The sequence below is a fragment of the Cervus canadensis genome, chromosome X, assembly GCF_019320065.1.
Source record: "Cervus canadensis isolate Bull #8, Minnesota chromosome X, ASM1932006v1, whole genome shotgun sequence".
NCBI lineage: Eukaryota > Metazoa > Chordata > Mammalia > Artiodactyla > Cervidae > Cervus > Cervus canadensis.
The window spans coordinates 39,354,456-39,498,634 of NC_057419.1; positions in this window are offsets into that span (position 1 = coordinate 39,354,456).

Below are 144,179 nucleotides of genomic sequence, written 5' to 3' on the forward strand. Positions count from 1 at the left end.
TGAACTCAGTGCTCACAAGTGCTATACTGAGTGAAACTTCTCTAATGCTAGGTCCAAAGATAACACCAAGCCACACAGCTCAGTTGGTAAAGAATCCGCCTGCAGTGCAGGAGACCCCGGTTCGATTCCTGGATTGGGAATATCTGCTGGAGAAGGGATAGGCCACCCACTCCAGTATTCTGGCCTGGAGAATTCCATGGACTGTATAGTCCATGGGCTCGCAACGAGTAAGACACGACAGCGATTTTCACTCCCACAAGGCTATAAATAATTTACCTTCATTATACTGCCAAAGTTGAGGCCACATAAGGGAGCAGTTGCAGCATTCTATAGGCATTAATTCACAGCATTCATTTAATTTAGATACTTCTGTGGCACTGTCATATTTTCAAACTGATAAACCTGATTATCTTTAGAGGGCATACCACTTGCTCCCTTCAGAAAACACTTTTCATTCACCAGTAAACATTTCATCAAAGACATTTGAATGTCCACCAAATGTATATTCCTATAATAGATACTTAGACAAAAAGCATGGGAAAAAAAGGTTGGGGTGGTGGAACACATGTGTCTCCTTCTGAAAGGTGTCTAAAATGGATATATGGACATGGTCAAATGCAAAGCAGGAAAACTACTAAAGCCCAAAGGCTTCTAAGAAATCTCTTTCACTCTCATTGATGCTTAGATGCCCTATTTCTAGAAACACTTTCATGCCTTAAATGTACTCTTGTAAAAGCATCAGGAATCGTATTCTACGAATCATCTTTGTAAATCTTATCTTTGGTCATGAGTTCCAAAGAGCATCACACCAGACATTTTCAACAAAATCCCAATTCAGAGCCACAGGATGCTAGTATCACAGCTTTATTTTCCATAGACCACAGCTAAACCAAAATCATTCCTATTTTTCTGGGCACAAAGTGATATGTGGGTACCTCTAGTTAACAATAAAAGCAGCCTCTTTGTCCCAAACTACCTATGCAAAGAAATAAACACTTTCCCTTCCCAATACTACAAAAAATTCAATCTACCTACCAACATTTGAAAGGCCAAGTGTTAGCTGAATGATTTCTAATGATATCAACTTTTATTAATTTCATCCTTCAGTAAAGTATAAAGGGAAATCACCTTTCCTCTTCTTTCTGTATCATTTCCCCCAAGTTCAGGGGCTTACTAAATGTGCTGATTAGTGACTCATTATCCATCATCTTAAAAACTAACTTGAAAAGTAGATTTGGAAAAAACATCATTTCATGAAGCCTGAGCTGTCTACAGTCCACACCTCTGAACTATGCACACAGTGTACCAAGTGTCACGAAAATGCCTTATTCAGCCAGCTGGAGACACAGATTTCAAACTAAGGAGTGCAGGAACAATGCCCCTGTGAATAGTCAATAAACCTTTATTATTAATAAAAGCCTTCCTCACATAGGGGAAAAAGGAAAGATGAGTGAACCAGGGCTGGTTGGTAGTTTCAGGGAAGACAAAAGGGACTGTCTGCAACATTTCTAGTAGAGGGAGTGGGGACTGACATAAGGAGTGACAAGTTATTTTGCAATAAAGAGGACTGGGCAGTCAATCCAAACCTTTGACAACTAGACTGCTATTAATCAAAAATTCACAACCTTCTGTTTGTAAAGCATAATTATATTTCCCTGTTGCCACCAATAGCATCTGTTTTCTAAAAATTAAGGGTCACAGGTTACATACTAAATATACATATTGACACTTCATCTTTCTAGGTAAATAACCTAACACCTTCAATGACCCAGAATTATCCAATAACACAGAAGATAGTCAAAACTACACATTCCAAGAATAATCAAGCATTAAGAGTTATGACCTTCATTCATAAAAACACAGCATAGGATAAATTAGGATTAGACTCTCATAAGAGAACTCCCAATGTCCTCATTCAATGTACATTCACTCTTAAAGTTGTATCTAAAAGCAACAAGGATATTTATCTGGTTTCCAAGGGCACAAATGACTAGGAGTAGAGAAGCTGCCAAACACATCAAGTAGTAACAGCTGACAGCAGTGGTAGAGATTAAACAACTATAAAAACCAGATATGAAATTTGAAAAACACAGCAGTCTGGGGACATTTAGTGTATGGGGCAAAAAGTTCTATTCATATCAAATGTACCCAGTGGAATAATTACAGTGAAGCAAAGCCAAAAACTGAGATTCATAATGATGGAAAAACTCTAACCTTGTCCTGATTTTGTCATCTGCTAATATTATACCAATAGCTCAAAGCAGAAGGTCTTCTTGAGACAGTGGGGACACACAAGTCTCTTTCTAGTTACACAGCTTTAGGTGCTATTAAGTCTCAGATATTTTATCTATAAAATGTGGATATGTGGGCTTCACCAATGGCTCAGCAGGTAAAGAATCCACCTGCAATGCAGGAGACACAGGAGATGCCAATTCGATCCCTGAGTCAGGACAATCCCCCTGGAGAAGGACATGGCAACCCACTCCAGTATTCTTGCCTGATAAAATCCCATGGACAGAGGAGCCTGGCGGATTACAATCCAAAGGGTTGCAAAGAATTGGACATAACTGAGTGACTAAGCATGCACAAATGATCAAAAGATTGTCCATAAAGACATACTGTATGTAAAGCACTTCATAAAATATAAAGTGCTACATAAATGGTAGCTTTCCATTTTCTTTGCTCTGCTTGCTCTGAAATATGACTATAAAAATCCATAGTGATTATCTTTCCGTTTTCATAATGTTCTGTGCTTTCTTGTTTAACACATCTCTTTCCCCCTTATATTTGCAAGGGATTATGGTACCATCACTCTAGGTGGTCCTGAACCCTGCATGCTTCTTTGATTCCTCCCTTTCCATTCATAGCTCAGCAATGATCTTCTCCACTTTCCTAATCCCTCTTATAGCTTTCCCTTCCTTTCCATTCCCTCTGATACATCTTTGTCCAGACCCTTAGAGCTCATCTCTAACTGGTTCTCTTATATCTAGTTTCTCCTCACTCATTTGAGCTTTCCTAGACCTACTCTAAATATAGTTTTCTGTATGTCATTCCCTGGATCAAAAGCTTTCACTGGCTTCCCAGTGCCCTCAGGATAAAATCCAAACTCACCAAACTGGCATCTCTAAAAAACCCATGGGAGGAATTTCTCACAGCTCTCAAGAAAATTGTACTTCTCACAAATTGGTTCATTTTTACCTTATGGACACCTGAAAATATTTCACTCCTTGATCTATCTTCTTACACACTCAGAGCCAAACTTAACAGCAAGGTTATAAAGTCTCCCATGCTGGATACTTCATAAAAACCTTACTCTGGCCTAATTTCAGTTTCTTATATTTATTTTCCCTTTGTACTCATTTCTCTGCCAATTTGCTCACCCTGTTATTATATTAATTTGTCAGTAAACCAATCAAATTCTTGTTAGAATGAGGCATAGTTTAAAATGATACTGTGAAACTAAAGAAAATACATGACCATATGAACAGAGGTGGAAAAGAGGCTGGATAGCAAGAAAGGGAACAGGATGAGGATGAGAAAAAAAAAAAGGATAAGGATGAGAATCAGGATCTTCACTGACAAGATCAATATTAGTTCAATTGCAAAGAAAATAGAGAAAGCCCTTTGGGGAACGTTTACTATGAGAATTTGTAATGAGCTAACGTGAAAACAAATGAAGCATTTATAATAACAAATCTGTTCCTGACAACATTTCTGAAAATAGAAAGTTCTATTGCTAATCTTTTGTCTTAAAATATTTTACCAAACAAAAATTTAATGAAGTCAAAGCTAAGCAGAATATTATGATGACATATTTATACTGCTTTGCTGCTTATGAAGCCCTTTCACATACAGTATTTCACTGGAACCACTCTGGACTATTCTTTTCTCTGTTGTAGAAACCATTCACACTAGCAAGAAGCTATTGCAAGCAACATTCTCAATATCCCAGTCTTTAAAGATGTGGTGTTTGCTGTAAAAGGCTTCCCCAGTGGCTCAGCGGTAAAGAATCCACCTTCCAATGCAGGAGACTAGGGTTTGATCCCTGGGTCAGAAAGATCCCCTGGACAAGGAAATGGCAACCAACTTCAGTATTCTTCCCTGGAAAATCCCATGAAGAGAGAGGAGCCTGGTGGGGTACAGTCCATACAGACAGGACTGAGCGATTAAATAACAACAACAACAACAACATTTGCTGTAGTAGAGATTGGTATGGTATGTTGTTTACCCCTCTCTTAATTCTCCTCTGCTGGCATTTTACCTTCTTTGCTAAATCACCAGGCTCTACTATGCCAATGTCAGTCTAATCTCTTTACCCATTCTTATGTTGAGCCTCCTTTCAGAAACCCGATCCAACTCCCCTTCCTTCTCCCTACCCTCAGCCCCAGAAGCACAGTCTCCTACTTCTTTGCACGTCTGGGCCACTCCCTCCCCAACCTCCACCTTTCCAAGAAGGCACTTGTTTTTGAAGCATTTCAGCTATGAAGACCACCCACCATGGGGTTCAGTTATTGTTCTCATTCCATATTGTATGGCACCAACCTGTGTCTTAGACTGTAAGCTCCTCAGAGAAAGGATTTTCTTTTTTGTTTAGTGCAATCAACCTATTGTAAAGAACTGTGTATACTTGCAGACTATCACTAATGCGGTTCTTCCTGGGTTTCACTGGAATTATCCACTGAGTCATGTGACTTCACCTGGGCATCATTTTCCCCAAGAATTATTTGGGGCCCTCTTCCAAATTCTTTAAAGTGAAAAATTAGCACTTTGTGCTTTCAATAGTGCTGTCAGCCACACATTTGAATCTACATGCTTCATTCTGCTCTATTCTATTTCTTACAGATAACAGTATCAAATTAAAAACCTTTCATGAGGCTGTTACAAAGGTAAAACACAAAGCCACGTTCCTCTTTCCTTCTGACTAACCTACAGATAATCTTATTTACTCCTGCTGTATAGAAAAAAATGACACTGGCCCACTTGGAACTGAGTACATTCTGGCTATCATCAGTTGCAATGCTGTATCAGGGGAAAGATATTGGCTTAAAAAAAATAATAAAGTCATTGATTTCCCTGGAACAAGTAGAGGGTAAAGAAACCTTAAGGTATATACAATTACTGAATAATAAAATCCCATTCTTTAATTAATGCAAATATTACTTGAAGTAAACTTTAAAAACCATAACGCATTCAAGGATAAACAGATCAGATAGTCCATAAATTCTTGTGTGAAACCAAGAATCAGATATCCAAAATTCTAAACTCAGAAATAGGATTCATATGCATAAATATGGAAAAGAGGTTTTTTATTTATTTATTGGATTTGTCTCTTAAAATTTGTACTTAAGTATTTTCTCAAAAAATACTTGTTGATTATTAATTCTGTTTCCAGGTGTAAGTAACAGTAAAAAGACACAAATGTAGGTAACAGAAGAGGGGGAAGCAAGCACAATAAAATAATCAATGAACTATTATTGTCAAACCAGTTCTTTCTAAAGATATAGAGGTAACACCTTGACACTGAATCATGTCCATGTTACCGAAGAATTTCATCCAAGATTCCTATTTTATCCTATTCATGGGCAATAGTCTGATCCTCTATCCCACTAGAACTTCTGGTTTATGTTCATTTATCTGGATGAATCAGAACACCTAACCCTTGCTCTTTGTGTATACAAAGATGGACATTTTCTATACAGTGTACCTAACGTTTGCAAGTAGTCTTAAAGGAAAGTTCCAAAAAACATTATATGGTAATAGTAGAACTGCAAGGATACAAACATGAATTATTCTAGCATCCAAAAGTACATTTCTGTATAAACTCTACCTCTGAGTGATAAACAACAAAAATGCAAACAAGTTTCTTAAAAATGAGGACTCTATAGCCGAAAGATAAGTTCTTATCTGTAGCTACATACAGAGTATATTCTAGGACTTCCCTGGTGGTCCAGTGGTTAAGAATCAGCCCATGTTGGGTGCATGAGACAAGTTGCTCGGGCCTGGTGCACTGGGAAGACCCAGAGGGATCGGGTAGAGAGGGAGGTGGGAGGGGGGATCGGGATGGGGAATACATGTAACTCCATGGCTGATTCATGTCAATGTATGACAAAACCCACTGAAATGTTGTGAAGTAATTAGCCTCCAACTAATAAAAAAATAAAAAAATAAATGAAAAAAGAAAGTAAAAAAAAAAAAAAAAAGAATCTGCCTACAAATGCAGGGGGCATGGGTTTAATTCCTAATCTGAGAAGATTCCACATGCCACGGAGCAACTAAGCCCATGCACAACTGCTGAAGCCTGTGTGCTCTAGAGGCTCTGCTATACAACAAGAGAAACCACCACACTAAGAAGTTCATACAACACAGCTAGAGACTAGCCTGTGCTTGCTGCCAAAAGAGAAAACCCATGCACAGCAAGAAGACCTAGTGCAGCCAAATAATAAAATAAAATAAGTAAATTAAATAATATATTCCATAGAGAGACAGGACCCATATTGAGATCTTTGCACAAAGAATGTTAAACTTCTTCCATCATACCGGACAGTGTAGATAAACGTATCAGGACAAGTCAAGATTCTACCACCACTGCCCGTTAGTGAGGCTTTCAGAGGTGTGTGTCTAATAGAAAATAAAATATGATGTGACAGGTGAAGTCAAAATGATTAAAATTGTGATTATTAAAATCATATCTTGATTATGTATAAGGGGTGTAGTATGAAAGTTCAGCTTTCTGTCACAAAGATTTGCAGTATCCTTCCAGGTAGAAATAAATGTGTAGTATTTTCTTCCTTATGAAAATGGTGCTGTTAAGCAGTTAACATAAAATAGTATTTGCTGGGATGAAGTTAGAATACCCTTCCAGTTATAAAGAAAGAGATTTGGACTCTAGTAAATTTTTAATGTATTGTGTTGTGCAGGAGCTCATTTGTGTACATTTCTTTGCAACCACATGGACTGCAGCACACCAGGTTTCCATGTCCTTCACCATCTCCCAGAGCTTCTTCAAATTCATGTCCACTGAGTCGGTGATACCATCCAACCATCTCAACCTCTGTCATCCCCTTCTCCTCCTGGTGTCAGTCTTTCCCAGCATCAGGGTCTTTTCCAAAGAGTCAGTTCTTCAAATCAGGTAGCCAAAGTATTGGAGCTTCAACTCCAGCATCAGTCCTTCCAATGAATTTTAATGAGTGATTTCCTTTACAATTGACTGATTTGATCTCCTTGCAGTCGAAGGGACTCTCAAGAGTCTTCTCCAATACCATAGTTCAAAAGGATCAATTCTTCAGTGCTCAGCTTTCTTTATGTTCCAACTCTCACATCCATACATGACGACTGGGAAAACCATAGCTTTGACTATACGGACCTTTGTTGGCAAAGTAATGTCTCTGCTTTTTAATATACTGTCTAGGCTTGTCATAGCTTCTCTTCTAAGGAGCAAGTGTCTTTTAATTTCATGGCTGCAGTCACCATCTTCAGTGATTTTGGAGCTCAAGAAAATAAAGTCTGTTACTGTTTCCCTTGTTTCCCCATCTATTTGCCATGAAGTGATGGGACCGGATGCCATGATCTTAGTTTTCTGAATGTTGAGTTTGAAGCCAGCTTCTTACTCTCCTCTTTCACCCTCATCAAGAGGCTCTTTAGTTTCTCTTCACTTCCTGCCAAAAGGGTGGTATCATCTGCATATCTAAGATTATTGTTATTTCTCTTGGCAATCTTGATTCCAGCTTGTGATTCATCCAGCCCAGTATTTTGCATGAAATACTCTGCATATAAGTTAAATAAGCAGGGTGCCAATATACAGCCTTGACATACTCCTTTCCCAATTTGGAAGCAGTCCGTTGTTCCATGTCCGGTTCTAACTGTTGCTTCTTGACCTGCATACAGATTTCTCAGCAGGCAGGTAAGGTGGTCTGGTATTCCCATCTGTTTAAGAATTTTCCAGAGTTTGTTGTGGATCCACACAGTCAAAGGCTTTATCATATCCAGTGAAGCAGAAGTAAATGTTTTTCTGGAATTCTGCTTTTTTCTTATGATCTAACAGATGTTGGCAATTTGATCATCTGCATTTTCTAAATACAGCCTGAACATCTGAAAGTTCTCGGTTCATGTACTGCTGAGGCCTACCTTGAAGGATTTTGAGCATTACTTTGCTAGCGTGGGAAATGAGTGCAATTGTGTGGTAGTTTGAACATTCTTTGGCATTGCCTTTCTTTGGGATTGGAATAAAACTGACTTTTTCCAGTCCTGTGGCCGCTGCGGCATTCTCCAAAATTGCTGGTATATTGAGTGTAGCACTTTCAAAGCATAATCTTTTAGGATTTGAAATAGCTCAGTTGGAATTCCATCACCTCCACTAGTTTTGTTCATAGTGATGCTTCCTAAGGCCCACTTGACTTTGCACTCCAGGATGTCTGACTCTAGGTGAGTGATCACACCATCATGGTTATCTCAGTCATGAAAGTCTTTTTTGTATAGTTCTTCTGTGTATTCTTGCCACCTCTTCTTAATATCTTTTGTTTTTGTTAGGTCCATACCATTTCTGTCCTTTATTGTACCCTTCTTTACATGAAATATTCCCTTGGTATCTCTAATTTTCTTGAAGAGATCTGTAGTCTTTCCCACTCTATTGCTTTCCTCTATTTCTTTGCACTGATCACTGAGGAAGGCTTTCTTATCTCTCCTTGCTATTCTTCGGAACTCTGCATTCAGGTGAATATATTTTTCCATTTCTCCATGACTTTCGCTTCTATCTTTTCTCAGCTATTTGTAAGGCCTCGTCAGACAACCATTTTGACTTTTTAAATTTCTTTTTCTTGGGGACAGTTTTGGTCACTGCCTATTGTACAAGGTTATAAACCTCCATCCACAATTCTTTAGGCACTCTGTCTATCAGATTTAATCCCTGAATCTATTTGTCACTTCCACTGTATAGTTTTAAGGGATTTGATTTAGGTAATACCTGAATGACATAGTGGTTTTCCCTTCTTTCTTGAAATTAAGTCTAAATTTTGCAATAAGGAGTTCATGATCTGAGACACAGTCAGCTCCCAGTCTTGATTTTGCTGACTGTATAGAGCTTCTCTATCTTTGGCTGCAAAGAATATAATCAATCTGATTTTGGTATTGACCATCTAGTGATATCCATGTGTAGAGTCTTCTCTTGTGTTGTTGGAAGAGCATGTTTGCTATGACCAGTGCATTCTCTTGGCAAAACTCTGTTAGCCTTTTATCTACAATTTGTACTCCAAGACCCAACCTGCCTTTTACTCAAAGAATCTCTTGACTTCCTGCTTTTACATTTCAGTCCCTTATGATGAAAAGGATATCTTCTTTGGGGGTCTTAGTTCTAGTAGGTCTTCTGGTCTTCATAGAACTGTTCAACATCAGCTTCCTTGACTTTAGTGGTTGGGGCATAGACTTGGATTATTGTGATATTGAATTCAGTTGATCAGAAATCACTCAATCATTTGGAAATGAACAGAGATCACTCTGTAGTTTTTGAGCTTGCACCTAAGTACTACATTTTGGACTCTTTTGTTGACTATGAGGGCTACTCCATTTCTTCTAAGGAATTCTTGCCCACAGTAGTAGATATAATGCTCATCTGAATTAAATTTGCCCATTCTGGTCCACTTTAGTTGATTGATTCTTAAAATGTCGATGTTGAATTTAATGTATACCAGATGATAATCTTTTACTACCTAAAAAAAATATATTGGGTTAAGATGATTTAACACTGAATATTCAGAATCATAAATAAATATTATTTAAAAGAGAGAGAGAGAGATTTCACTAATGCTCAACCTTCATGTTCAGTTGGCTAAACAAATGTTAACTGTGAGCTATCACACATGACCAATCAAGGGTTTCTTCCTAGTACAGCAGGATCTACCAGGACTTTCTCAGGGACTACAATCTGAAAAATGTGAAAGTCAAAAGGACCAGGAGACTAACAAGCACTGGGAAAGAAAAAAGGTACTCATGTTAAATACAGGTAAGAGTTCATCACTAATTTATCTTCCCTCAACCGATCCTCCCATTTCTTTGGTTGAGTAGAAATTTGTTTAGAATTGGCATATTGCTAGAAATTACATCCCTGACCCATAGAACAAAAATGTAAGAGAGCTCACCTTAAGCTATTTATGATAAATTAGCAAGTGATAACAACATAACAGTAACAAAAATGTTATAAAAGCAAACCCCTCACATCTCTTCCCCAGTTTAATTCTCTTCTTCCCTCCACAAAGCAGACACAAAACCAGATATTTGTATTATAAACTAGCTATTACCGAATCAAGGCCAGAAAAAAATTTGCTTGTATAGGTTCATATGGTAGTGTAACAAATCACCATTACTATAGAACCTCCAAGTGGAAATATCTTTGTCTTTGTAATAGGATTTTACTTGAATAAAACGGTAAAATGTTCTATGAAAGTCCTAAACATAGAAATGACTTAGAAGGAGGTTACAAAATTTCATTCTCAAGGGCCCTTTAAAAATAAGATATTCATCTTTCAAGGAAGGTTTAGTAGAATTCAGCCTAGAGGGAAGAAGACGGATGAGACCTCTCCAACTCATGCAGTGCTATAACTCTAAAAGGGGCCTAAAATAAAATAGAGTAAAATAAAATAAACTTCACTAACCTAAAAGATGAAATAAAAAGGGTCTCAATTTTGCTGCATTCCACAAATGGAATAAGATAAATGTGCCACTTATTACTAATGTGATTCATCCTCAGATCCTGACTTTTGCCATTTAATGCCACAAAGCACCACTTGTTAGTTCTAATATATAAAGAATGCAGTTATAAGTCTTTGAGTAGGCAATATTTGGAACAAAATGGGAGGGAGGAGGAAAAGTCATGGTTAATAGGAACAAATTACACAATATGTATATAATAAAGTCTTTATAGTCAATTTTTCAAAGGAATGATAAACTGTAAGAGAAAGGTATTTTTATGTCATCCATTCTTTTCAAAGAAGTGATAACCCACCCCCTTCAAAAAAAAAAAAAGAAAGAGAGAAAGAAGGAAAAGAAGGGAGGGAAGAAAGGAAGGAAAGAAGGAATAAAATAAAAAAGAAAACAAGGAACCTCAATGAGAGGAATAATTTCTAAAAGGACATATAATTTACTTCTGCAAAAACAGTGGTTTTAGAGGGACTAATACCCTATTAGACTTTATGTCAACAGGAAGTTACCTATTTATATTTCTTGTACATAATTCAGTGTTCTTAGAGAATCTACAGATTCTTCATTTGTCTTTGGGCCTCAAGAGGTCTTTATCAGTTCCTGTCCTGCAGCCAGGGAAAAGACTAATCAAATCATAGCAGGCACCTTGGTTCTACTTCAGAGCCACTCTAAACCTGTGTCTTTCTCTGTCCTGCCTACTCCACCTAGGCCAGTACTACAATCTTTTATTAGCATCACATCCAAGTGCTTACTTATTCTAGCTTATATGAGACACTTACAAATAAATAATTGGGGTACTGTTTTAAGCACTTTATGAACATCAATACATTTTATCATCAACACAATCTTATGAGGGAAGTTCTATTATCCTCATTTTATAGATGATAAAAACTTAGACTTGGAGAAGGTTAATTAACTGACCCAAAGATCATGTTATACATAAGCAGTGGAACAGAGATTAGAACCCAGGCAGCTCAAGAGACCATGCTCATAACCACCATACTATGTTATCTTCAGGCTTCCCTAGACGCTCAGCTGGTAAAGTATATGCCTGCAATGCAGGAGATCTCAGTTCAATTCTTGGGTCAGGAAGACCCCCTGGAGAAGGAATAGGCTACCAACTCCGGTATTCTTGGGCTTCCATGGTGGCTAAATTGGTAAAGAATCTCCCTCCAATACAGTAGAGCTGGGTTCAATCCGTGGGTTGGGAAGATCCCCTGGAGGAGGGCATGGCAACTCCAGTCTTCTTGCCTGGAGAATCCCCATGGACAGAGGAGCCTGGCAGGCTGCAGTCCATGAGGTCGCAAAGAGTCAGACACGACTGAGTGACTAAGCACAGCACAGCATAGCACGTGCTATGTTCACAAAGGAGACAGTCCAAAGATGGTTGCTGGTTCACCAATTATCCTCAAGATTCACTGCTTTTCTTTTTTTTTAATGTGCAATAATGTTAAAGCTATCATGATTTTAAGGCAACCATCATTACTATCCCTAACTTTGTTTATATGTTTATATGATGCATTACATAACAGGGCTTTTTAGCACAGTTCTTAGTAAGAAAGCTTTACATACTCTTGGAGATGGGAGGGAACAGAACTTTGCAAATCATCTTATCTATTGTACCTTTACCTAATCAACTCTCCTTTATAAAACAAAAGGGTGTATTTTTCTATTACAGGTTTAACAGGTGTTTCTTTAGATCCTATTAGCCTGAGGGCTAAAATCAAGGTATCTGGATCACACTGAATGTAACAAGAAACATCAAGTCCCTCCCTTCAAATCCTAGAAGTCTAGGTTTTCCAATTTTTCCTGGCCCAGGCAAGATCTCATCTGTATCTGCTAACTGTTCCCTGCAACCACAGGGGTGCGCTAAGCAACTTCCCACCTTCAATCTCCTCCAAGGGGCTATTTCTTATACTCGTTCTTGTTTCCATTGTGGCAGCTGTTGAACTGACTGCTGTTAGTCTGTTGGTTTCAGAGCTCAGCCAGTCTAACTTGGGTTTGTACTTTTCAATGTCTCCCCATGGGTTGGGAAGATTCCCTGGAGGAGGGCCTGGCAACTCCAGTATTCTTGCCTGGAGAATCCCCATGGACAGAGGAGCCTGGCAGGCTGCAGTCCATGATCTCTCCTGATAATCCTAACCAACACCGATCTACCTTTTGAGTTACCCAGTTACTAAAGCTAGAAAGAGAAGATGGTCTTATTCCTTCTCTTTCCTCTACCTTCAAATCCAATGCATCAGTAAGCCCTGTTGAGACTATAGTCAGTCATAACCGAAATCCTTCCATTTCTTTCATTCTCCACTGTTACTATCTTAACAAGTTTCTGTGCTTCTGCTTGACTTCCTACAATCCTTAGTCTACACTGCAGACAGTAACTCTCTTAAAGCACAATCACATCTATTGCCCCCCACCCTTAAAATTCTCCAATGGCCTACTATTGTACTCAGAATAAAACCCAAATTCCTTACCATTGTCTATAAATCACTCTGAATGATCTGACCTCTGCTGACATCTCACTCCACTCATGTTTTTCCTTTGGTACCTAAGAAAGCCCAAACTCTTCCTAATCTCTGGGCTTCTGAACTGAGTCTTTTCCTATACCTGGAACACTGTTTCTCTCCTGGCTCTTTTTCTGACTAAATCTATCTTATCTATAAGTCTTAGTTTAAATACTATCTCCTCAAAGAGGCCTTCTAACCATCCTATCATATGTATCCTTTCCATCATTATTATCTTTATCTTATTAACTCCATTTATTTGTTTCTTCATATTTGATAACATTTCACAATTTTTGAGCTATTTTTAAAATTTATTCCCTCCTCCTCCCCAGTACAGCTGTAAGCTCTAAGAGAGTAGAGGCTATTTCTATTCATTACTGTATCTCCAGTGACTAGTGTGAGGCTGCCAGGGTTAATACCATGACGGGTGGCCTGGACCTAAGTTTTAGCTTCCCCCGAAATGGTAAGATTCCCTACCCCCATCAGGTAACCTGGAGCCAGCCAATCAATATGCGCCCAGTAAGAACAAAGGGAGAGCTGAAAAGCCCGCGAACGCCCAGGTTTGAAAAAAAGCCCGCGAGAGTCTGTACCAATAGAATTGCTTTGCAAACATGTAACCAATCCTCTTAAGCCAGCTACTAACCACTTTTGCATATCTTATAAATTTGTGTAACAAGCTTGAGCTCGGCGCTTTCTGACCCTGCACCACTGTGATGTTTGTGGCAGAAAGCCCTGGCTCGAGACAGTAATAAACTTCCCTTTTTTGTGAGTTGCATTGTCTTGGAAGCCTTCTCTCTCTTCCCGCTCGGACATCGGGCATAACAACTAGATTCTCAGAACAAGTTTTTGAGAGTGAAGAAACAGCTACCCTTTGTAGTGCAGGGAGGAGCCTCTGCTAGTGTGAGACTTTTTACTAAATCTTGGGCCTTCCTGTGGTCACATTCCAGAAAGCAACAATGGACATAAATTTTCTTCCTACTTGCGGCCTCAGCAGTAGCAAGTATTTCACCTCACTCCATTTCTAGAGGCTGGAAAAATATGGTGGCCACATTTCTTCCCACCATCCAGAAGCTTGTACCCCTATTCAACTCTTTTCTGTTGCCAAGAGAGGGAAGAATGGACACTTCTATCCGACAAAACTTTCATCTTTTTCTATCTGAATCTCTTTGCAGGAGTTAAGACATCCCTCCTCTTACTGCAAAACACCTTTACTTCCACTGCAAGCCAGGTTGTATATGGCTAAGAATCCAATTTGTACTCTCTATTCTGACCTGGAAAAGAGTACAATGGAAGTCACAGAGGGAGTTTTATGAGCTTGAAAAAAATCAAATTATAATAGAAGTCTCAAGAAATCCATCATTTCCCATAATAAAATCATACCAGGTCTCTAAGACAAACCAGAAGAAAACTATATGTAGGAGAACTGAAGTTCAGATTGGTAGGGGTGGTTAAATTTCAGAGAGTTGTAATTTCTATGTAGAAAATCTCCTTAAATTACCAACTTTAGCCTATCTGGGTATGATTTCACTAATGGAGCTGGCCAGTTTCCTTAAAAGGACTACTTGCAATATTTCCACGGCAACCTGCAGCAAACATGACTTCTTGCTTAGTGTTTGAATAAAGGAAAGACAACTATAATGCAAACAATGAGAGAGGCAACAAGAGAAAGGGAGACTAGAGAGAGAATGAGAGGGGAGGCAGAGAACTGAAGAGACAGAGAAAATGAGAGAGAACAAAAGCGGGACAATGAAAGCAAAACAATGAGAGAAAACAAGATAGAATGAGGTGGGGGGAGAAAGGGAGAAGGGAGGGAGGAGTAGAGGATCTGGATTTTCAGAATTTAGCTTTTATGGCTGAATGTTTTGAGGACACTCGATATTTTGGAGCACTAATAAGATAAGTCAACTCCATTAGCGAGGCTTTTAGTATCTTATTTGTGGGATCTCTTCCTTCTTAATGAGCAAAGAATAGATTGCTTTGATGCTCCAGAGCACAAGAGAGCCAAAGTAAAAAGATTTTAGAGCTCAAAGCCATGTATTTGTATTTTTCCTTTGTGATAATTCTGATTAAAGGTTAGTTAATGGAAGACAGAAGGCAGAATCATTAGTTGGCAAGATCACCAATCTCAAATAGTATTAGCAATAAGAGCTGCTGCTCTGATCTATTAACGCAGTGGCTTCCAAACCTTTCTACCAAAGGTACTTTCATTCTATTTTCCCCAAAAGGACACAATTTTTGAAAGGTTTAATCGCCTAGACAAAAGGCATTTATTAATTAATCATTCTTTAGAGTTTATCAATTGAAAATATATACTACACCTCAGAATCTGTGATCAGTATGACATGAGTATTATCACAAGTTGACAAAATTCCAAGGCAAAGCATACAAACTGGACTTGTTAATTAGCATGTGAAAACTGCTCAAAAATCCCCATCCCTACCTTTCACAGACTGCAGGTGAATTCAGTGTGATCTAAAGAATCCCATTAGGCTGTTCAGTGAAAAAAAAAAACAAGTGATACAGAAATACATCTTTCTATCTATTGAAAAATAATACAAAATTCCAAATCTGAGAGGAAGAAGAGGAACTAGCTGCAGGGTTGGTGCTATCTAGACAACACTTTAGGCAGACAGAGAGGTAAAACAAGGCTCTAGAGAAGGCAGACCTGGGGTAAGGGGTAGGGGAGGTCTGTCAAATTCCACAACAAGAAGATATCAGCTTATCCTGTGAGAACACCAAAATTGCAACTAGCTATTACACATCCATTGATAGAAGGATGCAGGAACCCAGCAAAAAAAAAAAAAACAAACCCACCATATCCAAGGATGAAGGAGAAGCTGCAACGAGATGGTATGAGGGGTGTAATCACAATAAAATCAAATCCCATACCTGCTGGGTGGGTGACCCATGAACTGCAGAACAATAATACCAAAAACGTTTTCACACTGTTGTGAAGGTTCAGAACCACATGATAGGCTTCCCAGCCTAGGGATCCAGCAAATGGACTAGAAATACCCAGGGTATCTGACTTTGAAGCCCAGAGGGACTGAATTGCAGGACTTCCACAGGACTGAGGGAGACAGAGACTCCACTCAAGGAGGGGCCAAACAAAACCTTGTGTGCACCAGGATCCAGAGGAAAGGAGCAGTGAACCTACAGGAAACTGACCCAGACCTACCTGCTAGTGTTGGAGGGTACACTGTGGAGATGTGAGTTGGTGGTACCTCACCAAGGGGATGGGGAAGGGGGAGTAGTCCTGGGAGGTGTCCCTTGGTGTAAGCCCTCTTGGAGGTCCCTTTAGCTCTACAATACAGCCTGTAATACAAAGAAAGCTGAGCACCAAAGAATTGATGCTTTTGAACTGTGGTGTTGGAGAAGACTCTGGAGAGTCCCTTGGACTGCAAGGAGATCCAACCAGTCCATCCTAAAGGAAATCAGTCCTGAATATTCATTGGAAGGACTGATGTTGAAGCTGAAACTCCAATACTTTGGCCACCTGATGTGAAGAGCTGACTCATTTAAGACCCAGATGCTGGAAAAGATTGAAGGTTGGAGAAGAAGGGGATGACAGAGGATGAGATGGTTGGATGGCATAAAATGGATACATGTATAAGTATGGGTGAGTCCCCTCGCTGTTCACCTGAAACTATCACAACATTGTTGGTCAGCTATATCCCAATACAAAATAAAAAGTTAAAAAGAAAAGAATATACCATCTTATGCCATTAAGCAATTTATTGTTTCAAGTTCTTTATCTAAAAATGGGAATGATATCACCTACTTTAATGTACTATTATTAGGATCCAATGAGAAGTACATAAACTTCCTAGCAACACTACTCCACTCACCCAATCACCCTTATAATTCAAAACCACAATATTATTTTGCTTAGCCTCTAACATCCTATTTTCTCAAAGATAATCTGCAGGATGGTAAAAACAATGGGTAGATACCATTCAGGAGTCCAGTCCACAGTCTTTAGCTTCTTGTATTCTTTCACCAGTCTTATCTAACATGAAATCTTTAATTACCTGTTTCCCTTGTTGATCTTCTAGGTACAAAGATATGCTAGAGTATATTTATAACATTGTCTTTAAGATTTCATTCAGTAGTGCCATGCATTAGATAACAGTGCTACAACCAAAGATTGCAGAAACGATTCTAATGATAACTCTTATGGGAGGCATAGTGTTTCAGAGTCAGACACTCTGGGTCAGAATTCCATTTTTACCCTGTCTTGCTATATAATCTTGACAAAGATGCTTCATTTTTTTTGAGCTTCAGTTTCCTCTTCAGTAAAATTGGAATATAATATCTACTTCCTAACGTTTCTGCAAGGATTAAATGAGATAATACATGTAAAGGGCATAGCACAATGTCTGGCACACAGATGTTCAATCATGGGTTGTCAGTTTTATTATAATATTACCTTGATATGATCAAGAGTATTATATATAGCACCAATGCACTGTTCTCCTGACAGACTATATCATTCACAGAGTGAAGGCTTGAGGGCTCAAAGCAGGGTATCTAAGGTAATAGGAAGTATCCATTTGTTTTCTTCATCACATATTACTGATACCACACCACTTGTGCCCAGATAAGTAGTTAAAATCCTCTAATTACATCAGAGTAAGATTCTGGGAACATGATATAACAGTGTCTAAATCTAGTGTCTCATAAAATGTCTCCATCTCATGTAGCATGAAGTTCAAGTTCATTGATTCAGACCAGATGGAAATGCAATACATTTCCAAAATTAGCCACCTTAACTATTGCCAGATCTTTATAAAATATAAATAGCCATGGATATTATGCAAATGCCTGGGTGTTGAACAGATCCACCTAGCTAGCATGAATTACCCTAAGACTTCATGTGAGCAGTTAATGCTAACTTTGGTTATACCTCAATTTCTTAAAATCACACAATTTTAGAGATTTACTAGCACCATTTTCATTTGGATGGTGGTCAAGAACACATTGGACTTCCCTGATGGCTCAGCTGGTAAAGAATCCGCCTGCAATGTAGGAGACCTGGGTTCGATCCCTGGGTTGGAAAGATCCCCTGGAGAAGGGAACAGCTCTCCACTCTAGTATTCTGGCCTGGAGAATTCCATTAACTATACAGTCCATGGGATCTGTACACATTATATAAAGAGAAGAACACATTATATAAAGAAAAGCCAAGAGTACTCAATGAAAGAAATTGAGTTGTTATGTAATCCTAGCCCATGGTAATAGCCCTACAGAACTAACTGTGCTCATACTCAAATTAACTGACTCAACATACGTGATGTTCTCCTGCTCTAATAGTCTGTCATCTTAACTCTGTTGTTGTTCAGTCGCCAAGTCATGTCCGACTCTTTGCGACCCCACAGACTGAAGCACGCCAGGCCTCCTTATTCCTCACTTAAGTCTGTACATTCATACAAATAAATGAAAGTTACAATACAAAAATTAATATAAAATGCTATATAATGGCCCATATGGGCTTCCCTCAATGCGGGAGACCCGGGTTCAATCACTGGGTCGGGAAGATCTCCTGGGGAAGGAAATGGCAACCTACTCCAGTATTCTTGCCTGGAAAAACCCATGGACAGAGGAGCCTGATAGGCTACAGTCCATGGGGTCACAAAGGGTTGGACACAACTGAGTGACTTCACTTTATGGGCTTCTCTAGGGGTTCAGATAGTAAAGAATTTGCCTGCAGTGTGGTAAATCTCGGTTCAATCTCTGGGTCAGGAAGATCCTCTGGAGAAAGGACTAGCTACCCACTCCAGTATTCTTGCCTGGAGAATTTCATGGACAGAGGAGCCTAGAGGGCTATAGTCCATGGGGTCACAAAGAATTGGACACGACTGAGCAACTAACACTTTCACACTTTTTCACTATATATTATGGTCCAATCTTCTTCTATATCCCTACCACATGCAATGCCTTAGGAAATTTCAATGATATATGGGAAATGAAGATGTGAGTTGTAGTAATAGTAATAGGAATAGTGGTGATGGTAGTGATAGTAATGTTAAACTTATTTCAACCTCCTTTGGGCCATATCTTTTTATGAATATTTAACAAGCATAAACTCATTTAAACTTTACAACACTAAAACTGAGGTGCTCATTACCTCCACTTCGTAGAAAAGGAAGATGAGCCACAGAAAAGTGAAGTGACTTGCCTTAATCGCAGAGAACCAGAATTCAAACCTAGATTTTCAGCTCTGAATCACTATGCAAAAAGAAAGTAGCAGAAGAACACTAGACAGAAATTCCTTTTCCAGCCAAGATGGAATAAAGAGGACCAGATTTACTCCTCTTACTTAAACAAGTGAAAATCAGTGGGGGAGGGGATATAAAACAAGATTTTTTTCAGATATTGATAACAAGTAGAACAGGACTGTGATCCCCCTCAAAAGGGAAATGGACAAGATAAGTGCAATTACTGTCCCAGTTTACTATGTGGAGGCAGTTTCCTGGCCACGGTACAAGGACAGGGAATTTAAACAAAGCCCAATGGACTCACTGAGTTGAAGAGCCAGATATTAGAATACAGACAAACCAATATGGTTTGAAACTGTGTAGGAGAATAAAGGAGGTAAGGGAGCTATACAGAGTGTGACCTCCAGAGATCTATAAAGAGAGCATTCTTGAGTCTTTGGCTAATTACCAAACTATATATGCATGCAGAGAAGGCAATGGCAACCCACTCCAGTACTCTTGCCTGGAAAATCCCATAGACGGAGGAGCCTGGTAGGCTGCGGTCCATGGGGTTGCTAAGAGTCGGACACGATTGAGTGACTTCACTTTCCCTTTTCCTTTCAAGCCTTGGAGAAGGAAATGGCAACCCACTCCAGTGTTCTTGCCTGGAGAATCCGAGGGACGGGGGAGCCTCATGGGCTGCCGTCTATGGGGTCGCACAAAGTCAGACATGACTAAAGCGACTTAGCAGCAGCCACAGCAGCATATATGCATGAGAGGAAGCTACTCAAAGCTGGGGATCAAACCATCAGAAAAGAATAGGGGGAATGACTTTTAGGACAGTGGCATATGGAGCCCGACAGACTGAATACTCAGCCAAAGAACCTTAATTGGTGAAAATTATAAAAAAGCAACAACCACTAAAACTCTCCGGAAATTGTCCTAAATGTGTGCTTAGTCGTTCAGCCAAGTTATACTCTTTCTGACCCTTTGGACTGTAGGCCATCAGGCTCTTCTGTCCATGGAATTCTCCCAGCAAGAATACTGAAGTGGATTGCCATTTCCATCTCCAGGGGATCTTCCCAACCCAGGGAATGAATGAGACATCTCCTATGTCTCCTGCATTGCAGGCAAATTTTTTACCTGCTGAGCTACTGGGGAAGCCCCAGAAATTGTCCTAAGAGCACATAGCAAATAAAGAAACATGTCTTCCAGAAAAATCTACTAACTTTCATAAGAACAATGAGAATCTGTGGCACATTGGACAAGATACCTTGCTCTCCCCACACCCCTGAGTTCCCCAACTCAGTGTGACAGAAACTCTATTCTGGCAGTCAACGAAACAACGAAACAACTCTTTCTCCCCTCAGCTCACAACCCAGTCACAACCTAGCTCACAGTGTCACATGTGGTGGGGGAAAATTTCTCACATTAATCATCTCCTAATCCTCTGCCTCACAAGTTCTAATCTAGGTGTTTATGACTGAAAGGTCTGGAAACCTCTTCCTCCACCCAGGTACCAATCTTGGGACAGAGGCTCTACTCCAGGAAGGGCAGGCCAAGAATATTGAGCCTCGAATGCCCGCATCTCAGGTAACTTATAAAGTGAGGTTCTACATAAGCCAAGAGGTTCAAAAGCTACTACCCTCATCCAGCACACCATGAGTGAATCAAGGATGTAACCAAGACAGAAGTAGGCCACCATCTCAACCTATTTTTCTAGAGGAATGATACAGATGTTTTCCCCAGGGGCACAGGAAGGCCATAGAATAGAGGATTCCAAATTCTCCCTTAGGGAATTGTCTTTATTTGGAATACAGCACCAGTAAATTTAAGCCTTTGGAGCCCTTGGAAAACAAAGGAGATTTTGATTATGAGCATTTAAGAAGGGGCTGGTTGCTCCATTATAATAGAATTTATGCCCCATGACATTGTCAAAAATAGTAAAACAACCAGATGGCAATTAATAGCAATAATAGCTGGTTATGAAACAAATAACAGAAAGATCAGAGAAAGACATTGTCAAATAGCGCCCAGCTATAAAACCACTGCCTCCCATGTTGACTATGCACATACCAAATATCAAACTTCACACTATGAGGGAAATAAATTTCAATGTACTAGTACAGTCAAATCACTAAACAAATAAACACAAACAGCAAGACTCGGAAGGGGAGGAGCTGTAGTCAGCATTCATATTACAATATATCATCTAAAATTCTAGTTTTCAACAAAAAATTACAAGACATGCAAAGAAATAGGAAACTGTGACTCCACACAAGAAAAAAGTAGGCAATGGAAAGTGTCTTTGAAAGAGCTCAGATATTAGACTTAGCAAATACAGTCTTCAAAGCAAATAGTGTAAATGTTTTTAAAAAACTTAAAAGAAACTATGGTTAAAGAAGTAAAGGAAGCTATCATAACAACAACTCTTCATCAAGTATAGAAACTAATTAAAAATATATAAATTATTTTTTTAAAGGAGAACATCCAACGAAAACAGTACAATAATTTGAAGTGAAAAATTCACTAGAATGGCTCAATAATATTGATAGATTTGATTGGCGGAAGAAAGAATCAGTGAACTTGAGGAAAGATCAACAGATTATGCAATCTAAAGAACAGAGAATGAAGAAAAATGACCAGAGCCTCAGATTAATACAGGATTCCCTTACAAACAACAGCACATACATAATGGAGTAACAGATACGAAGGAGGAGAGAGAAGAGAGGGGCAGAAAAATTATTAGAAGAAATAATGACTGAAAACTTTCCAAGTTTGGTGAAAAACATCAACATCAAGGTACGTCAAGGAACTCTAAAATAAAGATAGGAGATTCAAACCCAAGAAGCAAATCATAGCAAAAAATGCTGAAAGGCAATGAAAAAGTTAAAATCTTAAAAGCTGCAAGAGAAAATCAACTCATCATATCCAAGGGAACCCAATAAGCTTAACAGCAGAAATTCCATCAAAGACAATGAAGGACAAAAAGCATTAAGATAGTATTTTCAAAGTAATGAAAGAAAAGAAAAACTGTCAGCAAGAGAAACTATCTTTCAAAACTAAAGGTAAAATAAAGACACTCCCAGAAAACAGATACTGAAAGAGTTCATTGCTAGCAGATCTGCCTTACGAAACATTAAAAGTTATTCAGGTTGAAAGAAACTGACCTCTGATGGTGATTTGATCCCACAACAAAAAAACACGGAGCACTGGTAAATGTAATTATATGATTATAAATGACAGTAAAGTATATATTTTTCTCCTTTCTTTTAATTAATTTCTTTGAAACAATATGTGTATTATTCAATTGTTGGAAATATAACATATAGAAATATAATAAATTTGACAATAACAGCACCATAGTGTTAGGCAAGAAGTAAATCTATTGAAGTAAGGAAATGACACCAAAAGGTAACTTTAATCTATAGGAAAAAAGTGAAAAGAACCAGAATGGTAGAAGGAAGGTTAATATAATAAATTCTATGAACATATACTTGCTCTCCTTTATTTTTTCCACTTCTAAACAGTGGAAACAGTGACAGACTTTATTATTGGGGATCCAAAATCACTGCAGATGATGACTGCAGCCATGAAATTAAGACGCTTACTCCTTGGAAGGAAAGTTATGACCAACCTAGAGAGCATATTAAAAACAGAGACATTACTTTGCCAACAAAGGTCCGTCTTGTCAAAGCTATGGTTTTTCCAGTAGTCATGTATGGATGTGAATGTTGGATGATAAAGAAAGCTGAGTGCCAAAGAATCGCTGCTTTTGAACTGTGGTGTTGGAGAAGACTCTTGAGAGTCCTTTGGACTGCCTGGAGATCCAACCAGTCCACCCTAAAGGAAATCAGTCCTGGATATTCATTGGAAGGACTGATGTTGAAGCTGAAACTCCAATACTTTGGCCACCTGATGTGAAGAACTGACTCATTTGAAAAGATCCTGATGCTGGGAAAGATTGAAGGTGGGAGGAGAAGGGGATGACAGAGGATGAGATGATTGGTTGGTATCACCAACTCAATGGCCATGAGTTTGAATAAACTCTGGGAGTTGGTGATGGACAGGGAGGCCTGACGTCCTGCAGTCCATGGGGTCGCAAACAGGCAGACACGACTGAGCAACTGAACTGAACTAAACGTATGAAATATAAATTATATGAGGTAATAAATACAATAATGTGTTGGGTTTGTAACATATACAGATATAGTATGCAAAATAACAATAGCACAAAAGGGAAGGAGCTGTATATGTGAAGTGTCTAAATCTCACAGAAATTAAATTAGCAAAAACATGAACTGGATTATGATAAATTAAGATGTATATGGTAAGCTCCAGAATAAAAAATAGGAAATGAACTGAAAAATAGTTTTAAAAAAAATCATAAAAGTAATTAAATGTTACACTAAGAAATATTCATTCAATGTAAAAGAAAGCATCAAAAGCAAACAGAGGGGAGAAAGAGACAAGACATATAGAAAACCAAAACTAAAGTGCTAGGTTTAATTCAACTATACCAATTATGTTAAATATGAATGGTTTAAACAACCCAGTCAAAAGTCAGAGATTGTCATATTGTATTAAAAATAAGATTCAAGGAAATGCTGTTTTGAGAACATATATTTTAGATTCAAAATTTTAGATTAATAAAAAATAAAAGAATGGAAAAAGATATGTCATGGAAACAGCAACTAAAGAAAATTTGGAGTGGCTACATATAATATCCAATAAAATAAACTTAAAACAATAAATTTACACTGGTTAAGGTAATGTAGGGATATTTGCTAGGGATATTATTTAACAACAAAAGGGCCAATCCATCAGGAAGACATAATTATAAACTATCTGTGTACATAAAAACAAGGTCCCCAAATACATGGACATTAATCTCACAGTATTAAAGTGAGAATTAGATAATTCAACAATAATAGCCAACTTCAGTATCCCATTGTTAATAGTTATTAAAATAACTAGGCAGAAGATCAACAAGGATATAGAATAATTGACCAAAACTAAGAACCAAATAAATCTTAACAGGCATTGATAAGACACTACCCAACAAAAAAATATATATTCTACTCAAGAATCCCAGGGACGGTGGAGCCTGGTCTGCTGCTGTCTATGGGGTCGCACAGAGTCGGACACAACTGAAGTGACTTAGCAGCAGCAGCAGCAGAGTGTTATATTAGGCCATAAAACAGGCCTCAACAAATTTAAAAGGACATATACAAAGTATGTTCTCTTGAAAAGATTGGAGTGAAATAGAAATCAATAACAAATATGAGAAAGTCACAAATATGCAGACATTACAATCACACTTCTTAATAATCCATGAGGCAGTAAAGAAATCACAATGCAAATTACAAAATTCTGAGATTTATAAAATGAAAACAACATCAAAACTTGCAGGATGCAGCTAAAATAATACTTAGAGGGAAATTTATAGCTTTAAGTGTCTATATAAGAAAAAATGATCTCAAATCAATAACCCTCTACCTTAAAACCCTAGAAAAACAAGAATAAACTAAACCCAAAGCAAGCAGAAGAAAGGAAATGAGGTAGTGAATAGAAAACAATAGAGAAAATCAATAAAACCAAAAGTTGGTTATTTGAAAAGATCTACAAAGTTGAGAAACCTTTCGCTAGACTAACAAAGCAAAACAAAGACAACAATCAAATTAGTAGAATCTGGAAAGAAAATGGGGACACCATTACTGACCTTATAAAAATGAGAAATAGAATTTCTAGAGATTAAAAATAAGATATCTAAAATGAAAATACTGGATGGGATTAACAACATATCAGACATTGCACAAACAGATAAACTCAAAGAATAAGGAAAGAAACAATCCAAATCCAGCACAGAAAGAAAAGCTATTAAAAATTGAAAAAATAAACAGGTCATTGGACTCCAAGAAGGAGATAAAAGCAAAAAAATACTGGCCCAAAATTGATCATGTATCAAAAATGATAAGCCTGAAATTTAACAAAGATCAATAAATATCAAGCAAGGTAAAACACAAAGAGAACAACACTAAGGCATCCATAATCAAAGTTATTTAAACTAGTGATAAAGAGAAAATGCAAAAAGCATACAAATTAAAGGGATACTACATAAAGGAACAAATGTAAGAATGACATCAGAAACTATACTATTCAGAAGACAGTAGAGTGACATTTGTAAACAGATGAAAGAAAAATCTGTCAATTTGGGATTTTTTACCCAGTGAAACCTTCAAAATTGAGTGCTAAATAAAGACTTTTTCAGGAAATTATAAGCTGAGAGAATTCCTCATCAGCAGATCTACTCAATAAAAAACAAAAAAAAGTTAAATGAAGTTCTTCAGGTAGAAGAAAAATGACACCAAAAGCAAACTTTGATTTATATAAAGGAATAGAGTGCCATAAACAGTAAATATAAGAGACTTTTTATCATTCAAAAAGGAAAACTCCTTAAAAGATAAATGACTAGTAAAGCAAAAATAATAATGCATTGTGACGTTTAAAGCACACGTAGAAGTAAAATGTATATGAAACTACAAATTACTGGAAGGGAAAAATATTTGTATGGTTCTTCTACTACATGTAAAGTAACATAATATTGTTTTGAGGAAGCCTGTAACAAGTGCAACCATCAAAAACAAAGACATATAGCCAATGTCAAGATTACAGATGCAGTGAAATCATAAAAATTCAACTCCTCCAAAAGAAGGTCAGAATAGAAGGAAAAAGAATTAGAGAACAAATGGAATAAACACAATACAAATAGCAAAATGGTAGATTCAAACCCAAATATAGCCATAATTACAAATATAGCTGAAAATTATCTAAACATTCAAATTAAAAGCCTTACATTGTCAGACTGGATTAAAAAGCACAAGCAAACTCTTTCCTGTCTATAAGAAACCTAATTTAACTATAAATGGTTTACAAATTAAAGGACAAGTTCTAGTTTTGGGCTTACCTTGCGGCTCAGCTGGTAAAGAATCTGCTTGTAATGCAGGGTATCTGGGTTTGATCCCTGGGTTGAGAAGATTCCCTAGACAAGGGAAAGGCTACCCATTCCAGTATTCTGGCATGGAGGATTTCATGGACTGTATAGTCCATGGGGTTGCAAAGATTCCGATGACTTTCACTCACTCACTCTAGTTCTGAAAGAGATAGAGTAAGTCCACTATAATCTATCTCTCCTGCAAATGCAACTAAAAATGATGGGAAAAAACACACAAAAATCAAGTGCCTAGACACTAAAAAGTAACCAAAAGCAGGTCAATTATGAAAGAAAGTTAAAACTTAGACAAGTACTGCATCAAAGTGATGTCCCATATTTTCTTTTTCTGTTGCAGATTTTCTGAGGGTGATTCCCAGTTGCTCAACTGCACAGCAGAGCATTGGTATAATAGGTGAAAATTCCAGCAGAAATTTTATATTACACGGCAGAATAATCATAAAAAGGGCGACTAGAAGGCAAAGAGTATAGGGGTAATTCTGTTGGGTTTTTGTTTTGTTTTCTTTCTAGCAGTTTTCTCAGTCATGGGGTTGTTTGGCAGTGATAACTGTGTGAGCAGCTAGAAAGCCAAGAGATATACCATGTCTTTCTGGCCAGAGGAGCCAATGAAGGGAGTATTCATTGCCTCAAGAATGGGCTGATGAAGGATATTCTATACAGGAAAGAACTGGAGTAAAAGGACCCTCTAATTCTGCAAATGAACTTACACAAGTCCCATTCTCATCTTTAAACTGTGCAAGTGCAGGTAAGACCCAAAGGATCACAATAAGAGACCCAAAGGATCCAATAAAAGCTTTGAAGAATGAAACCAACTGTGAATGTGACCGGTGATGGACGTAAAGTATGATGCTGTAAAGAGCAATATTCCATAGGGACCCGGAATGTTAGGTCCACAAATCAAGGCAAATTGGAAGTGGTCAAACAGGAAATGGCAAGAATGAACATTGACATTTTAGGAATCAGCGAACTGAAATGGACTGGGATTGGTGAATTTAACTCAGATGACCATTATATCTACTACTGTGGGCAAGAATCCCTTAGAAGAAATGCAGTAACCATCATAGTTATAGGACAGAATGAACCCTGTTCGTTTCCAAGTCAAACCATTCATTATCACATTAATCCAAGTCTACGACGCAACCAGTAATGTTGAAGAAGCTGAAGTTAAATGGTTCTATGAAGACCTACAAGACTTTCTAGAACTAACACCCAAAAAAGATGTCCTCTTCATTATAGGGGACTGGAATGCAAAAGTAGATAATAAAGGGTACCAAGGAGTAACAAGCAACTTTGGCCTTGGAGTACAAAACAAAGCAGGTCAAAGGCTAACAGAGCTTTGCCAAGAGAATACACTGGTCATAGCAAACACCCTCTTCCAACAACACAAGAGGCAACTCTACAGTTGGACATCACCAGATGGTCAATATCAAAATCAGATTGATTATATTCTTTGCAGCCAAAGATGGAGAAGCACTATACAGTCAGCAAAAACAAGACCGGGAGCTGACTGTGGCTCAGATCATGAACTCCTTATTGCAAAATTCAGACTTAAATTGAAGAAAGTAGGGAAAACCACTAGACCACTCAGGTATGACCTAAACCAAATCCCTTTCATTATACAGCGGAAGTGACAAACAGATTCAAGGGATTAGATCTGATAGAGTGCCTGAAGAACTATGGATAGAGGTTCGAGACATTATTCAGGAGACAGGGATAAAGACCATCCACAAGAAAAAGAAATGCAAAAAGGCAAAATGTCTGAAGAGGCCTTACAAAGAGCTGAGAAAAGAAGTAAAAAGCAAAGGAGAAAAGGAAAGATATACCCATTTGAATGCAGAATTCCAAAGAATAACAAGGAGAGATAAGAAAGCATTCCTCAGTGATCAGTGCAAAGAAATAGAAGAAAACAACAGACTGAGAAAGATTAGAGATCTCTTCAAGAAAATCAGAAAAAAAAGAAAGAAAGAAAGAAAGAAAATTCGAGATACCAAGGGAACATTTCAGCAAAGATGAGCACAATAAAGGACAGAAATGGTATGGACCTAACAGAAGCAGAGGTGACAAAAAGAGGTGACAAGAATACACAGAAGTAAGGTAAGGTAAAGTCGCTCAGTTGTGTCCGACTCTTTGCGACCCCATGGACTACCAGGCTCCTCTGTCCATGGGATTTTCCAGGCAAGAGAACTGGAGTGGGTTGCCATTTCCTTCTCCAAGGGATCTTCCCGACCATCTGAGCCACCAGGGAAGCCCAGAATACACAGGACTATACAAAAAAGATCTTCATGACCCAGATAACCACAACGGTGTAACCACAATAAAGCAACCAAGGTAGTAACCACTATAGAGCCAGACAGCCTGGAATGCAAAGTAAAGTGGCCTGTAGGAAGCATCACTATGAAGAAAGCTAGAGGAGGTGATGTAATTTCAGCTAAGCCATTTAAAACCCTAAAGGATGATGCTATGAAAGTGCTGCACTCAATATGCCAGCAAATTTGGAAAACGCACCAGTGGCCACAGGACTGCAAAAGGTCAGCTTTCATTCCAATCCCAAAGAAAGGCAATGCCAAAGAATGCTCAAACTAATGCACAATTGCACTCATCATACACTAGTAAAGTAATGATCAAAATTCTCCAAGCCAGGCTTTAATAGTACATGAACCGTGAATTTCCAGATATTCAAGCTGGATTTAGAAAAGGCAGAGGAACCAGAGATCAAATTTCCAACATCTGCTGGATCATCGATAAAGCAAGAGAGTTTCAGAAAAATATCTACTTTTGCTTTATTGTCTATGCCAAAGCCTTTGACTGTGTGGATCACAACAAACTGTGGAAAATTCTTAAAGAGATAGGAATACCAGACCACCTGACCTGCCTCCTGAGAAATCTGTATGAGGTCAAGAAGCAACAGTTAGAATTGGACATGGAGCAACAGACTGCTTTCAAATCAGGAACTGAGTATTTGAAGGCTATATATTGTCACCCTGTTTATTTAACCTATATGCAGAGTACATCACGCAAAATGAAAGGCTGGATGAAGCACAACCTGGAATCAAGATTGCCGGGAGAAACATCAGTAACCTCAGATATGCAGATGACACCACACTTAGGGCACAAAGTGAAGAGCAACTGAAGAGCCTCTTGAGGAAAGTGAAAGAGGAGAGTGAAAAAGTTGGCATTCAGTCCCATCACTTCATGGCAAATAGATGGGGAGACAGTGCAAACAGTGACAGACTTTATTTTCTGGGGCTCCAAAATCACTGCAGAGGCTGACTGCGGCCATGAAATGAAAAGATGCTTGCTCCTTGGAAGAAAAGCTATAATCAACCTAGACAGCATATTAAAAAGCAGAGACTTGACTTTACGAACAAAGGTCCATCTAGTCAAAGCTATGGTTTTTCCAGTAGTCAGGCATGGATGTGAGAGTTGGACTATAATGAAAGCTGAGTGCCGAAGAATTGATGCTTTTGAACTATGGTGTTGGAGAAGACTCTTGAGAGTTCTTTGGACTGGAAGGAGATCCAACTAGTCCATCCTCAAGGAAATCAGTCCTGAATATCCATTGGAAGGACTGATGCTGAAGCTGAAATGCCAATACTTTGGCCATCTAATGTGAAGAATCGACTCACTGGAAAAGACCCTGTTGCTGGGAAAGATTGAAGGTAGCAGGAGAATGGGATGACAGAAGATGAGATGGCTGGATGGCATCACCAGTGTGATGGACATGAGTTTGAATAAGCTCTTGGAGTTGGTGATAGATACTGAAACCTGGCATGCTGCAGTCCATGGGGTTGCAAAGAGTCGGACATGACTGAGTGACTGAACTGAATATAAACTAAGATACAAACACTTAGACAAATCCCTCAGGGGCATAAGTATGGAAAAGAAATAAAACGGTAAACTACCTTTGAGTCCAGGCAGGATCTGTAACTTGATTCTAAGCAATAGAGTATGAAAAAGATGATGGGATACCAATCCCTCAATTAGATTACTTTCTATGGCAAAAGTAATGAGATGTCACTCCAAAGACTATGTTGTATTAAATAAGATTCTATCTTAGTGGATTGAGATTCTTTGTCGAGAGAGATTATTTGTTAGCCTTGAAGATACAGGCTGTTATGATGTGAACTACTTATGGAGAGGGCCATGTGTGAGAGGGAACTGCAAGGAGCTGAAATCTACCAACAACCATGTAACTTGGAAGAGGAGCCCAAACTCCAAATGAGAATGTAGCTCAGGTGATACTTTGGTTACAACCTTGTGAGATCCTGAACAACTAGGCCATGCTCAGACTGCTGATCAACAGAAACTGGGAGTGCATGTTGTTTTAAGCTGCTAAGTATGCGGCAATTTGTTCTGAAGCAATAGAAAACTAATACACATATATTAAAATTGTGCTCCATGGAGTAAAGGAATAGAAAGATAGTAGTTTCAGCAGAAAAAAATTAAAACTATTAACCTAAGAAAAAATGCAAATTATAGAATTGAATAATGTAAGATCTCAAATTTTTAAAAATTAAATGGACTCAACAGCACAAGACAAGTGACAGAAGAGTCAACAGACTTAAAAAATATTTTTTTATTTGACTACACTGGGTCTTGGTTGCAGCTGCAGCATGTGGGATCTCTTGTAGCACGCAGGATCTTTATTAGCAGAGTGCGAAACCTTAGTTGTAGCATGTGAGATATAATTCCACACACAGGGATTGAACCTGGGCCCCCTGCATTGGGAATGCAACATTCTAGTCACTAGACCAACAGGAAAGTCCCAAGATTCAGTGAACTTTAAGATACATAAACAGAAATTATCCAGTAAGAGAGACAAAGAGGGGAAAATGTTGGGGGAAAACTAACAAATGCTCAAAGTCCTGTGGAACAACATCTAAAGTTCTAACATTCATGTCTTTGGAATCTTAGAAGATGAAGAGAAGGAAATGGGTATAGAAAATACATTTGAAGAAATAATGATAAGAAACTTATCAAATTTGGTGAAGGCATGTTTATAAGATTCAAGAAGCTCAGCTAACACTAAACATGATAAACTCAAAGAAAATTATGCTTAGGCACATCATAACCAAAATGTTGACAACAATAGATTTTTTTTAAAAAATCTTGAAAATCAGTCTTTAATTTACCTATTACACATAGGTGGCCAAAGACTAAAAAAACATGGATTTCACGTAAAAAACCATGGGGGTCAGAAGAAAATTATATTTAATGTACTAAACAAATAGAACTGTTAACCAAGACTTCTATATACAGTGAAACAATCTTCAAAACTAAAGGTGAAATAAAGACATTTTCAGATGAATGAAAACTAAGAGAGTACATCATCACCAGTTGATCTGCTCTAAAGGAGATTCTTCTAGGTGAAGGAAAATGGTATTAGAGAGAATCTTAGATCTTATAATAATAGAAGAGCAACAGAAATAAATACCTGGTAAATAATAAAAATTACACTCAAGTTCTTTAATCTGTAAGACTATTAGAAACAATCTCATAATATGGTGTGTGGGATTTTCCACATGGAGATGTAAAATATGTAACAATGATAAAAGTGGAGCACAATAAACAAATTCATATCTATATTACACAAATCCACATCTATAGACATCTATATTATACCTGAAGTGGTACAGTGTTAACTCAAAGTAGACAATGCAATATTACGTATATGAATTGTCAATCGTATCAGTTCAGTTCAGTCGCTCAGTTGTGTCCGACTCTTTGCAACCCCATGAACCACAGCACACCAGGTCTCCCTGTCCGTCACCAACATCCTGGAGTTTACCCAAACTCATGTCCATTGAGTCGGTGATGCCATCCAACCATTTCATCCTATGTTGTCCCCTTCTCCTGCCTTCAATCTTTCCCAGCATTGGGGTCGCATCCAATGAGTCAGTTCTTCACATCAGGTGGCCAAAGTATTGGAACTTCAGCTTCAGCATCAGTCCTTCCAATGAATATTCAGGACTGATTTCCTTTAGGATGGACTGGTTGGATCTCCTTGCAGTCCAAGGGACTCTCAAGAGTCTTCTCCAACACCACAGTTCAAAAGCAACAATTCTTTGGCACTCAGCTTTCTTTATAGTCCAACTCTCACATCCATATATGACTACTGGAAGAATCATATAGCAAGCCCAAAATACAAATATGAGATAAAACAAATATACCAATAGATAAATTAAAATCGGTTATTAAAAACACTCTAATTGGGTAAAGAATCTACCTGCAATGCAGGACATAGGAGACGTGGGTTTGATCCTTGGGTCGGGAAGACCTCCTGGAGGAGGAAATGGCAACCCACCCACTCCAGTATTCTTCCCTGAAAAAATTCCATGGACAGAGGAGCCTGGTGGGTTACAGTCCATGGGGTCACAAAGTGTCAGACATGACTGAGTGACTAACCACACACACATGATATTCCAAAAGAAAGCAGAAAATGGGAAATAACTTAGAACAGAGCGAACAATCAGAAAACAATAAACATAGAAATCCAGCCATGCCAATAATTTCATTGAATGTAAATTGTCTAGACATACCTAATAAAGACAGAGATTGTCAAACTAAGAAACTCACTTTAAATGTAAAGACATATTTAAGTTAAAAGTAAAAGGAAGTAAAATTATATACTATGTAAACTCTAATTCAAATAAAGCTTACTTAAGCTATATTAAAATAAGACAAAGTGGACTTCAGAAGAAAGAATATTAGTAGGGATAAATAAAGACATTATGCTGTGATAAAATGATCAATTTACCACCAAGTCATAACAATCCTGAATATATATGCAGTTAACAACAGAGCTTCTGAGTACATGAAGCAAAAAGCAATAAAACTGAACAGGATAAATAGGGGAAATTGACAATTATAGTGGGAGATTTTAACATTCTTTTCTCAGCAATCAATAAAACAGGAAGACAGAAAATCAGTAAGGATACAGAACTGAACAAGTCTATTAACCAACTTTACCTAATTGACATTTATAGAACATTCTATCTAGCAAGACCAGAATACATAGTCTTTTTACAAGTGTACAAGAAGTATGTACCATGTTAGACCACATTCTGATCCATAAAATGAACCTCAAAAAGTTCATTTTTAAAAAAATTTTGTTAAAAAAATACCACACAGACACAACCTAAAAGTTACTGTCTTAACTGTTTTAAGCGTACAGTTGAGTAGTGTTAAGTATATTCATGTTGTTGTGCAATAGATCTCCAAAACTTTTTCATCTTGCAAATCTGAAATTCTCCCTTTAACAACTTCCCTTTTATCCTCCCCCTCAGCCCCTGGTAATCACTATTGCACTTTCTGTTTCTAGAAATTTAACTTTTGACACATTTTATAAGTGGAATCGTACAGTATTTGCCCTTTTATGACTGGTTTACTCCACTTAGTACAATATCCTTAAAGTCCATCAATCCTGTAGCATGTAACAGTAGGATTTACTTGATTTTTCTTTTTTAAGATGATGGCTCAACTAAATGGATTTGTAGTTGTATTACATGATCAGATTCCAAATATATTGGGACAATGAATCAAAATCAGTGAGATTATTAATGAATGTAATAATTCATTAATTATTAACAAATGCACATTACCATGTTTATATTTCAACAATAACACCACCAACGTCACTACCAAAAACAACTATAACAAGAGTTGCCTTTACTGTGTACTAGGTTCTATGCTAATATTTTATACGCTCAATTTCTTCAACACTTCTATAAAATAGGTACTTGATTATTAGGAACTCTATTTTATAAACATGAAGACCAAAGTTCAGTGCCATACAGATGATAAATATCTGCACTGAGAGTCAAATCTAGCTGATCTGCTTCCAATGCTAATGCTTCTTAGAAAATTAGTTGAATAAATAAATACAGCATGAGGAAATTTCAGGTAATTACAACTTTAAGACCTTTGGTTTACCACCATTTTAATACAAGCATAGGGGCTATAAAACCAGCACAATGCTATGTGTCATGGGGTTTTCCTTACTTTTTGAGGTTGAATAATATTCCACTGTATGTATATACCTTATTTTGTTTATCCATTCATCCATCAGTGGAAATCTGGGTCACTTCCACCTGTTGGCTATTGTGAATAGTGCTGCTATGAACATTTGGGTGTGCAAATATCTCTTCAAGAGCCCTCTTTTGGCTATATATCCAGGAGTGGTATACTGGATCATATGCTAGTTCTATTTTTAATTTTTTTGAGGAAACTCCATGCTGCTTTCCATAGGGGTTGAATCATTTTACAATACCACCAAAAGTGCACAACATTTCCAATTTCCCCACAGCATCACCAGTATTTATTATTTCTTTTTTGTATAGTAGCCATCCTAACAGGTGTGACAAAATATTTTTTAGGCACCAACCACAATGGAATTAAACTAGAAATTAATAACACAAAGATATACAGAAAAAATACTCCAAATGTCTGTCTGGAAATCAAACAGCAAACATCTAAATAACCCATGAGTCAAAGGAGAATTCTCAAAGGACTTATAAAATATTTTGAACTTAATAAAAATTCAACATATCAAAATTTCTGGGATGTGGTTAAGAACCCTGTCCACACTGGTTAAGAACAGTGTGGACAGGGAAATCATCATTAAATGCTTATATTAGAAGAGAAGAAAGGACTAAAATTAGTAATCTAAGTGCCCAACATAAATCACTAGGGAAAGAAAGCAAATTAAATCCAAAGCAAGGAGAAGAAATGATATTAATAGAAGCAGAAAGCAGTGAAATTGTCTGTTTATTTTCTGTTTTTAATCAAACCAAAAGGTGCTCCTTTGAAAAGATCAATAAAATTGATAAACTTACAGCCAGACAGACCAAGAAAATACGAGGTAAGACACAAATCATCAATATTAGAAATAAAAGGGGGCAATCACTATTGACTCCACAAACATTAAGAAGATACTAAGGGAATACTACAAATAACTCCATGCATATAAGCTTGACAACTTAGACAAAATAGACAAATCCCTTGAAAAACAGAAACTATTAAAGGTCACTGAAGAAAAATAGATAACCCATAGCTATGCATTTATTTTAAAAATGATCCTTAAAAAAATCTTTCAACAAGAAACATCTCCAAACCCGATGTTTTCACTGGTGAATTCTACCAAACACTGAAGGAAGAAATAAGACCAATTTCACACAAACTTTCAGGAAATACAAAAGAAGGGACAACTTCTCAGCTCACTTTATATGAAGCTATTATTATCCTAATACCAAAGCCAAACAAAACATTATAAAACTACAGACAAATAATGTCTTGTGAACATAGATGTAGAAATCTTCAATAAAATGTTCAAAAATTAATCAACACAATTCATCATGGCAACAGAATAAAAAAGGAAAAGCAGATAATCTCGTCAATAGATTCAAAATATTTCTGACAAAATTCAACATTTATTCTTTTCTTAATTTTTAAGTGTTCTTTATTTATATTTGACTATACTGGGTCTTAGTTGCAACATATAGGATCTTCAATCTTCGTTGTGACACACAGGATCTTTTAGTTGTGCAATATAAACTCTTAGCTGTGGCATGTGGGATCTATTTCCCCAACCAGAGATCAAACGTGGGCCCCATTCATTGGGAACTCAAAGTCTTATCCACTGGACTACCAGAAGTCCTTCAACATCTATTCTTCATGAAAATCTTTAAGCAAACTAGGAATAGAAGAAAACGTCTTCAGTTTAATAAAGAGCACCTATAAAAAAGGGATTCCCTGGTGGCTCAGACAGTAAAGTATCTGCCTGCAATGCAGGATCCCCTGGAGAAGGAAATGGCAATCTGCTCCAGTACTCTTGCCTGGACAAATCCATGGACGGAGGAGCCTGGTGGGCTATAGTCCATGGGGTCGCAAAGACTACAAGAAGTCCTTCAACATCTATTCTTGATGAAAATCTTTAAGCAAACTAGGAATAGAAGAAAACGTCTTCAGTTTAATAAAGAGCACCTATAAAAAAATCTAGAGCTAACAAGATACTTAATAGTGATTTAATATTTTCTTCCTAAAACCAGGAATAGAATAGGATTTTAAAAGCAAGAAGATAATGCTACCATTTCCACTCACAACTTAGCAGCCATTTCATAGCAGTGATATGTTTGCTGTCTCCCAAACCACAGAAGATCATTCTTATAGCCTTGTCTTGGTAAACGACACTGCCTCTATCTGGAATGCCTTCTTCTCTTTGAAAACCTTCCTCAAGACTTAACTCCTCCAGGATGGATACAATGATTGATTAATTAATTTGCTCAGTCAAAATGTTCAGTACCTAATTACACCTAAGTACTGCAGATATGCCACACACACACACACACACACACACACACACACACACACACACACACACAAATCCCCATCCTCAAAGAACAAGCAGAGGTAACCTCACTTTTGTGCTCACACGCATCCCCTACAGCACTCATCTTAATATCAAAAGTGTTTAGGTATGGAGCTCCTGGCTCTGTTACTCATCTTTTATCAAGCACTTAACACAGTGCCTGACATATCAACAAATATTTTACAAATGAGTTTATTATATTAAAAGAATTGAAGATATTAGCAACAGTGATAAAACAAAAGTATAAGTAGACAAGTAAAACACAAATAAAAATTCTTTAATGTACCCAAATAACATATATTTCTATGAAGTATTTTAGAAATAGGAAAAAAGAAAACAGAAAAGTCTCATCAATCTTAAGGAGATATAATTTTTGACAAAGATGGGAAAATAAGACCTGATAGAATAAGGTACAACCCGGTAAACACCCCTCTCTTTTCACCAAGTAGTCACAGCAACAGATGGAATAGGCTTTTACTCTGAAGCATTTTTAAGGCAAATCTGTAGATGTCTACCCAGAGTAGTAGAAATGTCCAAGTTACTGTATACACACAACAAAGAACAAATGATGCCATTATATGACTTTGTAGTTTATAAAGCACTTTCACATGTATTATCTCATTTAATTCCCACAAAAATCCTGTCAGGTAAGTATTATTGTCTTCCATTTACAGATGAGGAAACTGGGGCTCAAACAATCACTAATCCAAGATAACATAGTAAGAGAGTAAGAGGCACAGCTGGGGTTCTAATTCAGGTGTGCTTGACTATATAAATCTATTGCTCTCTATACAGGCTAAGTGATATAATCATGGCTTCCCAAGAAGTACACTAAAATGAAATCAATAAATTGCTGACATGATTTTTGTATTTTCTATTTTTCCCTCTTGATTCTTCAGTCTATTTTCTACTGACCTATCTTCCAGTCAACCAATCTTCTTCTCTTGGGCTGTGTCTAATTCAGTGTTAAACTCATCTATTAAAATTTTTATTTTAGTCATTATAATGCTCAATTCCAGAATTTCCTTTCTTTCATATGGTATCTACTTTTCTACCGAAATTCTCCATCTTGTCAAGTATTATGAACATATTAGGCATACTTAAGTCTGAGTATCCTAACTCTAAAGCCTTGACCACATGTCAAGGCCTTTCTATTGTCTGTTTTTCCTCATAGTCCTCTGACCTGATATTAGGTTGAGTTGTGTCCCCCAAAATACACATACTGAAGTCCTAATTCCCATTACCTTAGACTTAATGGACATGAGTTTGAGCAAACTATGGGAGTTAGTGAAGGACAGAGAAGTCTGGCGTGCTGTACTCCATGGGATCACAAAAAGTCAGACATGGCTGAATGACTGAACAACAATTACCTTATTTGGAGATAGAGTCTTTACAGAAATAATAAGTTTAAATGAGGCCATTAGGGTGAGCCCTAATCCAGTATGACTGGTATCCTTATAAAAGGGAGAGAATTTGGAAAAAGAGATACACATAGAGTAAAGACAATATGAAGAGACATTGGGGAAAGATAGTAATCTACAAGCCAAAGAGAGAGACCTGGAAGAGAGCCCTTTCTCAACGCCTTCTTTCAAAAGGAACCAACCCTGCCAATATCTTGATATTTTACTTCTAGCACACAAAACTCTGAAACAAAGAATTTCTGTTGATTAGATACCTAATCTGTGGTACTTTGTTATGGCATCCCTAGCAAACTCATACTGGTAAGCTTAGTAATTTTTTATTAAATGCCAGACATTGCATGTTAAAAGTTAGAGGAACTCTGGATGATATTATCTTCCTCCAGAGAACATTTATTTTTGTTTCTGCCAGGTGATGAAGGACAAATCACCTTAATACTGCCTGAGATTGAGCTGATTCAGAACCATGCTTTAGTCTTTGTGAGGAATGGTATTTTTCTAATTCATCCCTACTCCTGGAGTTTAGCCCTTTGGGGATCCCAACTGAAAACCTGGGGTAATTACCAGGGTCCCTCCTCTTTGGCAATCTCTAAACTCCAATTTCTGTCTCTCCAGCATTGTGAAATTGCTGAAGGCTCTGTTTAACTACTCAGATTTGTATCTGGCACTTTCTGCTTAACTTCTCAACTTCCTTGCCCTGTACCACTTTACAAATCAGCAAATGACACAAGAGAAAAGGTAGCATAAAATATCGGACTAAATTTATTGTACTTCCTTTCTTCTGGCAAGTCCTGATTACTATGGTAGCCCTCTTTTCTCTCTACAGCCCTGTGAGACTGTTGAAACCTCTGCTCAGCTTCTCTGTCTTTTAGCTATTACTTTCATTTGGCTTCTCAGTGTCTCTGCCCACACCTCTTACAGTGGCAAATGCCTTAAAGGAAACTGTAGCATTGAATGTTGAGCATACCTCAGTACATCTCTCCTCTCTGGGATTTTGATTTCTTCTTGCTTTGCTAGCTCTCTGATGCTTTGAAATAAATATATTTTAATTTAATCCAGCTTTTCTAGCTTTTCTTCAGGGATAGTTGGTCTGATACAACTTTGTCAAAGCCAGAAGCAGAAGTCTCCACAGACATGGTTTCTAATTCCACTGACCTGTTTGCCTTGGTTCATTCATTCTTTCTTTCCAACATGTATTGAGCACATGTTATGTCCCAATAACTCTGCAAGACTCTGGGAAAACAAAATGTTCTTACCTTTAAGAAACTCACAGTGGAATCAGTGGAGGTGTGTGCATGCATGCTAAGTCACTTCAGTCATGTCTGACTCTTTGTGACCCTAAGGACTGTGGCCCGCCAGGCTCCTCGGTCCATGGGATTCTCCAGACAAGAATACTGAAGTGCGTTGCCATGCCCTCTTCCAGGAGATCTTTCTGACCCAGGGATCGAACTTGTGTCTCTTATGTCTCCTGTACTGGCAGGCTAGGTCTTTACCACTAGTGCCACCTGAGAAGCCTGTTTAGTGGTGTATAGAAGATGTTATATGGGAGAAGTGCAAATAACTATCTTTGTCTGATGCAGAGGTCAAAAAGTGATCACAGAATAGAATTCATTTAAGGTAAATCAAGAATATACCAGGTGAATAAGGAGTCAGAGAGAGAAGAAAGGCACTTCAAGAGGAGATAACATTATATGAGTAAAGATATGACAGTAAGCATGAGAAATCATCATTAGTTTGGTACTATTGGAACTACATGAGGGAAAGAATGAGTTCTGATTGTGGAGGGTTCTGTCTCTGTCCTAAAAGTTATTGTTCACATAGTTAATGGGTAATAAATGGCATTCCCAGAGATCAATGTTCAGTAAGATTTGTGGAGAATTTAACAACAGAAATTTAAGACTTCTCCAGCCAATGGCTTGTAAATTCAAAGGCAACATTATCATACTTACTAAGCAATGTAGTAGGATTGCTAAGCAATAAAGTCAAGCCTTTGAGTCACCTGACTAGTTTATGGGGAAAAGAAATAAAATACTGTGTGGCCAAGGACTGAAATGATTCAAGTGTCATTTCTTAAGCTTATAAGCTCAGTTTACCTATTAGAAAGTTCAACAAGCAACAATCAGTTCTAAATTTTCAGAGGCTATTTGTCCATTTTTGCCCTCAATGACAATCTATTAAATGCCTACTTACTCTGTGACACATATCCACAGGTCTGATAGGATTTCTCCCTTTTGTGGATTCAAAAATCTAAGATGCCAGACAACACAGATAACTATCCCACAAAGATACCAAGACAGCAGCATAAAAACATTGAGCATCTACATAAACTGACAAGAAGAAGTGTTTACATGATCTATGCCTTAGGGAGTTGTCACTTCTGTGACACTCAGGTCAGCAGAGTTTAATGAAGGAGATGAGATTTCTAGCTCTCTCAGGCTGACAGCAGAGAAAGGGTTTGGCAGACAAAGGAAAGGGCATTATTCCAGACACACGGTACAGTGTGGAAGCAGTCTAAGCAAGAAGATCCTTCACAAAGAAGAAGCCAGAATACATCTAAGAAAAGCAAAGTTATGAACTGCACTAAAGGAAGAGACAGGGAAAGAGCAGTGGGCCATGAAGCCCAGAGAGGGTTCATCTGCAGTTTAGGTACAATGGCTCAATCCCTTATTTATATTTCTTCTGGCAAGTTACAATTCTATAATTGAATATTAAGCATCCCCAACCACCACAGATCAATCCTTTATTCCTCCAAAGAACTCAAGAACACCCTATAAGCATATAAATAAACCATATCTAGGAATCTACTCACCAACAAAACATCATTGAGAAAGCATAATACCTAGTTACAGCGAATCACCACTTCATGATACCAAGAAGGAAAAACCTAAACCTTGTGCCATTTCAGTTAGATTTCTGAAGCAGAATCTAAATTATCCCAGTTAGAATTTGGCCATAATACCAATGCTAGCACTCAAACACAATCTAGAACATCCAAAGTTTAACATTATCAAGACCCTAGTTCCAATCACCTCCAAAAGATTAGAAACAATTTGGATACCTATTCTCCCCAGGGGAGAAGGTGAAGAGATTAAAACAAAACAAAACAAAACTAGATTCAGGAAAGCATGAAAGGTTGAATCCCTGAAGAAACCTCACATCCTTAAGATTACATAATACTGCCCAGAAGTAACTGAACTACAGCAGAAAAATTTCAAACACATTCCAACATGCCTCTAATTAAGATAGTTTTGGGAGGTTCCAGAATTATAGCTATCAAACATGAAACCTAAAGAATTTACCAAGATTAAAAAGATTACCAACTTTAACTCAGGAAAAACACACTGGAAGAAACAGGTTAGTTAGAACACACTGGTACTGGTTTGCTGACCTTCAGTCAATTGCTACATCATTTTAGGTATAATTGTCAGTGATAAACACCTGAATGACAGTGGGTTGGGCATTGTACAAAATATAAAATTCAATGTTTCTTGTGCAGAGAGTTCAAATCAAGCATCCGATAAATTTCATTTTTCACTAGAGAAGTATACTGATGTGCTATAACTATTAACTTATTTTAAAATATAACAAGAAATACAGGTAGGATATATGAAATGTCTAACAAGCAAGAATTTTTGTAGCATGTAGAAGCAAGCTGGGTACCCACATGAGTATGTATTTTGAAATATTTATGGATGGTTAACCAGAAAGGCTAATTTAACACCTACACATCAATTGCATGGAGACAGTGCTGTGAAATATTTGCATTTACTACTCAGTAAGAGGACGATCACCAGCACTGGCATAAGAAAGCCAGTTGCAATTAAAGTAGATGAAATTTCACAATTTAAAAGATATGCAATCTCCTTCCCTGAGAACTTTAATTTACATAAGCTGACTGGAAGGCTCTCAAAAATGAAATCCCAACTATAAAATTACAAAAGAGAAAAAGATAGGTATCAAAAGAGGTACTATAAAAAGTTATCTATAATCTCAGATTTTTAAAAACCATATAATAACAACAGTAAAAGCATTTATTGCATACTTACTCTGTGTCAGGAACTATGCTACATGCTTAACATATATTATCTCATTTAATCCTTATAACAGTCCTATGAAGTCCTATGAAGTTAGTCTTAGTAGTAGTAGTATTGTTTCCACTCTATAGATAAGGAAATGGAAGCTCAGAAGCTAAAATATCAATTCCAAATCACACATCTAGGATGAGGTAGGGGAGAGATTCAAACACAAGTCTGTCTGACTCTCAAGTTGGTGTACATCATTCTACTGATGTAACAAAAGAGATATAACCAATGATAAGTATAAAAGAATGTCATATACCTGTAAAACACTAAAAAAGCCAAGGTTCAGAATGATTTCAGCCTTAGAAGGAGACATATTCCAAGGATAACAAAGGGGGATTTCAAATTGACATCAACAATAATAAAAAATGTAACATTAGGTTACAAAGAGAAAAAATCCTAATTCTTACTTTATTTCCATGCATCCTCCGTTAAGAAAAATTAGGACACAAAAGGGTACAACATGAATTAGAAAGAAACTGAAAACAGACACAAGAACAGGTCAAGAAGCATTTATCCTAGAATAATCACATTCTAGGATACTGGAAAGACCTTGGGCTGAGATTTCCAAACTGCTGTCTAGACAGAATTGTGAATAATGAGAGAGGGACAGAAGTCTGGAGGGAGGCAAACACAGTTCTGATTTTCAAAAAGAAGAAAGTAATGTTTGCAAGCTGGAGAATTTAATCTCAATTCTAAGCACTCTGTATAGAACACATTATTAAACAGAAAGGAAGACGTCTGGCCTGGGAAAGAATGGTGTTTTTCCCTCCTGGGAATGGCATGAGAGACAAGTGAAGGAAAAATCTAAAGGGTGGTAAGAAGCTGAGCTGTTTTGGGACCCTATAAATGGAGGAACAGCACAACAACAGGATATTTTGTATCCCCACCTCCAACAGAAAAAGGCCACCCAAACTTGGTGTTTCCAGAACCTCCACCCTAACAAAAAAGTCAGCCCAGGAAGCCTCATTGCTTTGCAGAGTCAAATGGAAGTCCTTCTGACAACATCAGGAGAGCCCAATATCACTAATACAGAGGATCAATTGGGAGCTAGAGAGCTGCTGGACCCAATTTCAACATGTAGGGAGAAGGGCTTGTTTCCACACCAAAAATTCTCCAATACCAACAAGTTATGCGAGAAATGAACTCAATTCTGCCACTATCTACCTAGAGATAGCATCATATTACACCAATGAAGAGTTCAATCTCACAAACTGCCCCTTCACACCCACTTCAGACACCAGTCACACAACCATGTTGTCATCTGTGTTTTTGAATGACCACAAAATAGATTGGAGGTTCCAGTGGCCCCCTCCTTGGGCTTGACTAATTTGCTAGAGTAGCTCACAGAACTCAAGAGAAATATTTTACTTACTAGATTACCAGTTTGTTATAAATGGATTTAACTTAGAAAATCCAGATGAAAGAGATGCATAGGGCAAGGTATGGGGAAAGCGTGCAGAGCTTCTGTACCCTCTACAAGCATGCAATTCTCTCCAAATCTCGATGTGTTCACCAATCTGGAGGCTCTCTAACCTTATCCTTTTGGGTTTTTATTGTGGCTTTGTTACAATAGGCATAACTGGTTAAATCATTCGCCATTGGTGATTGATTCAAACTCCAGCCCTTCTCCAGTACCTGGAAATCAAAGAATGGATGGGACTGAAAGTTTCAACATTTAAAGTTCTAACTGATATTGGTTCCCCTGGCAAACAACCACCATCCTTAGATGCTTTCCAAAAGTTACCTCATTAACAGAAACACAGTAGTGGTAAAAAAAAAAAAAAAGCTTGTTATGACCTATAAAACACCCATTTCATCTATTGCTCTGAAGTTATTTCAGTAACTGAGGACAAAGACCAAATTTTATAACAAAAGATGCTCCCATTGCTCTTAGTCACTCAGGAAATTCCAAAGGTCTCGTTAGTGTGAGCAAGGAACAATGGGTGAAGACCAAATATATATGAGAAATATATGTTTAGTCATCTGAATGGGCAAACATATATATCTTATAAATCACAATATCAAAGAAGCTTAGTCAGAAATAAGTAGACAGGAAAGGTATTCTCCTTCCCCCTACCTCTCACCATCCCCCGACTCTGAGATCTGAGATGCCTTGCCGACCCAGAGATACTGAAGCTCGCAGGCAAAGCATATAAGACAGACCCAACTACAGCAGATAGTCCAGTCTGGGAAGCCTCTTTTTCCCTGTGGGCCCCACACTCTCCACCCCTACCCAAAGACAATGGGAAGGACAATGGAACCAGAAATGGGACTCAAGTCACAAGAATCAACCCAGTTTTAGGAAGCTTCTTTATCTTACAAACTCACATTCTCCACGCCTGTCCAGAGACATTGGACCAGTGAGGGGGTAGGGGTACACTGATGAAGAATTCCACTGCACTCCTCCTTCACTCAAGAGACATCCAGTGGCAGGCCTGGGGAAATTCTTTGGGCCCATTAAGGCATCATCAGCAGGGACCACTAGAAGTCCCAGCAGCATCAGAATAGCCAAGCAAACCAATGTCAACCACAAATTGGCATTAGTCATAGGTGCTTGCCATCTATCTCTATAAGGATTAAATCATATGCTACCACAGCTGCTGATCTCCAATATCCCCTGAAGGAGTACAGGGTGGAGAGCAGAGATGAGGCACTCTGTGCTCCAGGAAAACTGGCAGGACAGGTCTTTAGTTAGTTAAATAGTCTCAGGAGCTGATTTTATGAGTCCCATTGTATACCTTCTCATATATAGAAAAGTACTAAAATCCTTCATGATAATGACTGTTTCTCATGACTGGCAGAAGCTTCATGAGACCAGCAGAAACTTTCTACAGAAAATATGTGCTTTATTGCATGTACTCCCCCTTTACCAAAATCACATATATGTTGTCATTTCCCCCTACCTCTTTGAAGCAGTTTCTCAGGGCTATCTTAAGTGCTGCCTCCCAGGCTGCATTCATCAGTTCAGTTCAGATCAATTCAGTCACTCAGTTGTGTCCGAATCTTTGCAATGCCATGGACTGCAGCATGCCAGGCTTCCCTGTCCATCACCAACTCCTGGAGCATACTCAAACTCATGTCCACTGAGTCGGTGATGCCATCCAACCATCTCAACCTCTGTCGTCCTCTTCTCCTCCTTTCTTCAATATTTCCCAGCATCAGGGTCTTTTCAAATGAGTCAGTTCTTCCCATCAGGTGGCCAAAGTGTTGGAGTTTCAGCTGCAGCATCAGTCCTTCCAATGAATATTCAGGACTGATTTCCTTTAGGATGGACTGGTTGGATCTCCTTGCAGTCCAAGGGACTCTCAAGAGTCTTCAACAATACCATAGTTTAAAAGCATCATTCTTCGGCACTCAGATTTTCTTATAGTCCAACTCTCACATCCATACATGATGACTGGAAAAACCATAGCTTTGACTAGATGGACCTTTGTTGGTAAAGTACTGTCTCTGCTTTTTAATATGCTCTCTAGGTTGGTCATAACTTTTCTTCCAACGAGGAAGCATCTTTTAATTTCATGGCTGCAGTCACCATCTGCAGTGATTTTGGAGCCCAAAAAACTAAAGTCTGTCACTGTTTCCATGGTTTCCTCATCTATTTGCCATGAAGTAATGGGACCGGATGCCATGATCTTAGTTTTCTAAATGTTGAGTTTTAAGCCAACTTTTTCACTCTCCTGTTTCACTTTCATCAAGAGGCTCTTTAATTCTTCTACGCTTTCTGCTATAAGGGTGGTATCATCTGCGTATCTGAGGTTATTGATATTTCTCCCAGCAATCTTGATTCCAGTTTGTGCTTCATCCATCCCAGCATTTCGCATGGTGTACTCTGCATAGAAGTTAAATAAGCAGGGTGACAATATACAGCCTTGCCGTACACCTTTCCTGATTTGGAACCAGTCTGTTGTTCCAAGTCCAGTTCTAACTGTTGTTTTTTGACCTACATACAGATTTCTCAAGAGGCAGGTCAGGTGGTCTGGTATTCCCATCTCTTTAAGAATGTTACACAGTGTTTTGTGATCCACACAGTCAAAGGCTTTGGCATAGTCAATAAAGCAGAAGTAGATGTTTTTCTGGAACTCTCTTGCTTTTTCGATGATCCAGCAGATGTTGGCAATTTGATCTCTGGTTCCTCTGCCTTTTCTAAATCCAGCTTGAAGTATTGCCCCAAATAAAACTCACAAATCTCATGTTGTGATACCACAAACACTACTGTCATTGGAACCACAGCCCATGTGCTAAACCTAAACAATGTGCTGTCTGCTAAAATAAAAGATTTAAATAGGCCCCAGAGTCTCCTAAATTAATATATACAAATTCATGATACAGTCAAAAATCATCCATCACACCAAGAAACAAGAAAATAACAACTTGAAGGGGCAAAGACAATTAACTGAGGCCAGCACAGGGATGAATCAGATGTTGAAAATATTTCACAAGATTTTGAAGCAGCCATTATAAAAATGCTTCAAACATCAATTACAAATTCTCTTAAAAAAACAAAGGAAAATAGAAAAAGCTCAGCATGGAAATAAAAATAACAAGCTGAGTGAATTCCAAACCAGATAAACTTTAAGGAAATGCATTCCTTAAAACATCATAATTAAAATTTTGAAAATTAAAGACCAAAAAAGTCTTGAAAGCAAAAAGAAATGACACATTACCTATAAGGAAACACGAATTCAAAAGGCCAAAGATTTGTATTCTGAAACCACGAAGGCTAGTAGAAACTGTTATAATACTTTTCAAGTTCTAAAAGAAAACAATAGTCAACCATAGATTCTATACCTAATGAAACTTTTTAAAGTGAAAGGAAATAAATGCATTCTCGAATAAGGAAAAACTAAAAGATTTTATTGCTATAGACCTACCCTGAAAGATTGGCCAAAAGAAGTTCAAACACAAAGGAAATGATAAAGGAAGTAAACTTGTAACATCAGAAAGGAGAAAGGAACAACAAAAAGAGCAGAAATATAGATAACACAGTAGAGTATTCTTTCTCTCATGAATTGCATAAATCTTATTTTATGATCAAAACAAAGAGTACAACAGCATTTAATACTCAAGACAATGGTATTTAAATGTAAGGAAGGTAAAGAGACCTAAATGTAAGTGAGATTTTCACTTAGAGTGGTAAAATGTTACCAGTAGACTGTTACAAGTCATATGTATATATGGCAATATTCAGAGCAACTATTAAAAAACAGATGCACTAAGACACTTTATAATGTCTAAATCAGGGGATTAGACTTTAGTGACTTACCTAAATCAAGATGAAAATGCTCAAGTAACCCATGAGAAGTCAAGAACACAGAAGCAGAAGGATGAGAATCACAGACAATAGATGAAATGAATAATAAAATGGTAGCCTTAAGTACCATATTTATATGTATGTATGTATATATATAATCTTAAATATAAATGGTCTAAATATACCAATCAAAAACAAGCAAACAACCCAATGAAAAAATTGGCAACAGACCTGAATAGGGATTCTTCCAAAGAAGACATACAGATGGCTAACAGGCACTTGAAAGATGTACAATATCTCTAATTATTAAAGAAATGCAAATCAAGATAACAATGAAATATCACCTTACACATGTCAGAATGACTATCATTAAAATGACCACAAATAACAAACATTGGTGAGGATGTGGTGAGAAGGGAACCCTTGTGCATTGTTGGTAGAACTATAAATTTATGCAGCCACTGTAGAAAACAGTTTGCAGGTTTCTTAATAAAACTAAAAATAACCATATGATCCAGCACTGGGTATATATCCAGAAAAAAACAAAAACAGTAATTCAAAAAGATACATACATAGCATCACTATTTACAATGACCATGGAAGCAACCCAAGTGGCCAACAGTAAACAAAAGGATAAAGAAATTGTGAGATATATACATATATATATAATACATATATATATATATACATATATATATATACACTACTCAGCCACAAAAAGGATGAAATTCTGTCACTTGCAGCAATGTGAATGGATATAGAGAATATTATACTTGATGAAATAAGTCAGATTTAGAAAAACAAATGCTGTATAATATCTCTCAGATGTGGAATCTAAAAAATAATATAAACAAATATACACAGCAAAACAAAAAGACTCATGAATAAAGAAAACAAATTACTGGTTCCAAAGGGGAGAAGAAAGCGGCAAGGGGCAAGTTAAAAGTATGGGATTAAGAGAAACAAACTACTATGTATAAAATAAACAACAAGGATATATTCTATAGCATAGGGGAGTATAGCCTTTATCTTGCAATAACATTTAATGGAATATAATCTGTAAAAATGCTGATCAGTTGATATGCTGTACAGTTGAAATTAATATAACAGTAATGTTGTAATGCTGTACAGTTGATATGCTGTACAGTTGAAACTAATATAATATTATAAATCAACTAAGCTTCAATTTTAAAAATTATACCAAAAGATAAAGATGTACAGAGTGAATAAAAATACATGACCAAATGTATATATTCTTTACCAAAAAAACCCTCACATTGGACTAAAAAATGTAGGTAAGTTAAAGTAAAATTATTGAAAAAATTTACCTTATAACCATTACTTTTTTTAAAAGAAAGCAAAAATACCTATATTAATATCAGATAAAGTAGCCGGAAGAACAAAGAAAATTACTACAAACAGGTATATTACATAATGATAAAGGATCAATCCACAAGGAATATATAGCAATTATAAATGTGTGCACAATGAACAACAGAACCTCACAACACATGAAACAGAAATTGATAGAACTAAGTGTAGAAACAGAAATATCAAGGATTACAATTAGAGCCTTAAACAGCCTGCCTCCAGAAACTGATACAACCATAAGAGAGAAAAGATCAGAAAATACAACCAATTGAATCTAATTTCCGTATATAAAACTCTGTACTTAACAACAGCAGAATACACATTATTTTTCAAATGCTCAGGAAAGAGCCTATAAAACAAACCTGAACAAACTTAAAAGAATTAAAATCATAGAGTGTGTTATCTGATCACAGTGGAATGAAACTAGAAATTAGTAATAAAAGACAACAGGAAATCTCTAAACACACAGAAAGTAGAAAACACAGTTCTACATAATCCATGAGTGAAAGAGGAAGTATCAAAGGAAATAAAAATATACTACAGAGTGAAAATGAAGATACAACATAGCAAATTACCTGGGATGCAGCTAAAGCAGTACTGAGAGGCCAATTTGTAGCACTAAAAGCCATCATTAGAAATATGCTCAAAATAATGCTCAAAAGTATTAGAAATATGCTCGAAATAATGCTCAAAATTAGAAATATACTCAAAATAATATTTTAGAAATATGTTGAAAACAATATTTTCTAATGAAAATAATTTCATTAGAAATATACTAAAAATAATGCTAAAACTCTTCAAGTTAGGCTTCAACAGTATGTGAACCGAGAACTTCCAGATGTTCAGGCTGGATTTAGAAAAAGCAGAGGAATCAGAGATCAAATTGCCAACATCCAGTGGATCACAGGAAAAGCAAGAAAATTCCAGAAAAACATCTACTTCTGTTTCAGTGACTAGGCTAAAGCCTTTGACTGTGTGGATCACAACAAACTGACTGTGGAACATTCTTAAAGAGATGGGAGTACCAGACTACCTTATCTGACTTCTGAGAAATCTGTATGCAGGTCAAGAAACAACAGAACTGGACATAGAACAACAAACTGGTTCAAAATTGGGAAAGGAATATGTCACGGCTGTATATAGTCACCCTGCTTATCTAAATTCTATGCAGAGCACATCATGGAAAATACTGGGTTAGATGAAGCACAAGCTGGAATTAAGATTTCTGGGAGAAATATCAATAACCTCAGATATGCAGATGACACCACCCTTATGGCAGAAAGGGAAGAGAATCTAAAGAGCCTCTTGATGAAAGTGAAAGAGGAGAGTGAAAAAGCTGGCTTAAAGCTCAACATTTAGAAAACTAAGATCATGGCATCAGGTCCCATCACTTCATGGCAGATAGATGGGGAAACAATGGAAACAGTGACAGACTTCATTTTCTTGGGCTCCAAAATCACTGCAGATGGTGACTGCAGCCATGAAATTAAAAGACACTTGCTCCTTGGAAGAAAAGTTATGACCAACCTAGAGAGCATATTAAAAAGCAGAGACATTACTTTGCTGACAAAGGTCCATATAGTCAAACTATGGCTTTTCCAGTAGTCATGTATAGATGTGAGAGTTGGACCATAACGAAGGCTGAGTGCTGAAGAATTGATGCTTTTAACCTGTGTGTGGTGTTGGAGAAGACTCTTGAGAGTCCCTTGGACTGCAAGGAGATCCAACCAGTGAATCCTAAAGGAAATCAATCCTGAATATTCATTGGAAGGACTGATGCTGATACTTGGGCCACCTGATGCGAAGAGCTGATTCATTAGAAAAGACCCTGATGCTGGGAAAGATTGAAGAAAGGAGGAGAAGGGGATGACAGAGGAGGAGATGGTTGGATGGCATTACTGACTCAACGGACATGAGTTTGAGCAAGTTTTTGGGAGATGGTGAAGGACAGGGAAGCCAGGCATGCTGCAGTCCATGGGCTCTCAAAGAGTGGACAGAACTGAGTGACTTAACAACAAAGAGGGAAGGGTAGCTGACTGCACTATTAAATAACAAAGACTTTTATAACAAACTAGGTTGGCTTGCACGAGAAGGCAATGGCACCCCACTCCAGTACTCTTGCCTGGAAAATCCCATGGACAGAGGAGCCTGGTAGGCTGCAGTGCATGGGGTTGCAAAGAGTCAGACACGACTGAGCGACTTCACTTTCACTTTTCACTTTTATGCATTGGAGAAGGAAATGGCAACCCACTACAGTGTTCTTGCCTGGAGAATCCCAGGGATGGGGTCACACAGAATCGGACACGACTGAAGTGACTTAGCAGCAGCAGGTTGGCTTGCAAATGGCATGGGCTGGTTCCAGTGAGGTCAAGTTCTCTGTAATTGACACATTTCAAATCTAGGATGATAAACACTTGGTAGAGGTATTGTTATGGTGATTGATGGAGGAGATGAGGACTTGAGGTAGATGACCTTTGTTATCAATTCTAATTCAGAAATTCTCTGATACTTTTGACCTATACTTCAGATTTGTTGTTTAGTCGCTAAGTTGTTTCCAATTCTTTTGCAACCCCATGAACTGTATAGCCTGCAGGGCTCCTCTGTCCTTGGGATTTCCCAGGCAAGAATACTGTAGTGGGTTTCCATTTCCTTCTCCAGGGGATCTTTCCAACCTAGGGATCATAATTGTGTCTCCTGCATTGGCAGGCAGATTCTTTACCTGATTTCTATTGAGCCATCAGGGTAGTCCATACTTTAGATAGAGAGAGGGAAAAGAATGTATCTTTTCATACAAGAATCCTATACTAAATATATCTGTCCAGCTATCTAAGTACAAGATCAATACTTGATAGAAATGATGTCTCTCCATGTAGTACATGTCAGACTTTAATCTCATTCTCCTACTTCCTTGTTTTGTGGCTGTCTGAAATATTGCTGTCTATCATGATATATACAAGATGAAGTGAATGTGTGCTTTGAAATCATATCTGCATCACAATAGAGCTAATGAATGACAAGCTTCCCAATTTTTCTGGACATGACTAGAAAAATGTTCCTCCATTCCCCATTGACATCAGCCATGTTAGAGGCAGCAGATGTCTTCAGGAAGCCTATACATTCTTTCCTCCCTCATTCCCACCCTGATTATGGAACAGTGAACCTGAGGCTGATTTATTACTGTAAAACCAGTTATTTTTTTCTCAAAACAGATTTAACAAATTTGTTCCACCTGCTCAATTATGCGCCCAACTACTTTCTTGTTTCATTGGCGTTTTAATCCATCCCTCAAAGAATATGCTCCACAAATAAACTCTGAAACATTGTTCCAAATGTGTTGCTCAAAAGAGTAAAGGTTGTGCAGGGGTGACAAAAATGGGGAGCAAGAGCAAGGTGACTGTGTTTGTTGCATCCTCTGGTAAGCAAATTGGCTACCCTCAACCCCTTTCCAATCAAAGGGAAATAGAGATGGGGAGTCAGGGAGGGGAGAAGGTAACAAGTTTGACAATTACTTCTATTTTCTCTGGCTGCTTAACTATCCTGATTAACAACAGCTCTTCCACACACATGCCAAAATCAATCAGATCTCCAGAGGATGGTTTAAGTGGTTTGAAGTGAAGTATGGACCAAATGACACACTGTACTAGAAAACACTTTATAAATTAAGTGCTAAACATGATTATCATTAATAATAATAATACAACCTAGCTCCTCCCAGTCAAACTTTATTTTCTTCCACTTCATCCGGCTGACATATTACCTCTAGTTATACCCGCCCACTTTATCACGACTTTTTTTGCTTTTTTCACTGTAATTTCAATGTAGTAGTTTCAATGAAGACATAATCAGCAACAACAAATGTTTATTGAATGCTTATACCATTACATTGACACATACTTCTTCAACTGATCTTTACAAAAATCCCCTGAAATAGATACTATAAAACTCATTTTATAGAAGGAGAAACTGAAGCTAAACAAAATTTAAGTAATTTGGCAAAGTTCATACAGCTGTTTGATTTCAAAGCACTTGACTTTCTTAAGATTCCTCATACTCAGAGCACTCAAGAACTAGTACTAATTTACTGGTAGAGATAAAAACTATGACTTCAGTGCTTTCTCATACTGACAACTGACTTCTCTAGTCATTGATACATTTCCACTTAAAATTTAAACCATCCACATAATTTTGCATTCCTTGTGTGCTTCCTAACTTGGCTCTTCTATCAGGTATATTTTATTCTCTTCTTTGTTTTGCTTATTTCTTGTTTATGCTGCTCCACATGCCTAAATAAATTCTTAATGTTCTTCAGAAGAAGTTTAGACAAAATCCTGATTTAAAGAAGGCCTCTAAAATTATCACAATAAACATTTAGGTGTATTAAACATAGGAGCACTAGACCTGGAACTATGAAGGTTAATAAGGATGAAAACTCAGCTAGCCCCTGATCTCAAGAAGATTATAATTTAGTAGGATACATAAAACACATATACAATGTAACCATGATTTATACAATTTATCTTAGATCCAAAGAGCAGTTTAAAGCACTAGGGAAGCTAGGGAGTATTGTTAGTACTCTTATCCTCATTTTACAGAAAAGGAAGTCAAGGTATGGATTTAGGGAGCTGAGTATAGACTAGGGGGCTGAGCTTTTTCAAAGGCAAATATCCTCAGATACTTGCAAATGACAGTCCTTCTATATACTACAATGAGTAAGCTTTTGCATCTTAAAAACATCAATGTACCAAAATAATTTTGGATGATACCAAAATAAAGTGTGGTAAAAAGAAGTTTCATCCTTAGTGCTTCCCTCCTATTCTCCAAGATTTGTCCTTTAAAAGTCTGCCCTGAATCATCCAAGGACCAGTAAAGATGTCTAAATTCCAATAAAAACAGAGCCTCTCTTCATTCTGCAATTTCTTCTTCCCTTAACAATATTGTTCCGGTCAGCTGTAGGTCGGCTACTCCAACTCCTGCAGCCTTTTCCCACAGGCTATGCTGTCCTCTCCTTTCCTCCTAGAGGGCAGAGAAAGACTACAGCACTGAGAAGGCAACATGCTCTTGGTTTCCAGTTAGGCGATTTTCATTTAACTCAGTAGTATCATTCTTTTTGCTTGGGAAAGAAAGGCTTTCATAACCTAGGCTTCAGATAAGGATTAGCTTCATAATTCCATTCAGAGTCACTGGTCTATAAGCCAGTGCATCTAAACAAGATTTGAACAGCAAATGTGGAAAATCTTGGTGCTTATAAATTAACCAAATGTAGGTATATAGGTAAAAAATAAAAGGTTTAATACACAGTTACAAATGCCATTTGATTTGTTCAGTAAATCAGTCTTTAAGCAAACAGATTACTGATGAAACCAGGATGCAGAGATTCAGGGCTGAAGAAAGTAATTCTTGAATCAGTGGCTCAGAACTATGATTTTAGAAATGCCTCTTGTCTCAAAAATGGTTTCTGGCCACAAGTTCATGACATGGCTGCTGTAAAGAAAAGCCTAGAGCAATCTTAGTCGATACTAGTAGAAGTCTAATGACTGGATTAAAGGAAGGGACAATTCCACTATACTCTGAGCCAGACAATCTCTAAAGTATAAGGCCCAGTTCTTTCTGCTCCATTTTAAAGGAGGAGTAAGCACCAGAAGTGATGAAAGTGAAATAGGAGAGGGAAAAAGTTGGCTTAAAGCTTAACATTCAGAAAACTAAGATCATGGCATCTGGTCCCATCATCTCATGGGAAATAAATGGGGAGACAGTGGAAACAGTGTCAGACTTTATTTTGGGGGGCTCCAAAATCACTGCAGATGGTGACTGCAGCCATGAAATTAAAAGACGCTTACTCCTTGGAAGGAAAGTTATGACCAACCTAGATAGCATATTAAAAAGCAGAGACATTTCTTTGCCAACAAAGGTCCGTCTAGTCAAGGCTATGGTTTTTCCAGTGGTTACGTATGGATGTGAGAGTTGGACTGTGAAGAAAGCGGAGTGCCGAAAAATTGATGCTTTTGAACTATGGTGTTGGAGAAGACTCTTGAGAGTCCCTTGGACTGCAAAGAGATCCAACCAGTCCATCCTGAAGGAGGTAAGTCCTTGTGTTCATTGGAAGGACTGATGCTGAAGCTGAAACTCCAATACTTTGGCCACCTCATGTGAAGAGTTGACTCATTGGAAAAGACCCTGATGCTGGGAGGGACTGGGGGCAGGAGGAGAAGGGGACAACAGAGGATGAGATGGCTGGATGGCATCACCGACTTGATGGGCATGAGTTTGAGTAAACTCCGGGAGTTTGTGATGGACAGGGAGGCCTGGCGTGCTGCGACATGGGGTCGCAGAGTCGGACACGAGTGAGCGACTGAACTGAAGCACCAGAAGTAGGTTCCAAGTAGTGTTTCCAGTATGATGAAAATCCTTCAAATCATTCATACAAGGAAGGAATGAAAAAACTAGGAATGTTCAGCATAAAGGTAAAATGAAAAGAAATTATAAAACCTATCTTAAATATTAAAAGTACTGATCTGAAGAATAGGAACAGAGTTATTCTGTCAGGCTCCAGAAGACAAGCTTTCTGGAAGTTCTGTGAGATTTTGTCCACGTGCCTTCATTAAGTTGAGATTCTCATCTGTAAAATGGAGAGAATGATTGAGACAATCTTTCAGACAATCTTCCTCCTACTCTATGATTTTGTTGTTATAAAGAATCAGATTTTGACTCAACATCTTTCCCACTAAGCCACTAAAATTGTCAAATAATGAAAGGAGCTACCTCAAAAGCATAGTAAACTGACCATCCCTGAAGATATTCAAGCAAAATACAGAATAATCTTTCAGGAATACTCTAGAAGGGTTACTTGCAGTGTAGGAGAGTCAACAGTTTACTAAAAATGCAGTTTTCTAATCAGACTTCAGTTTGACACCTGGATCTGTCAATTCTTAGCTATATCAGCCTAGGCAAGTTAACATCTCTGAATCTGTTTCCTCATAAAAATGTGACAAAAATAGGATACTTCTGGGCTGTTGAAAAGATTAAGTGAAATAATGCACGTAAGCATTTATTACTGTGTCTGACACACGATGAAAACTCAGTAGATGTCTGATATCATGATTACTGAATGGGATTAGAGAATCTTTAAAGTATCTTCCAATTATAAAAGCCTCTGCATATGTGTGCTAAGTTGCTCAGTCATTTCTGACTCTTTGCAACCCCATGCAATTTTTGAAGAATACTAGAGTGGGTTGACCATTTCCTACTCCAGGGGATTTCCTGACCCAGGGATTGAACCGGTGTCTCTTGTGTCTCCTGCATTGGCCTCTTTACCACTGCGTTACCTGGGAAGCCCGAAGAGCCTATGGGTCCATAAATAAACTTCAGTAATATTACCAAACCAGATGTAAATCTCCTGCCTGTTATAATGCAAGAGATTCATCTACTGAGATTCATTTCCTGACATCACAACAAGATGTCAGCCAACAGGGTATACTTTTCCTGGTAAGATACCATTTGGCCTGACTGAGTCAGGGGCCTGATCCATCCAGACTAGTAGGGAACACCTGGGACACAGCAGAATTATAAGTGTGTGCTCAGTTGCTTAGTCATGTCCGACTCTTTGTGACCCCATGAGCTGTAGCCCGCCAGGCTCCTCTGTCCATGGGATTCTCCAGGCAAGAATACTGGAGTGGGTTGCCATTTCCTACTCCAGGGAGAAATCTGGCTGGAGGATTCTTTACCACTAAGCCATCTGGGAAGCCCAGGATTATAAGAGCTGGTGGCAATATACGTTAGCACAGGCATGGGATGGACAGAAACTAAAATAAGAGACCAGTGATGGCTGAGCTGAGTTTCAATAACAGAATAGGGTAAACGAACATGGTTTGATACCACTAGTAACTTAGATTGTATGAATATTAAAAAGTTAAACAATATTTAAGATCAAATAGTCCAAAGTCCGGAATTTTAAATGTGGTCAGAGAAAGCTTTAATGAGCCTGTTGCAACACGCACATGGGTCACAAGAGAGAAGTTATTTTGACAAGATTCCTTACAATGACCTGGGCATTGTGGTAAGTGCTTACACATATTATCTTATTAAAACTTCCAACAACCCTTTATCACCACCAGCATTTTATGCACATGGAATTGAAGCTCTGAAAAGTCAAATATTTTGCCTAAGATCAATTTAATAGCTGCTAGTAAAGCATATGAGCTAAGGCTTAAAGCCTTAGCTTAAGTTGAATATTTTGCCTAAGATCACATTGCTAGTAAAGGATATGAGCTAGTTCATTCTTAAGAATGAATTCTTCATATCCATTCAGTCTTCACTGTCCATATCTCATAGAGGAAAAATGTGTCCTGATTGGAGCTGGAGACCTATTGAGATAAGAGGTTGCTCCTGAGAACTCTACTAACATGGACCTTGGGGAGATGGAATGGAGTGCTTTCCTATCATCAGTGTTAGAATCATGATGTTGTGTGATATACTTGTATCAGGCTGAGCCACAGAGATCCTATGATAGCCACACCATAAACCCACTGTGCAATTTAATTTCTCCTTCATGTGAAGGCACTATCAATTCTGCCTCACTTCAGAAGAATGGAAAATATGTGGGCCAAACACTGAGTTCATATATGTGATGATAACATTCAGTTCCTATTTCCGAAGGAGTCACTCTTCACTGACACAAAGTTGATAAGAAAAATATTCTTACTTCTCCAAATTATTAGCAAGTCATGATGTTCCACAACTATGGAGATTAGACCAAAGGATACTCAGGAAAAAAGAGAATGTAAATCATAATAACTGGATGTAGAAACTTTTAATAAAAAGTAAAATTGGATCAGAGATCTATTTCTTTACCTGAATTACTGTATACCATGATTTGAAAGGAATTTTGATAACTTTTATAACTGTACAAAATTATCATAAAGATCATAAAAGTTCACTAAAAGATCCTAATTGTTGCTCAAACATGTTAGAGTTATCTTAGAGACAGCACTCTCCTTCAAGAAGAGAGAAATTATCTCTATGGAGATCTGATAGGAAAATGAAATTACAACTGAGACAAGAAAAAGATGAAAATCATACAGAGCATGATAATTAATTATATAGGATCTCAGTTGTGCTTATAGACTAAGCTATGATTATCTGATGAACTCTGATACCAAGACCAGGAAAAGACATCACACTCTTTCATAATTCAACACTCTTTCATAATGAAAACATTGAACAAGTTATGAATAGAATGGAATTTCTTCAGCTAAATAAAGGTCACTGAGGAAAGACCCAGAGTTAATATTCTACTAAATGATGAGACTGGACAAGCCAAGGTTGTCTACTCTCAATACTTCCTCTCAGTATTGTACTAGAGGCTCTAGCTATGAAATTAGGCAATATTAAGAAACAGAAAGCATCCATATTGAAAATGAAGAAGCAAAACTATCTCTACCTGCAGATGACATAAGGAAAATCCTAAGGAATGCACCAAAAAAAAAAATATTAGAGTTAATATATGAGTTCAGCAAGTTTTTAGGATGCAAGGTCAATACAAAAAAATTAGTCTTATGTCTATACTTATAATAAACAATTGGAAATGAAACTTTTAAATAATTATTTAAAATAATTAGCATCAAAACCAAAATAAAAATGAATGCATAATCCAGTTTAAAACTGGGCAAAGGAACTGAAAAAGACATTTTCTAGAGGAAGCTATACAAATGGCCAACAAATACAGGAAAAGATATACAACATCATTAATCATCAGGAAAATGCAAATAAAAACCACAATGAGATATCCCCTCACTCTTGTTACAAAGACTATTATTGTTACCAAGGCTATTGCCCCAGAATCATACCCCTGCTTCTCCTCAAATAGAAATCAATTACTCTTAGCTAAGTTTCAGGGGGAAGCTGCAAAGAGAAAACAAAAAAGAACTGGTTAGAACCAACTATGCCCAAGATGGTGGAAGATGTGACTTCCAGTAGACCTTGAGCCTCATTATAGGCTCATTGTAATACTTTATCAAGCTAAATGACACACACCAACTGTGCCATGACAGTAGACTTATTGCCAGGACAACAATCGGAAATGCCCCTTCAAGGACTGAAAGGGTAAGTTTTATTAGTTCCGGGTCCAAATCAAACCCTAGTTCTCAGATAAGTCATGAATATATTTTCCTCCCACTCTCTCCAAGTCCCTCCCTTTTACGTTGAAGAAAAGTCGCTCAGTTGTGTCTGACTCTTTGCGATCCCATGGACTGTAGTCTACCAGGCTTCTCTGTCCATGGGATTTTCCAGGCAAGAGTACTGGAGTAGGTTGCCATTTCCTTCTCCAGGGGATCTTCCTGACCCAGGGATCAAACCCAGGTCTCCTGCATTACAGGCAGATGCTTTACCTTCTGAGTCACCAGGCAAGTTACCCCTTTTACCTTGACCCTCCTATATATTTGATATCTTCACCCAAACTGGGTCAAGAAGTTGATTTGTGAACTAGGTTCCTGATACTCCATTCTTTGGTCACTGAATAAAGCTTGTGCTGTTCCAGTCTCAGCATCAGTTTTATTATTCGCTGTGTGAATTCAACTGGAAAAAAATCTCTCTGGCAAAGAGAGGGAGTCTTGGCCTGTGCTAGGACCATGGCATGGGGTCAACCAATTCAGTAGCATTATCAAAAAGACAAAAGAGATAAACCAATGTTGGTGAGGATGTGGAGAAAAGGGAACACTTATGCAATGTTGGTGGGGATATAAATTAGTATAGTCACTATGGAAAACAATATGGAGTTTCCTCAAAAAATTGAAAACAGAACTGCCATATGATCCAGCAATCCTACAATACCCAAAGGAAATTAAATCAGTGTCTCAATTAGATATCTGTAACCCCCATGTTCATAGCAGCATTATTCATGATAGCCAAAACATAGAAACAACCTAAACATTTTTCAGTGGATGAATGGATAAAGAAAATTTGATAATTATATGTATGTATAATAGGATATTATTCAACCATAAAATAAGCAGGAAATACAGCCATTTGTGACATATACATAAATCTAGAGGGCATTGTCTTAAGTGAATTAAATCAGAGAAAGATAAATACCACATGATCTCACTTATATGCTGAATCTGAAAAAATTCTGAACACACAGAAAGAGTTGATTGGTGGTTGCAAAAAGAGTGGGGAGGGAGCAGTGGGTATTGGGGAATTAGTGGAGATTGTCAGAGTCAAAGGGTACAAACTTCCAGTTATAAGATGCATAAGTTCTGGGTATCTACTGAATAGCATAGTGACTCTAGTCAGCAATACTGTTTATTGTACACTTGAAACTTGCCAAGAGAATATATCTTAAAAGTTCTTGAAATACATACAAAAAAAAAAAAAAGGAAACTGTGATGTAATAGATGTTAACCAACTTTACTGTTGTAATTATTTTGTAATATATACACATTTCAAATCATAAGTTACATACCTTAAACTCACACAATGTTATCTGTCAATTATATTGCAATAAAGCTGGAAAAAACATACTCCCTGTGAAAATCCCAGCCAGAATCTTTGCTAACTGACAGGCTAATCTTAACACTCTTATGGAAATTCAAGGGGCATATAACAGTCAAAATTATCTTGAAAAAGAACAAAGGTAGAGGACTCACACCTTCTGATTTCAAAACTTACTACAAAGCTACAAGGTATGCAAGACAGTGTGGTACTGGCATAAGGATAGACATATAGATCAATGGAGGAGAATTGAGAGTCCAGAAATAAATCCTTACATTTGCAATCAATTGATTTTTCACAAGGGTACCAAGACAATTCCAGTCTATAAAGAAGTGGTGCTGGGTATGCCTATGTGCAATAGAAAAAAGTTGGATCCCTTCTTCATAACATATACTAATATTGACTCAAAATGGATCATAATCTTCAGTGTAAGAGCTAAATCTATAAAATCCTTAGGAGAAAATACTGGAGTAAATACTTGTGAACTTGGGTTAGGCAATAGGACAAACAACAAATGAAAAAAGAGATAAAGTGGACATTATCAAAATTAAAACCTTTTATGCTACAAAGGACACCATTAAGAAAGTGAAAAAAACTGACCCACAGAATTGGAGGAAATATTTGCAAGTCATACATATATCTGATAAGAAACTTATCTCCAGATTACATAAAGAACTCCTACAACTCAATAGGCAAAGGATGTGCACAAACATTTCTCCAAAGGACATATACAATTAGCCAGTAAATGCATAAAAGAGATGCTCAAAATCACAAATGTTTAGGGAAATGTAAATCAAAATCATAATTGAAATATCACTTCAGACTTATTAGGATGAAAAAATAAAAAAGATATATTAACAAGGGCCAGCGAGGATGTGGGAAAATTGGAGCTCTCATATGTTCCTTCTGGGAACATAACATGGTACAATCACCTTAAAAGAGGTGGTGCTTAGTCACTCAGTAGTGTCCGACTCTTTGTGACCCCATGGACTGTAGCCCACCAGGCTCCTCTGTCCAACAGGTTGGTGACCCCTCAAAAGGTTAAACACAGAGTTACCATATGACTTAGAAATTCCACTCCTAGGTATATACTCAAGAGAACTGGAAACAAATGTACACACAAAAGCATGTAAATGAATGTTCACAGCAGCATTATTCATAATAGTCAAAAAGTGGAAGCAACCCAAATATCCATCCACTAATAAATGGATAAACAAGATGTAAAAACTGTACAATGGAATATTCTTTATCCATAAAAAGAATGAAATACTGATTCATGCTACAACATGAATGACCTTGAAAATATGCTAAATTGAAAAGACAATACTTCAAAAAACACACATTATGTGATTCCATTTATATGAAATATCCAGAATAATCCAATCTATAGAGATAATAAGTAGAATAATAATTCTAGGGATTGGAAGATAGAAAGATTAGGGGGGAATGGGGAAATGACAGGTTGTGGATTCAAGGCTATCTTCTGGCTCAAAAGTTAATTTTGATAATTGTTGTACTATTCTGTGAATATACTAAAAATCAGTGAATTATATACTTTAAGTGAGTGAAGCATATGGTATGGGAATTTTATCTTAATAAAGCTGTTGTTTGACATAAAAGCAATGGTGAGTAAAATTGCTGCCATTTTGCATTGGATTATACAACATGTATATCATATATATATATACACACACACAGATTATAAAGCAGCACATACAGCTCAATATCAGAAAAATAAATAGCTCAATCAAAAAATGGGCAGAAGACCTAAACAGATATTTCTCCAAAGAAGACATACTATTGGCCAATAAACACATGAAAAGATTTTCAACATCATTAATTATTAGAGAACTGCGAATCAAAACTACAATGAGGTATCACCAGTGATCATCATCAAAAAATCTATATACCATAAATGCTGGAGAGGATGTGGGGAAAAGGGGAACCTCTTACACTGCTGGTGGGAATGTAAACTGGTAAAGCCATTTTGAAGAATAGTATGGAGATTCCTTAAAAAATTAGGAATAAATATACCACATGACCCACCAATCCCACTACTGGACATATACCCTGAGAAAACTACTATTCTAAAAGGCATATGTACTCCAATATTTATTGCAGTACTATTTACAATAGCCAGGATATGGAAGTAACCTAGATGTCCATCAACAGATGAATGGATAAAGAAGACGCGGTACCTATATACAATGGACTATTACTCAGCCATAAAAAGAATGAATTTGAGTCAGTTCTAGTGAGGTAGATGAACCCAGGGTCTGTTACACAGAGTGAAGTAAGTCAGAAAGAGAAAAACAAATATCATATATTAACTCATAAAATAGTAAGCAAATTTGGAAAACTCAACAATGGTCACAGGACTGGAAAAGGTCAGTTTTCATTCCAATCCCTGCCAAAGAATGGTCAAACTACCACATAATTGCACTCATCTCACACACTAGCAAAGTAATGCTCAAAATTCTTCAACAGTACATGAAGCATGAACTTCCAGACATTTAAGCTGGATTTAGAAAAGGCAAAGAAACCAGAGATCAAATTGCCAACATCCATCGGATCATCAAAAAAGCAAGAGAGTTCCAGAAAAACATCTACTTCTGCTTTATTGACTATGCCAAAGCCTTTGACTGTGTGGATCACAACAAACTGTGGAAAATTCTTCAAGAGATGGAAATACCAGACCACCCTACCTGCCTCCTGAGAAATCTGTATGCAGGTCAAGAAGCAACAGTTAAAACTAAACATGGAACAACAGACTGGTTCCAAATTGGGAAATGAGTATGTCAAGGCTGTACGTTGTCACCCTGCTTATTTAACTTCTATGTAGAGTACATCATGCGAAGTGCAGGGCTGGATGAAGCACAACCTGGAATCAAGATTGCCAGGAGAAATATCAATAATCTCAGATATGCAGATGACACCACCCTTAGGGTAGAAAGTGAAGAAGAACTAAAAAGCCTCTTGATGAAAGTGAAAGAGGAGAGTGAAAAAGCTGGCTTAAAGCTCAACATTCAGAAAACTAAGATCATGGCATCTGGTCCCATCACTTCATGGTAAATAGATGAGGAAACCATGGAAACAGTGACAGACTTCATTTTCTTGGGCTCCAAAATCACTGCAGATGATGACTACAGGATGAAATTAAAAGACGCTTGCTCCTTGGAAGAAAAGCTATGACCAATCTAGACAGCATATTAAAAAGCAGAGACATTACTTTGCCAAAAAAAGTCCATCTAGTCAAAGCTAAGGTTTTTCCAATAGTCATGTATGGATTTGAGAGTTGGAACATAAAGAAAGCTGACCGCTAAAGAACTGATGCTTTTGAACTGTGGTGTTGGAGAAGACTCTTGAGAGTCCCTTGGACTGCAAGGAGATCCAACCAGTCCATCCTAAAGGAGATCGTCCTGAATATTCATTGGAAGGACTGATGTTGAAGCTGAAACTCCAATACTTTGCCACCTGATGCAAAGAACTGACTCATTGGAAAAGATCCTGATGCTGGAAAAGACTGAAGGTGGGAGGAGAAGGGGATAACAGAGGATGAGATGGTTGGACCGCATCACTGACTCAATGGATGTGAGTTTGAGTAAGCTCCGGGAGTTGGTGATGGACAGGGAAGCCTGGCATACTACAGTCCATGGGGTCACAAAGAATTGGACACAACTGAGCAACTGAACTGAACTCATATAAATGAAATCTAGAAAAATGGTATTGATGAACCTATTTGCAGGGAAGGAATAGAGATTGGACTTGTGGACACAGTGGGGGAAGGAAAGAGTGGTACTAATGAAGAAAGTGAAAGTGAAAATCCGTGGAATTCTCCTGGCTAGAATGCTTGAGTGGGTATCCATTCCCTTCTACAGGGGATCTTCCCAACCCAGGGACCAAACGCAGGTTTCTGGCACTGCAGGCAGATTATTTACCAGCTGAGCCACCAGGGAAGTAGCATCAAGAAATATACACTATCATGTGCCAAATAGATAGGTGGTAAGAAGTCGCTATATAACACAGGTAGCCCAGCCTGGTGCTCTGTGATGACCTAAAGTGATTGCATGAGGAGAAGGGTAGGAGGCTTGAGAGGAAGGAGATATATCTATAGTTATATCCAATTCATGTTATTGTATGGCAGAAACCAACACTACATTGTAAAGCAATTTTCCTCTAATTAAAAAATAAATTTAAAAAAAGAATGTTTTTTGATGATATTGTGATGAAGCTAGAAATTATAGTTATTGTTCATTTAAAATGCTATTTATGTTAATGTGCATTGGGTTTATTTTTGTGATTTTTATTTATTGTGATTTTTAAATAAATTAATAAACTGTTCAAGGCTACTTACAGAGAGTATAAGAAATGTGTAATGCCACATAACATATTACATTTATATAACACGCCACATTCTTCTGAACTGACTTTAATTTGGTTATGTACCTTGTAGAGATTAATAACTCTTCATCCGTGTTGGCAACAATTAAAAATCCTCTTCCGCCTTTCTCAAGAGGGTACTATATACCGAAAAGTATTTGAGTGACGGTGCTAGAGTCCTATTTATTTTATTCTTAAAAATGAGGCAAGTTCTTTCTAAAATATGTTGCTATCTATTTTACACATCACAGTGCATATTTCTCGATGCTACTTTCTCCATTTGTCCCATTGTCTCCTTCCCCCACTGTGTCCATAAGTCCATTCTCTTATGGTCTTAATTTTTGAACTCTTTTACATTGTATCTTGAATTGTACAGTATGTTACAATATAGTCTAAAATGATAGTTCTAGATGTCACAGTTAATAAAAATTTTGAAATGATTCTTCCAAATTATCTAGGTCTCAAATCTATTCATTCAAATATATATTGTACTTGTTTCTATAGCATAACAGCTCAGATATTATCAGCTAATAAAATACAACATTTGAATGAATGTTCCCAAGAAATCATTTGCTGTGATCTTGCTACAACACAAAAGATATTTGTTAACTGGCTCCAAGAGAGAATGAAAAATTGGTTGAATAATTTATTTCAAATAAAAGAGCTGTTTAGGACTGCAGTACTTTTAAAATTAAATCTTAGTTTTCTCCATTATTCAGAAACATCAGTTGTAAATGGTTCCATTTCAGGAAGTTTTCTTGGTTCTCTCTCTCCGTTGTTAGTCACTGAAAATTTAAGAAGATGCAAGTTTCAGGAAAAAAAGTTAGTCAAGTAATGAATACTACCAAACTCTTGTTTCTTTGTTCTAGCACCCATATGTAAATGAAATAAGACAAAACCAAGGGGTTTAAAATTGAAAATCTTCTAACATACATCCTTCTTTCCAGCATTACCGTCCAAGCTAAAAAGTACTAAGTTCTTACCCAGTCTCATTCAAGTTCACATTCTCTCAGCATTCTGATGGGTAGAGATGTACAGCCATACAACATCTAATAAAATTCCAGGCCACAGTCACTGAATAAATGAATGAAGATAAACAAATGGCATTCCTTATCAAATAAACACTAACATGATTGAGCATACAGCATTTCAATCAGTCAACATCTGTTCTATAATCATATTTCCTATGTTATAAATGTAGTGTGAATGAATAATTCATTTTTATGGATTTACTGTCCTTGCTGCTTCACCACTGTATTTCAATTCTAGTTAGAGGGAGTTGAACAGGAAAGAATATATTAATGCAGGAAAACCTCTCAGGAATGAGCTATCCAAGTTATCCAGCTAGTTAAGAGTTTAAACACACTTCAGAAACAAAGTGTTTCATCTGTTGGATAGAAATCTAAACACATACTTACTACTTATCTTTATAAGCATAATAATGTAGATGGTCAAGGTTAATTTTTTTAATAAATTTGGGTCATTTTTGTGAACAACATTTACTGTACTGGATTATAATGCACTGATGCCCTCAAGGCTTATTTCAGTAATAAAGGGCTATTAGTCAGTCACACACTGCTGTCAGTCCTTGGCCTGTTTTTTGGTTTTTCTGTCTCCATCCCTATAATCAGCTGTCTTTCCCTCCTACTATCTACTATGAGCCTTTCTAACATTTCTAAACTGCCTCTTAATAGCTATTGGCTGGAAAATCTGATAATCATGATTTAAGCACAATAATGAGTAAATAAATTATGAGTATGGATTTGAAGAACCTGAAGAACTTACCCTATAAAGTTCACGAGCTTAAGTGTATGGATTTTGTGACACATACTTCATCTATACAAAGCCTTTTTCCCTCCATCCTAGTTCTTAGGTGAGGTTATTAGCCCACTGAATTCCTGCTGTGTGACACCATATTTAATAAAACCTCTCCTTTACCATCAGAACAATTTATGACCTGGTACAAAGTCCTTAGGCAATTAAAACAAAGCTTAATTAAGATAAATTCACCTCTGCAACTGCAAATAAAAAAAAAAAGTAGTCTTTTAAGCTGGAACACTCAGAATAACCTAAGAAACAAATTGCATAGAGATTAAATACTTTGGAAGCATGACTTAGAAACCTGAAAATTCATATAAAACTAAGTATATAAATAGGAGAACAAATTCACTTTTAATCAGTAAATATTTATTGGGCATTTACTATGTTCAAGGCATTATATTAGACACTAATGAGGATATAATGAGTAATACACAGTCCGTGCTTTCAAATTTTAATGTCTAGTGAGGAAGACTGAATACAGATGACTAAGATGAAAGGCAAATAAAGGTAAGAGATCTAGGAAAAGCATAAACAAAATATCATGGGAGTTCAAAGAAATGAGAGATTTAGTATGCAGAAAAGAATCAGAAAATCACAAAGCATTACATGGAATAAATGGCATTCATGATGAGCCTTACATGCTAGGCAGGTTCTTAAGAGAGCAGAAGATGCAGCAATAGTAGGCATTTCAGGCTAAGGAAACTGCAATCATTCACTCCACAAATATTTACTGAGAGTTTATCATGTGTCAGGTACTGTTGTAGTTACTGGAGATAGAGCAGTAAACAAAACAGACAAAAATCCCTGCCCTCAAGCAACTGTTATCATTTAGGAATGGGGATAAACAAATACAATAAAAATAATAACAGCTAACAATTAGCTCACTTAACATGTCAGGTACTAAATGCCTAATACACAAATTATTTTCAGCTTCAAAACATCTCCATGAAGTGAATTTCTGTTGTCCCTATTTTATAGATAGAAAACTGAAGGCAGATAAATAAACTACCCAAAAGCACAGGAGAAATGGAACCACGATTCAAACCTGGGGTGTCCAAGTTATAGACTCTGTTCTTAATCATTATGCTATACCAAATAAGCATGATTTATAACGTTAGCTGCTGATGTAATAAACACTACATTCAAGGAGCAGTAGGCCAATTTATATGGAACACAGAAGGGAACAGTGAAGGATAAGAGCTACAGAAATAGGTTGGGCTCATACTATGGAGGGCCTCCGGTAGAAGACAGGAGTTGGCCTGCTGAATTACATGCAATTAGAAGCCACTGAAGACAGTCATATAATTAGTGCCTCACTTTATAAAGGATGAACTGGAGTGAGGAGAGAGGCCAGGAGAAAAGTCCACATTTATTAAGACTACTTACTGACACAGCTGAAAATTAATTAAGGAATAGAATATAATATGGTATAATACAAAATAATACAAAATAACATAACATAGAATTTCTAAGAAACAAGAGATAAAACATATAAATAGTAATTTTAAAACTCATTCTTCCCAGTTTAGGGCAAAACTTTGAAGTCATCCTTGACTCCTGTTTCCTTTCACATTCCACATCCAATCAATAGCAAATCCAGAATCCAATAATCTTTCACCACTTTCACTACCACTACCCTAGTCCAGGCCATTATCAAATCTCACCTGGCTTACTGCAGTAGTTTCCTTCCCTACTTCCTGCTTCTAACCCTGTCCCACTACAGCCTAGCCTCAATCGAGCTGCCAGAGTTATCCTGATTTTTTAAAAAGGCAAGTCAGCTTGTTTCTTTGCTCAAAATCCTCCAATGGCTTCCCATTTCATTCCCAGTAAAAAGCCAAAGTCTATACAATGGTCTATATAACCCTACATGATTTGGACCTCTCCCCTCATGTCTCTGATCTCACTTCCAACTATTCTCCCTTTTATTCACTCTGCTTCAGTCAGAATGCCACTTTGCTATTTCTGGAGCATTTATGTTCTCCCCCATCTTAGTATAAAAACTTGGGAGTCTTTCTGTAAGGTTCCACTTGTCTCCTCTCTCTCTGCCTGGCTATCTCCTGAAAGTGAAAGTGAAAGTGAAAGTCACTCAGTTGTGTCTGATTCTTTGTGACCCCATGGACTATATAGTCCACGGAATTCTGCAGGCCAGAATTATGGAGTGGGTAGCCATTCCCTTCTCCAGGGGATTTTCTCAACCCAGGGATCGAACCCCGGTCTCCTGCATTGTAGGCAGATTCTTTACCAGCTGAGCCACAAGGGAAGCCCAAGAATACTGGAGTGGGTAGCCGTTCCCTTCTCCAGGGGATCTTCCCAACCCAGGAATCGAACTAAGGTCTCCTGCATTGCAGGTGGATTATTCTTTACCAACTGAGCTATCAGGGAAGCCCCTGAACTCCTTCAAATTTCTGTTCAAATGTCACCTTCTAAGTAAGCTTTCCTGGAGTATACCATTTAAAATTTTAAGCACATACACCTCTTCTCACCATATTCCCTACCCAACTTTCCTAATTTTTCTCTATGTAACTTTCGTCATCTGAAATTCTATATATTTTACTTATCTGATTGTATGTCTTCTTCCACTAGAATATCAGCTCCAAGGGGGCCAGGATTTTTGTCTATTGTGTTCACTGCTAAACCCTCAGTGCCTTAAATACGGCCTGGCACATGGTAGTACTCAATAAACATTTATTGGATGAATGAGTAAGTTCAGGAAAAACAAAGGGAAAGAAACAAGGGACAGTGAAGAATTAGAATTTATATAACAGGGCAACTGACAGAATGGATAAAGCAAAGAAGGAAAAAGAATTGTAGTGCTTTCATGGTGTCCAGACTCAAGAAATGGAAGCAGCACTAGCAGAGATAGAATGGTTAGGGAAAACTGATTGGAAAAGTCAAATTAATTCATTCTTAGACATGAGTATATGGCCTGGGACACTAATAAGATATCAAGAAATGCAAGCCTGGAGCTTAAGAAAGAGGTCAGGGTAAAGACATAGGTTTGGGAATTATTAATATAGAGATAATAGTGTTAGAGCAAATAGGACAGAATCTTGGGGAAAGTTACACAGGGGGATGGTTTCCAAGGAAGAAAATCAGCCAGGGAGGTAGAAAGAGAACAAAAATAATGCCATGTCATCAAGTCAAGAGAGGAAAGAGTTGTAAAAAGGTGATGAAAAATTAGTGTTAAATATTGAAAGAGAAGTCAAGAACTTTCTTAGAATAAGTAGGTTGATTTGGCAATTAGGAAGCCATTGGTGACCTTTGTACAATTCTTTGAATAAGCTGAACAGAATAAAAATGTTCATACCCTTTTAATTAGTAATCCCATTCCTTGGAATTTATCTTAAAAATATTTCAACAAAAGAATAATAGTAAACAAATACATGAATGCAGGAAGATGTACATTTCACTGTTGTCAGTAATCACAAAAATTTGTAAACTATTTGAAATGTCCAAAATAGTTGACTAATGTATGATATAGTAAAACAATACTTGTTAAATACATGTTTAATAGAAAAAAGTAGAATAGTGTTAAATAGGAAAAAATAGAATAGGGTTAAATAGAAAAAAATTTATTTGAAATGCACACCATCCATTCATTTGATGTTTAATTATGGAGTCCCTCCTAACGTGATATGTACATATTACATATACAGTGGCAGACAAAATAGACAGGACATCTATCTTTGTGAGACTTATAGTCTATGATTAATACTGTGAGAAAAGATATACACAAACAGAAAACAGTATACCCTCAAAAGACAAAAGCTGTATGTTATGATGATAAGATTATGGCTTTTCTCCTCAATATATTTCAAGAAAAATAGCTCTTTTCAATAAATAAAGAAAAAGTAAATGTTTATAGCAATGAAAGGAAGAAGACAGGTGGCTTGACAGGGAAGCAAGGTTTGAAGAAATGTTTTCCAGAAGTTGGAACCTGAATATTTACCAAGACAAAGGAGATACCACAGAGGCAGAAATTGAAAATTCACACATCTTTCTTACTGCAACGGCTAAGTTAACATGTCCATTCTGAGAGCTCTTCAAATTCCTTGGAGAATGGACTTTGAATAACATAGCATAGCTGTCCTAGAGCTGACATTTAAACATGTCTCTTGTGAACACTAATAACCCACCCTCCACCTAAAAAAAAGCTTGATTCAGACAATAAATTTCATAGTAAAACTACTGAACATGGAGGAAACAGTTATTGAACATTGTTAGCTCTCATGAATTGCCTCATGCTTTAGAACGCATTCAACTCACTGTAATAACTTTGCTTCCAAACGATTTTTTTTAATAGAGTAAAAATTGGCAGGAGTGGGGTATATTTTATTACCACTTAAAAGGAAGATAATTTAATGAAAGTGAGGGATAGCCTATCTGATACGCTGACTTCTCAGTTCCTTAACCTCCTTATCTTCAATGACTCTCCTCCATTCCATGTCAGCCACCTACTCCCTGTACCTTGCTATCATTACCCGTTAACACTCCTCCAAAATCACTAATTAAAATATAACATTATCTGAAATCTTCCAGGTTTCTGGCTCAACTATTTTCACTATCACCATTCTTTCAGATCATCAAAATCTTCAGTTCCCTGATTTCCTCTTCTTTCCTTATCCAGCTTAGGTTCTGAAACTGAGCAGGACTCCGTGGTGCCCTCCTGGGAACAACGGCTTTACCAGGTCCGCCATTTGTTATTTGCAGTTTAAAGGTCTTAGCCTCCTACAACTCCCCTAAGTACCAAAGGGTAGATTTAAACGCTTGCTCCTTGGAAGAAAAGCTATGACAAACCTAAACAGTGTATTAAAAAGCAGAGACATCACTTTGCCGACAAAGGTCTGTATAGTCAATGCTATGGTTTTTCCAGTAGTCATGTATGGATGTCAGAGTTGAACCATAATGAAGGCTGAGTGCCGAAGAACTGATACTTTCAAACTGTGGTGCTGGAGAAGCCTCTTAAGAGTTCCTTGGACCGCAAGGAGATCAAACCAGTCCATCCTAAAGGAAATCAACCTTGAATATTCATTAGAAAGACTGATGCCGAAGCTGAAGCTCCAATACTTTGGCTACCTGATGTGGAGAGCTGACTCATTGGAAAAGACCCTGATGCTGGGAAAGACTGAAGGCAGAAGAAGGGGACAACAGAGGATGAGATGGTTGGATGGCATCACTGATTCAGTGGACATAAGTTTGAGATAGTGAAGGACAGACAGGGAAGCCTAGCATGCTGCAGTTCTTGGGGTCACAAAGAGTTGGACACTACAAGTTAGTGACTGAACAACAAGTCTAACTGCTGTGGTAATAAAATTTAGACTTACATGTCAAGACTTGTCCAGAGAAAGATTTTCTTGAAAGTGCACAAGCACAGGACTTCCCTTGCAGTCCAGTGGTTAAGAATTCACACTTCCCCTGCAGGGGGCATGGGTTTGATCCCTGATGAGGGAACTAAGATCCTGTATGCCACATGATGTGGACCAAAAAAAATGTGCATAAGTAGACGCCAGGAAATACCATCTTATGTCTGTCTTCCCAGTTGGGGGAGGTATGATAATTCACAATTCTAAAAATATTTACTATTGGCCCTTGAACGGGTTTGAACTGAGTTGTGAGTTGGTCCACTTACATTGGGATTCTTTCAAAAGTAAATACTACAGTACTACACCATACTTGAATATAGAGGGCCAACTATACTCAGATTTTTGACTGAGCAAAGGGTCAGCCCTCCTAATCCCTATGTTGTTCAAGGGTCGACTGTACTGAGTTCATTCTCTGTGTACTCATTTACAGGGGAAAATAAAGGCTGTATAAGACCTAGTCTTTGCCTTCATGGAGTTCTCAATCTACAAGGGAAGAATGACCTTATATAAATATCTCTATTAGGTGACATGTACAGTTCCTTTTAAAAAGGCTAGTGATTAATGACCTAGCAATTTTTATTGCTTCCCAATCAACTGTGAAAAACTCTTGATGGCTGTCAAGAAACTATCACTTCCTAAGATATGATTTAACAGCATGCACTTCTTCCAAGTCCTGAAAGACACAGGAGTGGGTGAGTAGAGAATTGTGGAGTTAGTCCTGCCTTATTAAAACGTTTTTCAAATTTCAAGACACTCTTTACTTTTCAAAATGTTTTTCAATGGAAGACACCTTGGAAACATTTATTAAACCTATCTCTGTACAAATTTTATGGTTAGTGGAATTATTTTAAATGTATCAGCCTACTGAAAAAAAAAAGGGGGAGGAAAAGGAAAAATAGGTACTGACATATCCATGCCTAGGGTTCTAAACTTGGCCACTAGAATCACCTAGGGGCTTTTCAAATATACACAGTATTGTCCCCCAGCCCTACTTAGAGTCTCTGGGGTTTGGGACCAGAAATTTGCATCTTCATAACTTCTCAGGAGATTCTTAGGCATTGCCAGGTTTGAGAACCAAGGTTAGATCATTTAGATCCTTCACCACCCCCAACTCCACAAGAATTTCTGTATTACAGAATAGCAAAATAACATTGATTTATTGCTGAAAATAGATTTCTTGAGGCCAGCAGGTTATTTTTCAGTAAAATTTACTACACAGTACTTTAAATGACTTATGCATGGTTTATAATGCATTGATGTCCCCTGCATATACAATATTTATTTCCATTTTCTAAGACTTGGTGCATAATTTTAACTACTTTAAATAATTAGAGTATCTTTGCTTTTATGTCACATTGTTGATTATATCTATGATTTATATGATGAAGAGACTTTGGTCAGGCACATTATCTCTAATTATAATATTGTTCCTGTAGGATAATATGATCCATTTTATGATGCAGCTTCTAGGAACATCGTGGAGGTGAAAAAATCAGGGCCTGCCTGTACAAGTGTAGCTCATGTTTCACAAAAGATATGTTCTTGGAAAGTGGTATAAACTGAATTTCTATCAGTCAAATCATTTAGAATCTTCCAAGGATCTGCTTAACCTAAAGAACTCTGGTAAAGAAAAGAATAATTTTAGGAAATTAAAGTTCATTATTTTATTTGCTCTGAAAATGTCAATTTAATACATGGAGAGATATTAAAAGAGGGCACACCACTGTTTGTCCAGGCTATAGTACGAATGGTATTTTTCTTGAATATCAAACTGTAGATCATATACTTTGGACCCCAAAAAGTAACCACAGAATCTCCAGACCAAGGAGGTTATCTTTTTGTAGTGTTGTGCATTAACCTAGCAAAGTATGTGGATGGCAAGTCTTTCTTTATACTTCTAAGATTTAAGTGAATCAAAGCACAAATGCTCACACAATGTTCCTGTGAGTAAGTGAAAAGGGCAGGTATGAGGATCCTCCTTTTTCCCGAACCAGAAACACAATCACAGGTTGATCTGTGCAGTGTAAATGGTGAAGATTTCTGAACTGTAGACAGATAAACTAAACACTAGAACCAACTGAATAACAAAAACTATTTACTCTAAAGGATGCTGTTCAAACCAGCCATTTCCTAGGGAGAGATTGTCAGAAAAGGCCTGCCAAAGTACTTTGTAAACTCTTAAATACTATGCAAATATAGGAAAGAAAGTTCTCAGTAGAGAGTAAGGATGGGATAATGGTGTTGGGGGTTTAGGGAGAGAGAATTTATGAAAAAATACCTAGAAAAAGGAGGGAAGAAATGGATTAGGAGGGTAACATTAAAGCGTCTAACTTTAGCTCTGTGGTCGTGAATTTAAAGTGAGACTAAGTCATGTGTTTTTCGCTAGCTTCTTTCACTGTATGGGTACAAGCACGTAGTAGGCATAAAGTTACTAGATTTTACAGAAAGATTGTGATTTTACCAAGTGAATAAAAGAAGTGAGAGGAGGAAAGGGGGTTAAGGGTATATGCATGACAGGGTCCTGAATTAGAGTGGTGGCAGTAGAAACAGAAAAGGATAAGACTGAGATATTTCCTGATGATCAGATTGACATGATTTAGCTAAGGAGCATGAGAGATTCAAAAATGCCTCAAAATAGGTTTAAGTAAGGCAATGGCATCTGAACACTCAGCTGTAATCCTAAATTTCCTCAAGTACAGCAGAGCTACCTGAGACGCACAGAAATTTATATACCTGGCAAATAGTGGACTAGGGAAATTAGAAGGGAAAGGCCAAAGTAATTTTGCCTAAATTGGCAATAGGTGTGATGGTGGCATAGCGAGCAGAATTTGCCACCCCTAAGTCTCTTTGGAATATTCATTATCTTCAGTGGGTTATTTTCTAAGAAACAGCAGACATGAAAAACTAAAAACCAGTAGGAGTTGCACTTTTTAAAAAAACATTTACCTTTGTAAGGAAAATTTCCATTTATAAGGGTATCTCCTAGGCAGTACTGGGAAGAGGAAGATGACCAAATATCTAGAAACTCTCATAAACGGAGAAAGCAGGACTTAAATTTGCATCACAATCGCCCTTGTTTGCTGTGCTTTTCCAGGTAACTTCCCATAACTTACTCTTCCCACCTTCAACATTTTCTTTAGCTGAAGATGGTATTTAAGGTGAGGGCTTTGGTCATTTTGGTAAGTTATTTGGTTTGCCTTTGTCTCATTTGTTGACAGACTAAAGATGCACAACGTAAAAGTTATGAGTTACATTTTATTTGAGGACTTTTCTGAGGACTATAAACAGCCTCTGAGAAAGCTCTGAGGAACTGTTCCAAGAAGTAAGGGAGGAGCCAGGATATATAGGAGTTTTTCCTGAAAACAAAAACATGTAGTTGAACATCAAAAGATGACTGCTAATCACAAAAACCAGACATCTCAAATAATCATTTTAGTGCTTTTCTGTGTATGGGAAGATGCAAGAGTCTGAGCTCACTGGAATTATTCCTTTGATATGCATCTTAACTACCTAGGTCTGGTATCCTGTTTTCTCCATCCTGAATTCCCCTCAAGGGGCACCACGGAATGGGGGACGGAAGGGGGAGTTGGGGGCACAGAGGCTACAGTGGCTGCTGGGTTGAAGAAGGTAACCTTCATTGTTTGCTGGACTGGCAGGCAACATTTCTTTGTTTACAGAATTGGCAGGCAACATTTTTTTTGTCCACACATGTATATATGTTATTAACCTTTGGTTTTCTCCTGTGAATATGTCTCATGTCAATTTTAATTCTTAGACCAGCCAGAAGAACCTAGAAATGTAGAGAAAAATTTCTTATTCCCTGGCAGCAGGCAAAGAGATCAGTAGATAATGGAGGAGATTATCACCTAACAATAACGTGGAGAGGCAAAATGGGCTCCTAGGTGAAGGACAGAGATGGTGAAGGACAGGGAAGCCTGGCGTGCTGCAGTCCATGGGGTTGCAAAGAGTCTGACATGACTTAGCAACTGAACAACAACAACAAAGGACAGGATCAGTAGTGAAGACTGGAATCATGAGAGGGGGAGCAAGTATTTTATCGTGTGTGATTAGGCTTGTTTCTTCTCACTCCCACCAAATTTTGCAGCATAATTTAAATCACAAAGTACAATATATACTCTAGTGATGTAAATAATGGTGAACCTTCTTAAGATACCCCACAGGCACATACACACAACTGGAATGAATTCAGACACATGGGGAAGATATGTGATCAAAAAAATTTCAAATTTATCCAAAAGTGATCACTAAAGGTAGGTATTATCATGCTATTAAGGACATAGTGCAGAATAGAAAACAGAACTGGGGGATCTGAAGATCTGGTTGTTAGATCAAGTTGAGTAGTCTGAGTTTCACTTTCATCAGCTATAAGAGAAAGTAATGATACCCTCCCTACACAATCATATGGTTTGTACAGAGGAATGTAAGATTGTTGAGGGCGGGGCCTTTACAGTCTTGTTTGATAGTGTATCTCTAGCACTTAACTTGGACTTCCTTCATAGCTCAGTCAGGAAAGAACCTGCCTGCAATGTAGGAGACTTGGGTTCGATTTCTGGGTTGGGAAGATCCCCTGGAGAAGGAAATGGCAACCCACTCCAGTATTCTTGCCTGGAAAATCCCATGGACAGAGGAGCCCGGTGGGCTACAGTCCATGGGGTCGAGAGAATAGGACACGACTTAGCGACTAAACCACCACCACCACCACCAGCACTTAGCTGGCACATAGCAGGTTCTTGTGAATATTTGTTAAGTGAATGAGTATAGGAGTATAAAATAAGTGACTTTATGTCTGAGAATTCTACACAAATCTCAAGTATTAATTTTTAACAGTAATTCATATGAAATAAAAGCTGTTTCTATGATTATTACAATAGAAAACTCTCTAACATTTTGATATAATATCTTTAAGCACTATATCTTATTTCTTATGAGACAGTTAGCTCATAAGGACAGTTGGAAAGTTTAAGAGGCTAATTCTAAAAGTATTTCCTGGACCAACTCCCTGGAGGCCAGAGGCAAAAGTTCAAAGACAAGAATAAAGAACTTCTTCAACAGTGAAGCTACTTTCTATTAAGAATATTTAAGCTGGAAGCCTGTTCTAAAAGGCAAGAGGAAGGATTGTGTAGTGACATAAAATATATTGAGAAGTTTAAAAGCTTATTTCTGTTAGCTGCACCAAAAACATGTGCCCACTGTCCTTAATGAACCCCTTGTCTTTTGTACTGCCATTTACCTCCAATCAATATCATGTACTACAATTTCTGTTTCCTCTGCTCCATCAGTCTTTTACATGTATAGTCATATGCTTTATAGTTATATTTAATTTTAATAAATTTTTCACTTAATTCTAATATTTAAAATTTTTTCATTTACACGTATATTTTAACCCCTCAAATTCTTTGTTGAATGAATAAATGGATGAACTTCATAAAGGCTCCAATATATTGAGTCTGTTCTCACCTCTTCTGTCTTCTTGTCCCTTCTGATACAGTATATTCAATGTCCTACCATTATAATCACTTCCTCAACATCCTTTCTTCTCCTGTGTGTTTATTGGCTCAGACCTGTCTGACTCTGCAACCCCATGGACTGTATGTAGCCCACCAGGCTCCTCTATCCCTGGGATCTCCAGGCAAGAATACTGGTGTGGGTAAGCCATTCCCTTCTCCACAGGATCTTCCCAACCTAGGGATCAAACCCAGGTGTCCTGCATTGCAGGTGGATTCTTTACAAACTGAGCCTCCAGAGAATTAAATTCCCTTTCTTCTCTTACCTGGTCAGTAAACTAGTATGACAAATTCTTGATCCTGGTAAATTCAATTATGTATCTGCTCTGAATTTACACTTGAGCAGCTAAATGGAAATCACACAGTCTTGCTGACAGGTTGCACTTAAATTCATGATCACAGACCTCAAACAGTACTAAATGCTGCCTGTTTAAAATCTATTAGCTTTCTCAAGCTTATTTTCCAGAACAATTATCTTTTTTTCCCTTCTCAAACCTCTCCTACCATTCTCCTCTGCCTTCTACCCAGTGATCTTGCCCCATATTTCATTGAAAAAAGTACCATTAGGTGTGCAAGTCCCCTCTTCCCACCACTAAATTTATCAGCTGATCTCCATCTGAGCACATTTTCTCCTTTTTCCTGTTACAGTGGATGAAATTCTCTCTCTCTCAAAGGCTAAGTCTTCTACTTGTACTGTGTATTCCACTCTTCTCCCCATGCCATCTTCAACTTTTTGGTTATCCTGCATTATCAGTCTCTCCTTTAGATTAATCTCGGCTACTAACATAAAAAATCCAAACTACTTGTCCTCACCAAACTCCCATTTACTCACACTGTTCTCTAGTCCCATTGGCATCCTCTTGTACCTGAATATGCCAAACTCTTTTCTGTCTTAGAAGTTTGCAGAATCCAAACTCTAGTGCTAACTTTGGCCCAGAAGACATGCATCTTCCTGCCTTTACAACCTCATCTTGCATGACTTTCCACCTTACTATGTCCAGGTCACATTGCTCCTTTTTCGGTTCCTTCAACATTCCAAAATCTTCCTTGCTCCACGATCTCCACACAAGCTATCTTACTGTGTGGTATGTTGTTGTTGTTTAGTCACTAGGTTGTGTCCAACTCTTCTTGCAGCCCTACGGACTGTAGCCTGCCAGGCTCCTCTGTCTACGGGATTTCCCAGGCAAGAATATTGGAGTGGGTTGCCATTTCCTTTTCCCGGGGATCTTCTCAACCCCTATCTCCTGTATTGGCAGGTGGATTCTTTACCACTGAGTCACCAGGGAAGCCCCACTACATGGTATAGAACCCTCCAATCCTCTTCTTATTCTATATCTCAGTGTCAATGCTACCTCCTCAGTGAGGCCTTTTCTGTTCATTCTAATTAAAGCAGGTCCTCCCCTGTTATTTGAGCTTCCAAGGTGGCTCAGTGGTAAAGAATCCACCTGCTAATGCAGGAGACACAGGAGAGATGTAAGAGAAACAGGTTCAATCTCTGAGTTGGGAAGATCCTCTGGAGAAGAAAATGGCAATTCACTCCAGTATTCTTGCCTGGAAAGTTTCATGGACAGAGGAGACAGAGGGTCACAAGTTGGACACGACTTAGTGACTAAACCACCACCATAGGGTCACAAAGAGTCAGACATGACTGAGCGACTGAACACTACTGTTATTTTCTCACAGCACACTTCATGGTCCTTTGTAAACACAAATTTACTTCTGTACTGACTGTCTCTGCCATTAGGTTATAAGTGATATCAGGGCCAGGACACTCTTTTCTTTACTGTCATATACCCAGCATCTAATACACAATACCTTACATAAACTAGTAACTCAATAATATCTCTGAAAGGAATAAATGAACAAACATTCATCATTTCCTTTTGAATTTGCCAACATCCTATGCAATAAGGAGAGTCACACAGTAGGTAGTAAACTCAAAGTCTTCTTACTCTAAATCCAATGCTCTTGTATTAATATTACACTACTTCATCAAATAAGGAGTGTTCTTTGTTCTATGAACACAAATAATATAATAAACTCATTAAATCACATTTCCCATTAAGATATGGCAACCTCAATACTCCAGTTCTTTGATTTTAAAAATTTCTCTGAGGTAAGTATTACTCTTTCTTCATCCTCAGGGTGGGAAAAAGACTATATTTCAAGTAACACAAGGAGACAAATGAAATAGGTTTGGGCATTCATTTGCTTATTTCATAGCATGTAATGGGATTCTACTGGAAAGCTTGCTATAAGCCAATAAAAGCAAAGAAATGATAGCTCTATCTTATAAGTTTGTCAGTAAATAGGTTCCCAATATCTAGTCCCCAGATAGATACTATAATTGCATTGCTTAAAAAAGTAAATAGAATTACCAGTTTCCTATTGACTCTGACAATTGGACGGACCAGGCAGGATATATAATTTACCAAGCCTCACATTTATATGCACTCAAAATTTACTGAAACCATTTCAGAAACTATCATATGCAGTATATAATATTCTACTTCATAAAAATTCAAAATACTATTCTTTGTGGTATCATGTGTTTTGATGCATTTTCTACAAAAAAAAGTACTAGGTATTATTGATACTCCATTAGGTTGCTTGCTGGAGAAGGCCATGGCACCCCACTCCAGTACTCTCGCCTGGAAAATCCCATGGATGGAGGAGCCTGGTGGGCTGCAGTCCATGGGGTCGCTAAGAGTTGGACACGGCTGAGCGACTTCACTTTCACTTTTCGCTTTCATGCATTGAGGAGGGAAATGGGAACCCACTCCAGTGTTCTTGCCTGGAGAATCCCAAGGACAGGGGAGCCTGGTGGGCTGCCGTCTATGGGGTAGCACAGAATCGGACACGACTGAAGTGACTTAGCAGCAGCAGGTTGCTTGAGTTGTGTCGGACTCTTTGCAACCCCATGGACCTGCCAGACTCCTCCATCCATGTGATTCTCCAGGCCAGAATACTGGAGTGGGTTGCCATGCCCTCCTACAGGGGATCTTCCTGACCCAGGGATCAAACCCATGTCTCTTAGTCTCCTGCGTTGGCAGGAGGGTTCTTTACCACTAGGCAACATTATTTGTTGAGAGCCTACTATGTACTTGGAGAAGGAAATGGGAACCACTCTGGTACCCTTGCCTGGAAAATCTCATGGACGGAGAAGTCTGGTAGGCTACAGTCCATGGGGTCGCAAAGAGTCGGACATGACTGAGCAACTTCACTTTCACTTTCTACCATGTACTAGGAATTATTCTAGGCACAGGGGATACAGTGCAAAAGAGGAAATAGTTCTTGTTCACATTGAAATATATATTTTGGCTTCCTCAGGTTCTTCACTAGGTTTTAGAATTTCCCCAATAACGTTTTTACTAAAGTTGAAAGTAGGAGCAAGGCATTTATTAAGGGTATCCACAATTCCGACACCAGCTGGGAGCTCCTATAATTCAACTCAATTCTGACACTATCTAACTGGAGATAACATCAGATCCCACAGGTTAGGGGCTCAATCCTATAAGACTGTGTCCCCACCCCTCTCAGAGGCCAATCGTTAAGTTCATGTCCCCACCTGTACTTCTGACCCTAACAGCTCTATATTGGAGATTCCAATGAACTCCTCCTTGGGTTAGATTAATATCCTACATTGGCTCACAGAACTCAGAGAAACATTTTGCTTACTGATTATCATTTTTTGGTAGTTTGTAGGGTTTTTTTTTCCTTTTGTTTCTTTTTAAAAAATATTAAAGTATAGGGACATCCCTGGTGGTCCAGTGGCTAAGACTCTGCACTCCCAAAGCTGGAGGGCCAGGTTTGATCCTGGTCAGGGAACTAGATCCCACATGACACAACTAAGAGTTTGCATGGCGAAACTAAAAGATCCTGTGTGCTGCAATTAAGACCCAGCACAGCTAAATAATTTTTTTTTTTTTTACTTAAGTGTATAACTCAGGAACAGCCAGATGGAAAAGATGTAGAGGGTGCAGAGTTTCCTTGCCCTCTCTGAGGCACTCAAAATCTCTAATCTGGAACCTCTCTGAACTCTGTGCTTTTGGGTTTTTATGGAGGCTTCATTACATGGTCATGGTTGATTAAATCATTGGCTGTTGGTGATTGAAGAACTCAGTTTCCAGCCCCTCTCCCTTCCTAGGAGGCATAAAGGTGGGACTGAAAGTGCCAACCTTCTGATCACTTGGTTGGCTCAACTGATAACAAGCTCCCATCCTTAGGTTACCTAGGGGCTTTCCAAAAGTCACCTCACTGACATAATAAAAGATACCTGATTGGCTCAACATTTATGAAATTCCAAAGGTTTTAGGAGTTGTATGCCAGAAATGAGGTGAAGATCAAACATATTTATTTTTATAAATCACAATATCACAATATCTTCCATAATTCTGTACACACCTAGCTTTTACCTCCCATTGCCATCTTCCAAATTCAGTTAAGAGAAGAGGCTTTGAAATCGGCTAAATTTCAGTCCCAGTTATGTCACTTATTAGCTTTGCGGCCACAGGTAAGTTAACCTCTCAGAATTTCAGTTGCTTCTTCTGTTCTTCCCACTGCAGCCACAGTACTATTTACTATTTCAAAACTCAAATTTGATCAAGGTCCTGCACCTTACCTAAAAACCCTTTAATAGTTTTTCCCATTACCCTTAAAATGGAGACCAAAGTCCTCCCTCCTCAAGGCTTCCAAAGGCCCTGTACAGTCTCCTGTCTGCCTGCTTCTCTGACTTCTTCTCATACCATGTTCCCGCTTACCTTCTCTAATCCAGCTACTTAGTCTCTTAAATTAGGGCTGTCAGGCTTAGCAAATAAATATACAAGGCCCAGTTAAAATATAAATTTCAGATAAATAACAAATTTTAGTAGAAGTATGTCCTCAATATTATAGGATATAATTTCTACTAAAAATTATTCAGTTTACCTGAAATTCAAATTTAACTGGGCACTCAGTATTTTACTCAGCAATTTCACTTGAATGTGCCATCTCCTTCCTGCCTCAGGGCCTTGGCACATGTTGTTCTGGCTCCCTGAGACGCTCTTTCCTTGGCCACTTACTGACAGAGCTCGTATAAGGAACACATGAAGCAAGATTTATAAAGTGTCTATCACAATACTTAGCACAAAGAAAATACTTAACAAAGAGCATAAATAATAATTCAAAGCTTTTTACTATTGGTCTATCTTTTACCAGGGGTCTCCAATCTCTGGGATCTAATGCCTGATGATCTGAGGGGGAGCTGATGCAATAATAACAGAAATAAAGTGCACAATAAATGTAATGCCCTTGAATCATCCCAAAACCATCCTCTCCATCCTCAGTCTGTGGAAATACTGTCTTCCATGAAACCAGTCCCTGGTGCCAAAAGGTTGGGGACTGCTGTATACTGAATGAATTTTGGCAGCATCCACATTTTTCATTTTAAATAAGTCATTCTCAGTGCTCTTGGACGTTTTATAAGATAGCTGGAAAATAGCAATATAGATACCTAACACATAGTATTTCCTTTACCAAGTGCTTTAACATATGTGATTTTAATTTGGTCTTCACAATAATTCTGTAGCATAAATAAACAGTAGTAGTATGATTAATGAATAACCAGGTAACTTCTAAATCACATAGCTAGTAGATAATAAAAGCAGTAATCAAACCTAGGCCTTTTAGTCTCAAAAGCTAAAATTTTGCAGTTACATGGCATTATCTCCCCACCCGTATCAGTCTGTGGTAGATCTACATTACTACAATTGAATACTAGTAGCAGTAATAACAACAGTAGTCAACCAAACAACCACAACAGCTAACACTTACTGGACACTTTCTGTGGACTCTTAAAACCACCTTATGAGGTAGATAGCTTGTTATTATTCCCACTTTTCATGTAAACTTTAAGCCTAGGTTTCCTTAAGTTACTTGTTCAAGGTCACAAAACAAGTATGTCAGAACAAGGATGCAAAAGCCACACACAGTTCAGCTCTGAAGTCTGAACTCTGGTCCTCTTACAGTCCACATGGAATGCAACCATGGAAGTCCTGACAAAACTCCTGCTACACCATTATCTATCTAGACACATGCATACATCTGAGCAACAGCCAATCTTTCCAAGATGACACTAATCTCCCAGAAAGATAGCCCTTCATGTCATCTTACGGCAAAGGTAATAACTTTTGATGAGCTAAGCTATATTTTCCACCTGTATTATTTTCAATAATAGTATGAGTTTATAAAATTGACTGGTCTGGCTTAGAAAGAGAGTGAAACAAACTTGTCCAAAACCTAGCACAAGAATGACATGATTTTCTTTGGGAATTTTAAAGCTATCTTCCTCGATGTCCATTTTGCTGACTCAGTTGTTTCCTACCATTTTCCTGTATTGTCACATAAATATACACACTCTCAACCATCACAGATCTTGCCAAATGCACCAGACTACAACTAGCATAATTGCTCCTTCATTTTATAATTACTACTGCAAGTTACAAAAAATGCATAGGCTTATAAGTTAGAAAATTTTACATTTCTCAGAAAAACTGTTTGCTAGCCGTTTTGGAACCTCCAATTTGTCTGCTAAAACAACATGATAGGACATAGTGACAAGCAAGGGCTTAGCAATTACGTATCAGAAAACAGCAACAGAATATAACATTACATGAGTCGAAAAATTTGTATTAGCTGTTCTCATATTTACCAGAAGGGTTACAATTTGAAAAGGAAATGAAATAAAATCTATGTTGCTTCAGATCACAGACCTTGGAGTTAAAACAGACCTGGGTTTAAATCCCAGATCTGCTGTTTACTGTCTGTTATTTAATCTCTTGGAGCTTGTTTCCTCATCTGTAAAATGGGGATATCTACTTTGCAGGGAAACTGTGAAGATGGAATTAGAATATATGTAAATTTCTTAGTCCAGTGGTCAATGCTTAGCTCGTGATAGACCCTCAATGATCAAAATCCCTCTAATCTCCCTGACAGGCCTGTTATTAGTGCAGAGTGGTTACATAATCATGGTGATACTGATTTCATTCCCCTCAGACCTAAGGAGCTGCCTACCAGATGCCGACTTCCTCCCTTCCAAACTTTACTATAAATTCATTTCCTCCTTTTGTTTTCCAGGAACAGCATTATTCTAGCCTTTGTCTCTGGGGTGCCAGATATAAGGGAGCCAGTCTCAACAATTTAGGAGTAGGTTACATGGATGTGCTTTTTTGTGTGTCCCCCTATTGAGGGCCACTCAATTCAAGGTGACACAATACCCACACCAACCTGTGGCTTGTATTTGAAAAGATACTCACCCAATTATAGTATCTGTTTAATAATCACCATTTAATTTATTCATAGGAGTTATGTAATTAATATAAATATATTAAATAACTATCATTTCTCACACATTTTTTTGTCAGGCAGAATGCTGAATGCTTTACATATATTATTTCATTTAATTCTTAAAAAACCTTCTGAGGGAAGTTATTGCTCATTCATTCAACAGTGAATACTATTGATTATAATTAATTGCTGATTGATTGTTCTAAATACTAAGAATACAATAGTAAGCAAAAGGGACAAAAATCTCTGCCCTCATGGAGTTTACTATCTGCTGTGGGGAGATACCAGAATGCTTGAGTAACTTACAGATTAGCAACTAGTAAGTAACAAAGCCAAGATTCAAAAGCAGATCTATAAATGGAATAGAAAGCCTAGAAATAAATCCTTGCATATACAGTCAATTAACTTTTGACAAGGGTGCCAAAACCATCTAGTGGGGAAAGGACAGCCTTTTTTAACAAATGGTGTTGGGAAAACCAGATATCCACATGTAAAAGAAATACATACTTACTTCACAGCATATAGAAAAAACTCAAAATGAAGCAAAATTCCAAGTGTAAGAGCTAAAACTATAAAACTTTTAGTATAAAACACAGAACAAAAGTTTCATAACATTGGATTTGGCAATGATTTCTTGGATGTGACACTGAAAACATTGTCAACAACAACAAAAAATAGATAAATTAGGCTACATCAAAATTTAAAACTGTGCATCAAAGGACACTAACAACAGAATAAGCCAAATCACACAATGGGAAAATTTTCAAATCATATATCTGATTAGGAGTTAATATCCAAATTACATAAAGAATTCTTACAATTAACAACCAAACAACCCCAATAATCTAATAAAAAAAATGGCCAAAGGACTTGAATAGACATTTTTCTCCAAAGAAGATATACAAATGACCATGAAGCACAAGAGATGATACTCAATGTGCCACTGATAATAAAGGAAATGCAAATCAAAACCACAGGGAAATACCACATTACACACATTAGAGTAACTATTGTCAAAAAAAAAAAAAAGAGAGAAAATAAATATTTGTGAAGATATAGAGAAACTGGGAACCCTTGTGTACTGGTGGTAGGAATACAAAATAGTGCAGCTGCTATGGAAAACAGTTTGGTGATTCTCAAAAAATTAAAAATAGAATTACCATATGATTCAGCAATTCCACTTCTGGGTATAGACTCTAAAGAATTAAAGGCAAGTACTCAAATAAATATTTGTACATCCATGTTCATAGCAGCATTATTCACAATAGCTTAAAGATGGAAGCAATCTTAGTGACCATCAATGGATGAATAGATAAACAAATATAGTATATAATAGAATATTATATACTTAATATATATATATATTAAGCCTTAAAAAGGAATGAAATTTTGATGCATGCTAAAAGATGAACCTTGAGGACAATATACTAAGTGAAATAAGCCAGTTACAAAAGGACAAATACTATATGATTCCACTGATACAAGGTGCCTAAAGCAGTCAAACTCACAGAAACAAAGTAGAATGATGGTTGCCTAGGAGGAGGGGACAATGGTGAGCTATTGTTTAACAGGTCCAGAGTTTCAACTTGGGAGGATGAAGACATTCTGGAAGTGAATAGTGATGGTGGTTGCACATTCTTAATGCCACTGCATTGTATACCTAAAAATAGTTAGAGTGGTAAATTTTATGTTATATATATATTATATAAATATAAATATTTATAAATATATAATATATAATAAATATATAATATATAATAATATATATAAATATATATATATTTATAAAAATAAAAAAAGCAGATATATGACTCTTTCACCTATATCTTATCTACTATAGTACCATATCAAGTTGATGCTCAGACTAGTTCAGAGAAATCTTGGTTTAGTACATTCAGGTTCAAATGTAAAATAGTGAAGCTATAAAAAGCACACAGAACACTTGGCATCATCACAATGCTATTTGAGAAAATCATTTACTTAGTTATCAAGCCCCAATGCATTACTGAAAACCAATTTTAAATGAGCCACGCTAAATAAAAACCCTTACTACAAACAGGAAAATAGCTAACTTGACTGTAAATGAATATCAGGAAGTTGTTTTTAAAACAATTTCCTCAAACTGGGGTTAAAACCTATTACACGAGTTCCTAATCTAGCAAATAGATTACAAATATTGAACTATTCTTGAACTTCTCTTGCTTGTAAGCCACAGACCCATCAGATGGGAACACCGGCTATTTCTGGTACAACATGATGGATTTTTCTCCTTTCTTGTTTAATTCATTGACAAAGTGTCAACACTTTTTGGTGGTGGGAAGGGAGAGAACTACAGTATTTCTTAAACTGAGAATCAGAAGTAAAATAGTTTTCAGCAATTTTTTTTTTTGCTTTGTATCAATATTTGGAAGGAGAGGTAGAGCCTAAAGTATTAAGACAATGGAAACAGTTTTAAGGTAAACCCCATGTGATAACTGTAACCATCATATAATGAATGGGCTGCTGCTGCTGCTAAGTCGCTTCAGTCGTGTCCGACTCTGTGCAACCCCATAGACAGCAGTCCACCAGGCTCTGTCCCTGGGATTCTCCAAGCAAGAACACTGGAGTGGGTTGCCATTTCCTTCTCCAATGCATGAAAGTGAAAAGTGAAAGTGAAGTCACTCAGTCGTGTCCAACTCTTAGCGACCCCACAGACTGCAGCCTACCAGGCTCCTCTGTCCATGGACTTTTCCAGGCAAGAGTACTGGAGTGGGTTGCCATTGCCTTCTCCGCATACAATGGGCAAATGTTGTCTAATAAAGAAAATGTGATAGAATCAAGGTACCCACTTTACACTATTGGTAGCCTATTTTCATTGCAACCATCACCACAATAACCACCATGACCACAACTACCAAATTTCATCTAATCAAGACTGACCAAGATCCCCCACTTTGCTTCTTCACTGTCTCTTCAGTACAGCACAATAATAATTTAAAGAATTCTGCAGTAGCTAACATTTAGTGAACACTTACCATATGTCAAGCACTGTGCTGTAAGGTTCAAATGCATTTTCTCTTTGATTGCCATAAAAACTTTATAGAGAGTAGATATCTTACTATTTTTTATTTTATACATGAGTGTGGGGAGAGAGCAAATTAGCCAAGATGGTGTGTTCAGGCTCTCTTGCCCCACATTTTGTAAATAATGATTATTTACAGCTGAGCTCATTTGTAGCACTGCATATGCATGTTATGAGGTACCTGCTTGATCACGGGATACTTTGTGCAGTTCGCCTATATGTGAGCTCCACCTAGAAAGCGTGTCTGCTGCTACGGCTGCTGCATCAGCCCGGAGAGAATAAATGTGTCTGCAGTTCCTATGGCTCCTCATGTCTTCTTCCAGCCTCTTAGCTTGCACCTTATCTACCACAGGTTCGACGAATAGTGTGCACAGTGAGATATAGTGAGACGACTGGCCTCATGAACAGGACGATCAGTGACACAAAGAGGAAATGGAGAAGAATAGTAGGAGATTAGTAGTAAATGGCAGCGCTGGGATTCAAATCCTTACTTCAAGTGGCCAAGCCCATGTATCTAAGTACCACATAAACTACCTCTGCACAATAGTCCACTTAGAATGAAAACTCTTCTTACAACAGGATGTTCCAACCTCAATCTTCAGATTTTATATCAATGAATCTGTTACAGAATTCAAGCTCATTAATTAAGTAGCCAGAAGTGTAACTCATCTATTCGATACAGGTCTTTCCCAAGGCAGCTGGCTCACCACTCCTTTAGCCCAGATCCTAGGAGCACTTCGAGTCTTTTTTATTCTCTAATTTCTTCTTTTCTTTGACTCCACAACAGAAAATGTTCAGTTCTCTGAAGAAGGAAACCTTCCATGCGTTAATGGAAAGCAATGAGAAAACAATGTTCTAAATACAGGGTTGCCCCTTAGTCAATAATTGTCCAATTTTTCAGTTCTCTATGTTGAAGTACACATGTAGACTACTTGGCAGGGATAATTTTTGTACTTTTATATACTATATATTCTTTACTTTTTCTTTCCATCCACATTGAATATCCTTGAGTGACCATCTGTTACAAATGCTTTAGAATTGACTGCTTTAAGGCAGAGGGCCTGGACGAGACAGTCTCTTCAAATTCTCCTCAGTTCTACTATTGTGTGATTTCCAGGGGCAATGTTAAAAAATGGTTGATTGAAAGGTTTGTTTGTCCTATCCTTCCAATCTCTGTCCCGCTTGTAACAATGCCACAACCTTGCAACACCCCACTGAAGCAAAATGGAAAAAGTAAGATGGCATGTCTGACAGAGCACAGTCCATCTTCTTTTGTTCACCTCACACAAGCCCAGGTCCCACTAAGAACAGAACTCTCTTAATAAGTGAATGGCTATGGTAATAAAAAATAGCCATGGTAACAAAAAGCCTCAGAAAAAAGTTTCCCTGAGCATTACTCTGCCTAGGGATGAACATTATTTTGCCTAGGAGTTCATAATAAAGTATCACACTTTCGTTCTTTCCTTTAAAAGTTTGAGAAACAACAACAACAACAAAACAAGTCTGTGCAACTGTGAGCAACATCATTCTATGATCTTAAGTCATGTAAGACCAGGTTTAGTGAGTAAAGGCAGATTGATTAAATAACATTCATAGTGTATGGTATATTATAGTTAAGTGCAGTGACAGGAGTAAGCCTAGAATTCTATGAGAATACAAAAGAGCGTTTATTTTAGACTTGGCAAAGAGTAGTCAGGGAAAATTTTTTTGAATAGGTGACATTTAAACTGAGGTTCGGAGGGAAAAGGTAGAAGTTAAACAGGGGTGAGGATGGCATTTGAGGCAGTAGGGAAATGAGAGGGGAGATTGAAGAATCATTAAAAGGAGATTCTATAGGAGATAATGTGGGTGGGGAAGGAGTGAGAGGAGGAATTTAGAACACACACTTCTGGCTTGGATAAGTAAATGGACAATTGTGCTATTCACTGAGATAGTGAACAAGGTAGGAGGAACCAGTTTGGGATAGAAAGAAGATACATGCAGTTTTGGATAAGCTAATTTTAAACTGCCTATGGGAATCAAAAGGAATTCCAATAGAAATTATACTGGAATTCAGTAGGTATGGAGGAGAAAATTTTTTTAAAAAAGAGCTATGGACTGCAACCTTGTTTTCAAAGTCATTTCCACTTAGATGGTGGCAATTAATTAATTAATTATAGTGGAGTATTCATCCATAAAAAGAAATGAAGTATCAATACAAGCTATAATAAGGATGAACCTTAAAAATATGCTAAATGAAAGAGACCAGATACATATGATTCCATTTATATGAACTATCTAGAGTAGGCAAATCCATAGATACAGAAACTAGATTAGTGGTTGACAAGGCCCATGGGGAGAGGGAACTGATAATAAGTACAGGGCTTCTTTTGGGGATATAAAATATTCTGGAATTAGAGAGAGGTAATGGCTGCACAGTTCTGTGACTATACTTTAAAACCAATAAACTGTACACCTTAAATGGGTGAATTTTATAGTATGTGAATTATAACTCAATTACAAAATTTTAAAACAAAACAAATTTTACATTCAATAAATATTCACTGAGGAACATTAATAAATGAAATAACTATCTTATTATCAATAAATTCAAAATGCCAAACGTCTTTCTCTGGTTATTATTAAAAACTTTTTAAAATAGAAAAAGGGGAATAGGGTTTGACAATATCAACCATGACAGAAAGTGAAATATGATTACAAGAATCCCATCAAACCTGCAATATGGAGATCATTAGCGACCTTTAGGAAAAAAAAGATTCAGTGGTGAGGAGGGCATAGAAACCTAACCATAAGAAAATGAACTTGTTAGCATGTAGACAGCAAGTTTATTCCATTCCTCTCAGAAGCTTGATTATTAAGAGAAATGAGAATAGAGTAGTTTTGGGAAGATGTTGGGTCAAAGAACGTTCTTCCCTGCCAAGGTGAGATGTGAACATGATTATACGCTAAAAAGAAAAAGACATTTGAGAGAGTGCAAAAATACAGGAGAGAAAGGAAATAACTGGTATAGAATGGGCCATTTAAAAAGTAGGCGGGGCGAGGATTCAAAGCTTAAGTGAAAGGACTGGTCTTGGACCAAAGGAACATACTTTCCCTATGGAGGTGGAAGCACAAGAGTGGGTACAAATGGAGTTCAACCTGCAGGTATTCCAGTGAATGAGGGGAATGGAACACCTACTGTCTGGGGGGCTTTGTCAAGGCAGGGAGAACTGGGGACAAGGAGTCAAGAGACTTGAGGGTGATTCCAAGAGGGTGATTGGGGTGATAGGTAAAAGGATCTACACAGGTAAGGTAAAAAAAGTCAGGTCCGTTCAGTTCAGTTGCTCAGTTGTATCCAACACTTTGCGACCCCAACTCTTTGCAGCATGCCAAGCTTCCCTGTCTATCACCAGCTCCCAGAGTTTACTCAAACTCATGTCCATTGAGTCAGTAATGCCATCCAACTATCTCACCCTCTGTCATCCCCTTCTCCTCCCGCCTTCAATCTTTCCCAGGATCAGTCTTTTCCAATGAGTCAGTTCTTTGTATCAGGTGGCCAAAGTATTGGAGTTTCAGCTTCAGCATCAGCATCAGTCTTTCCAGTGAATATTCACAACTGATTTCCTTTAGGATGGACTGGTTGGATCTCCTTGCAGTCCAAGGGACTCTCAAGAGTCTTCTCCAATACCACAGATCAAAAGCATCAATTCTTTGGCACTCAGCTTTCTTTATAGTCCAACTCTCACATCCATGCATGACTACTGGAAAAACGATAGCTTTGACTAGATGGACTTTTGTTAGCAAAAAATGTCTCTGCTTTTTAATATGCTGTCTAGGTTGGTCATAACTTTTCTTCCAAGGAACAAGAGTCTTAATTTCATGGCTGCAGTCACCATCTGCAGTGATTTTCGAGCCCAAAAAAGATAGTCTGTCACTGTTTCCATTGTTTCCCCATCTATTTCCCATGAAGAGATGGCCAGGTCCAAAAGAGAATGTAAACTGATTCTCCTATCATGTAGCCACTGCTCTTCGGTTTTATTGGGGTAATAAGAAAAAAGACCAGATCATTTTGGCTTATGTTGAATACAGGCACTGAGATTTGCCATAACACCAGAACTATCCAATAATGGAGACTGATTACTCCAAAAACTGCAACATTATTTGAAAAAGGAAATGGAACCTGGGTGGCCAATAAATAACAAATGAACCATAATTTCATATTATATAGCAGCATACTATCTCAAGAACTGTTTTTAGACAATACATAGACCAAATAAGTAAGGTGAATGGGCTCCAAGCTTTTACCCAAACACACCCTCCACCCTACTGTCTCTAAGTCTTTGCTCATGCTGCTCCTTCTGCTCACCATGCTCATCTGCAATTTCAGGTTCTCTAATGTCAGGGACTTATTTTATCTTTCTATCTCCTACAATGCCATGTAGATTCTATCTCCTACAATGCCATGTAGAGTATGTGGCATGTCATAAATGCTGATTTGAGGTTAGATGAAATAGAAAAAAAATCACTAAGGGCTAAGAGATCAGAAAAACCTTCACAGGAAAGTGTGAAATTTAAACTTGTACTTAAAGATGAGGAGTATTCTATCGTCAAAGAGAATTTTAACAGGAGCAATAGCACAAGTGACAATGAAGGCAGGAATATGCAGTAAGAAAATCAATCCATATATAACTGTGATTTCTATTATGAACAGTAGATAATGCTGGCAAACCAACATTAATGCAGGTCTTGAATGGCTGGCTAAAGCATTTGGGCTATATTTATTATGCCAGGGATTCTCAAGGGGGAGGAACAGGCTAAGAAAATCGGGGAGGGAGAGCAATGGGGATTCTGTTTAGCTGCAGTGATAAAATTGCTAGTGTTAGAAGAGATCTTATAGGTCACCAACTTCAATTTCCAACATTTTACAGATAAGAAAATTGAGAGCCAGAAAAGTGAAGTGACCTAACTAAGGTGACCCAACTTAACTAGGAGAGAAAAACTAGACTCATAGCTGAGACCAGAACCCTTGCCTCAATTTCCAGTAGTTCTCCTTCTACCGCACACGGAAAGAAACTATCACATGACCAGGCTGAAAGAAACCATTTGCAAATATAAAAAAGAAATACACACAAAAGCATGTAACTCGAAGAACTGCAATGCCATCATCAATTCCTGTGGATTTTTGTCAACAGATGGGCCAATGACATGGAATATATAAGGTAACAATTGGAATAAAAGTTTTACACAATTGAGACAAAGACATATACCAATAAGCCCTCTAAAAATCAACTGGACAGTTTTATATTTTTTACATTTATTTGTTTTTGTTCCTTAGAAAAACACTGTAAAGGAGATAGGGAAGGTATTACCTTTCCCATTTTACAAATAGACATCAAAATGTGCTAACTGGCTAAATGAAGAGTCAGAATTCATTCTAGTACTCTTTCCACAAGTTCCTGGACAATGCAAGTCTCCCAAATAGACCAAATCAAGCATGAGGCAAGTCTGGTTTCACATAAAGCAACTCTAATTCAAAGGTGGAAGCAGGACTTGACTTTGTTAAAGAATAGATAAAGGTAGGGGCTGAGGAGAAAATGGGTTAATTTAAGGTGTGAAAAAGTAATTTATGAAATAGCAGTACTACTTAGACTTATGTTTTTATCCATGAATCATATCTCTCCTACAGATGCTTGGTACATAGTAGGAATAGAGTAATTTTTTGCTTAGTTAAATAATTTAATGGCACCAATGTCAATCTATATATACATTGTCTATGGTTGATAAATATGCCTTTATCATTATTCTCAGGTCACAAAACGTATGCTTTGTGAGTCCTACAAAAAGATGGGGAAAACTGAAATTTCTTTTACTGGGATGATGTCAAAAGGCAAAATTATATTACCTACACAGCTGTGATACATAACACATTTCCCAAAGAATAGAATTCTGGTGTTCAATGTTTAAATGCATACATGCACAAACAGAATCAATCTCTCTGTTCTCTCTTGCTCTCTCACACACACACGCAAGCATACACACTCACAACAGGTGCACACACACCTAACCACAACCCTCGTTTTCCCCTAAGCCTTTATTATTTGGAACACTGGCCTATTTCATGTTACACAAGATATGGAAAGCCCTTGCCTTAAGGCTTACCCATATTTACACCCTAAATGAGATATTGTTTAAAATACAAACAAGGTTAGTGAATTCTGATATCTGATGGGGAAGGGCCTTTGACTTGAAAGGAAACTTGGGTATGGAGCCTACCTGCTGCTGCTGCTAAGTTGCTTAAGTAGTGTGAGACTCTGTGTGCAACTCTTTGTGACCCTGTGGGCTGTAGCCCACCAGACTCCTCTGTCCATGGGATTCCCAGGCAAGAATATTTGGAGTGGGTTGCCACGCCCTCCTCCAGGGGATCTTCCTAACCCAGGGATTGAACCCGGGTCTGCTGTGGCTCCTGCACTGCAAGTGGATTTTTTACCACTGAGCCACGGGTGAAGCCCATGGAGCTTCCCATGACCTAGCATATCAGTTAGAATCAGAAGGCCAAGAAATGGAGGTACCTTTACTAGTCTGCAGGGGGGATTAAATCCAAAGTCACTCTAAATGTAAAAAGTTGTTGGGTTGAGGAAATCAAGAAGTACATAGCAGGTCAAAGGAATATGAATTCGTGCTATGTGGAAGGCGTTTAAAGATTTGAAGGAGGGAGAGAAACTGCAGGTAGAGGCTCAAGGGCCCAATATGTCCTGTGTGAGGGTGTTTAACCTTAAGCGGGGCTCTGAAAGAAAAGAAACCTTAGTGACAGACCTCATTAATAACCACCAGATCCTTAAGGTAGCATGATATTCCCCTCAATAAATGTGTACAACTGTGTTTCAGAGTCCAATATTATGGAGAATGTTTTAATATGTTAACATTTACTTCCATATTTAACTAAAAAGAATACAAATCAGTATTGTAGACGCTACAATGAAGTATAATAGTCTCTGCCTTAGAAAACCTTCCCATCTAGTTGACAGAACAAGATAACCTACAACACAATGTAATGTCAAATGGGGGGTTTAGAGAAGCACTTAAATAAATGGGCAAGGAAGAATTCACTTTAGTGCTAAGGTTTAAGTTGAGCTGTGAAGGACCTGAAGGAATCCAAGAGGCAGGTTGGAAGAAAGGACATTCTACTTTGGGGAATGAGTAAACAAAGGCTAGAATGTGAGAGACCTATGAATGGACTTCTCTGGATGGTACAGGATTTAGATGTAGAGTATAAGAGTGGCAGAGCAGCTCAAGTTTGATTGAAGAGGGGCTTAGAATATAGAGGGGCTTCCCTGGTGGTTCAGATCATAAAGAATCTCCTGCAATGCAGAAGACCAGGTTCAATCCCTGGGTTGGAAGGATCCCCTGGAGAAGGGAATGGCTACCTACTCCAGTATCCTTGCCTGGAGAATTCCATGGAGAGAGGAACCTGGCAGGCTACAGTCCATGGAACTGCAAAGAGTCGGACACAACTGAGAGACTAACACTTTCACTTTAGAATGCCAGTTTAAGAAGTCTGAAGAGTGGCAGTGTGGAGACATAAAAGATTTCTGAGGAGGGAGTGACATGAGAAAGTGGCACTTGAAGAAAAATGATCTAGCTGAGGTGTGCATATGAAGTACAGAATAAAGCAACTCCCAACTGGACAACCACTGCAGGGGAGAGGTAGGTTGGGAGGGACCTTGAACGTCATCTGTGCCAAACACAACCAGAGTAGTAGCAAAGGAACTAGAAAGACAGGGAGTCATGCAAGAGGCATCATGAATACTATAAATCAACTTCACAAAGTATGAATCAACTTAGCAATTGGCTGCTAAATACAAGAAGCAAGGGAAAGCAGGAAATGAAAAAAAAAAACAAAGTCTCCAAAGTTTCATGCCTGAGTGACTGAGAAAATGAAACTTGGATTTAATTTTGTAAAAGTCAGTGTGCAGGGGGCTGGGGTGGGTACAAAGTAGGGAAGAATGAAGATGATTTCAGTTTAACTTACTGAATTTGAGGTGTCAGCTGGAAATCCAAGCAGAAACAAACAGCACCAAAAGGATTTGTCTAACATCATTAAGAATGACAGAGGTTTGAACTCCCTGGCGATCCAGTGGTTAAGACTCCATGCTCCCAATTCAGGGGGTGTGGATTCAATTGCTGGATGGGGAAGTAAGATCCCACATGCCACATGACATGGCCAAAAAAAGAAAGAACAACATAGGTTTGTACTCCTTGGTTGACTCTGTTAGCTAAATGAGCTTTAAGGAATAGAAGCCCCACTAGTAATGTGTCTTGTATAAGCTCAGCGAAGTGGTGGTTGAGTCAAGGGAACTCCTCAGCTCTACTGCCCTTCCCCCTCCTTCTCAGTCTGACTAACCCTGACAAGTGTTAACCTTCTTCCATAAAAGAAAACCTCAGAGTTTCCCCAGACTGAGTATTTAGACTACACAGCAAAAAGCGCATTAGAAGCATGGAATGCCCCTAGCACAGAGCCATGTGGATTGATCCAAAACCTTACAAATGTTCAAGCTATTGCTGCCCTTGTAGACCATTAATATGGCAGGATGAAACAAGAATAACGATCCACAAACCACAAAATAAAATTCAGAAGTAGTCTTCTGAAAATCAATTTCATTGTGCCTGTTAAGTTTCAATCTATGCTATATGCATCATTCCAAAAAAAATTACTCTTCATCTCCAAAGTGCAGGCCTACTAACAGGTGGATGTGCATGGGGACGTTTACTCAGCAGCCTATAGTTTTAAAGTAATTTCAGCAGCAAGCAGCAGGGGAGTCCCCAAGAAGCCACAGGAGACAAAGAATCACTCTCCTCCCTTGGCTATCCCAAGCACACAAGACTATTATCTAGCTGAGAAATTGGCAACTGAAATTCCTCTCTCCCTCAAAGACAGAGTTTATCAATAGATTTCCCAAATGGTGTTCTACAGAGAGATGTTCATTAAACACTCATTACCACCCCAAGCTCACAGTCCAGTAGTCAGCCCCAGTATCACAGATGATAAAGACCTAATAACCCATAACAGAAGAGCTGAAGTTAGTCACAGGGAACCAAATGTCATCTCCTTTATACTCTTTCCTTCATTTCTTCCTTTAGAGCATTAATTCTCAAATGAAATGAGCATGGTATCACCTGCAAAGTCTTTTTTCCAAACAATAAATGTTCGTGGTACTACTCTAAAAATTCTGATGACATATGTTTGAGTGTGTGGCCAGGGACATATGCATTTTGAAAAGGTTCCCAGGATAAGACAACTATGTACCCTTGGTTAAGAACCACTGCAATAGATGATCTGCATAATATATGTTAACAGTACAATTCTGGAAAAGATTCTTAGTAGGACTTTGGAATAGCTAGCTATTTCAGACAGAATGAGAGTAAAAGAGAAACAGAGAAAGAGGTCATTCTGGGCCAAGATTCCTGATTACTGTATGCCCACCCTAATATAAGTAGCCATTGGGCCCATATGCACTCTAGCTTCTAACTACAGATGCACAATTCCATGAGTCAAAGATTCCGACCCTAATACACCAGAATCACCTATGTGTGCTTGCCTGCACGCTAAGTCGCTTCAGTCGTGTCCGACTCTTTGCGACCCTACGGACTGTAGCCTGCCAGGCTCCTCTGTCCATAAATTCTTAAAATTATGCATGACCAAATCTCAACCCTTGGAGCTTCTTCCTGAGTTGATATTGGGTTGGAGTCCTGGAAACATTGATTAGCAGGAGATAAATCTGAGGGTAATTGGGGTGAAAATTTTGAACATTCTCTTCTAAAAACAGGTATCAGAAACAACCAACACCTCTTACACATTTATTGACCATATTGTATGTGCCTTACACATTTTTAAATAACAGGCTTATATTCACTTAACCCCCATTTCCTCCACCAGGTATCCACTAATTTTTGTCTCCACATATTTGCCTGTTTCGGACATTTCACACAAATGGAATCATACATTATGTTTTTTGTGGCTGGCTTCTTTCACTTAGTGCAATGTTTTTGGGGCTCATCTATGTTTTGGCATGTATCTGTACTACATTTCTTTTACGATTGAATAATATTCCATTGTAGAGAATATTATGCCTTGTTCTGCTTACCCATTGGACATTTGGGTTGATTCCACTTTTTGGTTATCATGAATAATGCTGCTAGGAACATTTGTCCATATGTTTTCAATTATCTTTGGTATATACCTAGGAGGAGAATTGCTGGGTCATAAGGAACTGCCAAGCTGTTTTCCAAAACAGCTACATCATTTTACATTTCCACCAGCAGTGTATAAAGTTTTCTACTTCTCTACACCTCTGCTCTTTATTTTTTCATTGCAGCCACTCTAGTGAATGTGAGATGGTAACTCCATTGTAGTTTTCAAAAAAAAAAATGAGTTACAATTGACATACAACATTAGTTTCAGCTGTACAACGTAATGATTTAATATTTGTATATAAATTTGTAAATTGATCACCACAGAAAGTCTAGCTAACATCTATCACCATACATAGCTACAGAATTTTTTTTCTTACGATGAGAACTTTAAGATCTACTTTCAGCAACCTTCAAACATACAATATAGTATTATGAACTATAGTTGCCATGCTGTACATTACATCTCCCAGGACCTATTAATTTTATAACTAGAGGATTCTTTCTTTTGACTGTCTTAACTCATTTCACCCATACCCACTCCCTGCCTCTGGCAGCCACCAATTTGTTCTCAGCATTTTTGAGCTTGTTTTTGTTTTGATTCCACATAAGATCATATGGTATTTATCTCTATTGTGGTTTTAAATTGCATTTCCCTGATAGATCATGACACTGAGCATCTTTTCATGAATTTTTTACTTAGCTATTTGAATATCCTCTGTGCTAAAATATTTGTTTCCTTTGCCCATTTTTTAAAATTTTGGTGATCTTCTTATTGTTGTATTCCCAAGAGTCCTTTGTAAATCCTGGATATGAATTCTTTATTGAATATTTATGTTGCAAACATTTTCTCCTAATCTGTTATGTTTACTTACTAATGTTTCTTTCGATAAACAAAAGTTTTTATATTTTGATGAGGTCCAGTTTATTAATTTCTCTTTTTTTTGGACTGTATTTGCAGTGTTCTATCTAAGAAATCCTTGTCCAGTTCAAAGTCTGAAAGATTATCTCCTATATTTTCCTCTAAAATGTTTATTCTTTTGGCACTTACATTTGAGCCTATCAAACATTTTGAATTAACTTCGGGATATGGTGCATTATGAGGATCTAAGATAATCTCTTTGTATGTGGATGTCCAAATGTTCCAGCACCATTTGTTGAACAGAGTATTTTTTCTCCCAATGAACTGTCTGTACATTTGTCAAAAATCAATTGACCATTAACATAAGGGTTGTTTCCAAACACATAATTCTATTCCACTGATTTATATGCCTATCTTTTTGCCAGTAACACACTGTCTTGGTAGCTACTGCTTTATAGAAACTGAGTTTTATGTTCCCTGAATATGCCATGTTATCTCTCACCTCCAAGTCTTTGCACGTTTTAATCCTTCTACCTAAAACAGTCTTATCATAGATAATTCTTACTTATTTTCAGGTCTAAGCTCAGAAAATGCTGAGTCAAGTACTCCTCCTTAGTGCTCCAGATCTTATAATTAACCTTATCAATGCATTATCATATTATAATTGCCTGTTCACTTGACTGTAAACACTATGATGGCAATATTCCTAACAAATTCAACAGTTGCCTCTTCACTGTTTTGTACAGTGCCTGATACATAGGAGATGATCAATACTTGTTGAAGGAATGATTAACTGATTCTGCTTCTAGAAATGGAAGACTAAGTAATTCAGACCAAATTTCCTGCTAGAAACAATAAGAAAGGAGGGATAGAATATAAATTTTATATATTTATATATATATATTATATATATATATATATATATATATATAAAGGCATCCAAGTTCAAACAATGCAATGAAGTGTTATGGAACCAATATTCAGTATAGAAAGAAAACTCAGGCTCTTTTTCTCCTTAGATCATTGGTTCATCACAGAAGAGGCAGCTTAGAGAAAGCAGAGCTTTGGATAGGCTCATGGCACTAAAATGGCAGAATTAGGAATTCAGGACCCATCATGAGGGGGAACCATAGAAAAGTCCTCAGATGTTTGGTTCCAACTGAGAAAGGAAAGATACCTAAAGGAAGTCTAAAATAAAGGACAGCTTCAAATTATTTCAGTCTCAGATTGGATTAAGGTGGTAATGGGATGTGCCCAAAACCACCTGCCAAAAGTGAGCATAAATCCTACTTTCTGAATAAAACTAAAAACAACTGAGGCCTCAAACCATCTCTACTATAGTTTTTCATATACAGTGTCCAGCACTCAACCAAAAATAACCAGGCATATGAGGAACAAGGAAAAGTGATAGACAATCAACAGAAACAGACTACAGAAATATACCTTAAAGGATTCACATAATGGACTTGCCACATGAAGAATTTCCAACAGTTATGCTTAATAAGTTCAACAGAAGAAAAGACTAAATTATAAGTTATGGCAAAGAAATGAACAGTATTTAAAAAAAAACAAGTCTAGAAATAAAAAATATATGTCAGAAGTAAAATTAAGAGGGTGAATTTAACAGGTTAGACAAAGCTAATGAGAGAAGTCAGAAAAAATACACAAAATGAAATACAGAGAAAAGAAAGGATGGAATTTAGCAAAAATTGTTTAAGAGACATCAGGGATACAGAGAAAATTTCTTAAAAAGGTTGTAACTCAATCTTAAAAAGGACAAAATAGAATAAGGAAGGAACAACACTTAAAGAGATAATAACTGAGAATGTTTCAAAACTGACAAAAATGATCAAGCGACAGATTTCAAGTTCTTTGAATTCCAATGAAGATAAATATAAAGAAAGTCACACTTAAGCACATCATGATAAATGGCTAAACCCCAAAGATCAGCAGAAACATTAAAAACAGCAAAGAGAAAAAGGCACATTACCTTCAAAGAGGTAAATATAAAAATTTCGGCTTATTTCCCAGCACAAATAGTAGCAGCCAGTAAGAAGTGACAGAGTAGCTTCAAAACATTGAAAGAAAAACAACTGCTAACATAGAATTCTATACTTCATAAAAATTTCATTCAAAAATGAAGGTGAAATAAAGACATATTGTCAGACAAACAAAAACAAAAAAATCATCAGCAGACACACACAAAAAGAAATTTTTAAGGGTATTATTAAGCAGAAGGAAACTATGCCAGACAGAAACTTCAGAAGAAGGAATGAAGAGCAAAGAAAAGGGTAGACACATGGGGAATCTAAATAAAACAATAACAATAATGTCATGTGCAGTTTAAATTATATAGATAATTAAATTACAAAACAACAATAGCATATGGATAGCAGGGGGTAAATGGAGTTAAAGTATTATAAAGATTTTTCACTATATAGGAAGAGGTCAAAGTACTAATTTATGTCAGAGTATAATAAGTATGCATGTTGTAATCTTTAGGATATCTACTAAGCCAATAGTAAAAGAATATATATCTATAAAGTTAACAAAACGTTAAAAAACGTTAGTAAAAATAGCCAAAAGAATGCAATAGATGAGTAGAATGCAAACAGTATGTGGCATATTTAAAGGCAATATATAATTAATTACATTAATGAAAATTAATTAAACGTGCCAGTTAAAAGAAACAACCTGAATTTAAAAAGGAAACTATGTCTCTTTAGAAGAGATCAGTCTACATCAAAAAGGTTAAATTTTTCAAAGATGGAAGATATATCATGCAAATGGTATATGAAAAAAAGAAGTAGTATTACTATCAAGCAGTGTAGACTTTAAGGTAAAAAGTATTACTACAGATAAAGAGGGACATTTCATAATAGAAGGTACAATTAAACAGAAAGTTGTAACAGTACTAAATTTGTCAGTCAGTTCGGTTGCTCAGTTGTGTCCAACTCTTTGTGACCCCATGGACTGCAACACGCCAGGCTTCCCTGTCCATCACCAATTCCCAGTGCTTGCTCAAACTCATATCCATCGAGCTGGTGATTCCATCCAACAATCATCCTCGGTCTTCCTCTTCGCCTCCTGCCTTCAATCTTTCCCAGCCTCAGGGTCTTTTCAAATGAGTCCGTTCTTCCCATTAGATGGCCAAAGTACCAGAGCTTCAGCTTCAGCATCAGTCCTTCCAATGAATACTCAGGACTGATTTCCTTTAGGATGGACTGGTTGGATCTCCTTGCAGTCCAAGGGACTCTCAAGAGTCTTCTCCAATACCACAGTTCAAAGCATCAATTCTTCAGCGCTCAGCCTTCTTTATAGTCCAACTCTCACATCCATACATGACTACTGGAAAAACCATAGCTTTGACTAGATGGACCTTCGTCAGCAAAGTGATGTCTCTGCTTATTAATACACTATCTAGGTTGGTCATATCATTTTTTCCAAGAAGCAAGCATCTTTTAATTTCATGGCTGCTGTCACCATCTGCAGTAATTTTGGAGCCCAAGAAAATAAAGTCTGTCACTGTTTTAATTGTTTCCCCATCTATTTGCCATGAACTGATGGGACCAGATGCCATGATCTTAGTTTTTTGAATGTTTAGTTTTAAGCCAACTTTTTCACTCTCTTTTTTAACCTTCATCAAGAGGCTCTTTAGTTCCTCTTTGCTTTCTGCCGTTAGGGTGGTGTCATCTCCCAGCATGATTCCAGCTTGGGCTTCATCCAGTCCGGCATTTCTCATGATGTACTCTGCAAAGAATTTAGATAAGCAGGGTGACTATATACAGCCCTGACATATTCCTTTCCCAATTTTGAACCAGTTTGTTGTTCCATGTCCAGTCTAACTGTTGCTTCTTGACCTGCATATAGATTTCTCAGGAGGCAGGTAAGGTGGTCTGGTATTCCCATCTCTTTAAGAATTTCCACAAATTTGTTGGGATCCACATAGTCAAAAGCTTTAGCATAGTCAGTGAAGCAGAAGTAGATGTTTTTCTGGAATTCTCTTGCTTTTTCTATGATCCACCAGATGTTGGCAATTTGATCTCTGGTTCCTCTGACTTTTCTAAATCCAGTTTGTACATCTGGAAGTTCTTGGTTCATGTACTGCTGAAGCCTAGCTTGAAGGATTTTGAGCATTACCTTGCTAGCATGTGAAATGAGTACAATTGTGCAGTAGTTTTAACATTCTTTGGGATTGCCTTTCTTAGGGATTGGAATGAAAACGGACCTTTTCCAGTCCTGTGGCCACTGCGGAGTTTTCCAAATTTGCTGGCATATTGAGTGCAGCACTTTCACAGCATCATTTTTAGGATTTGAAATAGCTCAGCTGAAATTCCATCACCTCCACTAGCTTTGTTCATAGTAATGTTTCCTAAGGCCCACTTGACTTCACACTCCAGGATGTCTGGCTCTAGGTGAGTGATCAAAGCATCATGGTTAACTGGGCCATTAAGACCTTTTTTGTGTATTCTGTGTATTCTTGTACCTCTTATTAATATTTTCTGCTTCTGTCAGGTCCATACAGTTTCTGTCCTTTATTGTGCCCATTTTTGCATGAAATGTTCCCTTAGCATCTCTAATTTTCTTGACGAGATCTCTAGTCTTTCCCATTCTATTGTTTTCCTCTATTTTTTTGTATTGATCACTAAGGAAGGCTTTCTTATCTTTCATTGCTATTCTTTGGAACTCTGCATTCAGATGGGTATATCTTTTCTTTTCTCCTTTGCCTTTCACTTTTTTTTTTCTCTGCTATTTGTAAAGCTTCCTCAGACAACCATTTTGGCTTTTTGCATTTCTTTTTATTGGGGATGGTTTTGGTCACCACCTCCTGTACAAGGTTGTGAACCTCTGTCCATAATTCTTCAGGCACTCTACCAGATCTAATCCCTTGAATACACAAGTACTTTAAATCATACAGAGATGTTCCCTAACTGCAGAAGGTTAGACATAAAACCGAAACATAAAACAGGAGCAATATTATAACAAATACAATAAAGAGTTTAAAAATGGTCCACATCAAAAAAAAATCATAAAAAAAACTTACATGACATGTTAAAACTGTGCTTAGAAATTTATATTCGAAAAATGCAGATATTAGAAAAGAAGGGTGATTTGGGCATCTTCTCAAGAAATTAGATTCTTTTAAAACCATTAGATTAAAACCAAAGAAAGTAGAAGAAAATTTTTAAAATAGCAGAAATTAATGAAACAGAAATCAAACAATCCATAGTGTGAATCAAGTAGTGAAACTGATAAATCCCTTGTAAGACTAACCAAGAAAAAAGAGAGCATACTGTTATAATCAATATCAGGATTGAAAAGGGGAAACACTATAGGTCATATAGACTAGAAGTTAAAGATTTAAACATACTATAGTACACAAACTGCTAATAACACATATATCAACTGGCATGGATATCAAGGGCATTATACTGAGTGAAAAAATGCTAACCTCAAAATGTTAACATACAGTATAATTTCATCTATATAGTAGTCCCAAAATGACAAAATTATAGAGATGGAGAAGAGATTAGTTGCTAGAGGTTAGAAATAACAGGGAATGGGAGATGTGAATAGAAAGAATAGTACAAGGGATATCACTGCAGTGATGAAACAATTCTGTATTTGGCAATTGTGGCTACAAAAATCTACATGTGGTAAAATGATAGAACTATACACATACTTTATATCTACATAAAGTTTTCTGGTTTTTATATTGTACCATAGTTACATTCAGTGTAACCAACGGGGAAAACTGATCTCTTTGCAACTTCACAGTAAAACTCCTCTGAATCTACACTTATTTTTTAAAAAGTTTTTAAAACAGCTAATGATAACCACAATGAGAAAAGACTTCATACCAATTAAGATAGTAATTTTTAAAAATATAAAAAAATAACAAGTGTTGGTGAGGATGTGGAGAAATTGGAACAAGTGTTGGTAGGATGTGAAACTGCATTGTTTGGGGGAATATAAAAAAAAATACAACCACTGTGGAAAACAATTTGTCAGTACTTCAAAAAAAATTAAACGGAATTACCATATAATCCACCAATTTCACACAAAAGAACTAAAAGCAGGGACACACACACTTGAACGCCAATATTCATAGCAACATTATTCACAAAAGCCAAAAATACAACCAAAACACCCCTCAACAAATGAACAGATAAACAAAATATGGTGTACACACATACACACACATACAGACACAGTGAAATATTATTTAGCCATTAAAAAAAGGATAAAATTCTGACACATACTACAACATTGATGAAATAACACAGACACAAAAGGAGAAATATTGTATGATTCCACTTATGTGTGCATGCTCAATCACTTGTGTCTGATCCTTTGTGACCCCATGGACTATAGATCGCCAGGCTCCTCTGTCCATAGGATTATCCTGGAAAGAACACTGGAGTGGGGTTGCCATGTTCTCCTCCAGGGGATTTTCCCAGCCTAGCATCTCCCACAGCTCCTGCATTGACAGGTGGATTCCTTACCACTGAGCCCCCTGGGAAGCCCAAGTTGAGTACACTGATATATGCGATACCTAAAATAGGCAAATTCAAAGAAACAGAAAGTAGAATAGAGGCTACTAGTGGTCACAGGAAGGGGGAAATAGGGAGTTACTGTTTAATGGGTATGGATTTTCTGTTTGGGAGGACTGAAAGAGTTTTGAAAATAGATACTGGCAATGGGTACCCATATTCTGAATGTACTCTATATCACTGAACCAAAAAATTGGTTATAATGATAAGTTTCATGTAACATATATTTTACCACATCATTAACAAAAGAGTGAGGCAATGGCAACCCACTCTAGTACTCTTGCCTGGAAAATCCCATGGACGGAGGAGCCTGGTAGGCTGCAGTCCACGGGGTCGCGAAGAGTTGGACATGACTGAGCGACTTTACTTTCACTTTTCACTTTCATGCATTGGAGAAGGAAATGGCAACCCACTCCAGTGTTCTTGCCTGGAGAACCCCAGGGATGGCGGAGCCTGGTGGGCTGCCGTCTATGGGGTCACATGGAGTCAGACACAACTGAAGTAACTTAGCAGCAGCAGCAGCAGCAAAGGATATCATGAAACTGATTCTGTGAATAAATTAAATTTTTTTGCTAAATAAATTTCTAGAACATAGATTTACCAAAAAACTGAATAAAATCTGAAAATCTTATCTCTATTAACATAGCAAATGGGACTTCCCTGTTGGTCCAGTGGCTAAGACTGTGCTCCCAATGCAGGGGGCCCGGGTTCAATCCTTGGTCAGGAAACTAGATCCTACATGCTGCACCTAAGAGTTCACATGCCACAACTAAGACCTGGTGCAGCCAAATAAATAAATGTTTTTTAAAAGATAGAAAATCTAGAGATTAAAATCTCCCTTTCCCCCACCCAAAAAATTCCAGGCGCAGATGCTTTGCTACATTTGAGGAAGAATTATTACTAGTATTACATAAACTCTTACAGACAAAAAGTAAAAATGAAATACTTTCAACTAATCTTATGGGAACATTTTAACCTTGTCCAAGACTGATAAGGAAGGAAAACTACATGCTAATCTCAATCATGTACATAGATGCAAAGATCCTAAATGAAATTTTAGCAAACCAAATCTAGCAATATATAAAATAAATAATACATCATATTTAGGACAACTGAACCAAAGTTGGGAAAAAGAAAAACAAACTTGAACACTGAAGCAAACTGAAGTAATCTCTCTTTTTTGATGACAGTTTTATGAAGAAAATAAATATTCAGATAATCAGAAATGTACAAAGCTAAGTGAAATCAAGAAAAATAAATAACAGTATGTATTTCAAACAGAATTATGAAATTATATATCAGTGCTTACTTAGGATGGAGCTAGGGGAAATGCTGAATGTCACAAAAGATAGGAGATAATGTGGACTGTCACCCACTCTAAGTGTTTGCAAATGGATCTTCTTTAAACAAACAGGATTATTACAGGTGATTCTATATGAACATGAAAGCCTTAATTTCTAGGCTTTGCACTTCATATATGAGAAGAAATATGACAATCTGAGTTAATTATACAATAAACCAAAAGTCCTAAATAAATAAAACAGCAAGACTAGGTTTATCCCACAAGTGTAAAATTGTTTTAACACTACATTAAACACTACATTAAATGGGAAAAGTTATATGATTATCTCAGTAGATGCAGGAAAACCATTTGATAAAATGCTATTTCCATTTATGATTAAAACAAAACTCTCAGTAAACCAGTACTAAAAAAGAATTTTTAAAGTGATAAATAACTAGAAAAAACTTAAAACTATAGCAAACATTATGGAGGTGAAACATTAAATGCTTTTCCCTCTTAGTGGGAATGCGATAAAGATGCATGTTATTACTATTTCTTTTTTTTTTTCCTTCCCTCTGTCCTGCTATTACTGTTCCTAAACAGCATTTTTCTGAAGGTTCAAGCCAGTGCAATAAGGTAAGAAAAAAAATCTTAAGTATAGATATTAGAAAGGAAGAAATAAAAAGATAAAACATCATTCATTGATTGATTCTGTTTGTGCATGTATGCATTTAAACATTGAACACCAGAATTCTATTCCTTGGGAAATGTGTTATGTATCACAGCTGTGTAGGTAATATAATTTTGCCTTTTGACATCATCCCAGTAAAAAATTTCAGTTTTCCCCATCTTTTTGCAGGACTCACATCATTTTTCATAAATAGTATGATGGTGTACATAGAAAATCCACAAGACCTACAGATACTTTGTTAGTACTAATAAATGAGTTCAACACAATTTTTTTTATATAACATAAACTATATATTTCTAGGCATAAGCCAGAAGCAATTTTAAAATTAAGTTTTAAAATTATATGGTCCCAGGTTGGTTTTCCTGTGAAGCAGACTGGGCGACATAGTTTATCAAGAACTACTTTTATTAGAAAGTGCTTTGGGGATCAACATACGTGTAAGAGGGAAAAAACAATCTCCAAAAGACCCTAGCCAAATTCATAGATAGCTCTGGAGCTAATATGGCCCTTGAAAGGTTTCTATATTTGGGGAGGAAAGGGCAAGCCTTTATACCTCCTCATTAATCAGGCACTGGATGCATGATGATGCAAGGAAGCGTCTCCTTGGGAGATGAGACAACTGTCCTTGAGACAATTTTCTTCAACTAAGACATGGACTTAGGAAATGGATCACAGCATCAACTGCAGATAACATTTTAAATGGCTTCAAAAATATCAAATGTCTTAGAATAAATCTAGTGAAAGGTATACAAGTGCCATACATAGAAAACTATAAAATATTACCAAGAAAAATTAAAGACCTAAGTTAGTGGAGATATATACCATATTCATAGGTTGGAAGATTCAATATAGTAAAGGAAAGTTTTCCCTAAATTGATTTTTAGATGCAATCCAATCAAAACAAAAATCCCAGGAGGGTCTTCTCCCTTAATTTTATTTTACTGTGGTTAGAACTCATAACATGTGAACCACCCTCTTAAAATTTTAAGTGTACAACATGTTATTTTTGACTATATATGTTCTATAGCAGATCTCTAGAACTTATATTGCTTAGAAGTAGTAAAGTGAAGTCACTCAGTCGTGTCCGACTCTTTGCGACCCCATGAACTGTAGTCTACCAGGCTCCTCCACCCACAAGATTTTCCAGGCAATAGTACTGGAGTGGGTTGCCATTTCCTTCTCCAGGGGATCTTCCCGACCCAGGGATTGAACCCGGGTCTCCCGCACTGTAGACAGACGTTTTACCATCTGAGCCACCAAGAAGTCCTAATATTGCTTATGTGAAATTCAATGCCTGTTGATTGGTAACCACATTTTCTCTCCCCACCCTTTGCTCTAGGAAACCACCATGCCACTCTCTGATTCTATAATTTGACTATTTTAGATACCTCATATAAAATGGAATCATGTACTATTTGCCTTTCTGTGTCTGGCTTATTTCACTTAGCATAATGTCCTCAAGGTTCATCCATGTTGTCACATGTGGCAGAATCTCTTTTTCAATGTGAAACAGTACCCTATTGTACATATATACCAAATTTTCTATATCCATTTATGTATCAATGGACATTTCTATTGTTTCCACATCTTAGCTATTTTGAATGCTGCAATGAACTTGCAAAAGCAAATATTTTGAGATTCAGATCTCACTCATCTCACAGGCTAGCAAAATAATGCTCAAAATTCTCCAAGCCAGGCTTCAACAGTACGTGAACCGTGAACTTCCAGATGTTCAAGCTGGATTCAGAAAAGGCAGAGGAACCAGAGATCAAATTGCCAAAATCCATTGGATCATTGAAAAAGCAAGACGGTTGCAGAAAAAAACAACTACTTCTGCTTTATTGACTACACCAAAGCCTTTGACTGTGTGGATCACAACAAACTGGAAAATTCTTCAAGAGATGGGAATACCAGACCACCTGACCTGTCTCCTGAGAAATCTGTATGCAGGTCAAGAAGCAACAGTTAGAATTGGACATGGAACAACAGACTAGTTCCAAACAGGAAAAGGAGGATGTATATTGTCACCCTGCTTGTTTAACTTCTATGCTGAGTACATCATGTGAAATGCTGGGCTGGATGAAGTACAAGCTGGAATCAAGATTGCAGGGAGAAATATCAATAACCTCAGATACACAGATGACACCACCCTTATGGCAGAAAGCAAAGAAACTAAAGAGCCTCTCGATGAAAGTGAAAGAGGAGAGTGAAAAATTTGGCTTAAAACTCAACATTCAGAAAACTAAGATCATGGCATCCAATCCCATCACTTCATGGCAAGTAGATGGGGAAACAATGGAAACACTGAGAGACTTTATTTTGGGGGGGCTCCAAAATCACTGCTGATGGTGACTGCAGCCATGAAATAAAAAGACACATGCTCTTTGGAAGAGAAGCTATGACCAACCTAGACAGCATATTAAAAAGCAGAGAACAAGATGGCAGAGGAGTAGGTGGACGTGGAGTACATCGCTCTCCACAGATACATCAGGAATACACCTTCAGACACAGAAGTGCATGCAGAAGACCAGCTGACAGCAGACAGGAGAACCTGACTACTGGAAAAGAATATACACTAGCATGCAAAACTTGTAGGACAAAGGAACAAGGGGGAAAAACAGGAGTGTTGGTAGGACTAGACCTGCCCTCAGTGGGTGGGGGTACTGAAGCAGGGGCCCAATCCCCACAGCAGGGCAATTGTCTGAGTCAGAAGAGAAACATTTAAAGCTGAATGAAACACCTGATCTATGGCAGCCTAAATGGAATGAGAATCAGTCCTTGCTGAAGCCATACATACCTGGGACAGGACCACTGGTCTCCTGGAAGGCGCAGCGGCTGGGAGCTGGAGTTTAGGGATTGTGGAGCAATCCCAGGGTGGGGGCTGCTGTTGACTGTGGAGAGATGGATTGAGGGGACGTGAGGGAGGAGATCGTGGTGGGAAATGCTGGTGGAAGAAAGCCAGGCAGCCATGGAAGCAAGGTGACTGCTGAGTCACCCATAGGGGGTGGAGCCATCACCATAGCTTCTCTCTCCCCACAGGCTGGCATCAGCAGCTGAACAATAGAGAGCCTGGCCCATCAAACGCCTGATGCACTGAACTACAGTGTGGGGCCACACCCAGGGTGCTCTTTTAAGTGCCTGACACACTGATCTACAGACTAGGAACCCAGCCAGGGGGGCCCCTCTCTGTGCCTGAGGCGCCGAACAACAGAGAAGGACCCTCTAAGTGCTTGAAGGGATGGAGCTACGGAGGAAAGACTGGCCAAAGAGGCCTTCTGATCACCAGCTACAAGAAGCTCCAAAAAAAGACTCTGATAGGGCCATAACTCCTGAGGCGGAGGCAGTCCATGTCCCTGTGTACTTGGCACCTCCAGGGTCCCTTCAAGCCAAGCAGCTGCGCCACCTTCATGCTCAACTCTCACTGGGGCAGAAGTGCCACAGGCAAAAAAAAGTCTTGCGTCTATGCACACAGGGTCACTTTGGTCGTGTCTGACTCTTTGCGACCCTATAAACTGTGGCCTGCCAGGTTTCTCTGTCAGAGAGAGGGTTCTCCAGGCAAGAATACTGGAGCATGTTGGCTAATACTGGTTGCCATACCCTTCTAGAGCACTATATTTCCTGCTGCCCTAGCTGCCCACCCCCAACGACCTGGTGCTGCCGGAACCCCTGCAACCCAAGCAGCTGCACCACCTCCATACCTGGCCCTCATAGGGCAAACCCAAGCCCTCCAAGGCAGCCTCAGGAACAAAACTCCAGTGGACAGCCCACACGTAGAAGTGGAAATAAAACCACAGTTGAAACCCACGGGCAGCATGGCTAAGGAAGAAGACCCAAAACCTTCCTATCAGCTGTACAAGCTGCAGATTAAATCCACACGATCAACTAAGCAACTAGACTGTGTCGATGGAATATATAAAAGGCCATTGAGAGCTCCCACAAAGAAAACACACTAGCTCTGATAGCTGTGGACATTGGAGGCAAGAACACACAGGAGTAGGACCAGATTAGAATCTGAGCTGCCCCCACAGCAGGTCCAGAGATCAGCACAGTGTTGGAGGGCATCCTAGGGAGGTGAGGTGGACTGTGATTCCCAGCGAGGGAAAGGACTCTGACAGCAGTGACTCAAGAAAAACATTGATTATTCTTATTTTCTGACTTGTTCTGTAGATTCTATAGGATTTTCCCCCCTCTGTTGTAGTTGTCGATTTTATTGGCACTAAGAAATCCAATTAAGCTTTTGAGCTTTTTTTTTCCCTCAGTCACATTTTTTATTGTTGTTATAAACCAATGCCTATACATTGGGCTTTTGCAGTTCCGTGGAGTTTTCCTCTTTTTTTTCTTTTCTCTTTTTTTAATTTAATTTAATTTAATTTTTTTTTTAATTTTATTTTTTAACTTTTAAAACCCATTATTATTTTTCCACATTTATTCCTTTGTTTGCTTTTCCTACTGTTCTTTTCCCCTTGCAGTTATACTTTAACATATGTAAATCTTCTCTATTTACCTTTATTTAACTTTGCATATCTGTTCTTTCTTTTTCATTCTCTCCTTTCCTCTCAACATATTTGTTAGTTTTATTTTCATTGCCTTTTTCCCCAATTGGCACCTTGCTTTAGTTTCATTTTCTAGTTTGTGCTTTAATTAGTTCTGTTCTGGTAGATATAATTTTTGGTTTCCTTTGTTTGCTGGGTCAATCTACTATACTTTAATTTTGTTGGACTGTTTTCACTTTGCTCATGAGCATATATGTAAATGTGTATATTCAGTCACACTTTCTATTGTTGTTATAAACCTCTGCCTCTACATTGGGTTTTTGCAGTTCTGTGGAGTTTTCCCTTTTTTTCCCCTTTTTTCTTTCTTCTGTTTTTTTCTTTTCTCTTTTTTATAATTTAAATTTTTAATTTTTTTCAAACCTATGATATTTTTATGTTTATTCCTTTGTTTGCTTTTCCTACTGTTCTTTTCCCCTTGCAGTTAATCTTTAATGTATATAAGTCTTCTTCATCTACCTCTATTTAACTTTGTGTATCTATTCTTTCTTTTCTTTCTTTCCTTTCCTCTCAACATATTTGTTAGTTTTGGTTTTATTGCTTTATTCCCCACTTGGCACCTTGCTTTAGTTTTGTTTTTCAGTGTGTGCTTAAGGTAGTTTTGTTCTTAACTAGTAAATATAATTTTTGATTTCCACTGTTCACAGGGGCAATCTACTGTACTTCATTTTTTCACTTTGCTCATAGGTGTATATATATATGTGTGTGTATTCCATCATTTTAATTATTATTTGCCTGACTTTGTAACTGCCACTTGTCTGGGGTTCATCTTTGGTTTCTCGTTTTTGGATATTTGTTTTAATCTCACTTAATGCCATAACAAACCACTTGTGGAATCTTCGTTCCTGACCAGAGATCAAACCCTGAGCCTTTGGAGTAGGAGCACTGACTCCAAGACCCTAGACTACCAGAGAACTAACCTTAGGGAGTATCAAATAGTGAGAACTCACACAAAGGAAACCACTTGAATACAAGACCCTGCATCACCCAACCACCAGTAGCACCCTGTGCAGGACGCCTCATCTGAGCAACAAACAAAACCAAAATACAAACCCAATCATTAGCAGACAGGACTACCACCTTACTCAGCCTTGTTTCAGAGGAAACACAAACAATCAAAACCTCAGCACAAATCTCACCCTATACAAAGCTCACACAAATCACTGGACCAATCTCAGGAGGGCAGAAACCAAAAGGAAGAAAGAATTTAACCTTCTTTAAGAAAAGAATTCAACTTTCCTTGAAGCCTGGGAAAGGAGACCTGAAACAATAACTTAAAAAAAAAATAATGAAAAGGCAGAGAAATACTGCACAAATGAAGAAACAAACTAGAAACACAGAAGTCCAAATAAATGAAGAGGAAATAGGCAAACTACCTGAAAAAGAATTGAGAATAATGATAGTAAGGATGATCAAAAACCTTGAAACCAAAATGGAGAAAATGCAAGAATCAATTAACAAAGACCTAGAAGAATTAAAGAATAAACATACAGAGACAGACAACACAATTACTGAAATTAATCAATAGCAGAATATCTGAAGCAGAACGAATCAGTGAGTTGGAAGATAAAATGATGGAAATAACTTCTGAAGAGCAGAAAAAACTAAAAAGAATGAAAAGAGCAGAGGACAGTCTCAGAGACCTGTGGGACCATATCAAATGCACCAACATTTGAATTATAGGGGTCCCAGAAGAAGAAGAGAAAAAGATAGCGTATGAGAATATTTTTGAAGAGATTATAGTTGAAAATTTCCCCAACATGGAAAAGGAAATAGTCAATGAAGTCCAAAAGGCACAAAGAGTCCCATACAGGACAAACCCAAGGAGAAACACATCAAGACACACACTAATCAAACTAACAAAGACTGAACACAAATAAAGAATACTAAAAGCAGTAAGGGAGAAGCAACAAGTAACATACAAGGGAAACTCCATACGCTTAACAGCTGATCTTTCAGCAGAAACTCTGCAGGCCAGAAGGGAATGGCAGGATATATTTAAAGTACTGAAAGGGAAAAATCTACAACCAAGATTACTGTACCCGGCAATGATCTCATTCAAAATTGATGGAGAAATCAAAAGTTTTTCAGACAAGCAAAAGTTAAGAGAATTCAGTACCACCGAACGAGCTTTACAACAAATGTTAAAGGGACTTATATAGTCAAGAAATACAAGAGAAGGAAAAAGATCTACAAAATCAACCACAAATAATTAAGAAAATGGCAATAGGAACATATATATCAATAATTACTTTAAACGGAAATGGAATAAATGCTCCAACCAAAAGACACAGACTAACTGAATGGATACAAAAACAAGACCCACATATATGCTGTCTACAAGAAACCCACTTCAGACCTAAAGACACATATAGGATGAGAATAAAAGGATGGAAAAACATATTCCATGCAAATGGGAAGCAAAAGAAAGCTGGAGTCGCAATCCTCATATCAGACAAAATAGACCTTAAAATAAAGGTTACAAGAGATAAGGAAGGGCACTACATAATGATCAAGGGATCAATCCAAGAGGAAGACAAAACAACTGTAAATATCTATGCACCCAACATAGGAAGGAGCACCTCAATACATAAGACAAACACTAACAGACATAAAAGGAGAAACTGACAGTAACACAATAATAGTAAGAGACTTTAACACCCCACTCACACCAGTGGACAGATCATCAAAACAGAAAATTAATATGGAAACACAAGTCTTAAATGATACATTAGATGAGATGGAGCTCATTGATATCTTCAGGACATTCCATCCAAGCAGAAATAAATTTAAAAGAAATGAAACAACAGTAAAGATTAATAAAGCTAAAAGCTGGTGCTTTGAGAAGATAAATAAAATTGACAAACCTTTTAGCCAGACTCATCAAGAAAAAAAGAGAGAAGAATCAAATCAACTAAATTAGAAATGAAAAACGAAAGGTTACAACAGACAATGGAGAAATACAAAGCATTATAAGAGACTATTATGAAAAACTATACGGCAATAAAATGGATAACCTGGAAGAAATGGACAGATTCTTAGAGAAGTTCAGTCTTCAAAGACTGAATCAGGAAGAAATAGAAATTATGAACAACCCAATCACAAGCACTGAAATTGAAGCTATGATCAAAAATCTCCCAAAAAACAGAAGCCCAGGACCAGATGGCTTCACAGGAGAATTCTTTCAAACATTTAGAGAAGAGCTAATGCCTATCCTTCTAAAATTCTTATGAAAAATTGCAGAGGAAAGAACACTTCCAAATGCATTCTATAAGGCTTCATCACCGTGATACCAATACCAGACAAAGACAACACAAAAAAAGAAAACTACAGGCTAATATCACTGATGAACATAGATGCAAAAATCTTCAACAAAATTTTAGGAAACAATTCAGCAACACATCAAAAAGCTCATACACCATAATCAAGTTGGGTTCATTCCAGGGATGCAGGGATTCTTCAATATACACAAATCAATCAATGTGATACACCATATTAACAAATTGAAAGATAAAAAACATATGATAATCTCAATTGAGGCAGAAAAAAACCTTTGACAAAATTCAGCACCCATTTATGACTAAAACCCTTCAAAAAATGGGCACAGAAGGAACCTACCTCAACATAGTAAAGGCCATATATGATAAGCCTACAGCAAACATTATTCTCAATGGTGAAAAACTGAAAGCATTCCCCCTAAGATCAGGAACAACACAAGGGTGTCCACTTTCACCACTATTATTCAATATAGTTCTGGAAGTCCTAGCTACAGCAATCTGAGAAGAAGAAAAAAAAAATAAAAGGAATCCAGATCAGAAAAGAAGAAATAAAGCTCTCACTGTTTGCAGATGACATGATACTGTACATAGAAAACTCTAAACATAGTATCAGAAAATTTCTAGAGCTAACCAGCAACTTTAGCAAAGTTACAGGATACAAAATCAATACAGAGAAATCACTTGCATTTCCATATACTAACAATGAAAAATCAGAAAGAGGAATTAAGGAATCAATTCCATTCACCATTACAACAAAAAGAATTAAATATCTAGGAATAAACCTACCTAAGGAGACAAAAGAACTGTACACAGAAAATTTATAAGACACTAACGAAAGAAATCAAAGATGACATAAACAGAGGGAGAGATATTCCATGTTCCTGGGTAGGAAGAATCCATATTGTGAAAATGACTGTACTACCAAATGCAATCTACAGATTCAATGCCCTATCAAATTACCAATGGCATTTGTGACAGAACTAGAACAAAAATTTCACAATTCATATAGAAACAATGAAGACCCCGAACAGCCAAAGCAGTCTTGAGAAAGAAAAATGGAGCTGGAGGAATCAACCTTCTTGACTTCAGATTATACTACAAAGCTACAATCATCAAGTATGGTATGGTACTGGCACAAAAACAAAAATATAGACCAATAGAACAAGACAAAAAGCCCAGAAATAAACCCAGGCACCTAAGGGTACCTTATTTTTGACAAATGAGGCAAGAATACACGATGGGGCATAGACAGCCTCTTCAATAAATGATGCTGGGAAAATTGGACAGGTACATCAGGAAGTTAAACACTTCCTAACACCATACACAAAGATAAACTCAAAACGGATTAATGACTTAAATAAATGTAAGACCAGAAAGTATAAAACTCTTAGAGGAAAACATAGGCAGAACACTTGATGACATAAATCAAAGCAATATCCTCTATAACCCACCTCCTAGAGTAATGGAAATAAAAACAAAAGTAGACAAGTGGGACCGGATTAAACTTAAAAGCTTTTCCATAGCAAAGGAAACTATAAGCAAGGTGAAAAGACAACCCTCAGAATGGGAGAAAATAATAGCAAATGAAATAACTGACAAAGGATTAATTTCCAAAATATATAAGCAGCTCATACAACTCAATACCAGAAAAACAAAAAACCAAATCAAAAAGTGGGAGAAACACCTAAACAGACATTTCTCCAAAGATATACAGATGGCTAACACACACATGAAAAGATGCTCAACATCACTCAATATTAGAGAAATGCAAATCAAAACTACAATGAGATATCACCTCACACTGGTCAGAATGGCCATCATCAAAAAGTCTACAAACAATAAATGCTGGAGAGGGTGTGGAGAAAAGGGAAGCCTCTTACACTGTTGGTGGCAATGTAAATTGATACAGTTACTATGGAAGACGTTATGGAGATTCCTTAAAAAAAATAGGAATAAAACCACCATAAGACCCAGGAATTCCACTCCTAGACATATTCCCTGAGGAAACCAAAATTGAAAGAGACACATGTATCCAAATGCTCACTGCAGCACTATTTACAATAGCTAGAACATGGAAGCAACCTAGATGTCCATAGACAGATGAATGGGTAAAGAAGTTGTGGTACATATACACAATGGAATATTGCTCAGCCATAAAAAAAGAACACATTTGAATCAGTTCTAATGAGGTGCATGAACCTAGAACCTATTATACAGAATGAAGTAAGTCAGAAAGAGAAAGATAAATAGCATATTCTAACGCATATATATGGAATCTAGAAAAAAGGTACTGATAAATTTATTTACAGGGAAACAATAGAGAAACAGACATAGAGAATAGATTTATGGACATGGGAAGAGGTGAGGAGAGGGTGAGATGTATGGAAACAGTAACATGGAAACTCACATTACCATATGTAAAATAGATAGCCAGTGGGAGTTTGCTGTTTGGCTCAGGAAACTCAAACAGGGGCTCTGTATCAACCTAGAGGGGTGGGATTGGGAGAGAGATGGGAGGGAGGTTCAAAAGGGAGGGAATATATGTATATCTATGGCTGATTCATGTTGAGGTTTGACAGAAAACAACAAAATTCTGTTAAGCAATTATCCTTCAATAAAAATAAATTAATTTTTAAAAATCTAAAAAAAAATCTAAAAAGAGAATCCACAAATTTATAAGAAAAGAACAAACAATCCAATAAAAATGTGCAAGAGACTTGTATAGGCACTTCACAAAAGAAGATAACCAAACAGATAATAAACATATGAAAAGGAGTACAACTTCATTAAACTTCTGAGAAATGCCAGTTAAAATCACAATGCGGTATTACTACAAACCCACCCACCAGAATGGCTATAATTTAAACAGTGACAATAACAAGTATTAGCAAGGATGTAGAATACCCAGAATTCTCATACATTGCCATACGTTGGGAATGCAAATTGGTACAATCACTGAGAAAAGATGTCATTATCAATAAATTTGAAAATGTGCATTCCCTATGACCCAGAAATTCCAATCCTATGTATATACCCCACAGAAATTCAAGTACACATAACCAAAAGACCTGTGTAACAATATTCATAGTACTGTTATTTACACTAACCCCAAACAGTAAACAATCCAAAAATTCATTATCAGTAGAATGAATGAATAAACTGTGGTATATTCAAATAAGTGAATAATATACAATAATACAACTAAAAAACTACACCTGCATGCAACATCATGGATATCAAAAAAGCATGACACTGAGCCAAAAAAAGCCACCCCAGAATATGTACTGTTTGATATCATTTATATCAAGTTCACAATGGGAAAAAGTAATCTATGATGTTAGACATCAGGATAGTCATTCACTTTGGAGAAAGAAGATGGTATAGTGATAGGGTTGGGGTGTAAGATGGGGGTTATGAGATGCTACCAATACTTCTATTTCTTGACCTGAGTTCTGGTTACATTAGTGTACTCACTTTATAGTAATTCTTTGAGTTGTACAATTATGATTTGTGACCTTTCCTGTATGTATACTTCAATAAAAAAGTAGGGGGAAAAAAGAAATGAAGAGCTGAATGATGAATATTTATAGACTAGTCAGATGAAAACGACCCTCTATGAGGGCACCCTGCAGGCAAGGCAAGCAGGTTTTCTTGGTAATGTTCTTGGGAACTAAATGGCTTCAGAAGTTCTCTGGTATAAGGAGATCTTCTCTGTAAGGTAGTCACAGATAAATCACAAGTTATTTTTCACAAGATCTAAGAGAAAAAGAAAGAGATAAGACCTAAATGCAAATAAAACAGAACATCAAATACATAACAGGAAACTTTTTGCACCATCATAGAGGTAATGTAGTTAGGCCTCTTCTCCATTTCACTGTCTAATGATTCTAAAAACCAGTGAAATATTGCCAGTGGAGCTATCTACTTACCTAAGCATAGGTGACAATTCATAGTCTTAGCAAGACCTGAGGAAAACAGGCCTGTTACAAAACTCTTTGTTTTATATGAACATCTCCAAAGGCCCCAAATAATATATAAGTTGACGAGTATTCAGGTATCCCAACTATAACCAGCACTGTGTCAAGTATTGTGGAAAAAGACAAAAAAAGAAGGCACATTTCCGAGCTCTAATATAAAAACACAAAATTTATTAAACACAGAAACAGCAATAAAAACTGGAGAATGATTCCAAGACAGAATATGGTGGGCGGGTTGCAGGAGCAGATTAGTAAGAGACAAAATGGGATAGGTATAATGGAGCCAGTTCATTAAAAACCTTCAATGTCACACTGAAAAGTTTAAATTTAAACCTATAGAAAGTGATTTTATCTGGATCCCATTCCCCTAAAATAATTCTTAGATTTAGTGATTCCTAGTCATTTTCTTCATCAACTGACACTAATAATTGATATCAAATCTAGATACACTAATGTCCTATCCAGTTAAACCAAGAGATGTTTTGTGCAAAGTTAAGGTTGACCTCAACGACATCACCTCAAATCAGTCAGTTCAGTTGTTCAGTTGTGTGACAAGTTGTTCACTCCTTGTGACCCCATGGACTGCAGCACGCCAGGCTTCCCCATCCATCACCAACTCCCAGAGCTTGCTCAAACTCATGTCCATCAAGTCGGTGATACCATCTATCCATATCATCCTCTGTCGTCCCCTTCTCCTCATGCCTTCAATCTTTCCCAGCATCAGGGTCTTTTCCAATGAGTCAGTTCTTTGCATCAAGTGGCCAAAGTATTGGAGTTTCAGCTTCAGCGTCAGTCCTTCAAATGAATATTCAGGATTGATTTCCTTTAGGATGGATTGGTTGGATCTCCTTGCAGTCCAAGGGACTCTCAAGAGTCTTCTCCAACACCACAGTTCAAAAGCATCAATTCTTTATCACTCAGCTTTCTTTGCAGTCCAATTCTCACATCCATACATGACTACTGGAAAAACCATAGCTTTGACTAGATGGACCTTTGTTGGCAAATAATGGCTCTGCTTTTTAATATGCTATCTAGTTGGTCATAGCTTTACTTCCAAGGAGCAAGTGCCTTTTCATTTCATGGCTGCAGTCACCATCTGCAGTGATTTTGGAGCCCAGAAAACTAAAGTCTGTCACTGTTTCCATTGTTTCCCCATCTATTTGCCATGAAGTGATGGGAATGGATACCACGATCTTAGTTTTTGAATGCTGAGTTTTAAGCCAACTTTTTCACTCTCCTCTTTCACTTTCATCAAGAGGCTCTTGATGAAAGCCTCACCTCGAATAATTAGGGACATATTCCAAATATTGCTAACAGTTCTCAATAAACCATTATAAATCTACACAAACATTTTTCTAAGCACTTAAACCTTAAGAGTTCCAATTAGAGTATCTCTTAGGGAAACTGTCTGAATGAGATACTACCTTTATTTGCCTATCCCACAAAATAATCTTCCAACCATTTAAATATGCCTAATACCTAATATCTTTTCACCTTTTCATACTGTTCATGGGGTTCTCAAGGCAAGAAGACTGAAGTGGTTTACCATTTCCTTCTCCACTGACCATGTCTTGTCAGCACTCTCTACCATGACCCATCCAACTTGGGTGGCCTTACATGGCATGGCTCATAGTGTCATTAAGTTATACAAGGCTGTGGTCCATGTGATCAGTTTGATTAGTTTTCTGTGACTGTAGTTTTCATTCTGTCTGCTTTCTGATGGATAAGGATAAGAGGCTTATGGAAGCTTCCTGATGGGAGACTGACTAAGGGGGAAACTGGATCCTGTTCTAACAGGTTGAGCCATGCTCAGTAACTCTTTAATCCAATTTTCTGTGGATAGGCGGGGCTGTGTTCCCTCCCTGTTGTTTGACCTGAGACCAAAATATGGTGGAGGTAATGAAGATAATCCTTAGAAGAAATAGACTAGCCAGCATAGTCAACAAAAGAGTCCGAAATGCAGTTCTTGGGTGCATTCTCAAAAACAACAGAATGATCTCTGTTCATTTCCAAGGCAAAACATTCAATATCATAGTAATCCAAGTCTATGCCCCAACCAGTGATGCTGAAGAAACTGAGGTTGAATGGTTCTATGAAGACCTACAAGACCTTCTAGAACTAATAACCAAAAAAGACGTCTTTTTCATTATACGGGACTGGAATGCAAAAATTGGAAGTCAAGAGTTACCTGGAGTAACAGGCAAATTTCACCTTGGAGTACAAAATGAAGCAGGGCAAAGAATAACAGAGTTTTGCCAAGAGAATGCACTGATCATAGCAAACACCCTCTTCCAACAACACAAGAGATGACTTGACACATGGTATTGACCATCTGGTGATGTCCATGTGTCAAGTCATCTCTTGTGTTGTTGTCTGAAATCAGATTGATTGTATTCTTTGCAGCTAAGATGGAGAAGCTCTATACAGTCAGCAAAAACAAGACCGAGAGCTGACAGTGGCTCAGATCATGAACTCCTTATTGAAAAATTCAGACTTAAATTGAAGAAAGGGAAAACCACTAGGTCATTCTGGTATGACCTAAATCATATTATTTACTATTATACAGTGGAAGTGACAAACAGATTCAAGGGATTAGATCTGATAGAGTGCCTGAAGAACCTTGAACAGAGGTTTCTGACATTGTACAGGAAGCAGTATTCCAGACTATCTCCAAGAAAAATAAATGCAAAAAGCCAAAATGGTTGTCTATGGAGGCCTTACAAATAGCTGTGAAAAGAAGAGAAGCTAAAGGCAAAGGAGAAAAGATAAACCCATTTGAATGCAGAATAGCAAGAAGAGATAAGAAAGCCTTCCTAAGAGATCAGTGCGGAAGCAATAGAGGAAAACAATAGAATGGGAAAGACTAGAGATCTCTTAAAGAAAATTAGAGATACCAAGGGAACATTTCATGCAAAGATGGGCTCAATAAAGGACAGAAATGGTATGGACCTAACAGAAGCAGAAGATATTCAGAAGAGGTGGCAAGAATACACAGAATCACCCACCTAGAGCCAGACATCCTAGAATGCGAAGTCAAGTGGGCCTTAGGAACAACGAACTACGAACAAAGCTAGTGGAGGTGATGGAATTCCAGTTGAACTATGCAGATCCTAAAAGATGATGCTGATAAAGTGCTGCACTCAATGTGCCAGCAAATTTGGAAAACTCAGACGTGGTCACAGGACTGGAAAAGGTCAGCTTTCATTACAATCCCAAAGAAAGGCAATACCAAAGAATATTCAAACTACCACACAATTGCATTCATCTCACATGCTAGCAAAGTAATGCTCAAAATTCTCCAAGCCAGGCTTTAACAGTACGTGAAGCGTGAACTTCCAGATGTTCAAGCTGAATTTAGAAAAGGCAGAGGAACCAGAGATCAAATTGCCAACATCTGTTGGATCATTAAAATGCAAGAGAGTTCCAGAAAAGCACCTCCTTTTGCTTTATTGACTACACCAAAGCCTTTTGACTGTGTGGATCACAACAAAATGTGGAATATTCTTCAAGAGATGGGAATATCAGACCACCTTACCTGCCTCCTGAGAAATCTATATGCAGGTCAAGAAGCAACAGTTAAAACTGAACATGGAACAACAGACATGTTGCAAATTGGGAAAGGTGTATGTCAAGGCTGTATAATGTCACCCTGCTTATTTAACTTCTATGCAGAGTACATCATGCGAAATGCTGGGCTGGATGAAGCACAAGGTGGAATCAAGATTGCCGGGAGAAATATCAATAACCTCAGATATTCAGATGACACCACCCTTATGGCAGAGAGCTAAGAAGAACTAAAGAACCTCTTAATGAAAGAGAAAAAGGAGAGTGAAAAAGTTGGCTCAACACTCAACATTCAGAAAACTAAGATCATGGCATCTGGTCCCATCATTTCATGGCAAATAGATGAGGAAACAATGGGAACAGTGACAGATTTTAGTTTTCTGGGCTCCAAAATCACTGCAGATGGTGACTGTAGCCATGAAGTTAAAAGACGCTTGCTCCTTGGAAGAAAAGCTATGACCAACCTAAACAGCATATTAAAAAGCAGAGCCATTATTTGCCAACAAAGGTCCATCTAGTCAAAGCTATGGTTTTTCCAGTAGTCATTTATGGATGAGAGTTGGACTATAAAGCTGAGTGTCAAAAAATTGATGCTTTTGAACTGCAGTGTTGGAGAAGACTCTTGAGAGTCCCTTGGACTGCTAGGAGATCCAACCAGTCCATCCTAAAGGAAATCAGTCCTGAATATTCATTGGAAGGACTGATGCTGAAGCTGAAGCTCCAATACATTGGCCACCTGATGTGAAGAACCGACTCATTAGAAAAGACCCTGATGCTAGGAAAGATTGAAGGCAGGAGAAGAAGGGTATGACAGAGGATGAGATGGTTGGATGGCATCACCAGTTCGATGGACATGAGTTTGAGCAAGCTCCGGGAGTTGGTGATGGACAGGGAAGCCTACAGTCCCTGGGGTTTTAAAGAGTCAGACACAGCTGAGCAACTGAACAGACTAAACTGAACTGAATACCTAATATAGTGGCTGGCTCATAGCAGGCTTTCTATTTATTGAACTATATTGTTAAATTACACTAGTACATTAACCTTACTCATCTCTCTCATGGTTTAGTATACTTTGATCATATCCTCTCTACTGCTCTCTCTACAGACTGAAAAAAACAGACTAGAAAATCCCTCCAACACTTTGATCAATTTAGGTTGGCTTCTGGGGATTTGTATCAGCTGTTAAGTTTTTCTTGATGAGCAGCCACAAGGATTACCTGTATGATTGTGAATGCAAATCCACTTTTTGTCTTTTACAGGGAAATGATAAGAGTTTTGTTTCATCGTTGTTTTCAACACTCTTCCTGTTAATGCCCACCATATTCTTGGCTTTTAGGACCACAGTCACAACTGGGCCAACTTCTTCACAGATTCATAAACAGTGATTTTTATTTTACTCTAACAATAATATTGTATATTATCTGAGTCAGAGACTGATAAGATGTATTTATAATAGTTCCTGAGATCATCTCCAGTGAGTATCCAGATAAACCTACAGATACTCAGCTACTCCAGCTGAAGGAGACAGGCATGATTCCAGAAGGTCCACAGTGACCCTTTCATTTTTTATCACAAACAACTGTCTCCACTGGGGAGGCTTTTCTAATATGTCCCTAGGAGAATTTTGTCGATCTCTCTGCTATGTATCCTGGCTGCCCTAATTTCCTTCTGTATTCTGTTTTTAAAGTTTTAAAATTGAAAGATGGCCTACATACATCTTCAGTGACTTCTAGATCCCTTTCTTGAGTCATAACTGAGCCCATCCTCTCATAGCATGGATAGGTTTGCATGACCTTATACAATGAAGTGCCTGTGACTATTCTCCCTACCTGGTCTCATGAGATCTTCCTGCAATTTATTCTTATCAGTTTGCCTGCACTCCTTGCAGATAAACTGGTGTGAAACCTGAGTGTTTTGCCCATGGAAGGGTGTATATTTTTATCTTTCTTCCTCTCCATCTAAGAGTTGCTGTAACAGCAGCTGTTTGTGTTGAAAACTGAAATATAAAAATATGACCTACGTGGCCAAATCCCACTAGGCTGTTTACTTCCTTATTTATGAATCAGATTCTGTCAGCACGATTTAGAATCTTGACTGTCAGCAATACTGCAATTGAATGTCCTTGCAAAGCCAGCAGAGGGTGCACCAGGGCACTAAACATTTTGCCCAAGATGTAGCAGTATCAATTTACTAGCCAATCAACAGTTCCCTTTTTTTTTTTTGCTTGGTATACTAAACCTAATATCCTTAAATCTTAAGTTTGTTCTGGGATAAAATTCCTTCAAAGCTACTCTAATTCTCCTGAAAGTGAAGTTCAGGAAGAATAAGGAATACATGGTTAAACTTAGTCTGGCTAAAATGAAGGTAGAGTAAAAAATGATGCAAACTACTTTGTAAAATTTACATAGCTCTACCCAGCTACCTGACAAAAAGTTTCCAGAAAGTAGTATATCTCGGAATGGGAACTGAACTGGGAGCAAAGAGACCAGCTACCATTCTAATTTTGATCATAGTTGTATGACTTTAGACAAGTCATTTCCCCCATAGGAATCATGTGTTCTCCAAAGATCAAATGGACTCATGGCCCCTCATAATTCAGAAAAAACTCTAACTCCAATTGATGTCAGTAAACGTAAAGAGCCAGTAGGCTTATTTCTACTCCTCGAAAAGACTAAAACAGAATAAAGGACAGAAGATAGGGCACTGTATTTAAACCTAGACAGAACTATTTTGAGTACCATGCAAAGGCAACTAAACGTCATTATAGACCATATGAGAATCCCATACCATCACAGAAGCCCCAGAATACAGCTGTTCTGCTAGTCCTCAGCCTACAAACATAGGTCTGTCAGTTCTGAATGCCAAAAAGCCTTGGCCACTATTTGACTAAGTAAGTTCAATCCTTCATCTTTTCACAGAATACCAATGTTCAGCTGCTAAGTATTTCTACTGGGTATAGTCAGGGATGTAGGGTGGATAGATAAAGGGAACCAGAATCCTAGTTAATTATCATGTAGCTACAGTGTTTAAAGTTTCAAGTACCAGAAGCATGTCTATTGATTCACTTCTTTGATAAACTGTTATATTATATAAGTTTAAGTGTGCTAGCAAAACATTTTAAGGCTCAGGACAACTTTACAATGTAGAAACTCACGACTGAGCGACTGAACTGAACCAAAGACCTAGGCTGGTAGGAAAGAAGAAAATTAAGGGGAAGTAGGAAAGAATAGAGAAGAAAAGAAACAAAAAGAATGAAAGCAAAGCATATGGTAGGGAGGTCAGTCCTGAGATTACAGAAGTCATAAATCTTAAATATATTAGCCACAGCCAATTTTGTCCTTCAGACACTTTATGTATTGCCTCAGTGCTTCAGAAATATCTTTGTGTCTCCTCATTAGCCCTTATGGATGAAATATAAAGTTTCCAAAGACTATCATCATAATGAAAATAAAAAATGAGCATTTAGCAAGGAATTCTAGATGCTGGCAGGGGGAACTGCCAGGCTGATTTACTTTAATTATTACAGCTCAGAATTACTAGAAAGAATACTAGACTAGAAACCAGTAGATCTGACCCTGACACTGGTTTGCTGGGTCACTCTGAGCAAGTCACTGTTTTGGGGTACCTTAGTTTCTCCAACTGTAAAATGAGAAGTTTGAACTTAAACAGCTAAAATATTGTGTTTTATCTGTGATATCATTGACATTTTGACTTGGTTGCATACATAAAGGGTTCAAAGAGGCTGCTTCTTCTTCCCCTAAAATGAAAAAGGAACAAATAACAGCTACTCCTGACAGTGGTGGTCGTGCTCAGAGGTTTTACTGGTCTCAATTTAACATGTTCTACCAGGCTTTCCGAAGCTTGACTGAGACCCTGGGTTGCACCATTGCCTTTAGAAGTCCTGCAAATTGCATTTGATCTAGAACCTCACTTTGGTTCCTCAGAAGAAGAACATATGGCTTCATATGCAGTAGAAATATTGGAATGGGGCAATCCAGTGAGGAATGTACATGGTTATCTTTTAAACGTGTTTTGAAAGAAAAAAAAAAAGTGTTTTGAAGTGTTAACTCTGTTAGTTTCTATGCTTCCATAAGTACCCTCTCCTCTACAGCACAGGTCTCAAAATGACAGCCTGCAGGTTACATCCAGTCGGAAGGGAGAAAAATCAAGCATGAGTCATAAGTTTATTTGTCTTGAGCACCTGGATCGTGTGTGTGTGTGTGTGTGTGTGCGAGAGAGAGAGACAGAGACAGAGACAGAGACAGAGACAGATATTGAGAGTTCTGTTTGGACATAATATTGGATTAACCAAAAGATTCCTTTAGTTTTTAAGTAAATATAAAAGACACATGTTTTATTTTCAACAAGAACTTTATTGAACAATGTACTCACCATTTGGTTCCACTACCTTCTTCCATTTTCCAGACAACTTTCTTAATTCCATCTTCCCAAAACTTTTTCTCTTTTTGAGCAAAGAACTGTTCCAGGTGCCTTTTACAGTCTTCTAGGGAATTGAAATTTTTTTCCATTCTGAGAATTTTGTAAAGACGTAAATAAATGGAAATTCGAAGATGCAGTGTCTGGTGAATATGGTGGATGAATGAGAACTTCACAGCCAAGCTGTAACGGTTTTTGTCTGGTCATCAAAGAAACTTGAGGTCGTTATCCTGATGGAAGATTATGTGTTTTCTGTTGATTTATTCCAGTTGACTAATTCCAGATACTTTTCGTCAAGTGCTGCTTTCAGCTAGTCTAATTGGGAGCAGTACTTGCTGGAAGTAATCCTTTGGTTATCTGGAAGGAGCTCATAATAGAGGACTCCCTTCCAATCCGACCATGTACACATCACCTTCTTTGGATGAAGGCCTTTGTGTGGTGGGTGGTGATTTATTTCACTTGCTTCACGATCTCTTCTGTTTCATGTTTTTGTACAGTATCTACTTTTCATCTCTCATCACAATTTGTTTTAAAGATGGAACATTTTTGTTATGTTTCAGTAGAGAATCACTTGTGGAAATACGGTCAAGAAGTTTTTTTTTTTTTTTTCTGCTTAATTTACGTGGAACCCAAACATCAAAGTGGTGAACATAACTAAGTTGGTGTAAATGATTTTCAGTGCTTGGCTTGGAAATTTTCAGTATGTCGGCCATCTCCCATGTAATATAAAAGTTGATTGTTCTCAATTAATGTCTCGATTTGATCCCTATCAATTTCAACTGGTCTATCTGACTGTGGAGCATTGTCCAGCGAAAAATCTCTGGCACAAAACTTCCCAAACCACTTTTGGCATGTTCGATCAGTCACAGCACCTTCTCTATATGCCGCACAACATTTTTTTTTTTTTTTGCCTTTTCAGTTGAGTTTTTATCTTTCCTGAGATAATAAAGCATAATATGCTGAAAAAATTTTTTCTTCCATCTTCAGTATTAAAATGGCTACATAAAAATTCACCAATTTTGATAAGTTTCTAATGCATACTGATATGACAGCTATCACAATACAATCTAACAAAATTGTTTCGAATGAAGTTTAAAGACAACTAAGCACTATTATAGCCATCTTACAGAAAAAAAAAAGGAACTTTTGGGCCAAACCAATAAAATTTGAGATGCCTATTTGATATGAATAAAGCAAGATTACCTTTTTTCAGTCTAAAATTTCTGAAAATCATTTTGCTGAGGCATGCAAGTTGCTAGAATTTACCCAGATTTCTTTAATATTGTACGCTTTGCAAATGTTAGATGGAGACAAGATGTTGTTTTCCCCTCTCCTTCCTTATTCAGTTTACAAAATAACCTGACTGACACAACTAGCCTTTAACAAGGGCTATGTAGGTCTATGAAGGTTGTGGGTAGAATTGGCCAGGATAGGTTAACTTGTCAATGGCAGGGAAAATAGCTGAGTTGTCAGAATCAAATATGGGTATTAGTTTCCCCAGAATAGACGAGAATTTACTGGTAGCAAAATATTCTTAGATGTAAGACACTGCTAAACAGTAAGGATTATTGTTCAGTATTGGGTTTGACCTTATTTGAAACATTAGACCCTAGAGTTTGAACAGCAGCCTCGTGAGGCCACTGGCAAAAACTACTAGCACAGTTTAGGATTTTTATATTTCTGGAATTTGAGGCTACGTTGTAGGAGACTGCTGCCAAGATGGGGCTGGCCACAGAGGTCTGCTTTTTCTCCCAAAGAAAATTACTGCTGTTTGAAATACACCCTTAAAAGGAAAGGGCTTTTTCACTATAGCCTCTTGTCTGGTTTCAGGAAAGGGTTAAATTTGGCTTAGATAAGCAGTGGGTTTGGATGGAATTATTACAATTTGTGTCCAGAGAAGTCAGAGAGTGATTTTTTTTTCTCAAAGCCATCTTCTCAAAAGATTCTATTTAACAGTTGACCCTTCATTGGGGTGTGAGAGACTTTGATTTTTTCTCTCTGGCTGCTGGTACTGTATCAGTGAGTTAACTGCTCATTTATAAGTTTGTGGTTAAAACCATGGGATTAGAATTTTTATTCCAACTGATTTACTTTCTGATTGACAAGTAGTAGACACAAAGAGTTCATTGTTTATTATCCGTAAGGCCGAGTATACCATGCAGTTTTGTGGGAAGAATTTCAGAGCAGACATTAAAAATAGGAAATTATATTAATAAGCAAAACCTCTTCAACTCCATCCTCTAAACTCTTGGGATGCAGCTGATAAAGAAGCATTCATGCTTTTTTTTTTCTTTTATTGGGCTGAAACACATGAATCCAGAAGGGTGAACATTTTGCTGTTTTATGAATTCTTTTCCAAACTTCTCTTACTTGCCCCTAAATCAGACTTACTTGGATTTCAAATGTGAACAACAGCCTAATGGAATTCACTGTTTGTGTGTGTGTGTTTTTTTTTTAACAAATGGTTGTTAAAGAACATCTGGTTACAGTTAATGAAGTTCCTTGTGTATGTGTGTGACTGTGTGTAATATGTCTCCAGTTGTAAGGTTCATTTCATTCCCAGATTTAGATCTTCTTCTTATTGCTCTGGGTTCTAGAAAAGATTTTGTTAATTACACGTTTTGTGAAGTTGCTCAGTCATGTCTGACTCTTTGCGATCCCATGGACTGTAGCCTACCAGGCTCCTCCATCCATGGAATTTTCCAGGCAAGAGTACTGGAGTGGGTTGCCATTTCCTTCTCCAATTTACACGTTTTAGAGCATGATTAAATGCAGGGTAAACTTTTCTATTTTTGACCAAGCAAAAGATGACTGATATTTCCCCGCTCTTCAGAATAAATAGGACAATCACAATGTAGCAGTTTTCCTTGGCCGATGGAGTGAAAGATTTTAAGGGCTGATGAGATCTTAATTATTTTATCCAGTTATTTCTGGGAGGGACAAATAATGTACTCGACATTTTGAGCAGCAGGTTCTTCACTGTTTGTCTGTGTTCTGCACATTGCTAGCTCTCCCTCCCTCCCCTGAAAAAATGCCAGTAGTGTTCTCTGAGTCGTGCCAAACTAAATCACCTGCACACCTTTCCAGATGCCCTATGGAGTAATACTACTTTGAGATTGAGAACTACTGCTTTACTTTAAACCCCTCATCTTTCAGAGGAGGAAACTGAGGACCAGAGAGACCCGCTCAAGGCATAGAACTATTGAAAAAACTGAAATGAAACCCAGCTCCCTTGAATCCTTGCCTAGTGTCCTTTCTTGCACTTTATTTTGAAGGGCTTATTTAAATACTTCATACTGGTACCTTTAGTGGTTTTAGGGACTTTTTTTTTTTTTTTTTACTGCTGTTAAGGTATTCTTAGCATTCATATGGTGAAAGGACAGTAGAGTGGAATTTAATTAAAGAATAGTATGTTGTTGTTCAGTCTCTAAGTTCTGTCTCTCTGACCCCATGGACTGCAGCACACCAGGCCACCCTGTCTTGCACTATCTCCCAGAGTTTGCTCAAATTCATGTCCATTGAATCAGTGATGCCATCCAGCAATCTCATCCTCTGTCATCCCCTTCTCCTCCTGGCCTCAGTCTTTCCCAGTATCAGGGTCTTTACCAATGAGTTGGTGTTCACATCAGGTGGCCAAAGTATTGGAGCTTCAGCTTCAGTATCAGTCCTTCCAATGAATATTAAGCATTGATTTCCTTTAACATTGATTGGTTTGATCTCCCTGCACTCCAAGGGACTCTTCTCCAGCACCACAGTCAATGCAAGGATGGGCATGATAAAGGACACAAATGATTAGGACCTAACAGAAGCAGAAGAGGTGGCAAGAATATACAGAACTACCCAAAAAAGATCTTAATGACCCAGATAACTATGATGATTTGGTCATTCACCCAAAGGTAGACATCCTGGAGTGTGAAGTCAAGTGGGCCTTAGGAAGCATTACTATGCACAAAGCTAGTGGAGGTGATGGAATTCCAGCTGAACTATTTAAAATCCTAAAAGATGATGCTGTTGAAGTGCTGCATTCAAAATGTCAGCAAATTTGGAAAACTTAGTAGTGGCCACAGGAGTGGAAAATGTCAACTTTCATTCCAGTCCAAAAGAAGGGCAATGCCAAAGAATGTTCAAACTACTGTACAGCTGTGCTCATTTCACATGCTAGCAAGGTAATGCTGGAAATCCTTCAAGCTAGTCTTCAACAGTGTGTGAACAGAGAACTTCCAGATATACAAGCTGGCTTTAGAAAAGTCAAAGGGACCAGAGATCAAAGAATAGTATATTCTAATCTTATTCGACCAAGAAATTTTGTGCATGTCTCTTGTGTGACAGTTGGAAAAATGGACCTCTCATAAGACTCTACTCTTGACATAATATAAATGGAAATGGATGGTGATATGAAAGAAATTCCTTACGCATCTAGAGAGTGATCTATTTTAAGTTGATATGCAATGAAATGCTTACAATCCATTTTCTCCTTTCCTCTCTATAGTTCCTTCCCAGTATTCAGTAGGAATCACCAGCAGCACTTTTTTTTCTTCAGTCACTCCTCCTCCATAAGTTGTAGATGATGTACAGATTTCTTCTCATTTTCTAGTTGTTTTGTCCAGATCAGAGTGTAAACTGATCAGGTGCATGGAAAAGACTGTTACTTCTGGGTCTTGGCTTTGTCACCAGTAAAACTAAGGCAAACGAGAGCATGAATTGAAAGTACAAGTTGGAGCTGTCTGAGGATCCTTGGGCCTTATCTCCTTCTGGATAGCCTATTGTTTTTCCATTTGTTTTTTCCTTGCTTTCCATGTTGAGCTTCCCTTTGGAGGACTTTCCCCTGACACTTCTGTTTAGTTACTTTTTGATCATGGCAAAACTTTTTCTGAGTGGACCTTTCCAGTCTGTAGCTGATCTTTTTAAAAATCCTCTTATTAGGGTCTTTCATAGAACAAAAATTTTTACTTTTATAGAGTCCCATTTATTTAATTTTCTTTATAAATCATGCTTATGGAGTAATGTGTAAGATGTCACATAACCCTATGTCACTAAGATATTTTATTTTTTGTAGAAGTTTTATAATTTTAGGTTTTATATTTAGATATATGATCTATTTTAATTTTTTTTTGTTTAAGTTTGTTGTTCAGTCTCTCAGTTGTGTCTGACTCTTGGCGACTCTATGGACTGCAACACACCAGGCCTCCCTGTTCTTCACCATCTCCTGGAGTTTGCTCAAACTCATGTCCATTGAGTCAATGATGCCATCCAACTATCTCATTCTCTGTTGTCTCCTTCTCCTCCTGCCTTCAGTCTTTCCCAACATCAGGGTCTTTTCCAGTGAGTCAGCTGTTCACATCAGGTGGCCAAAGTATTGGAGTTTTAGCTTCAGCAGCAGTCCTTCCAGTGAATGTTCATGGCTGATTTCCTTTAGGATTGACTGGTTTGATCTCCTTGCTGTCCAAGGGACTTTCAAAGAGTCTTCTCCAGCACCACAGTTTGAAGGCATCAGTTCTTTGGCTCAGCTTTTTTTTATTGTCCAGCTCTCACATCCGTACATAACTACTGGAAAACCATAGCTTTGACCACATGAATCTTTGTAGGCAAACTAATGTCTCTGCTTTTTAATACGCTGTCTAGGTTTGTCATTGTTTTTCTTCCAAGGAGCAAGCTTCTTTTAATTTCATGACTGCAGTCACCATCTGCAGTGATTTTGGAGTCCAAGAAAATAAAGTCTGTCACTATTTCCATTTTTTCCCCATTTATTTGCCATGAAGTGATGGGACTGGATGCCATGATCTTAGTTTTTTGAATGTTGAGTTTTAAGTCAGCTTTTTCACTCTCCTCTTTCACCTTCATCAAGAGGGTCTTTCCTCTTTACTTTCTGCCAAAAGGGTGGTATTCTCTGCATATCTGAAGTACAAGGTACAAGGCTTAAGTTGAGCTTTTTTAAACATTTATTTGGGCTTTTTTAACCTATGGATGTCCAATTGTTCCACACTATTTTTTGAAAATCTCTGCCACTTCTTAAGTGTAATATCTTGGGAAATGACTTAACCTCACATGGATTCAGCTTTCTCAAAACTGAGGATACTAATAGGTCCTACCTCCTAAGGTTGCAGTGAGGATTTCAGACTATATGTTTAAACACTTAGTACACAGTGGATAGTAGTAGCCATTATATTTATTTTATAGAATTTCAAATTTTGAGATTTTACTTTATGATTTATAAAATTTGAGAACGTATGGTACATTATTTCTTTTAATCCCTTCCAACGATGTTAGGGTGTATGGATAAGTGCTGAGGTGGTGTTCTGATGGGTTCTATTGAGATGATGACTGAAGTCATTTATAGTCAGGAAGTGATAGCAGTATCCAGTTGGGAAGGGAGCTGAGTCCAAGGCCAGTTCAATAAGGCAAGAGTGTGTAGCCAAAAACAGGAAATGAAAAGTGAATTCAGATGCTGTGGAAGTCAAGAAGAATTCAAGAAATTCTTCCTTATTAAATAGGTGAAGGCAAAAGAGTTTTGGACCTCAAGTATGACCAAAGTAGGATATTGAGGTATATGGAGTACTTGCCTCATAGCTTAGTTTTATGTATTGACCTTGGTTTTTCACTTTAGGATGGATTTCACTAGCTGTGTATGAAGTGTTTTGCTCTCTGTTCTCCAAACAGATCTAGTCCAAGACTGTTTTGCTGTGAGCACTGTTGTTTTGGTGCCAATAGCCTGGGGATGTGCCAGGTTTCCTTTGGGTAGTGTTTCTAAAACATACTGCTCAGGAGAGCTGAAAAGGCTGAAGAACCCTCTCAGGAAGCTGATTATGCCTGTGGTAGGTCTTCATCTGGGAGCCATTTCACAAGCTGGATACCACTGCCATTTTGTTGCTCCTTACTATGCTCTCTGGCATTTCATGCTGTGTTGGCTCCCCTGGAAGTCTCCTTAGAAAGAGAGAAACAGCTAGCACCTTCAATGTGTGTGTGTGTATTTTACTTCCTTTCTGATCAATGTTATGAGATCCTTAGGTGAATTAATCTTTTGTGACAAGCATGTGTAAGATACCTTAAAAGGTATCTTGTGCTCTTAAACGGAAAAGTTGTAGTCACAACCAGCCTGACCAGAGATCCTTATCAGGCTGGTCAAGTGTAAAGTTTTACCACTTGGAGTGTTGTCATTGGAAACTTAGAATGCTGTTGAAATTGCCTGAGCTGCAGGATATGACAAAACACATATGTTTTATTGCACAGTGCTAAAAAGCAACTTAATGTTGTAGTTTAGGTATAAATCTTCAAGATAATAATGGCACTTGACTTCAACTCTTTGTAGTTTAGAAATCCCTGTGCTATTCTTTATTTAATTTGATTCTTACAAAAGTATGAGAGAGTACAAGAATTATTATTTATATTTTACAGATATAGTGCTGTCAGTGTGTTCCAACTGGCAGGGCCTGGGATATCATCCATGGTGGTCAAGAGCACAGGCTCTGAGGCAGATTGTTTACTTAAAACATTTATTTTCAATTTTGAACAGAAGTGTACAGTTCAGTGGCATTAATTACATCTGACATGTTGTATAACTATCACCTGTTTCCAATTTTTTTCATCACCTCAAACAGAAACTCTGTAACCATTAAATAACTTCCCATTGCTTTCTCCCCTCAGCCAGTAATAACCTCTGATCTACTTACTGTCTGTATGAATTTTCCTGTTCCAGATATTTCCTATATGTGGAATCATATGCTATTTGTTTTTTTAATCTGGCTTATTTCACTTAGCATAATGTTTTTAGGGTTCATCCATTTTGTAGCACATATCTTCTTATTGCCAAATAATGGATATTTTATACACACATACTCACACACCACATTGTTTATTCATTCATCTATTGATAGGTATTTCACATACTGGCTATTGTGAATGAATAGTGCTGCTATAAACAATCATGTACAAGTTTTTATTTGAATATGTTTTAAGTCCCTTTGGGTATATACCTAGGAGTATATTTGCTGGGTCATATGATAATTCTATGTTTTGCTTTTTTGAGGAAGTTTCAAACTGTTTTCTAAGCAGCTATAACATTTTACACCCCCCAGCAATGTATAACGTTTCCAACTTCTCAATATTCTCACCAACACTTATTATTTATTTATTTTATAATTATTGCATTAGTTATGAAAGGGGTATATTGTTATAGTTTTAATTTAAGTTTCCTTAATGATTAAAGATGAGTGTTTTTTCATGTTTATTGGCCATTTGTATATGTTTTTTGGAGAAATGTCTATTCAAGTCCTTTGCCCATTTTATTGCAAAATGGAGTTATTTACCTATTTGTTATTAAGTTGTAGGAGTTCTTTATGTATTCTGGATATTAACTCTTACCAGAAACATGATTTCCAAATATTTTCTCCCATTCTGTAGGGGACTTAGTGTACCTATATCCACTCTTTTTTAGATTTCCTTCCTATTTAGGTCACCACAGAGCATTGAGGAGAGTTCCCTGTGCTTAACAGTAGGTTCTTATTAGTTATCTGTTTTGTATATAGTAGTGTATATATCTCAACCCCAATCTCCCTGTCCATCCCACCCTCTTTATCACCTTGTCAACCATAAGTTTTTCTCCATCTGCGACTCTGTTTCTGCTTTGCAAATGACTTCATCTATACTACTTTTCTACATCCCATATATAAGCAATATTAAATGATGTTTGTCTTTCTCTTTCTAACTTAACCTCACTCTGATGATGTCTAGGTCCAGTCGTGTTGCTGCAAATGGCATTATTCCATCCCTTGTTATGGCTGAGTAATATTCCATTGTATATATGTACCACATCTTCTTTATCCATTCCCCTGCTGATGGATATTTAGGTTGCTTCCATGTCCTGGCTATTGTAAATAGAGATCTAGTGTACATCAGAGTCCATGCATTCTTTCAAATTATGGTTTTCTTTGGATATATGCCCAGGAGTAGGATTCTTGGACCATATGGTGGCTCTATTTTAATTTCTTAAGGAACCTCCATAGTATTTTTCATAGTGACTCTTAGCAATTTACATTATGACTGACAGTGTAGGAGAATTCCCTTTTCTCCATACCCTCTACTGCATTTATCGTTTGTAGATTTTTTGATGATGACCATTCTGATTTGTGTGAGGTGATACCTCATTGTAGTTTAGATTTGCATTACACTAATAACTAGTGATGTTGATCATCTTTTCATGCTTTTTTTTGCCATCTGTATCTTGTTTGGAGAAATGTCTATTTAGGTCTACTGCTTATTTATTTATTTATTTTTTTGATTGGCTTATTTGTTTTTTATATTGAGCTGCATGAGCTGTTTAATCCCTTGTAAGCTGCTTCATTTGCAAATATTTTTTCCCATTCTGAGGGTTATCTTTTTGTTTTGCTTATGGTTTCCCTTTGCTGTGCAAAAGCTTTTAAGTCCCATTTATTTTTTTTTTTTTATTTTCGGTACTCTAGGCAGTGGGTCAGAAAAGATTTCACTGTGATTCATGTCAAAGAGTGTTCTGCCTATTTTTCCCCTAAGAGTCTAATAGTATCTGGCCTTACATTTATGTTTTTAATCCATTTTAACACTCAAAATGGTGTTAGGTGTTATGGTGTTAGGGAGTGTTCTAATTTTATTCTTTTACATGTACTTGTCCAGTTTTCCCAGCATCACTTATTGAAGAGATTGTCTTTCTTCCATTGTATATTTTTGCCTCCTTTGTCATAGATTAGGAAGGCAAGATGCATTGGTTTATTTCTGAACTTTCTATCCTGTTCCACTGATCTATATTTCTGTTTTTGTGCCAGTGCCATACTGTTTTAATTACCAAAGCTTTAAATTGTGAAGTCAGATAGCCTGATTCCTCCAGTTCTGTTTTTCTTTCTCAAAATTGCTTTGGATTTTGGGGGTCTTTTGTGTTTCCATATGAATCATAAAAGGTTTTGTTCTAATTGTGTGAGAAATGCCACTGATAATTTGATAGGAATTGCATTGAATCTGTAGATTGTTTTGGGATAATATAGTCATTTTCACAATATTGATTCTTCCAATCCAAGAACATGGTATATCTCTCCATCTGTTTGTGTCATCTTTGATTCCTTTGATTAGTATCCTACATTAATAGTTTACTGAGTACATGTCTTTTATCTTTTTTGGTAGATTTATTATTAGGTATTGTATTCTTTCTGATGTGATTGTAAATGGAATTGTTTTATAATTTCTTGTCAGGGAATGTTTGATGGGAGGATTCCTACGTGCTGTGCTGTCTCTCATGAGTCCTTTGTCCCTCTTCAAGCGGAACAGCATGCTGCTTCCAGGGACTGAGGTCATTGTGTGAGGAAGGCTTGGGTCTCCTTTAGTAAACATTCTCTTTAGGACAAAACTGCTTAGTCTTGTTCCCCTTTCTTGAGATATGGATTGTGTCCTGACCTTGTGACTAACATTACCCCTTGTTCCCTTGGTAACGGTTGCTGTACGTTTGGTTTTCTGATCTCTGTCATCCCCAAAAGAAGTTTCTTGTACCACAGCCTATATATACTCATAGAGAAATCATTAAAGCACCTTTGCTCCATCAGAGCTTAGGTCCCCGGGTCTTTTTCTCTCTCTCTCTCTCTTTTATTTTCTTATCGTCGACTCCATACCACAAGGTTCCGGTCCATTAAAGGACCCCAACAATTTCTCTTTCTGATCTTTCATTGTTAGTGTACAGGAATGCAATAGATTTTTGTATATTAATTTTGTATCCTGAAACTTCATCAAATTTATTGATGAGCTCTAGTAGTTTTATGGTGGTATCTTTAGGATTTTCTGTGTAAGAGTCATGTCATCTGCAAACACTGACAGTTTTACTTCTCTTCCAATTTGGATTCCTTTTAGAGGGTTCTTTCAGCTCTTCACCATTGAGTATGATGTTAGCTGTAGATTTGTCATATATATCCTGTATTTTTATGTTAAGGTTACTTTCCTTTAAGCCTACTTTCTGAAGACTTTTTTTTTAAATCATAAGTAGGTGTTGAATTTTGTCAAAAACTTTTTCTGCCTTTATTGAGATGATCATACAGTTTTTAATCTTCAATTTGTTAATGTCATGGATCACATTGGTTGGGCTTTCTCAGTGGCTCAGTGGTAAAGAATCTTCCTGCAATTCAGGAGTCACAGGAGAAGAGAGCTTGATCTCTTTGTCATGAGGATCTCCTGGAGGGGGTCATGGCAATCCACTCCAGTATTCTTGTGTAGAGAATCCCATGGACAGAGGAGCCTGGCAGGTTACAGTCCATGGAGTCACAAAGAGATGGACATGACTGAGCGACCCAGCACAGCAAAGCAATCACGGTATAAATTGTAGCCCTGGTGATATTATTTCTTTGCATAGAGGTTAGGCCTGTGAAAAATGCATGCATAGCAAATTAGTGGGCTCTGCTGATTATCTGGAGAATGCAATGGCACCCCACTCCACTACTCTTGCCTGGAAAATCCCATGGATGGAGGAGCCTGGTAGGCTGCCGTCCATGGGGTTGCGAAGAGTTGGACACGACTGAGCGACTTCACTCTCACTTTTCACTTTCCTGCACTGGAGAAGGAAATGGCAGCCCACTCCAGTGTTCTTGCCTGGAGAATCCCAGGGGAGGGGGAGCCTGGTGGGCTGCCGTCTATGAGGTCACACAGAGTCGGACACGACTGAAGTGACTTAGCAGCAGCAGCAGCTGATTATCTAGTTTCTAGTAAATAGTGATGTGACTTGGAGATGGCTTTTAAAAATTTCTTTGATCATATTCATTCAGTTTCCTTAATCACTGTTTTATGGTTTTCAGTGTATAGGCTTTTCACCTCCTTGGTTAAATTTATTCTGAGGTATTTCTTTTTGACACAATTTTAAACGGATTTTTTTTTTTTTTTTTTACTTTCTGATACATCATTGTTATTGTAAATAAATGCAAGAGATCTCTGTATATTAATCATACATCTGCTACCTTGCTGAATTCATTAATTAGTTCTAATAGTGTTTGTGTGAAGTCTATAGGATTCCCTGTATCATACCATCTGCAAATAAGGACAATTTTACCTTTTCCATTCCAATTTGAATGCCTTTTATATCTTCTTCTTGCCTGATTGCTGTGGCTAGGACTTCCAATACTACATTAAAGGAAAGTAGTGAGAGTGGGCATCCTTCCTTGTATTGTCCCTGAATTAAATGGGAAGGCTTTCAGCTTTTCATTAAGTATTATGTTGGCTGTGGGTTTGTCATAAATGGCTTTTATTATGTTTAGGTATATTCCCTCTATGCCCACTTTAGTGACAGGTTTTTATCATGAATAGTTTTTGAATTTTTTCAAATACTTTTTCTGTGTCTATTGAGATGATAATATGGTTTTTGTCTTTTCCTTTGTTACTGTGATGCATCACACTGATTGATTTGTGTATGTTGAATTGTTCTTGCAACACTGAAATGAATCCAACTTGATCATGATGTATGATCCTTTTTATGTACTGCGGGATTTGGTTTGCTAATATGTTGTTGAGCATTTTTGCATCTGTGTTCATCAAAGGTGTTGGCCTGAAATTTTCTTTTTTTGTAGTGTCTTTGTCTGGTTTTGGTATCAGGATGATGATTCATGGAGTGAACTTGGGAGTGTTTCCTCCTCTTATATCTTTTGGAATAGTCTGAGAAAGATTTGTATAGGTTCTTTGTATGTTTGGTAGAATTCCCCAGTGAAAGTGTCTGGTCCTGGAAGTTGATTTACAATATTATATTAGTTTCAGGTATACTGCATAGTGATTCAAGTTTTTTTTTTTATTTTTAGTTTGTACACCACTAAACATTATCATAAGATCGTGGCTGTAATTCCTTGTACTATATAATATACAGTATCCTATAGGTTTTATCTCTTCATATCATACCTCTAATGGGCCCCTCCAGCTTTCCCTCTTCCCACTGGTAACCCCTAGTATGTTTTCTGTAACTGTGAATCTGATTCTGTTTTACTATATATTCATTTTATTATTTTTTATATTCTGTGTATAAGTGGTATCATACAGTATTTGTCTTCTCTGTCTGATTTATTTCATTAAGCATATTGCCTAGGTTCATCCTCATTGCTGCAAATGGCAGAATTTCTTTTTTATGACTGAGTAATATTTCATTGTACATATGAATTTTTATACCTACCATATCTTCTGTATAGATTAGGTTGTTGATGGGCACTTAGATGCTTCCATATCTTGGTTGTTGCTGCTATGTTGTGCATGTGTCTTTTTGAGTTGGTATTTTAGTTTCTTCCAGATATATACCCAGAAGTGGAATTTCTGGGTCATGTGGTACTTCTATTTTTAGTTTTTTGAGGAACCTTCATACTGTGTTTCATAGTGGCTGTGCCAATTTACATTCCTACCAACAGTGTACAAGGGTTCCCTTTTCTCCACATCCTCTCCAACATTTGTTATTTGTATATATTTGTAGCCATTCTGACAGGGATGATGTGATATTATTGTTTGGATTTGTATTTCTCTACTAATTAGCAGTGTTAATCATCTTTACATGTGCCTGTTAGCCATCTGTGTGCCTTCTTTGAAAAAGTGTCTGTTCAGGTCTTCTGCCCATTTAATTTGGCTGTTTAGGATTTCTTGGATATTGAATTGTGTGAACTGTTTATATATTTTATATTCTAACCCCTTACCAGGTACATCATATGTAAATATTTTCTCCCATTCAGTACATTGTTTTTTTTTTTTTTTATCTTTTCAGTGGTTTCCTTTGCTGTGCAAAAGCTTTGAATTTTAATTAGGTCCCATTTGCTTATTTTTCTTTGTTCATTTTGTCTTAGGACACAGATTAAAAAAATATTGCTACCATTTATGTTAAACTGTTCTGCTTATATTCTCTTCAAGGAGTTTTATGGTTTCAGGTATTACATTTACATATTTAACCCATTTTGAATGCATATGTGCATATAGTGTGAAGAATGTTCTAATATTATTCTTTTGCACAGAGGTGTCCAGTTTTCCCAGCACCACTTACTGAAGAGACTGTCTTTTCTCAATTGTATATTTGTTTTTCCTTTGTTGTAGTAGACTAGTTGACTAATAGGTGCATGACTTTATTTCTGGGTTCTCTATTCTGTTCCACTGATGTATGTGTCTGTCTTTGGGCCAGGACTGTGCTGTTCTGATTACTGTAGCTTTGTCATATAGTCTGAAGTTCGGGATTTGTCACATATCTAGATTTTTTCTTTTTTTCTGAAGATTGCCTTGTCAATTGGGGTTTTTAGTGTTTCCCTAAGAATTTTAGAATTGTTTGCTCTAGTTTTGTGAAAAATGTCATGGGCACTTTGAAAATGACTGCATTGTCTGTAGATGGCTTTGGGTATTAGGGCTGTTTTAACAGTATTCTTCCAATTCAAGGGCACAGGTTATCTTTTCACTTCTTTGTATCATCTTTAATTTCCTTCATCAGTGTTTTGTAGTTTTCAGAGAATTGGTCTTTCTGTTCATTGGTTAAGTTTATTCCTTGATATTTTACTCTTTGATGAAATTTTAACTGATATTTTCTTAACTTTCCCTTGCTGATATTGCATTATTAGTGTATAGAAACAACAGATTTCTGTATGTTAATCTTATATCCTGTAGCCTTCCTGAATTAATTAGTTCTAATTGTTTTTTGGTGGACATTTAGGGTTCTTCATATAATATATCACATTCTCCTCAAATAGTGAGAATTATTCTTCTTCCCTTCCGTTTTTTTTTTTTTTCTTTTTACTATCTGAGCCATCAGGAAACCCTTCAAAATGGCTTCATCTGACACTATGTTTTTCATATCTGTAAGATCAACTGGCGTCTATTTTAGGATTTGCATGACTCTCCTTATTTTTAGAACACACAAAAACGTTCATTCCAAGTATCCTAATGTCTCTGTCTGCAATTACTGAAATCTGTGCCACTTCTGCCTGTGTTTCAGTTCTCAAGGGAACTTTAGTATGATTTTTCTTACGTACGTTAGATTATATATATTCTTGATGTGGTTTGGTGCTAGTTCCATCCTCTTCTTGTGAATTGGCTGCTCATGTCTTTAAACATGTCTTCATAAATTTAAAGGTCAGTGATACATCTTTCTTATAAAGTGTTGGCTCATGCCTCTTGCCCATTTTTATATCAGGTTGAAGATCTTCTAACAAATCAAAGAGTCATTTTTTGGGTTTGTCCACGGCGTGCTTTTTCTACCTCTTAAAATGTTCAGCAGTGTGATGGACCCTGGGTGAGTAAGCAACAAATGGACACTTTGTTGTGAACAAAGTGATATGAACACTTCACAGGAAACCCAGGAAGACCCACTAAGCAAACAAACTGTCCCCAGGCGTGCACCTCAGGCTGGATGACCATACGAGTCAATTGGAAAAACGAGGACTGTGGAGGATCACGCAATCCATTCCCCTTTCCTCCAGAGCTAACCAGCTCAATGAGAGACCATGGGAACTAGATGCACAAGACAGGATGACTCAGTGTTTCATCCAAGATGCTGGAAGCTTGTGACAACTGCTCATTCCACCTTGGTTTTGGCTGTGAGGTAAGCTTCAAGGGAGTTTCCAACAAGAAAACAAGATGAGAAAAGAGATTTGTGAGGGCACGAGTTGAGAAGACCTTTGCACACAAGGCTCACACAGCTCTGGGCAAGCTCCAACCCTTGCTGGGAATACTAATCAGCTGCCCGTGGGCATTTCATGCATGGGATCCCCCAGCAAAACCTGAAACATCCATTTCTCTGCCCCATCCCCAACACCCTGTTCACACACAAGCCTGGGTAGTACTCCTAGTGAGGTGACCCTGAGTCTTGGACTTGAAACGAGACAGCTCCGTGTGGAGCAAGGGCAAGTGTATTCACTGCATTCTCACAGCCTGAAGACAAGGGTTTCCGACTGGAGACCAAAAATGGAGGTGTGCTCCAGGAACACTGAGAACAGGAGGCGGGATGGAAAGGATTCTGGCAGCTGGGTCAGAATTCAATGACCTTCGATTTGCATTAAGTCCACATTGCAGGAGGAAAATGGAATGATTCTCGTTTCCACAGACACTTAAACACAATCTAGTTGTCATGGAGGGAGTTTGGGCAAGATATGAAAAGCTAGATAATGGTGAAAGCTGAAAGAGAACAGAATGAATGCCCCAGGAGTGTGGCTGTGGGGCAAGGTTGGGAGGAGATGCACTATGCCTGCTGTGTGACCCATCAGAGCTGACATAGATGTGAGGGTGGCAGGTGAGTTTAGAGGCCTCTTGAGGGCATTACTAATGCCTCATTTCTCCCAGCCAATCATCTGAATTGCTCCCCATTCTCCGCTAGACATGTCAGGATGGGACTTTGTGATGTCAAAGCTCACCCAAGTCCACCATTGGCTGGGGATGAGACTTGCTGACGTCATAAATCATGAGGGTGTGGCTCCATGGGGACCGGTATATATAGGGGTGCTCAGGGGCCCTGAGCAGATCTCTGTGAGTCCTCCAAATGACTGAGGTGACTGGGAAGCCACAATGCTCCAGAGTAGTTATGGACACCCACCTCCTGTTACCAAGGACTAGATGAAATCCGTCTATCAATTGAGGCCCAAAGAAATGTCAAGGTGAGCTGAACCCAGCCAAACTCCTTTGGTTCATCCATCCCACCCCTAAGGACACCCTCCGCTGTTCTTGCCTGGCACATAAGCCTTCTCTGCCCATACCCCTTCTCCTGAAGCCATCGTTCCCACTTGGCTTCACACTCTTCCCTAAACCAGTACCATTCTTTGCTCCCTATCTTGTTTTCTCCAGGTTGCCAGGGAAACCATGAGGGTGAATAATCCCATTCTGGCAAAGCTGCCCAGGAAATCTTTTCAGAAAACTCCCACCACAAAAAAAGCTTAAGAAAATCAGATGCTCAAAGCTCTCTAGCCAGAATTCCAAGGCGATTGAACAGCTGAATCAGAAGGAACCAGAGGAAGCCCCAGAGACCATGGAGACTCCTGTCA